Source organism: Euleptes europaea, chromosome 3 (assembly GCF_029931775.1).
Source record: "Euleptes europaea isolate rEulEur1 chromosome 3, rEulEur1.hap1, whole genome shotgun sequence".
NCBI classification, from domain to species: domain Eukaryota; kingdom Metazoa; phylum Chordata; class Lepidosauria; order Squamata; family Sphaerodactylidae; genus Euleptes; species Euleptes europaea.
The window spans coordinates 108,098,352-108,218,821 of record NC_079314.1 but is presented as its reverse complement, the minus strand read 5'-3'; the positions used below and the strand labels follow the sequence as shown (position 1 = coordinate 108,218,821).

General features: G+C 46.9%; 1 protein-coding gene across 6 annotated transcripts; it reads right to left on the bottom strand.

Moving 5' to 3' along the window:
• Nucleotides 1–5,269: 5,269 nt before the first annotated feature.
• Nucleotides 5,270–112,601, bottom strand: CALD1 (caldesmon 1). 6 transcript variants are annotated; one of them, XM_056847398.1, is made up of 15 exons: nt 112,272–112,599; nt 111,348–111,461; nt 39,363–39,503; nt 36,089–37,340; nt 35,362–35,433; nt 24,300–24,457; nt 23,028–23,289; nt 20,954–21,094; nt 15,038–15,081; nt 14,863–14,941; nt 13,722–13,859; nt 12,107–12,202; nt 10,478–10,558; nt 9,096–9,129; nt 5,270–5,597 (listed from the first exon to the last, which is right to left on the bottom strand). In XM_056847398.1, the coding sequence occupies exons 2-15, from the start codon at nt 111,416–111,418 to the stop codon at nt 5,566–5,568; spliced, it is 2,601 nt and encodes an 866-aa protein (XP_056703376.1). In that variant the 5' UTR covers nt 111,419–111,461; nt 112,272–112,599; the 3' UTR covers nt 5,270–5,565. The 6 variants fall into 6 exon arrangements, with proteins under 6 accessions (XP_056703376.1, XP_056703377.1, XP_056703379.1 ...); XM_056847399.1 differs by having other exon boundaries at nt 5,270–5,594; XM_056847401.1 differs by lacking the exon at nt 35,362–35,433.
• Nucleotides 112,602–120,470: the final 7,869 nt, after the last annotated feature.

The window sequence follows — 120,470 nt, the reverse complement described above, 5'->3', positions numbered from 1 at the left end:
AAGAAAAGTTGGTTTTTATATGCCGACTTTCTCTGCCACTTAAGGCAGAATCAAACCAGCTTACAATCACCATCCCTTCCCCTCCCCACAACAGACACCCTGTGAGGTAGGTGAGGCTGAGAGAGCGTGACTGGCCCAAGGTCACCCAGCTGGCTTCATGGGTAGGAGTGGAAAACCAATCCAGTTCACCAGATTAGCCTCCGCCACTCATGTGGAGTGGGGAATCCAACCCGGTTCTCCAGATCAGAGTCCACCGCTCCAAACCACTGCTCTTTACCCCCAGCAAGCCAGCGTGGTGTAGTGGTTAAGTGTAGACAACTAGGGAAGGCAAAGGCAACCCAACCTGTAAACGTACTCTGCCTAGTAAGGGTCAGGATGTGACATCACCCCATGGGTCAGTAATGACCCAGTGCTTGCACAGGGGACTACCTTTACCTGTGTTGGTCCCAGGGAGGGAAGGCAGCATGGTAGAGCCCAGTCTTGTCAGGTCTCAGAAGCTCAGCAGGGTTGGTACTTGGAAGGGCAACCACCAAGGACGACTGCAGAGGCAGGCGGTGGCAAACCCCCTTTGCTTTTCTCTGGCCTGGAAAGCCCCTTGCTGGGGTCACCGTACATTGAATGTGTCTTGAGGGCACTTTATACACACACATGCTGGTCCCAGGCCATACGTGGCTTGAAAGAGCCAGCGTGGTATGGTTAAGAGCGGTGGGCTCTAACCAGGAGAACTGGGTTTGAGTCCCCGCTCCTCCACATGAGCGGCGGACTGTAATCTGGTGAACCGGGTTGGTTCCCTCACTCCTACACATGAAGCCTGCTGGGTGACCGTGGGCTAGTCACAGTTCTCTCTGAACTCTCTCTGCCCCATGTATCTCACAAGATGTCTGTTGTGGGGAGGGGAAGGGAAGGAGACTAAGCCGGTTTGAGACTCCTTAAAAGGTTGAGAAAATGCACAGGGCGGGGGGGGCTTATTGTTGGGTTTAGAGGATTTGGATGGGGAAAATGTGCATCTATTGAGCTGCAAATCCCAGGCAAAACCTCCCGTTTTTGTGCCGCCTGCATCACAAAGACCCCTGCTTCTGCCCTGGCCAGCCACCCTGTTTGGAAACAGGCCTGGCAGGGAGATGGGGCCCCTGCTGCCACCCTGTTGGCCTGGCAGCCAAAAAGGGCCGGGGGGGCTGGCTGGTTGAGCCCACGGTTGCCAGGCAGGGCAGGGCACCCCTCTGCTGCTGGGGGAGGCCTTCCCCGCCGGTGTTCCTGGGGGACCAGGCACTCTTCTTGATAAACATAAAACCGTTAGGAAAACTTGAGCAAGTGAGCAGAATAGTGCGAGTCATTGGGGGCCGTGGCTCAGTGGTAGAGCATCTGCTTGGCCTGCAGAAGGCCCCAGGTTCAATCCCTGGCATTTCCAGTTAAAGGGACTAGGCAAGTAGGTGATGGGAAAGACCCCTGCCTGAGACCCTGGAGAGCCGCTGCCAGTCTGAGTGGACAATACTGACTTTGATGGACCCATGGTCTGATTCAGTAGAAGGCAGCTTCGTGTGTTCATGTGTGTATATAAGAGGGCGATTTGGGAGGAGCATCTCAAAAACTGCCATACCCCCCAAGCTGCTGTCTGGCTATTGCCGCGTGTGCTCATGTGCAATCGCCGTTTTGCCCCCAAATGTAGTAGTAACGGTATTGCTGCAGTGAGGGGGAAACAGTTTGTAGGGTCATAAGAAGAAGAAGAGTTGGTTTGTATATGCCAACTTTCTCTACCTTTTAAGGAGAATCAATCCAGCTTACAGTCTCCTTCCCTTCCTCTCCCCACAACAGACACCTTGTGAGGTAGGTGGGGCTGAGAGTTCAGAGAGAACTGTGACTAACCCAAGGTCCCCCAGCTGGCTTCATGTGTAGGAGTGGGGAAACCAACCCGGTTCACCAGATAAGCGTCCGCCACTCATGTGGAGAACCAAACCTGGTTCTCCAGATTAGAGTCCACCACTCTTAACAGCTACACCACGCTGGCTTTCCCCAAGCCTATTGCATTTCTCCACCTCTCCAGCAAAGAGAGGCTGTGATTTTAAGAGGGGAGGGAGGGGGATCCAGGTGAGCCTGTATCTCTGCAGACTTCAGGCGAAGAACACAGACATTTGACTACTGCCCTGTATCAAAAATTCCCTCACTTGCTAGTTTTTAAGCGGCAAGGGCATTTTGAACCAGGGGCTACGTTCAACCACGGAATCCCCCACCTGCTTTCTAAAAGCATGTATTTTTAAAAATGTGGGAGGGTTCACACAGAGGGCTGAAGGATATCTTTGCTGTCCTTAAGGGGCATGGAATAGCAGAGAGCATCCAGACGCCACCAGTAGCTGAGCCTTATGATGGCCTTTTAGGAACGGCTGTTTCCCTCGCCATCACCCCTCCGACAGCTTCAGGTCTTTGTTTGGATTATGCATGCGGTTTCCGACCGTCAGAGGCCGCCTCGCTCTCCCCCTAGGTTTTGAGGGACCTGTTTTATCTCGAAACGACTGGGGAAAGCAAAGGCAACCCACCCCGTAAACGTAGTCTGCCAGGTAAGCGTCAGGATGTGACTTGAGGGCACTTTATAGACACACGTTGATTCCAAGCCATACATAGCTTTAAAGAGCCAGCGTGGCGAGGTGGTTAAGGGCGGTGGACTCTAATCTGGAGAACCGGGTTTGATTCCCCAGTCCTCCACATGAGCGGCGGACTCTAATCCGCATTTCCCCGCCTTTTGCCTAGATAAAACAGGTCTCTCAAAACGGGGTCAAACGTAGGGGGGGGGAGCGAGGCGGCCTCTGACGGTCGGAAATGGCATGCACAATCGAAACAAAGAACCAAAATTGTTGGGAGGGGTGAGCATGAGGGAAACAGCCATGCGCAAGAGGCCAATAAAACCACATTCTTCCGGTTCCACTCTTACCAGGACCCGATCCGGTCACACAGGGCTTTGCACCCTATCTGTTAACCTCATGTGTTCTTTGCTCCAAGCACAGGATTTAGCTGATGGCGGAGCGGCATTTCCAATGTGTGGGCAGACAGCTGCACACACACGGCCCAACTGGATCGGCCAGTTATTCTTTAAAAAACAGACACCAACTCAGGAATCAGATAGACATACTCCATTTATTGTGAATTGCAGATTCAGCATATTGGTTTATTGCAGCTACTTTGATGTAAACAGTCCAAAAGTGTATTTAAAAAAAAAACAAAAAAACCAACCAAGCAGGAAAAAAAAGACATCTCCACAGTTATTTTTTTTTGCATGACTTCGCGCCGTTGTGAAAGCGGGCGTGAAATTTCGCGGCGTCGGCAGGAGGGTTTAGGGAAACTGTCCTTTGGATCGAGTTTCATCGTCGTCCCTTAAACAAAAACGGGGCGAGGCAGAGAAATGCGCCAGAAATGTCGAAAGCGTTAACAGTCCTCAAGCTGTAACGACATTTGAGGGTGGGCTATAAAATCAAAACAAAGCGGTTGCTCATTTGACCCTACCCATCTCCTTTATGAAGTCCATGCTGAACATTGTGACATGTGACTCGAAACCAACCTAACCATTCTTTAAAAAGCATTGTGGATACTATATACAAATCAAATGCTATGGCTGTAAATAAAGTGGGGTAGGGTGGGGAGCATACCCCTTCCCTCCTGCACATGGGTGCGGCTGGCTACATGGGAGCGCATAAGGTTCGGGAGTGTCCTGGTTTTCTCTCTGCCCTCATCACAGCTGGCCCTCAAACCCGTGTGCCTTCTTGGAGCATAAACTACTTATGCGCGGAGACCTCGGGGCGGAGAGGGGTGGTCAGCCATATACACGAGGGACATTAGGGGCTTCCCCTTTAAAATGCTGGACTGGTTCACTACAGCATTTGTGTGACCGAGGGGCAGAGGAGGAGGAAGGGCAGTCCTGCAATGATCCCTTCCTGCAAGGGTGGGGGAATGGACAATTGTGCCCATTTTGTAGATTTTTTAAAAAATGAAACAGATACAGATAGCCTTGCTAAAGGGAAAAGCAAGTGTGCAGTGAGGAAAATGTGTCACCAACATAATGTGCGCATATGTGTCTTGTGTGTGTGTTAATCATGGAAAGTTTTATATAAATTAACTACACTGTTTTATACAAGTGACCTATGCTTGAACGCTTAATATCCTTTTCTCCCTCTTTTAAAACTATAAATTTAATTAACCACCAACAGGCATCTGATATTTTTTTAATTAAAAAAAATCTAAGTACTTTTCTTGCCACAAGCCTAATGGCCATTATGAAATCTTAATATAAAAAGTGTGTATTTCTTTTTTTTTTAAAAAAAGGTTGTGATATTGGCTAGTCATGTTAAGTTTAATAGCTAAATATAGTACTCTAGCAAGTATTAAAAGCCTTCTACAGTTAGTAGTGCCTTACAGCTAAATCATGTAAAGCTATATTGTATATACTCTAAAATTCCAACTAACCAGAAGAAGGGGGAAAAAGTTTCAGTACCGCTGTCAACCGCAGTCATCCAAATTTAGGATATTAACTTAAAACTAAATAGGAAAACAAAAAAATATAAAGTACAAAACATGTTCCCAGCTTGTTACTGATGAAAATTTGGAGTGGGCAAATTAGAGAAAATAATATATTGTTAACTAAAAGTAGTTTCTTCCCTGCTTCAATTTAAAGTGCAGAAAGAATGGGTCCTTGGGCCGGTTTTACTGGAGGGTCCTTCACACCGGTCTCGCTGAAACAAACGGCATTGGGGGCAGAATCCACAACGCCACATGTCCTTTGTGATCTATCGGCCCCCTCGCCTCCACCGTGGGCTTGACTCTGCGTATGAAGTTGGCGCTGATCACACAGGCACCCAATCTGCACAAACTCTTTCCTCCTTTGCCGGACCAGAGAAACACACGGACCGGGCGCCTCTGCGACTGAGCATCATTATGGGATGCCCCCTTGGTTCACAAAGTCATCCGTTTGGACGGAAGAGGGATGCCCGGATTGTCCTTCGGAGAACCAGGGATCCGGTGTGAAGTGGGCACGTGTTCCTGCACATTACAATATGACTTGCACAAGAGAATCCCCATGGGGGGGATTGTGCCAAACAGTTCTCTGTTCAGTAAACAGGCGTCCTTAAACACCATTTATCGGCTTCTTTTCAAAAAATTATTATTGTTATTTGAAATGAGCCCAGATCATTTCCTCCCTTTTCATTTGCAGTGGTATATGCATGGATGGAAGCTCTGTGTGGGTTGTGGATGGTGATCCTTTTCAGCGGGTTGAACGTGGCTTGTTCAGACACACAGTTTCGTTGAGAGTGAAACAGTAGAAGGGTCTATTTCACAGCATGGGTTTCTTTTAGAAATAAGGCTCTTATGCAAAGGCACTACTATTAGGATGGATGTTTAAGGCGGATTATTAAATACAGTGCTAATATACATGGTTTTTTAACTGGATTAATGCAAAAAAACAAAAACCAACAAAAAGGCCTTTTTGGTAAACAACCATAAATATATATAAAAAAAAAGAAAGACAAATTTAGCACTTCCGTTTTTAAAACTGAGTTGGTCCAGCATCGTTTGTGGGCTTCCTTAGGGTTCCTTTTCGAATCGTCTCAAACCTGCTGAGAGAAAGAGAAGGTAAGAGGTTGCTTGGGATTGAGCTAAATGCCATCTTTCTGGCTTGCATGCATAGTTCGTCTGGATTTATGGAAGCAGCGTTTTGTGTGGATTTCTGGGCCCGATGTCCCAGAGTTCGCTGGCACAAGGCCTCTTTGGTAGCTGTCTCGGATAATAAAGGGTTTTCCACAGAGTTCTGAACTCTGCCCATATGTATCCCAAATAAAATACCTCATATAATTATTTACCTGCTCAGGAATTTGGAAGGAAGCTAAACTTTCCCTTCCCTTAGCAGACTCCCCTCGGGAGATAACCACTCAAGTAACCAAATTTTGCCTCCGGTCTAGTGGGATTCATAAACGGCTGATTGAAAACTTTTCCCCATAGAAGATCTTTCTCCTTCAAATCATCCCTCATGGAACCATCAACTTTTAGTATTTTAACCTAACTTTGATTTTTATTCTGAGCTGATACTGTATCGAAATAAAATTTGATTTGATATTTACCTGCTCTTTTATTATCAAAAAGTGATGAATATGTGTACCTAGTAAAGCAGGGGCTTTTTTATTTTATTTTTTGCTAATCTGTGGACTAAAAGATTTCTCTGTACAGCTAGCCTGTGGAACACACTGCTACTGGATGTGCTGATGGACAAAATTAGGAATAAGTCTGAGGAAGAAGGAATGTGAGCAATAAGACTATGAATATACTTTCCATACGACAGGTGGGGTTATGAGATGCTTAGTATCTTTTTTAAAAAGCAAAATGATGTAGAACAGCCCCCTTTGGTTCCACAAACTCAACCCCAGCGCCCCCTACCCTATCCTATAAAAAGCATTATTCAAAATAGGAGTTTGCATGATGCACTAAAGAAGATAATGACAACAAAATTTCAAAACAGTAACAATTAATTGCACATCTATTCAAAACCAAATTAAAACATTTTAGTTGAAATTTATTCAACAAAACGATTGAATTTGATCCAGCGGTACCAGCTCTTCAAAGCCTGGAAGAAAATTTTGATAGTTTCCACCAAATTTGCCAGCATGGTGCTATTGTAAATTAGTGAACAACACAGTTGAAGGGGCCCACCTCTAGCGCCCCCCCTGCTGCCCTCTTGCCTCTTAGTGCCCCCCTAGGTAATCCCACTGCCCCCCAGGGGGTGGTACTGCCCACTTTGGGAACCACTGATGTAGAATAACACAATCACAACACTGTTCCTGGTAGGATGCAGATGGGGAGGGGGGGCAAGATTTCATAAGCAAATGTATCGGGGTGCTATTTTGTTTCTACAGCTCTACAGCCAGAAATGGAAAACCTTGAGTGTCACTGGGGTGGTGGTGGTGCTTCCACCATAAGTTTTTTTAAAAATGTGAAGATTTTTAAAGAGCCCTTGCCTGACCAAACTATAGTAGAAGAAGAAGAGTTGGTTTTTATATGCCAACTTTCTCTACCACTTAAGGAAGAATCAAGCCAGCTTCTCACCCCCTCCCCACAACAGACGTCTTGTGAGGTAGGCAGGGCTGAGAGAGCTCTAAGAGAGCTGTGACCAGCCAAAGGTCACCTAGCCGGCTTCATGTGGCGGAGTTGGGAAACGAAACCAGTTGACTAGATTAGAGTCCACCGCTCACGTGGAGGAGTGGGGAATCAACCCCGGTTCTCCAGATCATAGTCCACCACTCTTAACCATTACACCACGCAGGCCAGAAAGAAGAATAGGAATCACAGCCAGAGGAGAAAGAGGCAGTAGGGTCTATAGGATTGGCAGGACACTACAAAAACGATCAGGGTCAGGAAAGTGAGTACTGTGGGACGGGAGTGGACAGCAAGGGGGATCTCTGGATAGGGGGTAGAGTTGGGGATAGAGCTAGCATGGTGTAGTGGTTAAGAGCTGTGGTTTGGAATGGTGGACTCTGATCTGGAGAACCGGGTTCAATTCTCCACTTTTCCACATGAGCAATGGACGCTAATCTGGTGAGCTGGGTTGGTTTCCCCACTCCTATACACGAAGCCAGCTAGGTGACCTTCAGTTAGTCACAGCTCTCTTAGAGCTCTCTCAGCCCCACCTGCCTCACAGGGTGTCTGTTGTGGGGAGGGGAAGGGAAGGTGACTAAACTGGCGTAATTCTTTCTTAAGTGGTAGAGAAAGTCGGCATATAAAAACCAACTCTTCTTCTTGGTGCAGATGAAACAGGGAACACCAGCAATAAGAGAAGCAACTTGGTGGCACTTTGAACTGCAAGGATTTCATTCTGAGCTATTGGCATTATAGCCTTAAGCCTTTGTGCAAAACGTTTTAAGAGATGTCAATGAATCTCCACGCTCATGAAGTACTTTTATGTTTCCATCTGTTTTACAGTCTGCTTTTGGTCTGAAGATGGTTTTACAGACAGTTTTGTGCTGTATTTTTAATCTATCCCTGGGCTTGTTTTAATGGATCTCTCCGATTGATTTTTTTTAAAAAAAACTGTAAGGTCACCTCAAGCAGGACTCTGGAGAGGTGGCATAACAATCCCCAAAATAAAATAAATCACTGTTTCTCTAAAGTGCTAGAAAACAGACAGGTAACAGAAAGCTGTGCTTTTGAAAACTTGCAGCCATGTGGTCTTTTCCAAGAGGGACTCCTGGTCTAACACAAAAAACCGCTATCATTCTGATGCTTTAAACCAAGGGTGTCGAACTCAGTTATTACAAGGGCCGGATATGACATAAATGTCACTTGGTCGGGCCGGGCCATGCCTCGCCAGCCCAGATCGAGATGGGGGGGTGGCTGCCTTGGCTGGCTCACAGGCTGTATAAGAGCTATCAAGGGGCCAAATCCGGCCCACGGGCCTTATTGAATCGTAGAATCATAGAGTTTGAAGAGACCACCAGGGTCATCTAGTCCAGCCCCCTGCACAATGCAGGAAATTCACACCTATCTCTCCCCCCCCCACGCCCCCAGTGACCTAGGGTTGCCAGGTCCTACCTCTCCTCCGGTGGGAGACTTTTAAGGCACATCTCGGGATTGTGCGGCCTTGCACGAGGCCTTATGCCACTCAAACTCTTAGTTTGACCTGCAGCGGCGTGTACGCGCGTGCACGTTTGCCTGCCGACCGTCAGCTGGTCGGCGGGCAAAGGGGCAAATTGCCAGGGGTTTGCCCGCCACCACCGGGCACCTGGCAACCCTACCAGTGACCCCTACTCCATGCCCAGAAGATGGCCAAGATGCCCTCCCTCTCATGATCTGCTTAAGGTCATAGAATCAGCATTGCTGACAGATGGCCATCTAGCCTCTTCTTAAAAACCTCCAGGGAAGGACAGCTTACCAACTCCCAAGGAAGCCTGTTCCACCGAGGAACTGCTCTAACTGTTAGAAAATTCTTCTTGGGGACACCAGCAATAAGAGACACCCCTACTTTAAACTATGTCCTGCCCAAAGCACTCCATACCCCCATCAGCCGCTGAAATCAGGAGGACACAGACTATCTGATCATGAAGACCAAAACACCCCCTTTCACGTACCATTGGTCTCTGACTTCTTCCCTGCTGCTGTTACCTGTATATTAAGAAAGTTGTACAAGTTGAAAGATCAGATATTGACGTCTACAACACTATTTAACCCCCAAGAGAGTGGCACAGCTGTATTAGACTGCCCTCGTGGCAGCCACTTCCTAGGGGGTCTGAGACCAGGGGTCTCCGCCAGAGAGTCCCTTAGGCGTAGATGCCAGGGACTGACAAAGGCACGTGTACTCTTTGAAAGCGCCACCACTAACACCCTTAGCAAATCAAAAAACACCTCTATACTAAGTGTATGAACAATGAAAGTCAGTATAGGATGCCAAACGTAGATAACATCTTATTCAAACAAAGTAAACTTTCACAATTGTAAACACTTTCACAATTGTAGCCATAAAGTCCTCCATACACAACTTCCAACAATCACAATCCAAATTGTGCAATTAACAACAGTAATACCAACAATTGATTGTTTGCAAGCAGTTTGTGAGTTAAATACGCTGTAGAACAAAATAGTGAACGACAAAGGAGCCAGCGTGGCGTAGTGGTTAAGAGCGGTGGTTTGAAGTGGTAGACTCTGTTCTGGAGAAACCGGGTTTGATTCGCCACTCCTCCGCGTGAGCGGCGGAAGCTAATCTGGTGAACTGAATTTGTTTCCCCACGCCTACACATGAAGCCAGCTGGGTGACCTTGGGCTAGTCACAGCTCTTTCAGCCCCACCTACCTCACAGGGTTCTGTTGTGGGAGGGGAAGGGAAGGTGATTGTATGCTGGTTTGATTCTGCCTTAAGTGGTAGAGAAAGTCGGCATATAAAAACCAACTCTTCTTCTTTACTGTTGAGAACTGTCTGGAAGCTGATCACTAGTTTGTTCTACAGTGTGTTTAACTCATGAACTGCTTGCAAACAATCAATTGTTGGTATTGCTGTTGTTAATTGCACATTTTGGACTGTGATTGTTGGAAATTATGTATGGAGGACTTTATGGCTATAATTGTGAAAGCGTTTACTTTGTGAAAGTTTGTGTGTGTGTAAAGTGCCTTCAAGTCGCAGCCGACTTATGGCGACCCCTTTTGGGGTTTTCATGGCAAGAGACTAACAGAGGTGGTTTGCCAGTGCCTTCCTCTGCACAGCAACCCTGGACTTCCTTGGTGGTCTCCCATCCAAATACTAACCAGGGCTGACCCTGCTTGGCTTCTGAGATCTGACGAGATCAGGCTAGCCTGGGCCATCCAGGTCAGGGCAAAGTTTACTTTGTTTGAATAAGATGTTTTGTTTTGTGAAAGTTTACTTTGTTTGAATAAGATGTCATGTATGTTTGGCATCCTATACCACTAACACCCCGCCACTGAGCTGCTCTTTCCTGCCAATGGTAAATGCGGAAAGGTACCTTTGTGGGAGACGGGGCCTTGTCCACCGACTGCTTCTCCCAGAGGTTGCGTTTGCCAGATACATCTCCAGGTCTTAAGTCCTATTTCAAGTTAAAAAAAAAAAACCCAAGGCGTTTGAGAAAAGAAAAGCAACGAAAAGCCAACCGAGAAAAAAATTGAGATAAGCCGATCGATGCGCACCAAGGTGACCCTTACTTAGAAGGAGTCCCCTTTTAGCCAAATGGACTTTAAACATGCATGGAACGACAGTTCAGATGGGGAGTGCGGGATCAAGGTTTCCGTAGCTCAGCAAGGTAGCTTGTAAAGAGATTTACCTGACTAGCTTAACAGAAAACAGCCAATCCAAGAGAAGAAGAGAACAGCGGATATCTTTTACAGGAAATCCATTCACAGAGATCACGGTGGAAGAGAGAAGAGGGACAGAAAGCGGTTGACTGAGAAAGAAAGAAGGAATTCAGGGAAAGGACAGGTTAGACTTGAGGGACTAATCTGAACTGCTCCACAGGCCGGTTACTCCCAATGGCCAACCAGAGGACATCAAAATACTCTTTTCAGGAGACCTCTTGAACACACCCAGACAATACTTTTGAATGCGCATGGCTACAAGCCTGTGAATTGCTTTGCTCAATGTGACCCAAGGTCTGTCTAGCTACTCCCTCTCCAACAGTGGCTAGCCAGGTATTGCCGCAATTGACTATTTCTTTGCTTTTCGTTTTGCATTTTATATATGAGCTTGCATTAGGTATACATATAGAATGGTTTTTAATAAGCAAGTTACATGTATATAAGCGCCGTCAAGTCGCAAACAACTGATGGCAACCCCAGCAAAAGGCTTTCAAGGCAAGTGAGAAGCAGAGGTGGTTTTGCCATTGCGTTCCTCTGCAGGGTCTTCCTTGGCAGTCTCTCATAAGAACATTAGAAAGGCCATGCTGGATCAGACCAAGGCCCATCAAGTCCAGCAGTCTGTTCACACAGTGGCCAACCAGGTGCCTCCAGGAAGCCCACAAACAAGACGACTGCAGCAGCACCATCCTGCCTGTGTTCCAAAGCACCTAATATAATAAGCATGCTCCTCTGATCCTGGAGAGAATAGGTATGCATTGTTACTAATATCCATTTTGACTAGTAGCCATGAATACCCCTCTCCTCCATGAACATGTCCACTCCCCTCTTAAAGCCTTCCAAGTTAGCAGCCATCGCCACATCCTGGGGCAGGGAGTTCCACAATTTAACTTATGCGCTGTGTGAAGAGGTTTGTAATTCAAGAGGTTTTAAAGAGGTTTTTTAAGCAGCGGCTAGATAGTCATCTATCAGCCTAGTCCCCATGGTCACCCAGAGGGAGGGAGCCACAGTGCCAATAGAGATGGCAGAGGCGAGGAGGAGCAGTTGGTCCCAATGCAGGAAGCCTCAGGAATGGGTGTGTGTGTGCCAGAGCTGGGCTCACTGAGGGCATCTTTCCTGAGCTACCCAAAACCTGGAGCGGGCATTACCCTTTGGAATGGTATCAGCACTCTCCTTGTCCCCGTATGCACAGTTCTATTTGTATACCAATTTAACCTTCCCGTCCCACAAAGGGCCATGTGATGCCCAAAAGATAATTCTATTGAACACTAAAAATAAACACTTACTGAAGGTTTTGGAGCAGGTGATTTGTTGTTTTCTGGGGTCTTAGTTAACCATTCGTTGATACGACTGGAGACTCCGACCTTTAGCCCAGCAGTTTCCTGCGGGATAGTTAAGAGGCATCTTAGGAACACGAATATTAAAATTATTGTTAATGGATTACAACAGGGGTCCCCAACCTTTCTGAGCATGCAGGCACATTTGGAATTCTGGCATGGCAGGTGGGTGCAGAAAAAAAAATGTCTGCCAAAAATGTCTGCCACAGGAGGCGGAGCCAGCTGCAAAACGATTGCCACAGCTTAACTATAGTAACTCAGTGTAGATCCTTGTGCTGTGGTGGCAGCTGCTACCAAAGCAATATTTTTAAAAAATCTGCACAGCCAATCAAATCTCATTCAGAAGCTTTACTGGGCAAAAAAGAGAAAACATCAATACAAGAAAATGCAGTTACATCCGTTCCTTTAAAAAAATTATAAACCGCTTTTCCATACAATCACACAAAGTACCATATGCTAAAAAAGGGAAAAAAAACTCCTTATAATAATAGAAAACGAACAGCGAGATATTTAAAAACCAAATCAGAAAGAGACCAAGCCCTGCCCAGAGAGGAGGAGAAGCAGGAAGCTAACAATGGCCACGAGAGGCAGAGATCACAAGCATGGGATGGAAGCAAGCCAATGCGGCCGAGGGTATATAGTCGCCGTTTCACTCAGGATAAAGACTAAGGGGTTACTACGACAGGTCCTCCAAAGTGGCCGTTTTTTTGTTTTTGTTTTAATTATTTTATTTTTCTTATAAGGATACAGAAGGAAAATAAGGGGAATAGAGGGGAAAATAATGATCATATTTGATATCTGTGTCCTAGTGGTTTAGAACATTACGTACAGGCATCCTACATCTGCCCCAAAGAGACATTACTTTATCATTTTTAAGTTCTCTATCACATCGTCTATTAGTCGTTATGCAATTGTACTTTGCATACTCTGAACATTTCTTCTGTCTATATTCAATTCTAAACATTATGCTTCTTGATTTGTCAACTTAAGTCTCTTTCCTCTAGGAGACCAAATAATTAAGATCTAATGAATATCTTTCATATAAGGGCTGCCACCTTGACTTGTATTCATCGATTGAGTTCCTTTCCTTAAAACATGTCAATTTTTACATCAAAGCAAAGCTGGTTTTGAGCTCCGTCCCCTCAAACAAGCAGATCCAGAGCGCTAGTCTAAAAGGCTGAACAGGGGTTTTCTCACTTCCCTCAGCATACAGCACTGGAGACTTTCGGATGCATTTCAATTCGTCCCCCCTCCAAAGCGCCGCTTATTATCCTGGCGGCATTTCCACCAACTGCTGCAGGGGCGTCGAACTCCATTGTCACGAGGGCTGGATATGACATAAATGTCACTTGGTCATGCCTCGCCATGCCTCACCAGCCCAGATTGAGACTGCCGGGGGGTGGCAGCTGCCTCGGCTGGCTCGCGGGCAGGATAAGAGCTCTCAAGGGGCCGGATCCAGCCCGCAGGCCATATGTTTGACACCCCTAAGCTACTGTTTGGAATAAGGCTCAGATGGAGTAACAGGCAATACCTCGCGTAACACATCAGAAGGGAGGACACATACCTTATTGGGCGCCCCTGTGCCGGAAGGCGAGGCGAACACATTGCCTTTCTCCCACATGCTCTTAATGTTACGCACGCCCTCGGCGGGAACCAGGAGGTCAGAGGGGGCTGCCTTGGCAGGCCTGGAAGCCTTTGTGCCCTGCAAGAGACGGCTGGTCAGTCACACTGCAGGTGCGTGGAGATCACTGTTACAGCCTGAGGAATGTCAGGGGAGGGGAGGAACAGGGCCATTTCACCCTTACATCCTTGTTGCTCTGGCCTTCCCTCTCCCTTCACCCTTTCCCCTCCTCACATTTTCCGTCCCCGAGAATTAGCTTCAGGAAAGAAGGGCAGGGAAGGAGATAACACATTGCTAAATCCAAGCCATAACAACCTCCCCCACCCCCAGCTTTACCAGACATGAGATAGGCGTGTATCCTATCATTGTGTGCATTTGTTCTATTAAACTGTGCTGGTAAAAATATTCTCTCTCTCTCTCTCTCTTTTTGCCATCAAGTCATAGCTGACTTATGGTGACCCCGTAGAGTTCTCAAAGAAAGAGACATTCAGAGGTGGTTTGCCATTGCCTGCCTCCACATCGCACCTTTGGTCTTCCTTGGAGGCCTCCCATCCAAATACTTGCCAGGGTCAAGGCTGAGAATGGGTGACTGGCCCAAAGTCACCCAGCAAGCTTCCATGGCACGAGTGGGGATTCGAACCTGGGTTTCCCAAATCCTAGTCTGACACCTTAACCACTACACCACTGTGGTTCTCAAAAATATTCATATATACTCTTCATACAACTGTTATTGAGATGCAGACACATTCTATTTGCAAAAGTATGCACGTGTGTTGCTCAAGACCAGGACTCCACTGGGAATGGATCACCGGTCACATGAACACATGAAGCTGCCCTCTACTGAATCAGACTGTCAAAGTCAGTATTGTCTACTCGGACTGGCAGCGGCTCTCCAGGGTCTCAGGTAGAGGTGTTTCGCATCACCTACTTGCCTAGTCCCTTTAACTGGAGATGCCGGGGATTGAACCTGGGACCTTCTGCATGCCAAGCAGATGCTCTATAAACTGATCCACGGCCCCTCTCCAACACAGGTCCTTGCCTGGAACAGCGGATCTGCGAAGTTCTGAAGCGGCGGTGAACTCACCTCAATTGCGCTTGTGTATTGCTCGAGCCTGCTGTCAATCTTAGAGACAACGGCGGCCGCTGGAGCAGTTTTCATCCCGCTGGGAAGAAACAGAGACAGGAGATGGGTTAGAGCCTGACCCACCCAACCCAGGATTCTTTGCAATGCCATCTTTGGGAGGGCAACGCCTCTTTACCTCTTTTGGGCAGATTTGTTCAAGAATTCCGCACGTTCTTCTATCTAGGAAAATAAGAGAGAGGGAAGTAAGGAAAAAAACATGTCGCGGTTGCCAAGGCAAGAAAGCCTATAAGCAAGAGAAGAAAGTCAGGTGGCTTACAGAGACGCAAGAAGGAGAAATGGAACACAACCACACAACACAAAAATTCCAACACAAAGAGAGAGACGGTCATATTCTCTTCACTGCAAGCAAGTCGCTTACATTGCTCCACATGAAGCCAGCTGGGTGACCTTGGGATGATGCAGTTCTGTGATTGTGGAGTTTTTAAGCAAAAGTAGCCATACGCTATGCAGGTTAATTCAGAAATGAGCCCAGCTGCATTCAATGGGACTTAACTCACGAGTGTTGGACCACAGCCTTTATCTCGGGGGCTCCCAAGACATGATGAAACTGCTTTTCACTGGCCACCCCACCCTGTTTTCCTCCATGCATGGTCCCTCTTCCAAGAGCTTCCAAGCCCAAAATTCAAATGCCTTGCCCCTGTACCACTATAAAAAAATCTAGTCCCTCCCCAAATGTCATGTGTGTGTGTGTGTGTGTGTTAAGTGCTGCCAAGTTGCTTCCGACTCATGACGACCCTATGAATCAATGCCCTCCAAAATGTCCTATCTTTGACCGCCTTGCTCAGGTCTTGCAAACAGAGGGCTGTGGCTTCCTTTATAGAGTCAATCCATCTCTTGTTGGGTCTTCCTCTTTTCTTGCTGCCCTCAACTTTTCCTAGCATGACTGTCTTTTCTAGTGACTCTTGTCTTCTCATAATGTGACCAAAATACGGTAGCCTCAGTTAAGTCATTTTTGCTTCTAGGGTCAGTTCAGGCTTGATTTGATCCATAACCCACTGATTTGTTGTTTTTGGCAGTCCACGGTATCCGTAACACTCTCCTCCAAACCACATTTCAAAGGAATCTACTTTCTTCCTATCAGCTTTCTTTATTGTCCAGCTTTCACACCCAAACATAGTAATATGGAATACGATGGCATGAATTAACTTAATCTTGGTGGCCAGTGGCACATCCTAACATGGCAAGGGGTAAATCAAACATCTACCTAATTTTATTCACTCGCCTTCTGAATAGTGGCATGCAAATTGTTGCATCATTCAAAATACTGGGATTGCAGAATCCCTACGGCTTTTATTTGTTTGCCTTCTGGACAGTGACTGCAATGCATTGCTTTCCATTGCCACAAGATGGCAGCATGACACAAATGGAAGGTGCAGAAAGGAAGTCTTAAAATATGCCCTAGAAATCACTTCTTCCCTTCTCTTGGGGCGCTTTACACAAAGGCGATTACACATTCTTACAGATCGCAATTTCATTTGACCAAAAGCACGCAGGCTGCATGTTGATTGTCACGTGCGACAATCACATCAGAGCCTCATTGTGCTATGATGCATGCATTACAAAGCAAAAGCGCTTTGCTAAGAAATAAATGCAGAGGGATGTGGTTGTTACACAAGATAATCTATGCAACTTCCATGCTTTCCCCCCATATACACAATTTATCACGGGAGAAAATTCATCACAACTGAAAAGGCACCAAGACGCGGCAGGCCTTTTGCCCTTCTCTTGTCACCTGTATTTCTCCCTCTCTGCAGATCTGTTCCCGTGTTTTTTCCCCTCATTCTCAGCATTGGATTCACTGAGCATCTTTTATATTAGCTCTTGGCCTCCGTTTCCCATTTGTAAAATGGGGAAACTGTTTCCCAGAACATGATCTAAATACTTCATGCCTTAAGAATATGCCACGTGTTTTGTCTGTTATGTATGTGATTAAGCAGTGGGGGTGTGCAAAATAAAATTCAGTAAAATTCGGGTTCGGGTTTATTGGGCCCGATTGTTTTCGGGAAACACACAATAAGCCGAATTCCCATACCGGTAAATATGGGAATTCGGTTTATTTTCGGGTTTCCTGAAAAAAATTTGACCCTGGGGGTGCATTTTTTGAGGCAGAGTCCCCAAAACTGCAGGGTTGCATGCAGGTACTCTCCTTGCAAGAACTCCCAAGTTTGGTGAAAATTGGGTCAGGGGGTCCGAAGTTATGGGATCTGGAAGAGGTCGCCCCCTCCTGCCTCCTTCCTGCATTGGAAGGTAAGGGATTCTTTGTTCGCTAATCAGCTAATACTTCTCTATGGAGGAGGGAGGGGCAACCTCTCCAGAGCCCATAACCCCTGATCCAATCTTCACCAAACTTTGGGGTTCATGCAAGAAGAGTCCCTGAAAGCTACCCTGAACATTTGGGACCTCTACCCCCAAAAATGCCCCCAAAAAAGCTTCGCAAAAAATCCCCTTTATTTTCTATTATGGGAATTTTCTATTAGCCGACTTTCGCTACATAGACACAATCCTGCGGAAGGCCAGCTGGATGACCTTGGGCTAGTCACACTCTCTCAACCCCACCTACCTCACAGGGTGTCTGTTGTGGAGAGGGGAAGGGTAGGTGATTGTAAGCCGGCTTGATTCTTTCTTAAGTGGTAGAGAAAGTCGGCATATAAAAACCAACTCTTTATTCTTCTATAAATGCATAGAATAGTTGGGCTTCTTAAATTAATACAGCATCTCCCGTTGGCTCTGTCCCTTAATCCGTCTGAGGTTGGCCTCTGGGTGGGCAGGCCCTGGGCAGCTCATGCCAATCCAACTTCCCTCTTTCCTCCTACAGGCCTCTTTAAAAACAGCACAACCACGTGCACGTTCCCGACAGGGCTTTCCAGATTCTCCTGAGAGGTGGCCACACTCTCGTGAGAGGAACGAATTTCACAGGAGTCAAGGAAGCCTTATTGGGTATGTGTCTCTGGCAGCGCTGTTGATCTAAACAGGCCTGGAGGAGCGGGGCGATGAGGACTGGCAGCAACGAAGGGGGAGAGGCTAAGAGGAAACGTGGGCTGACAGCATGGAGGAAGAGGAAGGAGAAGATGGTGGCACAAAACGTTCAAGGAAAGGCCACATTGAAGAAGAAGAATTGGTTTTTATACCCTGCTTTTCTCTACCTTTAAGGAGTTTCAAAGCGGCTTACTAATGCCTTCCCTTCCCCACAACAGGCACTTTGTGAGGTGGATGGGGCTGAGAGTGTTCTGAGAGAACTGTGACTGGCTCAAGGTCCTCCAGAAGGTTTCATGTGGAGAAGTGGGGAATCGAAACCAGCTCTCCAGATTAGAGTCTATTGCTCTTAACCACTACGCCATGCTGGCTTGAATTGCCAAGTGTCTGCTGGCCACAGGCCATGGATGTCAACCCACCCACCCACCCCCCAAAAAAGGTCCAGCCATAGAAGGCAACCTTGTCAGCATCTCAACCTACCTCACAAATTTGCTACAGGGATAAAATGGGGGTTGGGGGGGAGAGACCATGTTGCACTATCCTAACTTCCTGCAGGAAGTGCAGAATAAAAATTGGAGAGGGGTGATGGACCGCCACAGGTTGTGAACAGAAGTAGCGGCCATGAACAAGAAGGTCATATGATTCGGCTAGGTAGCCGTGTTAGTCTGCCTGTAGCAGTGGAAAAGAGCAAGAGTCCAGTAACACCTTTAAAAAGGTAAAGGTAGTCCCCTGTGCAGGCACCGAGTCATTCCTGACCCATGGGGTGACGTCACATCCCAATGTTTACTAGGCAGACTGTGTTTACAGGGTGGTTTGCTGTTGGCTTCCCCAGTCATCTACACTTTGCCCCAAACAAGATGGGTTCTCACTTTACCGACCTTGGAAGGATGGAAGGCTGAGTCAACCTTGAGCCGGCTACCTGAAAGGGACTTCCGTTGGGATTGAACTCAGGTCATGAGCAGAGCTTGGACTGCAGTGCTGCAGGTTACCACTCTGCGCCACGGGGCTCGTAACACCTTAAAGACTAACAAAGTTTCTGTCGGGATGAGCTTTCTTGAGTCACAGCTCACTTCTTCAGATACCATATGTGATATGTGATTCCCCTATGAGAGACAAGGCAAGAAAGGGAGGGCTGGGAGTGTGGGGTCGAAGAAGGGGCAGCTTGAGGTTAAAAAGCCACCAGGCCTGGTAGAAGTTAAGGAATCACTGAATGGGGAGGTTTAATACTGATCCTTTTTATGATTACCACATGTCTGATCTTTTTCTTTTTTTTCCGTCGCGTGTTTATTAACCTCAGGCACAGATACCTGTTATTGGTGCCCAATCTTCCGCCATCAGATTTGTCTGTGTAAAACCCCTCTGGATTTATTATCAATTAACATTAGAAAGGCTCTCTGGCGGATACTTCCCACCCGCACGCTGCTGCCCGCACCAATCACTAGACAACCAAGTTCTAAAACACAAGTCAAACGGAGCACAGCTCTATCTAAGCACAGGACTTGGAAAGATTTCACGGCACACACCAAAACAACGCCATGCTCACTCCCAGAAAGACAGAGGGACATACGGTAAAGAGAATGACAAAATAGATCTGCAAAACAAGACGAAAAGCGAGGTGGTTACGACCTGTAGGAGAAGGTCTTACGCACATCCCTAAAATGTGTGCACATCCAAACAAAAGCCACGGTGAGTCCTTTTTCTTTGTAGGATGCACAGCCCATTAAAATCAATGTCAAAATCCCCACTGATGTTAACGGTTCTGGACAGCACCACTGAGAGACTGACTTACTTTGTTGATAGATGAGGCACAGCCCGTACCTGGCCAAGCATTGAACCACATATATATATATATATATATATATATATATATATATATATATATATATATAACCAAACAAACAGCACTTATGACCAAATTATTCCATTATCAAAAATCAAAACAAATTGTATCTACTACTATTGCTAAGGTTCCAACACAATATTACTAAGGTTCTAACAACACCACACTCTGAAAGAGGAAATACCAGATTCCTTTCTCATGGAGGACTGGATTACATCTATTGGACTCTAGTGTGCTATAAGAGTGGGACTGCTTTGACCACTGGGCGTTTTGGGGTTACATTCACAGTTTGCTTTTGCCAGACCCTTAGTAATATTGTAACCTTAGCAATAGTAGTAGATATAATTTGTTTTGATATAATATATTTTTGATAATGGAATAATTTGGTCATAAGTGTTGTTTGTTTGGTGGCACCATCTCACGGCAACAACACTTGAAGAGCAAGCAGCCAAATACTCAAAATGGAACATGTGGTTTTAGTGGCTGCTCTTCCCTATGCAATGCCTGGGGGGGGAGGCACAAACATGATTCACCCCACAACCCAACAGCTTCTTGGATAACACACATGAACACATGAAGCTGCCTTATACTGAATCAGACCCTCAGTCCATCAAAGTCAGTATTGTCTACTCAGACCGGCAGCGGCTCTCCAGGGTCACAGGTGGAGGTCTTCCTCAATACCTACTTGCCTAGTCCCTTTAACTGGAGACGCCGGAGATTGAACCTGGGACCTTCTGCATGCCAAGCAGATGCTCTACCACTGAGCCACAGCCCCACCCCAATGTTTACACATGAAGCTGCCTTATCTGAATCAGACCATCTGTCCATCAGGTTCAGTATTGTCTGATCAAACCGGCAGCAGCTCTCCAGGGTCTCAGACAGAGATAAGGCTGCCAACTTTTTTTCTAGCGGGGCTCTTGTGTCTTTAAGAACTGAATGGTAAGTTCTATTCTTTTTGGGGGTCATGCAGCTATTAAAAGTTCTGAGCGTACAAGAGGGTGGGAATCCTATTCGCGGGTGGGGAGACTCGAGTCTGGGGCCACCTAGGGAAGAAGACTTTCCGGGTACAGGGCGGATGCTCTCAGGCCTGGCCAGGGCTTTACATACCAAATCCAAACACAGAGGGCTAAATGGGGGAATCTCTCCCAAGCAAGGGAAATTGCTTTCGTGACCCAGACACAGCCCACATGCTACCAGCTGGCTATCGCAAAGGATTACCTTGAGAGAAGAGCCCTTGGGGGTGAAGCATTTAAAAGGCTTCTTATCCTCAGGCAATCCTTCATCTGGCATCTTCTGCCGTTTCTCCGCAGCTTCTGCCCTTCTCCTTTCAATTTCTTCCTTCAGCCGCCTCTTCTCTTCCTACCAAAAGTAATAACACGAAGCAAGCCGCTTGAGACTTCAGATTCATAATCCTGCCCGAGCCTTAAGAAGGGAAAGAAGTAGGGCAAATTCCTGCAAATCTGTTCCACTTCAGGCCCGATACCCTCTCCGCCCCTGGAGATTCAATTCAAAGATCCGTCAAAGTCAACAAACTTCGTAAGGATGATAGATCACGATGGGTAGCTGTGTTGGTCCGTCACTAGCAGTACAAAAGAGCAAGAGTCCAGTAGCACCTTAAAGACTAACACGATTTCTGGCAGGGTATGAGCTTTCGTGAGCCACAGCTGCCTCTAGGAAGCCCACAGCTCACAAAAGCTCATACCCTGCCAGAAATCATGCTAGTCTTTAAGGTGCTACTGGACTCTTGCTCTTTTCTACTGCTAGTGACAGACCGAAGGGAGCTGTGGCTCACGAAAGCTCATACCCTGCCAGAATTTTTCTTAGACTTTTAGGTGCTACTGGACTCAAGGTTAGGAAAGGGAATGAGTGGCCCATGCCTTCTCTCAACCCCACTTTTTACCCATCCACCACCCCCCTCCACACTGTCAGGTCTACAATCCAATCTTGCCATTTCAGAGAACATAAGAAAGGCCCTGCTGGATCAGACCAAAGGCCGATCTAGTCTAGCATTCTGTTCACACAATGGCCAACCAGTCGCCTCTAGGAAGCCCACAAACAGGATTACTGCAACAGCATCCTCTTACCCGTTCTCCCAGCAACTGATATTAAAGAGGCATCCTGGTCTGAAAGTGCCAAGATTGCTTTTTGCACCCTGTTGGGCTCTGAGAAGCAACTACGTTTCTCGCTACCCTTTCCCTAAGTGACACATCGAGCTGCTGAAGCTGGAGGGTGAGAGATTCAAAACTGATAAAAAGAAGTATTTCTTCATACATCGGCATAGTTAAATTGTGGAACTCCCTGCCCCAGGATGTGGTGATGACTGCCACCTTAGAAGGCTTGAAGATAGGAGTGGACAGGTTCATGGAGGAGAGGGCTATTCATGGCTACTAGTTAAAATGGATACTGGTCATAATGCATACCTATTCTCTCAGATGAGCATGCCTATTTTATTAGGTGCTTTGGATCAGAAAAGCATGCCTATTACACCAGGTGCTGTGGAACACAGGCAGGATAACACTGCTGCAGTCGTCTTGTTTGTGGGCTTCCTAGAGGCACCTGGTTGGCCACTGTGTGAACAGACTTGGACTTGATGGGCCTTGGTCTGATCCAGCATGGCTTTTCTTATGTTCTTATGATCCTCCAATTCAAAACAGGTTGGACTGCTCAACAGAGTGGGATTTGATCGGACAACGGAGCAGGGACAGTGATTCAATCGTGAAATCTGATACCAGTTAAATGCCAGGTAAAGCAACATCCGCTATACAGATGTTTCAGGGCCAAACCAGTGATAACTGGGGGAGGGGGGTTGGCTACCCATTAATATTTATCCATATGTTCTTCTTTTTCAAGGGCAAAGCAGGTAAACAGGAAGCAGCTGGATAGAGAGAGATGAGGCAGGGGTGCTCCTCATCTAAGCGCCCTGGGAGGGTTTTTGTTGTTGTTAAAAAACAGACCCCAACACCCTGTCCCTGACTTATTTGAATGCAAGCACGTGGATTCCTGCTGCACATCTCGTTTAGTGCCAAGCTAGCTGCTGAAGGATTCATCCAGATGTACATAATATGGGAGAAAGAAAGTGGCGGAGAAGGTATTTGGGTTCAGCGTACAGAATTCCACGGGCAAAGCCAATTCGAACCAAATTCAACCTGTGAAAAATGGTCGCTTGAAAGCCACCCCCATGAAAGTCACCTTAACAGCTGGAGAAATCAGGAAGCGAGGGTATGCTACCTCACACAAAACGGTCGCCTATAAATGAATTAAAAAGAAGAAAGAAATTCTGGCAGGCCGTTACCTCCTCCCGAGCTTTCCTGTCCGCCTCGTCTTTCTTCCTCCTCTGCTCTTCTTCTTCCAGGATCTTCCGACGCTCCTCACGCTTCTTCTTCAGCTCCTCCAGTTCCACAGTGGCCTCCTGCTGTTTCTGCTTCATCTTTTCAAACTCTTCGTTCTCGTTCTCGCCGCGGCGACGGCGAAGTTCCTCTACCCGCTTGCCGGCCTCCACATTGGTTGCTGGCTTGGCTTCCTCGGCATTCGAGGTGGTTTTGAGGCCAGGGCGGCTGGGTAAGGAAGACAGTAGTGCAGAGTGAGAAGGGTTTTTCCCTTTGCTAGTTCAAGCCAGCACCATGAGATACGAACTGTATCCATGATGCCCAAGAGACTGTCCATGGGTGATATGGCACCCATGGACAGGTTTCTCGATGCCCCTTTTGCTTCTTCAAAAAAACATCTCTTTCCCAAACCAAATAACCAGTTTAGGTTTTTTCTCCACTTCACTGGAACAGGAGGTATTTCGGAAGAGCCCAGGAGCCAACATCTCTGTGTCAAATCTGCAAAAGCCCATAATGGTACCTCTTATCAAAAATTACAATGAATCCAATTGTAAATTTATATCTTTTAAATTAAGCATACAACATACAGGTTGTCAATTCACCAGGTAAAGTACACAATGCACATATGCTTAATGAAACTACAACCTGATTGTATTTAGAAATATTTTTACTTTCATTTGTTTGATTTACCTACAATTTGAATTTGTTTAATTTTCATTAGGCATGTGTGCATTATGTACTTTACCTGGTGAATTGACAACCTGTATGTTGTATGCTTAATTTAAAAGATACAAACTTACAACTGGATTCATTGCAATTTTTGATAAGAGGTACTGATGTGGGCTTTTGCAGATTTGATTATTTTTAGTACCTTTATCCCCCTCCTGTAGTCATTGTTTGTAACATCTTTGTGTCTGCAGGGAGCACCCATTTGGAAACAGTAGCCTCCGTCACAGCAGAATGCTTGGCTTACAATCTCCCAAGAACCCCACCTGGCCCTGCCCACTTTCTACAAGGACTTGGTGGGCACCAGGAAAAGTATCAGCGGTTACCACAGTGCCCACAGGCACCACGTTAGGGACCCCTGCTCTACATTCACACTGCAGACTGAATGCCTCCGTTGCTTCAAACCTCATAAGGAACACCAGCCTGACGCAGTCCGTCGTACTGCAAAAGGGAACTGTAAGACGCAACGTTAGGCCCAGGCATAAACCCCGCAGCAGGAGTCTGCAACTTACCTAAAAGCATTTTCCGTATGCTTCAGTTTGTGAGCGGGGACTTCTGGGAAACGCTCCCCGTTTTGCGGTTTCGACTCGGGGATTCCCTTCTTGCGATCCCAGCTGGGCTTGGCCTCGTCTTTTGGCCCCTTGTCTTTGTTCACTTTGCCGTCTTTTATCTGCCAGGGCAACAGCAAAAGGATCAAGTTATGGCCAGGACTCTACAGGAGCAACGATAGGTCCCCATCTTTTGCTGTCGGCAGGCAGGTCATGAGCGATTCATCTTCCAAATAGCTTACAGGATACAGAAGTCGCAGAAGCCCTCTATGCTCCCACGTATCTTTCATGCACTGAGATTTGCAAATGCATTGAGATTTGCAGGGTCTTACATACGCTCAGCAGGGGGTGCTTCCCCAATTTCTTCTCATCCAAATCTCACCCAGGATTCTTTTTCAGTTCTGAGCAACCTAATCTTGTTCTGATGTGGATCCAATGAATTAAGAAGAAGAAGAATAACTGGTTTTTATATGCCGACTTTCTCCACCATTTAAGGAAGACTCAAACCGGCTTACAATCACCTTCCCTTCCCCTCCCCATAACAGACATCCTACGAGGTAGGTGGGGCTGAGAGAGCTCTAAGAGAACTGTGACTAGCCCAAGGTCACCCAGCTGGCTTTGTGTGAAGGAGTTGGGGATCAAACCCGTTTCTCCAGATCAGAGTCCACTACTCCCAACCACCACTCTTAATCACTACACCACACTGGAATGCTCCGTTACCCCAGTTTTAATAACAACTTTTGTGTAAAATGCGCTGCATATGCCATTTGCCACAGATTTCTTCCCCTTCAGTGGGTAAGCAGGAACAAGTTATGCCCCAGATATGACAGCAGCCCCACAAAGGTGACTGGGCTTGGCCTTGGCCTTTGTGGATGTCTGCAACGATTAAACACTGCCAAAAAAAACCCCTTGCTGTGGTTATACATACACTCACATCAAGATTCTTTTTGTGTAGTGTTTTACCAATGCACAGGAAGGCATGTGTAGGTCAGTAAAACACTTCACAAAAAGAATCTCGATGCACTCATATGTACTGGGAACACGGAGGATATCAGTCAGCAGGGCTGGAAAAGACCTTAGATGGCCGCCACCAGTCAGGGAAGACAATGCCGAGCTACAAAAGCCCGCACACATTGCTAACAGGGAGGAGGGAAAAGGTATGAATGAACTGGAAGAATTAAAAGCTCCATGCAACAGTTACAAATTTTTCCTACCTAAGCCCAAATTAAGGAGCGCAACACAGCGCACAACAAAACTCTGGGACAATGAGGCACAAAAGAGCCAGTGTGATGTATTGGTTAACATGAGCGGCAGAATCTAATCTGGTGAACCGGGTTGGTTTCCCCACTCCTCCACATGAAGCCTGCTGGGTGACCTTGGGCTAGTCACAGCGCTCTTAGAGCTCTCTCAGCCTCACCTAGCTCACAAGGTGTCTGTTGTGTCTGTTGTGGGGAGAGAAAGAAAAAGGAAATTGTAAACCATAAGAACATAAGAAAAGCCATGCTGGATCAGACCAAGGCCCATCAAGTCCAGCAGTCTGTTCACACAGTGGCCAACCAGGTGCCTCTGGGAAGCCCACAAACAAGACGACTGCAGCAACATTGTCCTGCCTGTTCCAAAGCACCTAATATAATAGGCATGCTCATCTGATCCTGGAAAAATAGCTATGCATCATGACTAGTACCCATTTTAACTACTAGCCATGAATACTCCTCTTCTCCATGAACGTGTCCATTGCAGTTTGATTATCCTTAAAAAGGTAGGAAAGAACCAGCATATAAAAACCAACTCTTCTTCTTCTAAAAAATGGGACAAATCTCCAAATTCACTAGATCAGCGATCAATCCACATTGGGAACCTCAGATAAATCATGGCACTCCACCTGCTCAGTAGAGACCCCTACCGGGGCCCCAATGTTTTGCTGCCTTTTGGAAGCGCCTGTGGCATGTGTACAGAACAAAGACACCACACCACCTGTCTCTTTTTCTACTCACATGGCAACAGGCAACAAGACAGTGAAGCACAGTCACTTGGTAGTAGAGAAGATTCCTCCATAGCTCTGACCCTTGGTTCTTTCTCACTACAGCACACCTCCTCATGCTCAGCTTGGGTTCCCAGTCCCTGGTTCTCTTAAGGGTGCTGTCCATGGTCCTAGCCTTGAAACTGGTAAACTCATAACTCTGGCTTCCCTGAGGGTATGTGTTGCTGGCTTAAAGGGTCCAGGGGTCTGAAAAGGCTGGAGACCACTGGGCTACGTTAAAACAATAAGACTTGTCCTCTTATTGCAGTGATGGGCTCTCCTCTTGGGCAAGAGTGCCAAGTCGAGTCAATGAGCTTACATGAGCCACAGCTCACTTAGAATCATAGTCTGAAGGGGCCATAAAGGTCATCTAGTCCAACCCCCTGCAAAATGCAAGATCAGCCTAGACAAGTGCTTGTCCAGCCTCTGCTTAAAGACTGCCAGTGAAGGGGAGCTCCCCACCTCCCTAGGTAGCTGATTCCACTGTTGAGCAACTCTTATTGTAAAAAAAAAAAAAAATCCTAATATCCAGTCGGTACCTTTCCCCCTGCAATTTAAACCCATTATTGCAAGTCCTATCCTCTGCTGCCAACAGGAACAGCTCCCTGCCCTCCTCTAAGTGACAGCCCTTCAAAGACTTAAAGAGAGCGATCATGTCCCCCCTCAACCTCCTTTTCTCCAGACTGAAAATTCCCAACTCCCTCAGCCTTTCCTCGTAGGGCTTGGTCTCCAGGCCCCTGATCATCCTCGCTGCTCTCCTCTGCACTAGAATGATTCTATGAAGTGAGCTGTGACTCACAAAACACATACCCTGCCAGAAATTGTGTTAGTCTTTAAGGTGCTACTGGACTCTTGGTCTTTTCTACAGCTATTGACAGACTAACATGGCCACCCATTGTGATCGAAGTCAAGGCAAGTATGGAGTATGGCACAAGCAGCGGCTGGACAAACACTTGTCAGGGATTCTTTAGGCTGATCCTCCATTGAACAGGGGGTTGGACTAGATGGCCTGTATGGCTTCTTCCAACTCTATGATTCTAAATGCAGATACCCCACTGTTCGAGCCTGGTGAGTGTGTAGGGTGGGGTTGTCACTAGTCAACTGAACTGGAGAAGCAGGCAAGAATGTAATCCTGACTCTATTCCCTAACCTGGTTCAGGGGCCTTCCATCTCCTGTCAAGGGGTCCCACCTGTGCTAAAGATTGGTTGGTGGTGGAGAGTGCCGTCAAGTCACAGCTGACTTATGGCGACCCAGTAGGGTTTTCAAGCCAAGAGATGTTCAGAGGTGGTTTGCCATGGCCTGCCTCCACATGGGCTGAGAGAGTTCGGAGAGACCTGTGACTGGCCCAAGGTCACCCAGCAGGCTTCATGTGGAGGAGCGGGGAATCAACTCTGGTTCTCCAGAGTCCGCCGCTCTTAACCAATACACCATGCTGGCTGTCATGCAGATTGGTTACCTGCATTATAAGAAATTATCCTCCAAGGACATATTGCTGGCAGTAATCTTCCTCCCCCCAATGCTAGCTGCACATGTTTTCTGCAGCCCTGTTACTGGAATTATTGCTCAAACTGGGCTCCACTCTCAAAGCAAAATATGCAGAGAATTTATCTCTTTCTCTGTAAAGTCTGACCTTCTGATATTTTGACTCAGATGCAGCCTCTTGGTGCATCTGTTTTGCTTTCCAATCCACCCACGGGGCGGGGGACCAGTAGGATAAGCATGATCTACAGCAGCAATTTGCAGCCTAAAACCAAGTGGTGGCATCACTCCCAGATGCCAAATGGAACTGTGCAGAGATGGGGGGGGGGGGAGAGAGAGAGAGAAGCTAAGGCAGAAAAGTTCTGGTGTGCATTCTGTCATGACTTTCAAGCATAAACTCTCTGTGTAAGGAAAGAAAGGGGGGCTCAAACAGTTCCGTAAAACAATGAAGAAGGATAAATAGGGTAAATAACAACTACTCAAGAAGTTGTCTAAGGTTCAAGGTTGATGTGTTGTGCTGAGATTCCCTGACCTAATAGCCTAAAGTAGTCCGATAAAACATGTTAAGAACAGCCAATTAAAATGTCTAAAAAGTGGGGGCCCTGTACAGCTATTACAGATTGTAGAGAGTAAGAAAATCCAAGTCTTTATTTAAACCAGGATGACACGCCGTATTTATTTTTCAGGTTAGTTCTTTCACATTTCATATTCCCACAGAAGCTTTTTGTTTGTTTTGATTTTGGAGAACAGTGCTTGCAGGACTGTAATAATATATCCAGAGACATTAAAATGTTCCCCAACTGATTTCTGGTTGTTCTGATTTCTTATGTCTGATTTGTGTCCATTGAGTCTTTTTTGCTGTCCACTGTAGATAGTAGAAGGGTATTGTCAGCACATGATGGCATACATTAAATCTGATGACGTCCAAGTAGATGTTGAACACATGAAGCTGCCTTATACTGAATCAGACCCCTGGTCCATCAAAGTCAGTATTGTCTACTTTGACCGGCAGCGGCTCTCCAGGGTCTCAGGCGGAGGTCTTTCACATCACCTACTTGCCTAGTTCCTTTAACTTGAGATGCCGGGGATTGAACCTAGGACCTTCTGCATGCCAAGCAGCTGCTCTACCACTGAGTGTATATGGAGCCATGTTGATTTCTGCCAGGATTCACACCTAACCTTTCTATCTCAACTCCTCCCCTTTTTTAAAAAAATGAATTCCCGCTATGATCTCCCCACCGCACATCTGAAGTTATGACTCACAAAAGCTCATACTGAAATACATGCTGTTAGTTTTTAAGATGCCACTGGACTTTTATTTCCCATCCTATGTGCACTTCCTAGGAACTTCCCATCATACTGTGCACTTTCCACCCTCTGAGCATTCCACTAAAGTCATTGGGGCAAATATGAATCAGAGCCAGCTGCAGATCTTAACCCTTCCCTTGACATTAAATCAAAAGAGTTTCTGTCTAGACATTAGGAAGAATTTTCTAACAGTTAGAGCGGTTCCTCAGGGGAACAGACTTCTTTGGAAGGTGGTGAGCTCTCCTTCCCTGGAGGTTTTTAAGAAGAGATTAGATGGCCATCTGTCAGCAATGCTGATTCTATGACTTTAGGCAGATCATGAGAGGGAGGGCATCTTGGCCATCTTCTGGGCATGGAGTAGGGGTCACTGGGGGTGTGGGGTGGGGGAGGTAGTTGTGAATTTCCTGCATTGTGCAGGGGGTTGGACTAGCTGACCCTGGTGGTCCCTTCCAACTCTATGATTCTATGATTCTAAGGATGCCCCGCAGCCACAAGTTAGAAATGAGACATCTGCTTCACTTTTAAGGAATTCAAAATCGTCATCAGCATGAATGTGTGTTATTATTTTCACACCTCTTTGCATCTTCAGTCTTCATGCTGGTTCCCCCACCCCCATTCTCATTCATTGGCAATTTCAAAAGGGAAAAAGAAGCCCCCCCTCTGAATTTCAAAGCTTGAACTGTCTCCCCCCCCACTCCACCCTTTGAAGGCAAAGTCCTGGGTGTGACTAATGCTCATTCCCAGATCGCCTGCTGATTAGTACAAGGATAGAAATAGCCACTTTCCTACCAGATGGCCGTAAGAGAAGATCAGAAACAAAAAACAACCCCCACAAAAGAGCAAACCCCCAGCAGCAGATCCTCTGGAATCCCAGTTTTCAAAGTGTCACAACTGAAATCCTAAATCCTATGCTTGCTTGTCAGGGAATAAATGCCACTGAACTCAGGAGGACTTACTTCTGAGTAAGCATGTGTGCACAGACTTAGGCCTCTTGCAGTGCAATCCAAAGCAGAGCGACTCCAATCCAAACCCATTTGTTTCCATGGCCTTAGGCTAGAGTAACTCTGCACTGAGGATTCCTCTGCTAAACGACTCTCACTATAATTTTTTTTATTATTATTATTTTTACCAGCTGGACTTTAGGAAAAAGTTTTTTAACAATGAGAAGTTCAGCAGTGGAATTAGATGCCCAGGGAGGTGGTGAGCTCCCCTTCTTTGGCAGTCTTCGAGCAACAGCTGGATGAACACGTGTCAGGGCTGCTTTAGGCTGATTCTGCATTGAGCAGGGGGTTGGACTGGATGGCCTGGATGGCCCCTTCCAACTCTATGATTCTATGATTGCACCGCTAGGTATTACCCAAAGATCCATGATTAGGCTTCCTAAAAGGTTTGACACTGTGGCTCAGTGGTAGAGCATCTGCTTGGCATGCATAAGGTCCCAGGTTCAATCCCCGGCATCTCCAGTTAAAGGAACTAGGCAAGTAGGTGATGTGAAAGACCTCCGCCTGAGACCCTGGAGAGCCGCTGCCGGTCAGAGTAGACAATACTGACTTTGATGGACCAAGGGTCTGATTCAGTATAAGGCAGCTTCATGTGTTCAACATCTACTTGGACGTCATCAGATTTAATGTATGCCATCATGTGCTGACAATACCCTTCTACTATCTACAGTGGACAGCAAAAAAGACTCAATGGACACAAATCAGACATAAGAAATCAGAACAACCAGAAATCAGTTGGGGAACATTTTAATGCCTCTGGATATATTATTACAGTCCTGCAAGCACTGTTCTCCAAAAACAAAACAAACAAAAAGCTTCTGTGGGAATATGAAATGTGAAAGAACTAACCTGAAAAATAAATACGACGTGTCATCCTGGTTTAAATAAAGACTTGGATTTTCTTACTCACTACAATCTGTAATAGCTGTACAGGGCCCCCACAAGGGGGGGGGAGGGTTAGCCTATTTTCCTGAGCCCTTTTCTTGACTGATCACCCCCGCATTGCAGAATGAGGTACTGAGAGATGATTTGCATTGGGAAAACAATGGGGTTAACTCTCATCTCCTAAGCACCGTGGCCCCTATGTGAATGGGGTCCTCTACAACTAGTGTTATCCTTGTAAGAAAATGTGGGAGATCCTAATCATGGACCTCCCAAGTAGTGTTTAGTCTGGTCTTTAGGCCTCTACTGTGCCCTACGGAATTCTGCAATTCGTCTTCCTAACGCTGAGTCTAAAGGGTGCTTTCAAATATGCCAAATAATGCACTTTCAATCCACTTTCAATGCACTTTGCAGCTGGAGTTTACTGTGTGAAATGGCATCATCCACTTGCAAAAGATCGTTAAAGTGCATTGAAAGTGGATTGAAACGTGCATTATTCAGCATGTGTGAAAGCACAGTAAGGGAGACCAGGGCACATCCTGTGGAGAAATGCAGCTATTTCCTTCCCCATACTCTTTTCTCACAATTACCTTCCCGGTGTCCCTATTGCCATTTGTGGCAGAAAGCCACAGAGGGCAAAAACGCATGGTCGCTTTAGCCTCTTTTATTCCCTGTTTCAGCCAGGATTCAACCAGGATCGAACGCACGTTGGCGAAAACGCATGCGTTCGATCCTGGCTGAATCCTGGCTGAAACAGGGAATAAAGGAGGCTAATAAAGGAGGCTAAAGCGACCGTGCGTTTTCGCCCAGAGTCTCTGCTGCTTTCCTGGTCCAGGTGAAAAAGCTGTCTGGGGAGGGGAACTTTAAGTGAAAAATGACCAGACTGAAATGACCATACTAAAATTTATGTCGTATCTGGCCCTCGTAACAAATGAGTTCGACATCCCTGGTCCAGAGTGCCCATATGACAGCCCTGTGAGGTATGTGGGCCGAGAGAGAATGAACATGCCTGAGGCCACTTACTGAGCTTCATGGCTCAGCAGGGATTTTTAACCTGGGCCTCCTACATGCTAACCAAAATCCATAACTCAGCTGCTCCATCCACCCACCCACCCAGGAGTCAATTCTGGGGAAGCCGTATCTCAGGCCTTTCCAAGATGCAGAGGGCCCCGTAAGCTGGGGGACCTGTCAAAGGTACATTTATGAGCATGTAAGGGAAGTAATTTAGGACCAGGCTGTATTCTTTTCCATTAAAAAAACAGAAGAAACGCAGCCCCCAAGGGTGGCAGCCGAAGGATGACCTCGGAGTGTTCCCATGACTTCAGATCGGTTTCAGGAAGGTGCAGAACCCTGAACCCTGATGAGACGTCAGCTAATGTGAATCTGGCTCTCCCCGTTCTGTTTTTGGTTTAGTTTATATCCTCGAAATCTGTTTGGTTCTCTGGACTACCTTAAGATTCTGGGTGTGCAGAACTGGCCTGCAAAGAGCAGGCTTTCTCATGACATGATATTTGTGGTATTTCCTGCTTCCACTTTGGCTAGACATACTGCGTGAGCAGCTTTTTTTTCTTTTCTTTCTCTCTCTTTTTTTGCAGAGAGGTTTTTTTTTCCCCTCCCTTCCTTTTAAAATGGAGTTTATGTTTACAAGATAAGCTCTCCGTCTAAACTCGGCTCTTAAGAATGTCCCAATCTTTAGAACATTTTAAAATTTAAATATACAGTCAGGAGTTCGATTGCCCAAAGGAAGTGCTGGAAGATCTGAATTAAAATCTCATATGTTAAATATACTTTGTGAGTCGGGCTGCCAACTTTTTAAAAAAGGAGTTGATCCATCCCCATTTCAGCCCATAACCAATTCATTACAACCTAAATGAGTTTGCAGATTTTTAGAACTTCAAGATGTCCCCCCATGACATATTGAAGGATATGTGAGGTAAATTATGATTTCATAGACAAAAGCTCTGACTTGGATGGGCCAGGCTAGCCCCATCTCCTCAGATCTAGGAAGCTAAGCAGGGTTGGCCCTGGTCAGTAGTTGGATGGGAGACCCCCAAGGAAGTCTGGGGTCAATAAGCAGAGGCAGGCTATGGCAAACCACCTCTTAACACCTCTTGCCTGGAAAACCCTAAGGCAGGGAAGAAGAAGAAGAGTTGGCTTTTATATGCCAACTTTCTCTACCACTTATGGGAGAATCAAACCAGCTTGCAATCACCTTCCCTTCCCCTCCCCACAACAGACACCCTGTGAGGTAGGTGGGGCTGAGAGAGCTCGAAGAGAACTGTGAATAGCCCAAGATCACCCAGCTGGCTTCATGTGGAGGAGTGGGGAAACCAGCCCGGTTCACCTTAACAGCCTCCGCTGCTCATGTGGAGGAGCAGGGAATGAAACCCGGTTCTCCAGATCAGAGTCCACTGCTCCAAACCACTGCTCTTAACTACTACACCATGCTGGGTGTCAAACTCAATTGTTACAAGGGCCGGATATGACGTAAATGTCACTTGGTTGGGCCAGGACCATTCCTCGCCAGCCCAGATCAAGAGTGGGGAGGGTTGGCCGCCTCAGTTGGCTCTCTCTCTTGGCTGGATAAGAGCTCTCGAAGAGCTGGATCTGGCCTGTGAGCCTTACGTTTGACACCCCTGTCCTAAACAGTAAAATAACCCCCCAGATTTCCCCTTGGCATGGTATTCATGAACACATGAAGCTGCCTTATACTGAATCAGACCCTTGGTCCATCAAAGTCAGTATTGTCTGCTCAGACTGGCAGCGGCTCTCCAGGGTCTCAGGTAGAGGTCTTTCACATCACCTACTTGCCCAGTCCCTTTAACTGGAGATGCCGGGGATTGAACCTGTACATGTAGCTAGAGAACAGGTTGTAATTTCTTAATTAGATTTATATTCGATACAAACAAAAATAGAAGTATCTTTTTGTCTCTATGTTTGTTTTCATTTTCCCTTTTTTATTTTGTTTATTGTAATTTTGTTAATAATAATTTTTAAAAAATGGGGAAAAAAGAACCTGGGACCTTCTGCATACCAAGCAGATGCTCTACCATTGAGCCACGGTCCCTCCCCAAACTAAGTAGTAATACTAATTCTACTATTTCAAAGGCCTCTGTGGTTCGAGACCAACATATCTGAAGGACTACCAGTTCCCTTATGAACCCACCCAACCACTATGGTAATCTTTGGCCTGGCTCGGGTGCCCCACCTTCTGAGCTTAGGTGGGCAGCAACCCTGGAGAGGACCTTCTTGTTCATGCTTAGTTTCCAAGATTTGACGAGATTGGGCTAGCCTGGGCCATCCAAGTCAGGGCATGCTCCTTACTTAGGTAAAGGTAGTCCCCTGTGCAAGCACCGGGTCATTCCTGACCCATGGGGTGATGTCACATTTTGACGTTTACTAGGCAGACTATCTTTCCAGGGATTGTTTGCCAGTGCCTTCCCCAGTCATCTTCCCTTTACCCCCAGCAAGCTGGGTACTCATTTCACCTGACCTCGGAAGGATGGAAGGCTGAGTCAACCTTGAGCCGGCTACCTGAAACCGACTTCCGTTGGGATCAAACTCAGGTCGGGAGCAGAGCTTCTGGCTGCAGTACTGCAGCTTACAACTCTGCGCCACGGGGCTCTTCATGCTCCTTACTTACCATACAGTGAAACACCATGGCACCAGTTCCTGTGTTTACAGTAGAAATGCAATGCATTGTGTTTTGAACAAAATAAAAAAATCTTGCTCAAATGAGAAAGAAGAATATGAACTCTGCTCACTTTGTATTATTGAAATGGAAAATCGGTAGTTAGGTTCAGATTAAGGGGCTAAAGATGTCACGAAGGTCCATAATCAGAAGAAATCATCAGTCTCTGGAAGAAAGGGCATGGAGAAGTGGAGGAAGAAATTAAGGAAAGAAAGACCACTTGGCACTGGTATAGAAATCCAATACCAAATGCTTGCTTGATCTATTATGAAGTCAATTTGTGGCCAATTCTCACAATCTGTGCTATGTACTGAGCTGAGATTTATTGCAGCTGGCTACATGGTGAAATGGTATCTGATGGTTTCATCACACACTTAAGAGATCAGAGTTCAGGAAGTAATTCACTCATAACACGATATAAAACCACCTCACACATGAAGCCAGTTCCACGAAGGTTCAGCTCAGCTCATGTCTTGAGATGATGCTCAGATCCTGTCAAATCGCAAGTAGTATTTCCAAACCAGGTGTCTTCTATCCTTCTGCTGAGCGATTTCTCAGAGGAGGTTTGGAAAAAATGCTCGAAAAATGGTAAGCAGTTTCTTTCTGTCCTCTACACACCCGCCTTTCCCTGAAGTAACAGTTACCTCCTCTTTTTTGAAGGCCGGCCGGAGTTTCTCGTCTTGTAGCTTTTCCTTTTTTGCCTCTTTCTCTTCCCCCTTTTTACAATATTTTCGTAAGACGAAATCATCAGTCCCCGGACAAACCCCCTCTCGCGTCTCCAGTGCCTCAGCAAAGCTGTGCTCAACATACCCGCTTGGTCCGGTGCTGCTTGCCGTGCCCACAACTCCCTCCAGGTAGCACAGAGCTTTCCACATCCCTCCTGCACATTTGCACTTTTTTCTTCCACCATGGCGTGCCCGTGTTCTCGCGCATCCTAGCAGAGCTCTGGCTGTGCTCGAGTCTAACCATCACGGACGCCTGCTCGGCGGTTCCCAAGACAAACGTTTTGCCGAGCGCTCGGCCGAGGGCCATGCGGTGCCTCCATACCTTGCATACGCGCTTGAATAATGTCCCCGGCCACTTTCGCAGCCGCAGAAAGAGACAGCAAGGAAGCTGTGAAGGTTTCAAAGCATGCGCTAAGTTCTGCCTGAGATTGCCAAGAATGGAGCAGCTGAGCGATGCACCATGCACTGACCACGTGACAGAAAGGTCGAAGCAAGAAGTCCGAAAGGAATAAAAATTTGGCAAGAATTAGCAGTCAAAAAGTGCAGAGACAACACCGTGAGTGAATTCCAAACCATTTTTTTAAAATGCATTACATTTCGTACAAAACACAGGCAAAATAAGCTGGGTGCAAAATGTTTACTGTACCTGTTTTCTTAGGAAAGCCAGTGGGGTTTTTTCCTCTTGCACTTTCTTCTCTTTTACCTGCTTGTCTTCTATTTTCTTCTCTTCTCCCTTCTTCCCTTTCCCCTGCTTATCTTCCACCCTTTTTTCCTCTGCCTTCTGTTTTGCCTTTAGCTTCTCCTCTTCTAGCTTGGCCTTTTCCTCAGCTGCCCTCTTAGCTTCCGCTGCCCTCTTTTCCTTCTCCTTGGCCCTCTCTTTCTCTTCGGCTGCTTTTTTCTCCTCCGCCTTGATCCTTTCCCTCTCCTCAGCTTCCCGCTTCTTTTTCTCCTCAGCTGCCTTTTTCTCCTCCGCTTCAACCCTTTTTCTCTCCTCCTCAGCTTTCCTTAGTTCCTCCGCTTTGAGCCTCTCCCTTTCTTCCGCTTCTAGCCTCTCTTTCTCCTCAGCTGCCCTTTTCTCCTCCTCTTCAAGCCTCTTTCTCTCCTCCTCAGCTTTCCTTTCTTCCTCCGCTTTGAGCCTCTCCCTTTCCTCTTGTTCTAGCCTCTCTTTCTCCTCAGCAGCTCTTTTTTCTCTCTCTTCCTCTGCCCTCCTTTCCTCCTCTGCTTTAGCTCTCTCTGTTTCCTCCCTCTCCAGCCTCGCCTTCTCTTGTAGCCTTTTCTTTTCATCCTCATCCTCTTCATCCTTCTTTTCATCTAGTGCTACTGTTATGCTTATGGCCGCCTCACTCTCAATTTGTTGTTCTATGTTATTAGCTACTTTTTGCTCATCTGCGTTTACCTCAGGGAGTTTTATGTCTAACACCACAACTTCCTCTTCTTTGTCTAGTGATTTCTTTTCTATCGTTACTTCTACCTGATTCTCCTCTACGGTTCTTTGCTTTGGCTTTTCCTCTTGTGCCTCCCCTTTATCTGCCTCTTCTTTCTTCTCGTCTTCTTCGTCTTGTCTCAGATTATTTCTCTGGTATGATCTGGTGATGGGTTCGGTTTCCTCAATCTTGTAGCGTCCTCTGTGGGTGTCGGCTTCATCCTCTTTCCCGGGGGCTTCGTTTTCTTCCACATTGTTCACTTCTCTCCCGCTCGTGAACGACAGGCTCTCATCAGTGATTGTCGGATCAAATTCCTTCTGGCGTTCCAAGGCCTCTTGGAGACGTTTCTGGCGCCGTTCTTCTCTCCTTGCCATCCTCTCCAAGAGCATGGAGTCATCACCTTCACCATCCCCTTGAGTATCCGTAACGGTGGTAACAGTTGTGGTGGAACTTTTGCTCTCTTCGTCTGCGATGCTGTAAAAGAGATGAAGATTGCAGTACGCCATTCGTTTCAACAATGAACAACAGAAGTTTAGTGAAAAATATCAGATGCCTCCTGAACCAAGATGCCACCTGGGGAAGCCCTATAAGCATGTAGGTGACCTGCAAAAGGGCTGCCTCTGCTCTTTCTATCTCTCCCTTTCAAAACACTACGCTTCAGAACAGCACTGGAAGCAAATTAATATCCCTGGAAGGAAAAGGTTGCTATTCCTATCCCAGCGGCCCCATCCCCAGCTCTGTGGAACAATCTGCCCCCAGATTGTCAGAGAGCCCAGATGCTTAAGGACTCCCCAAATAACAGGGCCCTCTCACACATTAAAGATGGACAGATTTCAGCATTGTTTATGTGGCATCAGCCCACTGTAGAACTATGGAATTCCTCTATGGAATGAAGCCCCTCCATATCAAAAGGAACAGCCTGGTCTATGTACACTCTGCACTAAAGTTAACCCATGGTTCTTTCTTCTACTTTTCTATTTATTTTATTTTACTGCATTAAAAAATGCATATGCTGCCTATCGAAAGAATTTTACTCAAGGCAACTCACAACAAAACAAGGGGGGAAATCGTGAAAATAATTAACCGTTAAAAACCCAGCCCTAGCATAAAACAAACACTTATAACCTTTTTTTTTTTTTAACAATTCAAATTCTGTGCGTGGTATAAATCACACCAATTAATGACAATGAAATCCATCCAAATATTTTTGCATAATTAATTCCACAAGTAAGATGTGAGGGAGAAGAAGCGACAACACAGAAACACCACTACTTTATGCTTCTCGTCACTTAGTATTTCAGCAATCATAGAATCACAGAGTTGGAAGGGATCACCAGGGTCTAGGGCTGTCGATTCGGTTTGTCCGAACTGAAAAAACAGCTGAATTTTCCGCAATTCGGCTATTTCAGTTCGGATGGAACCGAACTGAAAAAACAACGCCCTGAATTTGCTGAATTTGGGGCGATCGCCGAATAAATTCGGCAGGTTCTGCGTTCCCGCCTTTTTTCAGTTCCCCCCCCCCCCGTGCGCCTTCACGGGGCTTCCCTGAAGGCGCGCGGGGGGCGCTTTAAACAGATCTGCGCCTCCCAGCTGGGAGGCGCAGATCTGTTCCCCCCCCGGGTGCCTTCAGGGAAGCCCTGTGAAGGCCCGCAGGGGGGCTCTTTAAAGACTCCCGCCCCCTTCCCGACTCTCAGCCGAATTTTCCCCTGAACTCCGGATCTCGCGCCGAATTTTGCGGATCCGAAGCGGGGGATGCGGACTTCAGCACGTCCCGAATTTAAAAGGGCCGAATTTTGCCGAAGCCGAACTGTACCGAATTTTTTTCAACAGCCCTACCAGGGTCATCTAGTCCAACCCCCTGCACAATGCAGGAAATTCACAACTACTTCCCACCCCACACACCCAGTGACCCCTACTCCATGCCCAGAAGATGGCCAAGGTGCCCTCCCTCTCATGATCTGACTAAGGTCACAGGATCAGCATTGCTGCAGATGGCCATCTAGCCTCTGCTTAAAAACCTCCAGGGAAGGAGAGCTTACCACCTCCCGAGGAAGCCTGTTCCACTGAGGAACCGCTCTAACTGTCAGAAAGTTGTTCCTAATGTCTAGATGGAAACTCTTTTGATTTAATTTCAACCCGTTGGTTCTGGTCTGACCTTCTGAGGAAGAATTTTCTAACAGTTCCTCAGTGGAACAGGCTTCCTCAAGAGGTGGTAAGCTCTCCTTCCCTGGAGGTTTCTAAGAAGAGGCTAGATGACCATCTGTCAGCAAAGCTGATTCTATGACCTTAGGCAGATTATGAGAGGGAGGGCGTCTTGGCCACCTTCTGAGCCTGGAGTAGGGGTAACTGGTGGTATGGAGGGGGGGAGGTAGTTGTGAATTTCCTGCATTGTGCAGGGGGTTGAGCTAGATGACCCTGGTGGTCCCTTCCAATTCTATGATTCTATGATAAATAATACTAGCAGATAATATTGATATCCCTGCGTCAGGACCTTACTTGTTTTGAGCGTTGACTTCAGGCTTCTCTGTCCCTGATACGTCATCATCTTCCCTTTGTCGCAGCCTTTCCTGCCTGGCCCGCCGGCGCCGTTCTCGGGCCGCTTCTTCGTCATCATCGTCATTTCTGTGATAGGCTAATCTGCAAAACACCATTTTAGAGAGGTTGAAAGCCAAACCCTTTATTCAAGGTATTGCCATAGAGACATCTTTGCCGTCATCCACACAGCACGCATTCGTGTTCCAAAGTTACAAAAAGAGGCTTATTCATCTTGTACTGTCAAACACCACATTTTTCTACAATGAAGCAAAAATGACAGGTCCCCGCACCTAAGGAGCATACAGTTTAGATTTTGACAACAAAGGGAAATGACACCAGAGATTGCCTCGCCACGGTTATCCATAACCTGGTAAAATGCAGAATAGATTACAAACCACCGCTCTTAACCACTACACCATGCTTAGAGGCAGAAAATTATCATCGGCAAGTAGCTCCAGGAGGGAAGGCGGCATGGTATAGCCCAATCTCGTCAGATTTCAGAAGCTAAGCAGGGTCAGTACTTGGAAGGGAGACCACCAAAGAAAGCTCTGCATAGGAGGGCAATGGCAAAATTAGGAAGAATTTTCTAACAGTTAGATGAGGCTAGATGGCCATCTGTCAGCAATGCTGATTCTATGACCTTAGGTAGATCATGAGAGGAAGGGCACCTTGGCCATCTTCTGGGCATGGAGTATGAGTCACTGGGGGTGTGGGGGAGAGGTAGTTTGGAATTTCCTGCATTGTGCAAGGGGTTGGACAAGATGACCCTGGTGGTCCCTTCCAACTCTATGATTTTATTGTATGTTTCAAACCACCTCTGTTGATCTCCTGCCTTGAAAGCCCCTTGCTGGGGTTGCCATAAGGCAGCCACGACTTGATGGCACTTTACATGGACACACTATTAGCTCCAAAATATCACCTTAAGCCCAACATTAAAGGTCTTTCTCTCCTTTTAAAGGGCCTGTCCTCTGAGCGATTTGGCTACTGCAGGGAGGAGGGGGAACTCCATCACCACAGGCTGCTGTGTCATCCGGTACCTGATATCTCCTATTAAATATTCAACTGAAAGGAAGATGGTCTGGGTTGGAGCAGCCGTCTCTCTTTCTCTCAGCCTGCTCCAAGAGACTTTAAAGGCCTCCAAACCTTGCAAAGAAATCCGTTGAAGTTATTTGTGCATATGAAATGTTACCAGCTTGTATACTTTTCCCCTTGTACCTAAGTTAATGCTCTGACCTGGATAGCCTACCTTAGCCACAGCTAGGTTCTGTGCAATAGCTTTTAACGTTCGCCTTTCAAAGGTTTCCTCAAGGATGGGTCTAATTTTAAATTAGGGGGATAAGTAAAATCTAACTTGATGGATTTGTATTTTTGTATTTTAAATAAATGCACAATTGTGAACGGTGGACAATTTTATCAAGTATTCTTAGAATGGCAATGCCGTGATAAAAATCTGTTCTGTTCTGACCTGGATAGCCCAGAGTAGCCCAAACCTGTCAGATCTCGGAAGCTAAAAGAAGAAGAGTAGGTTTTTATACCCCGTTTTTCTCTACCTGAAGGGGTCTCAAAGCGGCTTACAATCAACATTCCCTTCCTCTCCCCACAAAAGACACCTTGTGAGGTAGGTGGGGCTGAGAGAGTTCTGACAGAACTGTGACTGGCCCAAGGTCACCCAGCAGGCTTCATTTGGAGGAGTGGGGAATCATACCCGGTTCTCCAGATTGGAGTCCGCCGATCTTAACCACTACACCATGCTAGGCAGGGTTGGCCCTGATCAGTTCTTGGATGGGAGACCACCAAGGAAGTCCAGGGCTGTTATGCAGAGGCAGGCAATGGCAAACCACCTCTGAACGTCTCTAAACTTGTAAACCCCACAGGGTCGCCATAAGTAGGCTGTGACTGGGCAGCATCCCCCCCCCTCTGATACTAGTCATGATGCACACCTATTCTCTCCAGGATCAGAGGAGGATGCCTATTATCTTAGGTTCTTTAGAACACAGGCAGGACAATGCTGCTCCAGTCATCTTGTTTGGGGGCTTCCTAGAGGCACCTGGTTGGCCACTGTGTGAACAGACTGCTGGACTTGATGGGCCTTGGTCTGATACAGCAGGGCTTTTCTTATGTTCTTATGTTCTTAAGGCCCTCCATGATGCAAAGATAATTTGAATGTGATGTGAATCATTTGCCACTATTCCCACAAATGTGTCAAAGCATTTAAAAGGCACATAAAATGTATTGAGTTTCCCCCTTTCCCCCGCCCCCCATACTATTTGTCAATCATTTTTATCCCACCGTTCCTCCCAGGAGCTCAGGACACATATACGGTTTCTCCCCCCACCCCTCCACTTCAGTTTCCACAAGAACACTCTAAATTAAGTTAGGCCAAGAGATCCCGGGTTACCACCTTCATAAAAAACTCTGCAATCTTAAATTGCACTGAAAAAGATTGACTGGCCCAAGGTCACAGGACTCGGCCTTCTGCTGAGTCTGGCCATTAGCGTACCAAGGTCAATGTACTCTGACAGAAAGAGCCTCTCCAGAGTCTCAGGCTGAGGTCTTTCACATCACCTACCGCCTGACGCTTTTAACTGGAGGTAGTTGGGCTTGAACTTGGGACCTTCTGCATGCAAAGCAGATGCTCTAGCACTGGGCCAGGGCTCCACTTTGGCATATAAGGTTACTCAGTGAGCTTCATAGCAAAAGGGGGAGATTGAGTCCAGGTTTCTCCAGTCTTAGTCCAACAGTTTTTCCTAAACACTACAGCATCTCGGCTGTCTAATACAAGACCTTGAGGTCACTCAATGACAATATTGTCAGGACCAGTGAAAGGCAGCATTTATTTACATAATGCACAATAAATGTATGAGACATTGCCACAAGATGAGTCAATGGCTGGTAGTTTAGGAACAAATGTTTTAAAAAATGTTTAGACAACAGCTACTGTATTTACTCAAATGCAAGAATAAGGTTTTTCCAGATATGCTATCAAAAAAAAAAGTATGTTGTCTTAAATGTGCATACAAGTTATGGATATGTCCAGTAATTTTTTTTAAAAAAACTTTTGTATATAACATTGGGGGGGGTTGTCTTATAGTCAGGGTTGTCTTCCTTTCAAATGAATACGGTATTCAATTATGCTCAACAGAACCTCCAGATATCAAGCAAGTGTACCTCTGCAACCAGACAATGAGGTCGATCAATATGGGATGGCTTTGTTGTCTCTGTGCCCTTCTAGTCATGGTTAGAAACAGAATGCTGGATTAGATGGACCCCAGATCTGAAGCCATAAAACAGTTCTTAATGCTTTACTTGTAAAGACCAAGCAAGTCATCCTAAAAGGCACCCCTACGAGAGGTTGCATCTGCTGTGGCTACAGCAAAAGAGCTAGGCTTACCGAATGATGAGGCTATTCCTGGCCAAGGAAGTGGTTTGAGCCTCTTAGCCACACTTAATATCTGCATTTACACACAGCTAAAAATAAAAATAAAATAGGGGTGGAAACACTGCCAGCAGTTGGCCACCTCCCTTAAAAATGATTATGGTCTTTGGCCACTTGATACCAATTTTCTCCACATTTCAACTATTTCCACTTAGTCCCTAAGTCATGGCTCCAAGCTCCCATCAAAGGCATGCCAATTGTGACTGTTTCTTCTCTCACATTTTAAACATCTAATCTTATGGGTTATATTACACTTACTAGGATTTATTTGTACTACAAAAGCTCTGAAACGTCTTCATCCAGGCCGCTGCGGTAGGCATTGCATGGAGAAAGATGTGGGCTCGATTCCAATGGTTTTTTTTTACATGTAAACATTATGCGGATCATAAAACCCTTTTTTAAAAGGAAAAAATATGTAATTTAGTGGATTAATTGGATGCAAAGCGGGTCATTTACAAATCTGGAGGAGGAGGAGGAGAGCTGGTTTCTATATGCTGACTTTCTCTACCACTTAAGGAAGAATCAAACCGGATTGGTTTACAATCGCCTTCCCCTCCCCACAACTGACACCCTGTGAGGTAGTTGGGGCTGAGAGAGCTGTAGTAGAGCTGTGACTAGCCCAAGGTCACCCAGCTGGCTTCATGTGGAGGAGTGGGGAAACCAACCCAGTTCACCAGATTAGCCTCTGCCGCTCAGGTGGAGGAGTGCGGAATCGAACCCTGTTCTCCAGATCAGAGTCCACCGCTCTTAACCACTTCTCATATTACTTCTTGCCATATGTGTTGGCAATGCAGTGGGTCCCCATGCTGCTGTCCAGGGGTTAAAGGAGGACCCTGGGTCTGGAAAAGCCCCACACCGCCACGCACAAGGTGGGTGTCAGTCTACTGTGGGATACCACACTTAGGCATTCATTACCCGTCTGTTAGAGTTACCGACCTCCAGGTGGTGGCTGGAGATCTCCCGCTATTACAACTGCTCTCCAGGTGATGGAGATCAGTTCCCCAGGGGAAAATGGCCGCTTTGGAAGGTGGACTCTATGGCATTATACCCCACTGAAGTCCCTCTCCTCCCCAAAGCCTTGCCCTCCTCAGGCTACACCCCCAAAATCTCCAGGTACTTCCCAACCAGGAGATGGCAGCCCTACCTTCTGTATACCACCACCAGCAAAGCATACTCACGTTGTCATACTGAGGGGAACCGTAGCAGCCACATCCAGAAAAAACATCTATAAACCAACTACAGCTATTATCTCAGTATGCCATTTTCCAGCAAGCAGCTTCACCAATATAACTGATGAAACTTCCCCCATCTCTGCATGTCCAAGAAAGGCTGCATCTGTCGAAGTGACGTCTGTCACACAGCCAATTAAGACACATAAGACCTGCCAAAGAGGTAGCCAGCTTACAACCAAGAGGAGAATATACTCTAAACAAATCCATTTTAAGCTGTGTGCAGAAAGCATAACAGGACAGAGACCGCTTCATGCTGCTTCTGACTTCACAGGAGCCAGAAGGCCATTGATAAAGGGTCTCCCTCCGCCCTTTCCATGGGTCCATTTCGACAAAGCGAAAACTCAACTGTGGCTCCTCACCCTAATTCTTGCCATAGACAACAAGGGGGGAGAAGAGGAGGAGGAAGCAAGCCGAGATGACCGTCTTTCGAACTGGGCTTTCAGAGTTCTGCAAGGCGCCCACATTCTGGAGGTCCATCATCTCCTTTACTGCATCATTAGGGTTGCCAGGTTCCCTCTTCGCCACCGGCAGGAGGTTTTTTGGGCGAAGCCTAAGGAGGGGAGGGACTTCAATGCCATAGAGTCCAATTGCCAAAGTGGCCATTTTCTCCAGGGGAACTGGTCTCTATCGGCTGGAGTTCAGTTGTAATAGCAGGAGATCTCCAGCTAGTACCTGGAGGTTAGCAATCCTATGCATCATTATGATGGGAAAGGGCTGTACCAATGGGACTTGAGAGCTGATTCGCAGAAACACATGTTATCAAGAAAATTTGCTGCAGCCTGATTTGGGGGTAAAGAGCTGGGCCTTTCCCAGCCTCCCCCTCCCCAAAGTGGCCCTCTGTTAGGCCTAGTTGCTATATCTGCACAAGAACGAATGTTTCACGCCATTAACTATTTAAGTACCAAAATATAGTCTTCAATGCAGCCATCCGTGCCATTCCATGTGGACTAGCAACAGCCACAAAATCCTGTTGCCCCAAGGTAGCCTGATCTCGTCAGATCTCAGAAGCTAAGCAGGGTCGGTTCTGGCTAGTATTTGGATGGGAGCCCTCCAATGAACACCAGGGTTGTGATGGGGAGGCAACCAATGGCAAATCATCTCTGAACATGAAACCTCTATGGGGTTGCCATAAATCAGCTGTGACTTAACATTAAAAAAATGGAGGGGGAGCCATATTTGACATTCTAAGATCTGAAAGTTCAAGATTTGATATTTGAGTATTGATAACGAAATATTTTGTAGAAGATAGTAAATTCCTGCAAAGATGTGGTGCTCCCCCAGGGTTGCCAAGCTCCAGATGGGGCCTGGAGATCGGCCAGGATGACAACTGATCTCCAGACAGCAGAGATCAGGTCCCCTGGAGGAAATGGATGCTTTGCAGGGTGGACTCTATGACATGATATCCTGATAGGGTCCATTCCTTCCCCAAACCTCTCCCTTCCCCATTTCTACCCACAAATCCCAGGGAATTTCCCATCTTGGAAGAAGAAGAAGAGTTGGTTTTTATATGCCAACTTTCTCCACCACTTAAGGAAGAATCAAGCGGCTTACAAATGCCTTCCCTTCCCCACAACAGACACCCTGTGAGGTAGGTGGGGCTGAGAGAGCTCGAAGACAGCTGTGACTGGCCCAAGGTCACCCAGCCGGCTTCATGTGTAGGAGTGGGGAAACAAATCCAGTTCACCAGATTAGCCTCCGCCACTCATGTGGAGGAGCGGGGAATCAAACCCGGTTCTCCAGATCAGAGTCCACTGCTCCAAACCATCGCTCTTAACCACTACACCATGCTGGCTAGAGCTCGAAACCCTACACTCTACCCCCCACCCCCCCAGATAAATCTGCCGTGAAGGCCGGAAGAGCGAAGAGGCAGCCTAGGAATGTAATAAATAAAGCCACATTTATTTGAGGGCAGTTTAAACAGCCTGATCCAATCGCTGGAATCTTAGCAGTGCCGGGGTCATCCCGGCAAAGGGGCAAACAAGCCTCCCTGAATGCTTGGGGGCAGAAGTCAAAAGCCTGGAATCGCCACAGCTCCCCTGCGCATATTTAAAGGCGTACGACTGCCACTTGCTCTCTATGCGTCTATTGTCAGTCAGTCATGTGTTTATTGTGCATGGCCATGAGGCCTTTGCAATCTAGACAATATTACAAAAACTTAAAATATAAATCTCTTAAAAGTCATAAGATTAAAATACACCCATTCGGTTCCTTCCCTCATTTAGTGGCTTTCTTTGCCCTAATTCTTCTGGCTGCTAGGTAACAAAGTGCCATTGTTTGGGAAACAACAGGTTCAATGTCAAAAAGCAAGAGAATTAGTTTATTGGCATTAGATAATGGGGGGAAGAAGAAGGAGGAGGAGGAGGAGGAGGAGGAGGTTTTTATATGCTGACTTTGTCTACCACTTTAGGGAGACTCAAACCGGCTTACAATCACCTTCCCTCCCCACAACAGACACCCTGCGAGGTAGGTGGGTCTGAGAGAATGTGACTTGCCCAAGGTCACCCATCTGGCTTCCTGTGTAGGAGTGGGGGAAACAAATCCAGTCTACCATATTAGCCTCGCCGCTCATGTGGAAGAGTGGAGAATCAAACCCGGCGCCACCAGGAACTTATTCCGAGGTTCGACATAAAGAGGGCAGGCCAGGATATAATAGGGTAGATCTTCCACTGAGCTACCGCAGATACAGATACGTTGAGCCCGGGGTTTTTCCCCCCGAAAAACGACCAGCAAGAAGCTTCGTGGGCATAGTTTGAAATCGCAGTGATGTGAGAGCAACTTTAAAACTATAAGCTGTTATATCTACCAGATAAGAAGCTCTAAATGCTTCAATTGTTGGAAATGCGGCACAGTGACCTCTGGATAGCTGCTGCAGACGCCATTGACACTTCAAGGGTTAGGCAGTTCTGCCTTGGGGGAGTCTTGTTTTAAGGTCATTCCCCCCTCCCTCCCTCCAGCACTGCAAAATTCGAGCAGCCCACCAAATATTTCAAGCCTATCGCCTTGATCCTTCTCTTTGTCTTCGGCTGCCCTTTGATTACCCAACGGCAACTATGAGGCTTTTTATCCCTATCGGAAGAGATAAGAAGAAGAAGCCCCGCCAAAGAATTTGTGGGTTTCCTTTTCTTTTTTAATTGATAAATTCCAGCGTGGTCATCCAACAGGAAAGATGTTACATGCCGGAAATGCAACAGGCTGATAAAAAGGCAAATGAAACCGGTGACTTTCCAAGTACGAAACCCGACCCTGACCCTTTCAACTTCGCTTCCACCACTTCCGACTTTGAAGTTATTTCTATGCACAATGTAATCAAAGAAATGGACACATTGCAGGGTGGGGGGGGGAGGTTTGCTGCCCTTTTTAATGGGTATAAAACTGAAAGAGACTTCCAGCGCAATCCTAAGGGGGGGAGTAGTTAAGAAGCATCTGGGGACAGTACAGCAGCACCGCCTCCTGAGCAGTTTGAAGCAGCACAGTAGAAATAATAAAATAAATCTCTCTCCCCTACCCGAAGCCCAGTGAAACTGCTCCATAGACTTTCATGGGTCTACGCCGTGCAAACTGCAGATGCAAAGTCGCGCCTGCAAAAGGGGGCATTCCCGGGGCAAAAGGGCTTACGGAGATGACTAAAGTCAGCCCCGTCCCTGGGAACACTCCCTTTGGTCCCGGCAGAGATACGCTGCTGCCATGGCTGCTCCAGCGCCCGAGCATGGCGCTACTGTGCTACTCCCCATCAGCAGTATAAGTGGCCCTGCGCCAGCGTTAGTACCAGTTTAGCCAGCGCAAGTGGCACTAACGCTGGCGCAGGGGTCACGCCGGCTCCTAAGGGCAGAATTATACCTTAAGTCCATTGAAGTCAATGGGCTTAGAAGGTTGCAACTCAGCTTAGGTTTGCACCATTAATATAAAACTGATTTTACCTTTGGTAACTGATACTAGAAAAACCAAGATCTACAATATGCACAGGTTTAAGAGCTGGAAATGAATGTACTCATTTTTATAACTGAGTGTGTGTGAGTGTGAGAGTGAGAGAAAGAGAGGGAATGAATTAAAAATTACCAGAACAAAGGGCTAAGAGTTAGGTTTAAAATGACAGGTCCAAATTTTCATCAATCTATCATATCACTGAATGGCTGTGAAGGACAATGAGGAAAGGCTAAAGGACTTGGGAATGTTTAGTCTGGAGAAGAAGAGGTTGAGGGGGGACATGATTGCTCTCTTTAAGTATTTGAAGGGCTGTCACTTAGAGGAAGGCAGGGAGCTGTTCCTGTTGGCAACAGAGGATAGGACCTGCAATAATGGATTTAAATTATGAAGAGAAAGGATATTAGGAATTTTTTTTTTTTTACAGTAAGAGTAGTTCAGCAGTGAAATTGGCTGCCTAGGGAGATGGTGAGCTCCCCCTCTCTGGCAGTCTTTGAGCAGCAGCTTGACGAACACTTGTCAGGGATGCTCTAGGCTGATCCTACATTGAGCAGGGGGTTGGACTAGATGCCCCCTTCCAACTCTATGATTCTATGATGCTATGGCTACAACAGGCTCTGGTTAAATTACTCGTATATAAATGTATTAGCAGCAGCAAAAATGACCTTAGCCAGGAGTTGGGATTCTGCCAACATCCCATCAATCCCAGAGCAGTTGAATCAAGTGCTGGAAACTGCAAACATCGACAAACGGAGGGATAAACATGGGCAACATGGACTGTCTTATATGGACTGGCAGAAAATTGCTCTTGGCTCCTACTCAGACTGGGAAGACAGATCCATATTACAACAGGAGAGATGTATTCCCTGGGAGGTTGCTTAGCAGGGAAACGCTTCCTGACCGTTTCCAGGCCAACCGGGAGATGCTTTGCCAGCATCTGTTGATTGATCAAAGCACCTGCAAAATGTTTCCCTTCCCCGCCCCTCTTCAGACCAGCAGGTAAATTGCTGTAGCAACAAGAAGCGGATGGAAGCAGGAAGAGGAGGGAATCTGAGGTATTAAAAGGAATCCCTGATACACAACAAGGAGGGGCTGTGGCTCAGTGGTAGAGCATCTGCTCTGCATGCAGAAGATCCCAGGGTCAATCCCCGGCATCTCCAGTTAAAGAAACCAGGCAAGTAAGTGATGTGAAAGACCTCTGCCTGAGACCATGGGGAGCCGCTGCCGGTCTGAGTAGACAACACTGACTTTGATGGGCCAAGGGTCTGATTCAGTATAAGGCAGCTTCATGTGTTCATGAAAGATAGGAAGTCTGCTGCATGGTGATCTTGCTTTGATACAGGATCTGGAAAAACAAACATTTGTCGAACTGTCAGCACAACCTTTCCTTTCCTTTCCTTTTATCCCTTAGAAGCTCCTTGATCAATTGATCTTGAGCAGCATATATCTAGTGTTGGAGGGATATAAGGACTGAAACAAATCTTGCCACTGACAATGTAGCCTTGGGGTCCCTATCACTTAGTAAAAATGGCATTATGTCAGTCACAGAGGCATTGGATTTGTATATTAAAAGGGGGGAAATATAGTGCAATCGAAGTTCCTCGTAAAAGCGGCATTCCAAAAGGGCATGGGCTAATGAGTCAATAGAGCCAGAAGAGCAAGGACAGATCCTGTCAGCACAACCCAGGCTCACTCATGAAAGTATTCCGGGGTTTTTTTAAGGCACATAACTGGTAACTTCTTATCATATTGCAGCAGACTAAACATTACAAACAACCAGAAAAGCAACTGATGCATAAGGAAGAGACACAGAAGGACCTTGATCCAACTGCGACATTTCACATTAATCTATGTTCACCATGTTGAATACGGTGTCACAAGTATGTTCAGTGCTACAACACGTGGCATATGTGGAACACAGTTAACAAGAATCTGATCTCCCACATTCTTCATTCGCCAGCGGACATGCAAAGATCATGTCAGACTCAGTTTCCTCAGCTGCAAAAGCAAAAAGAATCCTGACCAACCTCACAATACTGTTGTGAGACTGAGGAACCAAAATAAATGTTTTGCATCGAGGGGCTGTGGCATGCAGAAGGTCCCAGGTTCAATCCCCGGCATCTCCAGTTAAAGGGACCAGGCAAGTAGGTGATGTGAAAGACCCCTGCCTGAGACCCTGGAGAGCCACTGCCAGTCTGAGAAGGTAATACTGACTTTGATGGGCCAAGGGTCTGATTCAGTATAAGGCAGCTTCGTGTGTGTTCATGTATGTGAGGGAGGGGGGAAATTCTATAACCCAGCTGTCCAGGTTGCCTACCAATTTCACACGGACACAATACCTGCCAAACAATTTGAGTCCAGCCGCACCTTAAAGACCAACAAAATATTCTAGGGTATAAGCTTTCATGAGTCAACGCTCATTTCATCAGATACAGTATCTTTACTGAACTCTTATGACCATCTTTCACCCACACAGATGCCCCAGAAAGCCCCAGGGCAGAGCCTGTCTCAGCACAGACCAAACACCTTCTCTCAACACAAGCACCGATCAGTGGCCTTCAGACTTTCTGTCTTGAAGAACCCCTTTCCATGTGGACTCGTCTGCAAGAAAAACCCTGACATGTCTGCCACAGAACACCTGTGTGTTTCAAAAGGTGCTGTCTTAGACTCTTGGAGGCACACTGAGTTCACCTGTGCCACTGGCCAGACCACTTGGTCCTCACGTCACCCTCTATGAATTGAAAACATACCATATAATAAACCAAAAACCCTGCCTATTTCAATGAATGTTGTGGGGGAAGACTGATCACAGAGGGTAGTCTTGGCTACTAGTCAAAATGAATACTAGTCATGCTGCATACCTATTCTCTCTATTATCAGAGGAGCATGCCTATTATTTTGGGTGCGGTGGAACACAGGCAGGATGGTGCTTCTGCAGTCGTCTTGTTAGTGGCTTCCTAGAGGCACCTGGTTGGCCACTGTGTGAACCGACTGCTGGACTTGATGGGCCTCGGTCTGATCCAGCAGGGTCTTTCTTAAGTTCTTATGCCTATTATATTAGTTGCCTTGGAACACAGGCAGGATAATGTTGCTGCAGTTGTCTTGTTTGTGGCTTCCTAGAGGCACCTGGTTGGCCACTGTGTGAAACGACTGCTGGACTTGATGGGTCTTGGTCTCATATATGCCTAGTATATTAGGAGCGCTCCTCTGATACTAGAAAGAATAGGTATGCATCATGACTAGTATTCATTTTGACTAGTGGCCATGGATAGCCCTATCCTTCATGAACATGTCCACTCCCCTCTTCAAGCCTTCCAAGATGGCAGCCTTCACCACATCCTGGGGCAGGGAGATCCACAATTTAGCTATGCGTTGTGTGAAGAAATATTTCCTTTTATCTGTGTTGAATCTCTCATCCTCCAGCTTCAGCAGATGACCCCACGTTGTGGTATTGTGATAGAGGGTTCTCACATGCAGCTCAAACAATATGCTAGGGGAAAGGGGGCTTATGCAATGATCATAGCCATAGTTCCAGGATGACTTACTCATCTGCAAAACCAGCTCTGTCTAGACCGAGTCCAGCTTCGGTATTTCCTCTGCAGAGAAAACTAGGTAAACCGTTGCCTTCCCTGCGGTTTGGCGGGGAAAACCCCCCTCTAAACTCAGCCCCACATCTCATCCTATTTTGGCAAGAAAAAAGGAAGAGTAAAGGGGATATAACTTCTCCACTAACCTTCTTCCTGCTAGAGGAAGCACTGTGGCTTGGAAGAGGTGAGAGGGAGTCTACAAGGCCATGAAAGATGCCTCCTGCCCAGTACTTAACTGGAATGCAACAACATATGTCTCCCTGGAGAGATATAGGCCATCATTCCTATCCTTAATTAAAGGCTGCCCCTTGCCTGACTAGCAAAGCATAATGAGAGACCTGGGTTCAAATCCCCATACTTCCTTGAAGCTCACTGTCTGACTTTGGATTGCGTGCTCTTTCTCTTTCTCAGCCTGACATTCCTGAACAGAGTCGTTGTGAGATTAAACCAAGAAAGAAGAGTCAGGTATGTTGTTAAAGTTGACCACTGACACCACTTTAGAGAACGGAGCCATTTAAAAATTGCCGCAAGGGCCTGATCCTGATCAGGGCTGCAGTGTAGCACCCTCGTTTTAAAGATAACAGCATGTTACATGAATACTATAAATAATTTATTCCCTGCTATGATCCAAGAATGACCACACAGAGACGAGTGGTGTAGTCGTAACCAGATTTACACCCCTCTAAGCCCACTGACTTAGATGGGTTTAACTCTACTTAGGATTGCACTGTGAATCTACCAAGGATGGTAAAAGATACAGAGAAGGGAAAAGGCAAAATAGAAGGGTAACGGTCCAGGTTGGTGAGAGGAGAGGAAAGGTCTTAAGGGAGGGTAGAGAATCACGAACAAATCCCGGTTCAAGAACATGTTTTATTTCTCAATTTGCCCTTGGGCAAACCTCTTACAAAAAGAGAAGTTCCTTGCCAAAATATTTAACCTTTCTCGTGATGCAAGGCTCTGTTGTAATTACACAGAAGAGGCTTCACACCTGAACATACAGCACAAGTAATATATTTTTTAGGTTTAAGAAACCTAAAGGCAGTTTGGCTACAGAGAGCCAGACAAAAGCCAAAGTCCCGTATGCTGTGTTTACAAGCACAATGGTTTCAGCAGCCCCACCTTAAATATATTATCTCTTACATTTAGATTTCTTTTCCACATAGTGAAGGAATTAGGCGCAGGGGAAAAAGTGCACAGTTCAGAGCCTGCCGTCAGCTCGAAATTTAATCTGCAGCCCCATCAAATTCGACTGGGAATTACACCGTAGCCCTCTTGAGCAAATTTCTTTGACTCATCCCTGCCTCAAGCTAATTTAAAAAAAAAAAAAAACCACTGCAGCGATGCCAAACAACTATGCCAAAGATAACAAGCAGAAGAATATTTACCTTATGCTGGTGCTAAACTTAACATGAGTTGGTGTCATTCAAACAGCTTTCCATTTCAACAATTACTAAACATCCTGTAGAAGCTGACGGCGCTCTTTACCAAAATTCGGTTGCAGTGTGCTAGCGGGAAACGGTTCGGTTATAACGCCCGTCTCTGCGTGCGCGCAGTTATTTCTGTCACGCTCACTCATCCCAGCTACAGATCATGTATAGTTTTCATCTCTGAAGGGATTCCTGTTTTGCCTACCTTGATATCATCTAACGTAATGTTTTGCATCCTAAACTGTTGAGGGTAGAAGAAGAAGAAGAGTTGATTTTTATATGCCGACTTTCTCTACCACTTAAGGGAGACTCAAACCGGCTTACAATCACCTTCCCTTCCCCTCCCCACAACAGGCACCCTGTGAGGTAGGTGGGGCTGAGAGAGCTCTAACAGAGCTGTAACTTGCCCAAGGTCACCAGCTGGCTTCGTGTGTAGGAGTGGGGAAACAAATCCAGTTCACCCATTAGCCCCCGCCGTTCATGTGGAGGAGTGGGGAATCAAACCTGGCTCTCCAGATCAGAGTCCACTGCTCCAAACCACAGCTCTTAATCACCACACCACACTGGGTAGCTTGTTTCCAATAAGATAGATCACGATGGGTGGCCGTGTTAGTCTGTCTGTAGCAGTAGAAAAGAGCAAGAGTCCAGTAGCACCTTAAAGACTAACACAATTTCTGGCAAGATATGAGCTTTCATGAGCCACAGCTCACATTTGGCAGGCGCCAGGAAAGGTGGTGGGCATCATGGCGCCAACAGAAAACATGTCGGGGACCCTTGGATCAGACCAACTCAAAAACAGATGCGGAAGATTCAGTCCCTAAACAGGGTTGCTAGCCCTGTACCAGCAACCCGGGGAGCTTTAGAGGTACAGATCATGAGTAGAAGCGCTACTAACATGGCGAGGTCACTTCCTGGTAAAAACCACAGAGTCAGAGGAATTCCTAGAGTTCTGCAGCCATCAGTGACATCACAACGTCTGCGATGTCATCCCCTTCCCTGTTAGTTCCTGCTGCTCAACTGCCTGAGAGTGGGAGGGGGCAGAAGGTTGCAGCCCTGTTTCTGAATAGAGAGTCCTACTGCTTCCTCATGGAAGCCCATGCTCTGTCCTTTTTAGCTAGTCCTATGAATACCCCCTCAATATCACAGGCATTACACGTTTAAAAAATTTGTGCTCAGTTTGTAGCTCTGGTGGTTCTAGAGAAAAAACTAAAAATACTATGACAACAAGCTGGAAACCAAGAAAAAGAACCCTGTTTGTGGTGTAGTGGTTAAGAGTGGAGGACTCTAATCTGGTGAACTGGCTTTGATTTCCCACTCCTCCCCATGAGCGGCAGACTCTAATCTGGTGAACCGGGTTGGTTTCCCCACTCCTCCAAGTGCAGCCTGCTGGGTGACCTTGGGCTAGTCACAGTACTCTCAGAACTCTCTCAGCCCCACCTACCTCACAAGGCGTCGGTTGTGGAGAGAAGAAGGGAAGGAGATTGTAAACCGGTTTGATTCCGGTTTGAGCCTGGCTTTTGGCTGGGAAGGGCAGGGTAGAAGCTAAATAAAATAAATAAACAATTTCCCTTTAAAAAGGTAGAGAAAATCAACATATAAAAACCAACTCTTCTTCTTTGGCTTTCCATCCAAGTGGCAAAAAGGGCTCCGCCTGGCTAGTGCTTAAACCATATAGCAACAGTATTAGCTGCTAGCAGTGGGAATAAGAATGAGAAATCTCTTTAGCACTAAGCACTTCTACGAAAAGATGTTTAGTTCTGCTTGGCGGTAAGAGCCCTCGACATTCTGCAAACCATTTAGTGATTAAACACCCTCCTCCTCCTTCCTGTGCTACCGAAGATACTTTCAGAACACCAAGAATGAGCAGAATCTCCCCCTGTGGGTTTTCTCCCCATCCCTTTTTAATGTTTTCCCATTTTGTTCCCTTTCCGCTGTGACATCCATCTGGAAACCTTCCCCTTGCATTCCAGCTTGCTTCAGTAGGAAGCACCAAGGGAAAGGGCAGGGGGGCGTTGCTCAGAGGAAAGCCGGCTGACGGAGATCAGAACCGCATCGCGGAAGAGCCCTGGACCGATTTTGAACAGCCCTTTCCAAACAGGATAGATGGTCGACAGGAAAGCCAAGGCAGAGGGGGCCCAGATCTACTGCCTAGAGCAGGGATCCCCAACCTTCGTGAGCCTGTGAGCACATCTGGAATTCAAACACAAGGTAGTGGATGCCCCACAACATGGTCGTCATGGGAGGTGGCGCCAAGCCCAAAATGGCTGCGAGGAGAGGTAGAGCTATACACAAAGGAAGTCTGAGTGCAGGGTGCAAGAGGAGTGATTTTTTTAAAATACACAGGGAAAGAACAGTGCAAACACTAATATAACCAACACTGCAGTTTCTTCAGGGGATCAAACCTTGCTTTCAAGAACAGCTCAAAAAGTTTCTCAAACAGCAAAACTTCCTGAGCTGTTGTTGAAAGCAACGTTTGATCCCCGTCGGGATTATCGAATAAATATTGTTCCCGTATTTGAAGATTCTACGTACACCTTTTATTTTGCCTTGTTTACACCTTTGCTGGTGCGGCCCATCTGTGCAGTTCTTCAATATTTTAAGAAACATCACAGAAACTAATTTTAAGAAACACACACACACGCTTCAAAAAGCCAGAACAGGCAGGCCTGATTCAAATCCAGTTGGTACTGCTATGAACAACGGCCCAATTAGGCAAGAAGCAGATAAAATGGGATGCAAGGAAACTTAACTCTCCCCTTTCCCCCAAACTGCAGTCCAAGTCTGAATGAAACCCCACGTTTGAGCCAGTCATTAAAGGGGTCAGGAATGCCGGAATCTCCATTCTCAGAATGCCTAGCTTAACATCTGGCTTGGCTCTAACGCAGGCTTCCCTGACATGATCCATAAAAGGCCCAGCTGTTGCCCATGCTCATCTCCTCAAGAGAGAGGACTCCACACTCCCAATCTTAACAGATTGAAGGATCGAGGGTTGCCAACAGGCCTGGAGAAAATTGTCCTGTCCCCCTTTTTTTGCCATCAAGTCACAGCTGACTTACGGCGACCCCGTAGAGTTTTCAAGGCAAGAGGCAGTTTGCCATTGCCTGCCTCTGCATCACAACCCTGGTATTCCTTGGCGGTCTCCCATCCAAATACTCACCAGGGTCAGGGCTGAGAGTGTGTGACTGGCCCAAGGTCACCCAGCAAGCTTCCATGGCGTGAGTGGGGATTCAAACCTGGGTCCAACACTTTAACCGCTACACCACGCTGGCTCTCACGCTGTTCCTTTAACAGAGGCTTAATGTGTGGGAATAGATACTTGACACTTTTCATGGCATCCTATGAAGCCTCTATTAAAGAGACGTTTTTCTCCAGGCGTGTTGGCAACCCCAACAGGATTATTGGGCGAGAGAGCAGTGCTTTAGAGATTGCTATTGATAGAGTTCCAATCAAAAGCCCATCCATGCCCCTTGACAGAGCAAGGAAGCAAAACAGTCAAGGCCCTTGAAAAAGTAAAACCAAAAGGTAAAGCTAGGATACCAGCAGGCATATTCATTCATTCATTCATTCATTCATTCATTCCATTCATGTTTACTCTGAACATCAGGAAAAGGGGCAGATTGGTTTTCATGATGGAGGAGTCAGCCCATTCATAAATATGATATTGCATTGTTTGCATTGCTAAATACAACAAACACTATTCTTTATTACAGTACATCTTTCATTGTGAACTACATTATAGTGTAACCAGCCTTGTTCTATCCTTCAAGCAGCATTTATTTACCTAATTAAGCTGTTCCTAAAGACGTCTATAAAAATGAGTAGTGGTTCAAATAGCATTTTATTTGTGTGAGCGACAGTGACCATCCTGGCCTCCCTCCCCCAAACGTGGTCTTGTTTGACTTGAGTGTTCGTAGTAGCCCTAAACCCGGATGAAATATGGGGCTGAAAAGCATACCTTAATTTTTCTTCCAAAGCAACTACTGACACAAGCCTTCTTCAGCTTTCTTTGCCACATCCAGTGTGTGATTTGAGAGAGAGAGAGAGAGAGAGAGAGAGAGAGAGAGAGAGAGAGAGAGAGAGAGAGAGAGAGAGAGAAAGAGAGAGAGAAAGAGAGAGAGAAAGAGAGAGAGAAAGAGAGAGAGAAAGAAAGAGAGAAAGAAAGAAAGAAAGAAAGAAAGAAAGAAAGAAAGAAAGAAAGAAAGAAAGAAAGAAAGAAAGAAAGAAAGAAAGAAAGAAAGAAAGAAAGAAAGGGAGGGGGAGGAAGAAAGTAAAGTAAAGTACAGTAAAGAAAAGAAAAGAAAAGAAAAGAAAAGAAAAGAAAAGAAAAGAAAAGAAAAGAAAAGAAGGCAGGCTATGTTACCCTGATAATCCACTCTGCAAGGGATTTCAATAGCAGAACAAACTGTCCCATCATCAGCTGGCCAAGCCTACCCGATACATGCCAAACCGTACCATATCCTTCTCAATCAGAGAGGAGGGGGGAAATTATCCACTGTCTCATTTCCTTGACCTCACCAATAAAAGCTGGCCATTTTTTATATGGCCTAATAAGGACAATCTCAGTATCAGCCTCTGGCTCTAAAATGTGCTTTGCTAACATATACTCTGCATCAGCAAAAAAAAAAAAAAAACAATATAAAGCAACTACTGAAAATAGAAAGGAGTGGGATAGTAAAAGCCTAAGGGAAGAGACATAATTTTAGCCTGGATTTCCAACAGGCCAGTAAATTGGTGTCTGGTTAAAAAGGGACAGAGAGGAGGCAGAGTTTATGTGCAGCGGGAGCAATCCTAAGCAGGACTGCTTGAAAGTAAGTCCCATGTTATTCAACGAGGCTTACTCTCAGGAAAACGTTCTCAGGATTACAGCCATTTTCTTGACAGTCAGAACTGGAGCTCCGTGCAGATCCTGTTTGCAGTGTCAGAGAGAACAACCAAACTAAGCACTGGTTGTTCCTGCAAACATCTTTCCCACCTGTGACGCGTGAGAAAACAACATAGTGCCGCTGAGCATACACAGAGTTCATTTCCCCCTTAACTACTGAGCAGCCACTGTGATAGGCAGACTTTCAGCAGCACTTCCTTTCCATATCAAGCAGTGGTTGCTTCCGCAAATATTTACACCAGCAGATGAGTAGTTGTCCAAACATCAAGTTTTCTTGTGTGAACAAGAAGGACCACCCTCGCCTGCAGTGAATTCTAAACTGATGCGATCAGTATGGTATTTCGTCCAAGGCCTCTAGAGACTCTACGGCTCCACTGGGATTTGAAACCGAAACCCTGAGGTCTGAGTCGAGTTCTATGACTTAGATCCCCATGACTGTAACATTCATATTTTGTGTTCTCATGATAACCTCAGACACAGATTACTCTCTAAGTCTCCTTTACCGCATGTCCACTACACAACGCTAGGCCCTCCCTTTCCACCTCAGCCCTCCTCCCCATTGAAAATGATAAACCTTTGGTTGGAAGGACCGCTATCACATTATGGTACCAACAGTACCGGGTACACTGTTGGTAATGCTAAATGTCAAAGCACAGTATATTCAGAGCAATGGCGAGGTCCAGGTTTGCCAATATGCTTTTTGAAAAGCAAGCTTTTAGGTACCACAATACTCCTTTTCAGACTTTACATCCACACATACAAAGAGCCCACCAACTGGGCACAACCTTACCCAATATTTGATTGTCCTGTTGTGTGAACAGGGGAAGCCTGTGCATTTTGTATATGCATACGTATCTAGTTCAAATCAAGCCTAAACTCTCCCTAGAAGCTAAAATGACTAAACTGAGGCTACTGTACTTTGGCCACGTTATGAGAAGCCAAGAGTCCCTGGAAAAGACAATAATGCTAGGAAAAGTTGAAGGTGGCAGGAAAAGAGGAAGACCCAACATGAGATGGACTGACTCTATAAAGGAAGCCACAGCCCTCAATTTGCAAGACCTAAGCAAGACTGTTAACAATAGGACATTTTGGAAGACATTAATTCATAGGGTCGCCATAAGTCAGAGGTGACTTGATGGTACAGCATACACACATGAGCCCCGTGGTGCAGAGTGGTAAGCAGCAGAACTGCAGTCAAATGCTCTGCTCATGACCTGAGTTTGATCCTGACGGAAGTCAGTTTCAGGTAGCCGGCTCAAGGTTGACTCAGCCTTCCATCCTTCCAAGAACATTAAAATGAGTACCCAGCTTACTGGGGGTAAAGTGTAGACGACTGGGAAGGGCAATGGCAAACCACCCCATAACCACAGTCTGCCTAGTAAACGTTAGGATGGGGGGCATCACCCCATGGGTCAGTAATGACCTGATTCTTGCACAGGGGACTACCTTTACCTTTTTACCTAACATACACACATATGTATGTATGAATTGACCACTGGATTGTCCATGGTTCTCATTCACACATACTCAGGCTGTGCATGCATGCACAATACTCATTTTGCCCCTGTTCTTACAACATGCATGTGACCATGCATATCAGGAGCATCATGGGTCATGAACATACCCAATACGCATTGTTGCTTGGCTTCCACTATGGATGGATGTATTGTCTGTAAAGGACTAGTATAGTCAAAGGCAAATGAGATGGCAACCTCGCGGAAGCTAAATGGATTCTGGTCTGGCAGAGCTTGAAAGAGAGACGGGGTGGTACATAAATATAGTGAACAAAATTTCTAGCCCTTACAATTACATTGTTATCCCACCTTTCCTCCAAGTTGCTCAGGGTGGTACATAAATATAGTGAACAAAATTTCTAGCCCTTACAATTACATTGTTATCCCACCACTGCACCCACCAACACCTTTTCTGGCACCCGCCGAATGTTTTTAGGAAGTAGGTGGGGCCAGAACATAAGAAAAGCCATGCTGGATCAGACCAAGGCCCATCAAGTCCAGCAGTCTGTTCACACAGTGGCCAACCAGGTGCCTCTAGGAAGCCCACAAACAGGATTACAGCAGCAGCACCATCCTGCCTGTGTTCCACAGCACCCAAGATAATAGGCATCCTCCTCTGATCCTAGAGAGAATAGGTATGCATCATGATCCTATCCTACATGAACATGTCCACTCCCCTCTCCAAGCCTTCCAAGTTGGCAGCCATCACCACATCCTGGGGCAGGGAGTTCCACAATTTAACTATGCGTTGTGGGAAGAAATACTTCCTTTTATCAGTTTTGAATCTCTCACCCTCCAGCTTCAGCAGATGACCCAGCGTTCTAGTATTATGGGAGAGGGAGAAAAACTTCTCCCTGTCCACTCTCTCCAAACCATGCATAATTTTATAGCCCTCTATCATGTCTCCCCTCAGCCGCCTTCTTTCCAAGCTAAACAGCCCTAAGCGTTTTAACCGCTCCTCATAGGGCAGTTGCTAGGGTTGCTTTGGCCACAGCTACCACCACAGCACAAGGAGCTAAACTGTATACCTGAAGTTAAGCTGGGGCGATCATTTTACAGCTGGGTCCGCCTCCTGCGGCAGCCATTGTCGTGCTCACCAGGCCGCGCCAAAATTCCAAATATGCCCGTAGCCTCAGAAAGGTTCAGCACCCCTACCCTAGGAGATCAGTTTGGCAGAGAGTTAACCAAGAGAATTTAACGGCTATATGGGCATTTGAACCCAGGTCTCCCTGGTCCCCAGTCCAACACTCTAACCCAGGGGTGTTGAACTCAATTGTTACGAGGGCCGGATATGACACTTGGTTGGGCGGGGCCATGCCTCACCAGCCCAGATCGAGAGGGGGGGGCTGCCTTGGCTGGCTCGCGGGCCGGATGAGATCTCTACAGGGGCCGAATCCGGCCCGCGGGCCTTATGTTTGACACCCCTGCTCTAACCACGATGCCACACTGGATCACTGACACAAAGCCAGCCTCAGACCTGCATGGCAATGCCCAGTGAAATCTCAGCAGCGAGAAAGAGAGGCCAAACCAGGATTTCTAGAGTCAGGGAAGAAGCTTCAGCACACTACAGAGCTTATTGCTCCCGCCTCCCCCTCCCCCAGGACTAACAAAAGCAGGATAAATCATGCAAAAAAAATTAAACAAGTATGCTTGATTTGCACAATCTGTGGAAGGTTCAGGACGTTTGGTGAAGAACTTTGGGGTTGCTTTAAAAAAAATACAGGGCAGAGTTTACATTCCATGAACATTGCAAAAAAGATAAAGCATACGCACCTCTTGCACAACCTTACATTAGGCAGACACCTCGCCAGTATATTCCTCCCCATAAAAGGATGTATTTTTGCAGATCCCTGGGCCCACACCCATCCAGGGCAGAGTGCACGGTCTCTGATTCCTCCCTGTGCGCATAGCCAATTTCTGTACAACTAATTGCTTCTCTGGTTTGTGCTTCCCCCCGGCCCCGAATCAAGGTTTTTGCAAGCTGGAGAATGGTATTAATACTAACTGATTATCAAAGGACTATCTAACTTCCCTGGGAGGAAAGGCAGCTTGGTTTACCCAGCTCCTTCAACCTTTCCTCATAGGACGGGGTGTGGAGACCAAGTCCTATGAGGAAAGATTGAGGGAGTTGGGTATGTTTAGCCTGCAGAGGAGAAGATTGAGGGGGATATGATAACAATCTTCAAGTACTTGAAGGGCTGTCACGTAGAGGAGGGTGCCAAGTTGTCTTCTGTTGCTCAAGAAGGTCGGACCAGAAATTAAATCAAAAGAGTTGCCGTCTAGACGTTAGGAAGAATTTTCTAACAGTTAGAGCGGTTCCTCAGTGGAACAGGCTTCCTCGAGAGGTGATAAACTCTCCTTCCCTGGAGGTTTTTATGCAGAGGCTAGATGGCCATCTGTCAGCAATGCAGATTCTGTGACCTTGGGCAGATCATGAGAGGGAGGGCATCTTGGCCATCTTCTGGACATGGAGTAGGGGTCACTGGGGGTGTGTGAGGGGGGAGGTAGTTGTGAATTTCCTGCATTGTGCAGGGGGTTGGACTAGATGACCCTGGTGGTCCCTACCAACTCTATGATTCTATAGCCTGATCTGCTCAGGTCTTGGAAGCTAAGCAGGTTCGGTACTTGGAAGGGAGACCACCAAGGAAGACTCTGCAGAGGAAGGCACTGGCAAGCCCCCTCTGCTTCTCATTTGCCTTGAAAGCCCCTTGCTGGCATCGCCATAAGTCTCTTGCAGCTTGGCCTTGATGGTCTTTTACTCACATACATCTAACTTCCCCATCTCTTTTGCCTTTAAACTATCCTCTGCGCTTGCAATTTCAAAATGGAATACAAAAAGCCGAGTGACGAGGAACCTTTCCGAGATGAGCAGCATGGCCAAGAGGAAATGAAATGAAAAAATATGTTTTAAACTGATGGTGGGGAGGGAAATAACACAAATAGCTTTTTATCTGAAGAAACTGGCCGATTCAGTAATCAGCATGCACTGTGCAATTACCAATAAATAAAGCAAAATGGGAAGCAGCATTACAGAATTCTCACTGTGTGGCAGCAACACACTGTACACATATCCCATGATAGCCTGCCACGAAAAAAATTTCTGCATCTATTATTAGCTTCCAGTTGTGGTGCACCACCATGGGAAAAAACTGTAAATATATCCCATGCTAGCGAGCTTGCTCAAACTTTTTCCCCATATCAAATTATAAGGTTCATCTGACTCTTTGACTGTCCTCACAGAGGGAGGCAGAACGTATTCTCATGGGTGGCAACACACTGTACACATATCCCATGATAGCCTGCCACAAAAAAAAATTCTGCATCCATTATTAGCTTCTAGATGTGGTATACCACCCTGGCAAAAAAAATAATAATGTAAATATATCCCATGGTAGCAGGCTTGCTCACCCTTTTTCCCCATATCAAATTATTAGGTTCACAGAGGGAGGCAGAACGTTTTCCCACGGGACACTCCCCAGCCCTGTTTAGACAAAGCACAGGAAGCTGTGCATGCACCCATGAACTTTAATTCAAACTGGAGCTCTCGTGAGAATCCGGGATCCAAGAATTTGCTTTTGCAATCCTCTCGGGGTGCCAGTAACCCTGGCAGCTTCCCTAAAAGCTGCTGCACACCTCTTGGGGTGCTGCTTTGTCAGCATCCCGAGCAGTCTGCAGCTGGGGTTTGTAGCCCATCAGGGGCGTGGCGTCCAGTAGCATCTGCTGAGCTGCCAACCCAGCAGCGGGAACAATGAGCCGGACCACACGTGCTGGCAGGCCGCCTGCTGCCCCTGGGACCATATGGTGAGCGCTCCTAGTCGAGAGGCAAATCTCTGCCAAAAATTCAACTACAACGGCCTAGAGGCGAGCCACAACCACTCCCCCCCCGCAGCACCCTCCCCTCAATCTGTGATATGGGGACAATGGCATTTGCAGGGCTGCTATTACTTATATGAGTAGCATGTGAACTCAGCAAACGCTGGTAGTGTGATAAGAATCCAGAATCCGGTGGAATCCCTGTCTCCTTTAGGAACCTGGAGTCACTGTGTCTGCTAGTTGCAAGGACGTGTTATCTATGAATCAAAAGGTTGTGTTATTGGGAAGTGGGTCTGTGTGGTTTTGTGATATCGTGGAACATGTAAGTCTGGAAGAGATAGCCAATATTTACTCCTGAGGAATGAATGATGAGTCTTCTGAATAAGATAACCAAGTTTCTGTACCATTTGAACTCATTGTGTGAATGTGACCTTTCCTCAGAGATCAATCCTGAGGGATTATGACCTTTCCTCAGAGATCAATCCTGAGGGATTACGTATCAGGCGGGCGAAGAGCCCTAGACTGTGAGAACATGCCAGTTTCTGAGAAACTGAACAGTCTTAGAACCCTAGAGCGTGTGAACGTGCTACTTCCCAACCAACTCAAGTTGAACAGTCTAAGCAGCCTAGACTGTGAGGACATGTTACTTTCCAATAAACTAGAGTTGAATAGTCCAAGAACCCTAGCCCGTGAGTAAAAAGGTAAAGGTAGTCCCCTGCCCAGGCTAGCCTGATTCGTCAGATCTCAGAAGCTAAGCAGGGTCAGCCCTGGTTAGTATTTGGATGGGAGACCATCAAGGAATACCAGGGTTGCTGTGCAGAGGAAGGCACTGGCAAACCACCTCTGTTAGTCTCTTGCCATGAAAACCCCAAAAGGGGTCGCCATAAGTCGGCTGCGACTTGAAGGCACTTTACACACACAGTCCCCTGTGCAAGCACTGGGTCATTACTGCCCCTTGGGATGACGTCACAACCCGACGTTTACTAGGCAGACTATGTTTACGGGGTGGTTTGCCACTGTCTTCCCCAATTATCTACACTTTACCCCCAGCAAGCTGGGTACTCATTGTACCAACCTCGGAAGGATGGTGTGAGAGATCCCCCTCTCTGAGTTTGCTTCTCCAAATCAGTTGCTCAGACGTTGATACAGAAACAATAGATTTATTGAAGCCTTCAGGAGATGAGACAGGCACAGGTAGAAAGTTGCAAGTGAGGGGCTATACGGGTTTACAGAATATATTGACTCCAGGGCACTGGGGCACTGGGGTTCACACTTATTGTTATGGGAAGTTACAAGCTTGGCATAATACAAAACATCAGACGGATCCCAGGAAGTCTGGTGCGGCTATCACACTTCCAAGGCCGCACCGGCCTGAGGGAGTACTGGCAGGAAGAACAGCGGGGGGGAAGATACATGGGCCATCAGGCCTGGCGCCTGAGACCAGAAGGTGTGAACTGCTTTTACGAGTTCACTGATAACACCGCAGGTGATGGAAAGCAGAGACACAAAGACAGAGACCCTCACATTCTGCCCCCCTTAAGGCCCCCCTCCGAGAGGACGAGGCTTATCGGGATAAGCGAGGTGGAATTCTCGGACCAAGCGAGGAGCTGCCATGTGGGGTGCGGCCACCCATTCGTCATGAGCGGAGCCAAGGTTTTTCCAGCGAACAAAGTAAAACAGTTTCCCTTTCTTCCATTTGGAATCTAAAACCTTGGATATTTCCAAATGGGTATCCCCTCCTACTACGGTAGGAATCTCATGAGCGGGAGGGGGGTGGAACTGGGGAGCTGCTACATAAGGTTTGAGGAGGCTTATATGGAAGACTGGATGAACTCCCTTGAGAGTCTTAGGGAGACTCAGTTCCACGGTAACCTCGTTGATTACTCTGGTAATGGGGAAAGGTCCTACATAACGGTCGCTCAGTTTTTTGCAGGGGCGAAGAGAGCGGAGGTTTTTGGTGGACAGATAAACTTGCTCCCCCACCTTGAGTTCCCATCCTGGAGACCGGTGTTTGTCTGCTTGTTCCTTGTACTTGCTTTTTGCCCTTTCCAGATTTTTGAGCAACCATGGCCAGGTGGATTTAACCACCTGAATCCACTCCTGAAGATCAGGGGTAGACTGGAGCTCTGGCGAGACGGGGGCAGAACCGAAAGGGCCAAAATCCGTCCCGTATATAACTTGGAAGGGACTAAAGCCGGTAGAGGAATGAGGCGCATTGTTGTACGCATATTCGGCAAATGGCAGCAGGTCGACCCAGTCGTCCTGGTGGAAATTTACATAGCAACGCAAATAACATTCTACTACCGCATTTACTCGTTCCGTTTGACCATCCGTTTGGGGGTGATAGGCGGAAGAAAGGCCCTGTTCCTCCACTCCCATTAACTTTAGGAAAGCCCGCCAGAATTTGGCAACAAACTGGACCCCCCGGTCGGAGAGGACCTTCCTTGGGATCGAGTGTAGCCTGAGGACGTGCGTGATGAACAGTTTAGCTAAGCCCTGGGCTGAAGGAAGACCTGCACATGGAACGAAATGAACCTGTTTGGAAAAGAGGTCTGTGATAACCCAGAGAACCGTTTTCCCCCGACTTGGAGGTAGGTCGGTGATAAAATCCATGGCGATGACTTCCCAGGGACGGGAGGGGTTCTCAAGCGGTTTGAGAAGCCCCGGGGGTTTTCCCATCCGTTTCTTGGCTGTGGCGCAGGTGGGGCAGCTGCGCACATACAACTCTACATCAGATCTCATACCGGGCCACCAGAATTGCCTTCGAACCAGGTGAAGCGTTTTTATGAAACCAAAATGACCCGCTAGCCTGGCCCCATGTACAAGTCCCAATACTTCTTTGCGAAGGGAAGATGGGACATATAGTTTCCCCCCTTGCACCCACCAAGTGTTGGTTCGTTCCAAGCCAGTGGGGAGGAGGTGGTGCTCCTCCTCCTGTAAGGAGGCGTCCCGGAGTCGCTGTTGGAATGCTTCCGGGATACCTTTGAGCGTAGGGGGGGTCTCCGGTTGGCGGGCTTGGGATCGGGTGGTGACGGCCAAGCCAGGGACTTCCCCTCGCTGTTCGGGAGTGAACAGGGAGTCGACGGGGCGATCGAAATCGTTGCGATACTGGGGAAGTCGTGACAAAGCATCAGCTAGGGCATTTTCTTTGCCAGGGACATGTTTGAGGGTGAACCGGAATTTTGCAAAAAATTGGGCCCACCGAATTTGTTTGGCATTGAGTTTTCTAGCTCCCTTGAGAGCCTCGAGATTCTTGTGATCTGTGCACACTTCGAACGGCAGCTCGGCCCCCTCTAAGAAGTGTCTCCATATGGTAAGGGCATGTTTGACCGCTGCTGCCTCCTTCTCCCAAATGGCCCAGTTGATTTCGGACTGGGAAAACTTCTTGGAGAAGTAGGCGCATGGCCTCAACCGTCCCCCCTCATCCCTCTGCAATAGGGCCCCGCCCATGGCTACATCCGAGGCATCCACCTGCACCACGAAGGGCTTGGTGCAATCCGGGTGAGCCAAAACGGGTTCGGATGAAAAAAGTAGCTTTAAACGTTCAAAAGCTTGCTGGCACTGGGGAGACCATTGCAGACGGGCTGAGGGGAGTGCGGCGCTAGCCCCCCTGTCCTTGGTACGCAACAGGGCAGTGAGGGGAAGCGCAACTTGGGCAAAGTTGGGAATGAAATTCCGGTAAAAGTTGGCAAACCCCAAAAACTGTTGAAGTTGGCGGCGGGTAGTGGGGGTTTCCCAGTCCCGCACCGCCTGGACCTTGGCGGGGTCCATTTCCAACCCTTGGTGGGAAATCACATACCCCAGAAATGTAATAGAAGGTTGGTGGAATTCACACTTGGACACCTTAGCATACAGTTTGTGCTCCCGCAGCCGCTGGAGCACTTCTCGCACTAGGCGCACATGTTCTTCCATGGTCTCAGAGTAAATAAGAATGTCATCGAGAAATACCACCACCCCCCGAAACAGTAAATCATGCAAAACTTCATTAATTAATTGCATAAAGACACTCGGAGCCCCCGAAAGTCCGAACGGCATGACCAGGTACTCAAACATCCCAAAACAACTGGAAAAGGCCGTTTTGGGTTCGTCTCCTTCTTTGATGCGAATGCGGTGGTAGGCTTCTACCAAGTCCAGTTTGGTGAAGATTCGGCCCTCCTTTAATTGTGCTAGAAGGTCAGGAATAAGAGGGAGGGGGTAAGCATTAGACTGGGTGACTGCGTTCAGTCTGCGAAAGTCAATACACAGTCTTAAATCTCCCGTCTTTTTCTTTACAAAGAAAGCTGGGGCTGAATAAGGAGCCTTGGAGGGGCGTATGAAACCCCTCGCCAGATTGACATCCAGATAGTCTCGCAATACAGTCTTTTCACTAGGGCTCATGGGGTAAACCTTTCCCTTAGACAGTTTGCCTTCCCCTACAATCTCGATGGCACAGTCCGTTTCTCTGTGGGGAGGCAGTTCGTCGCACTCTCTAACATCGAAAACATCAGTAAACTGCGAGTACTCAGAGGGTAATTGAGGAGAGACTGGGGCGGGGGACCCTACCAGTGCGGCGGCTGGAGTTCTGAGTACCCGTTCCTTGTCATGCAACCCACAGGGGTTTTCGGGGAAGGAAAGCACCCGTTTAACCCAATCAATGGAGGGATTGTGTCCCCTTAACCAGTTCATCCCTAACACCACAGGGGTTACAATAGGGGCGATGGTGAAATACAACCGTTCCCAATGTTCCCCCACGGACATAATCACGGCTGCAGTTCTGTGGGTCACAGGGCCCCGTTTAAAGTCACTCCCGTCCATTTGGGAAAAACGGAGGGGTCCCGGAAGCCGCTTGCGCCGGACACCCAACTTCTTGGCAGTTTCCTCATTTATCATGGTGCGGGCACACCCCGAGTCGACCAACGCGGGGACCTCTAACGGGGGACCCCCTTTGGGTAGGGACAGATGAACACGCACAAATACATTGTCCTCTTGGGCGCTTACCATCGGTGGAGCTCCTTGCACAACGATAGGGACGGTCTGCTGCGGAGCCCCCTCTACAGCAGACCGACGGCGTTTTTTGCCGGCTGTTCCCACTCTTCCTCCTCGCTGGAAGAGGGGGACGGGGTGGTGGCTTCCGGGGAGCCGTCCGAATCAAAGACGGTATTTGTAATCCGGGACCCCGATGGGACCGTAGAGTCGGATGCCCCATCCTGGGGGCGCGCGTGGAGAGCGGAGGGTGCGCCGGAGCGCCGGCTCAGTGGTCCACTTCTGCGGCGAGGCTGGCTGTCGGCGGCCGGTTTCGTCGGCTCGGCCTGGGTTTGGCGGGGGGGGGTCGGACGGCCTGAGCGAGAGGGGCATTGCGATGCAAAGTGACCCTTTCCCCCGCAGATCAGGCAGACGCCGGCCTCGAACCGCTTGCGGCGTTCCGCGGCCGAGAGACCCCCGCCACCCCCTTGCCGGAGTTCCCGGCCACGGTCACCTCGGGGCCTGGGGTCTCGCCCAAGCCGTTGCTTGGACAAGTTCAGGAGTTGTTTGCGATTCTCGATGTCAGCAGCATGGCGAACCCAACCTTCCACATCCGGGGGGTTCCCTTGCATGAAGGCCCAATGTTGGAGGTCTGGGTTGAGACCCTCCCTGAAACATTGTACCAAGGTAGCTTCACTCCAGTCCAGAATTCGGCTAGCCAGTGACTGGAACTCACTTGCATACTGCGCCACCGACTTAGTCCCTTGGCGCAGTTGCATCAGGGAGGCTTTAGCCCGCTCACCCAGAGTCGGGTCCTCAAAACGGTTTCGGAGTGCTACCATGAACTCGTCCAGGGTTCGCAGCACCGGCGAGCGGAGTTCATACTGCAACACCATCCAGGCAGCCGCCTCCCCTTGCAGTAAGGAAGCCACGTACTGCACCCGGGACTCCTCAGAAACGAAGGTTCGGCCTTGTTCCCGCATAAAAATGTCTACTTGGACCATAAAAAAGGTCAACTGGTCTCCCGACCCGTCATACGTGACTTTCAGTTCCCGACGGGCCGGGGGGGCAGGGGTTGCGGGCGGAACTACCGGCGCCCCGTCTGGGGGAGCACCGGCTGGAGGTTGCAACTTCAGCGCATCTAGGGTCGTGGCCATCTCACCCATTACGCGTTGCATGATCTCCATCTGCTCCTGCATAGCCCGGCGGTCTTCCTGCCACTGCTTTCGTTCTTCCTCCATGAGGGCCTCTTTGCGGGCCGGGTCCCCTTCGAGTCCCGTGCTGGGGAAGGCCAACCGGCGATCCTTCGCCGCAGTCCGCGAGAGCGACCAGCCCTTGGGAGAGTCCAGCCAATAAGTAAGCCCCCGGGGACGTCCGTCCCGATCTTGGTCGGGGGCGCGACCCTTCGGTTCCTTTGGCTTGGCTCCCTCCTCCTTCGGGTCCGGCTTCTCCGGCTCGTCCGGATCCTTGGGGGCATCGGGGTTAGGGGTGGTGTCCTCGTCGGCTGACATTCTGTCCAAAGCGGTACAGCTGCAGTCCGAGAGGCAAGGACTTGCAACTTAATGTGAGAGATCCCCCTCTCTGAGTTTGCTTCTCCAAATCAGTTGCTCAGACGTTGATACAGAAACAATAGATTTATTGAAGCCTTCAGGAGATGAGACAGGCACAGGTAGAAAGTTGCAAGTGAGGGGCTATACGGGTTTACAGAATATATTGACTCCAGGGCACTGGGGCACTGGGGTTCACACTTATTGTTATGGGAAGTTACAAGCTTGGCATAATACAAAACATCAGACGGATCCCAGGAAGTCTGGTGCGGCTATCACACTTCCAAGGCCGCACCGGCCTGAGGGAGTACTGGCAGGAAGAACAGCGGGGGGGAAGATACATGGGCCATCAGGCCTGGCGCCTGAGACCAGAAGGTGTGAACTGCTTTTACGAGTTCACTGATAACACCGCAGGTGATGGAAAGCAGAGACACAAAGACAGAGACCCTCACAGATGGAAGGGTGGGTCAACCCTGAGCCAGCTACCTGAAACCAACTTCCCTTGGGATCGAACTCAGGTCATGAGCAGAGCTTTTTGACTGCAATACTGCAACTTAAGGAGCCAATTTCCAACAAACACAAACCAAACAGTCTAAAACCCCTGAACCGTGTGAACATGCCACTTTCCAACAAATGCAAATTGAATAGTCTAAGAACCCTATACTATGTGACTGTGCCACTTTCCAGCAAACACAAATCAAACAGTCTAAGAACCCTAGAGCATGTGAATATGCCCTTTCCAACAAACTGAAGTTAGTCTAAGAACCCCAGACCACATGAATATACCACTTTCCAACAAACTCAAGTTGAACAGTCTGAGAACCCTAGAATGTGCGAGAATGTGATACTTTCCAAGATTCTCAAGTTGAACAGATGAGTGGTTTTTCCAAAAGCAGGATGGGCGAGGATGTAGATTGTTGCTAGTTGGAAATATGCAGGGGAAGGAAACACAGGGATCAGACTATTGTGTGGCAAGGTCAAACGGAGTTGACTACCAATATGAGCCACTAAATGAGCCCCAGTTGGCTGCATGTGGCGGCCATTTATTGAGATGAACTAATCGTTTCCGTAGTTTAGGGGAATGTCTGGCCGGCACACAATGTTACCCTCTTTGGGGATTCTCACATTATGAATCATGATGTAAAATCCAGAGTTTGACTTGTTTTAAAATTCGATTCAACATTTTAACACATTTGGGTCTTTTTTGGAGCGGGGAGCAAGTTGCGAAGGTGTAAAGCATCATCACTGTTTTGGGCTCCTCTCTGCAATCTGTCAGGTTACACATTTATTGTTATTACTGTTTTTAAACAAACACTGATTTTTTAATTCATCACCAGTGATTATATGAAGAGTTAACTCTAACATTACAGGACTTAGTTAACTCTGTTCTGCATCCTCATCTGACGCATTTCTGTAATTCCTGAAACTGTTAGACAGTTGCACCTTTTTTTTCTTGCGGAGACTCAATCACCTTCGAAGTTTTAGAAAAGAGGCAAATCGAGCGTGCACAAGCAGTTTCTCCATCAATATCATACCATCAGTTAATCCACTCCACAATCCCTGACCCTTGGTAAACCACACAGGCAGGGTTCTAGTATTTGCTCAGAGATTAAGCAACATCCAAGTTTCACTCAGAGGAAAGTGACTTCTGAAAAACGGCATCTTGCTAACAAATTGTTACCTGCCCGGCCTGGGACTGAGGGCGGGATGAAAGTCTAAATCAGCGTTTCCAAACCAGGGTTCGCCAGGGGTTCCGCGAGAAATAGTGATGAATAGGCTAACCATATGTTAATCATATGTAAATCATATGTAAATCATATGTAGGCTTCCCCCCCCCCCCGGGAGACATGAATATTATTTCAAGGGTTCCGCAAGGGCAAAAAGGTTGAGAAACACTGGTCTAAATAAATAAATAACATTATATCAAACAAGCAGCCAGTATTTTTTTTTAATTCTACCCTTTATATCAGACCACAGTATGTCTGTCTCCAAGCAAACAAATGAACACATGATGAACACATGAAGCTGCCTTATACTGAATCAGACCCTTGGTCCCTCAAAGTCAGTATTGTCTACTCTGACCGGCAGCGGCTCTCCAGGGTCTCAGGCAGAGGTGTTTCGCATCACCTACTTGCCTAGTCCCTTTAACTGGAGATGCTGGGGATTGAACCTGGGACCTTCTGCATGCCAAGCAGATGCTCTACCACTGAGACGCGGCCCCTCCCCAAAGATGTGGCCCTTTGACTAAAAAGGGGGGGAGTGGCATATGCAGTTGCAGGATTTGCTCCCAGATCCCCGCCGCGTTTGCAACTTCTGGTCCCTTGCTTCTTCCTTTCCCCTTCAGAGCCAAGGGTGTGTTGTCAGTGGTGGGCTGGGTCTAAAATATTGGTTGCCAGGAGACAAAGGGGGCCCACCCACAAGTAGAAGGCTATCATTTAATTTTCATAATAAATAAATAAAATTTTCAAAAAAAATACGTAAGTGGGAAAAAGGTACAATTAAAATTTCAGTCTCATACAATAATTGCATTAGAACTTCTATTATGTTTTCAAGCTACTAAAAGGCCATTCACATTTTTAACATATGGTCTAATGTTTCAGGGGGCCCAAGTCACCAGGGACCCACAGGGCCTACTTGCCATTGGGCAAGCTGACACTCGGGACAGTCCGCCACTTAGGGTTGCCAACCTCCAGGTACTAGCTGGAGATCTCCTGCTATTACAACTGATCTCCAGCCGATAGAGATCAGTTCCCCTGGAGAAAATGGCCACTTTGGCAATTGGACTCTATGGCATTGAAGTCCCTCCCCTCCCCAAACCCTGCCCTCCTTAGGCTCCGCCCTAAAAACCTCCTGCCGGTTGGCAAGAGGGAGCTGGCAACCCTACCGCCACTGTTCATGAGAGGTTTTGCCTTGGATTTGCCACTCTTTAGATGCACATTTTCCCCATCTAAATTCTCCAAACTCAACAATGAGCCCCCATGCAGAGTTTGAGAACTCAGATGGGGAAAATGTGCATCTAGAGAGCGGCAAATCCAAGGCAAAATCTCCCATGAATAAATGTTTCTCCCCCACATACAGTGCCGGATTTACCTATAAGCTAAACAAGCTATTGCTTAGGGCCCCACTCCCTTGGGGCCCCCCCAAAAAAATTTAAAGGAAAAAAACCTGGATGTACATTTCCAAAACATAAGATAAAAAACAAATTACTTTGATAAAATACATATTTTGTTATGTGCAAATGGCTTTAGACACCTATTAGGTCCATAAATTACCGTATAGCATATCTTCAACGCAAAAAAACAGTGACAATGTGTTGTTGACAAAGGACAGCTGGACATATGTGTGTGTGTGGGTTAAGTGCCGTCAAGTCGCTTCCGACTCATGGCGACCCTATGAATGAAAGTCCTCCCAAATGTCCTGTCTTTGACAGCCTGGCTCAGATCTTGCAAATTGAAGGCTGCGGCTTCCTTGATTGAGTCAACCCATCTCTTGTTGGGTCTTCCATGGTCTCTTGTTGGGCCCCATGACCTTAGGGCCGCATCGAACCTAAATCTGGCCCTGCCCCCCCCCAACACACACACACACACACGCTGCAAAAAGTAGCCCAGCAGACAGAGACGCGACAGGCCCCCTCCCCGCACAATCGAAGCCAACCGGGGACTCACTTGGAAAGGCCGGAGAGGCTCGGCCGGCAACACGCCCCGCTGCTCATGCCGGGGAAGGAGAGAGCGGAGGCTGGCGCTTGGCCCGGTGGACAGCCGCCTCGGAAGGAGCACCAAGGAGGAACGACCCAGGCGTGCAACGAAGTTGCAGGGTGGAAATCTATCTATCTATCTATCTATCTATCTATCTATCTATCTATCTATCTATCTATCTATCTATCTATCTATCTATCTATCTATCTATTCCCGTATGCCTCCAGAAAGCAGGGCCGGTGGAGACTCCTTCCCCTGACACCTCCCCGCTAACGATCCCGGCCGGATCCTTTGTGTTTCTGGATCCCTCTCTCTCTCGCTCCCGAATCCTCCACCCACTGAGTCCCTCTGCACTGGGATCATATGATCCGGGACCTCCCCCCCCCCTTTACAGTATTCTCTCTAATAGAGCCCCTTTGCAACGATCAGGCGCATTTTTAGGAGGGAGAGGGAGGGAGGGGAGGTGGGGCAATGCTTCTCTCTCAGCTGCTGGGTTGTGTGATGTAACAGGGAAGCCGACACCCTTGCTTGCAAAGAGAGAGAACTCACCGTGGGTAGCCGCGTTAGTCTGTCTGCGGTAGTAGAAAAGGGCAAGAGTCCAGTAGCACCTTAAAGACTAACAAGAATATTTTCTGGTAGGGGATGAGCTTTCGTGAGCCACAGCTCACTTCTTCAGATCTGAAGATTGACGAATCCAGGCAACGGAGTAGAAAAGAGCAAGAGTCCAGTAGCACCTTAAAGACTAACAAGAATATTTTCTGGCAGGGGATGAGCTTTCGTGAGCCACAGCTCACTTCTTCAGATACAGCTAGAATGTGAATCCATCTGTCTTTAATTCACAGTGGGTAGCTGTGTTAGTCTGTCTGCAGTCGTAGAAAAGGGCAAGAGTCCGGTAGCACCCTAAAGACTAACAAAAATATTTTCTGGTAGGGTATGAGCGTTCGTGAGCCACAGCTCACTTCTTCAGATACAGCTAGAATGTGAATCCATCTGTCTTTAATTCACAGTGGGTAGCTGTGTTAGTCTATCTGCAGTCGTAGAAAAGGGCAAGAGTCCAGTAGCACCTTAAAGACAAGAATATTTTCTGGTAGGGTATGAGCTTTCGTGAGCCACAGCTCACTTCTTCAGATACAGCTAGAATGTGTCTAGCTGTATCTGAAGAAGTGAGCTGTGGCTCACGAACGCTCATACCCTACCAGAAAATATTTTTGTTAGTTTTTAAGGTGCTACTGGACTCTTGCAAAAAGAGGTTTCACAAGTGACTCTCTCTCTCTCTCCCCCCTCCCCCGGCCCCCTGTCTGTCCTGAGGAGTTGGGCTGTGAAAGGCAATGCAAAGGTGTAGGTTTCCAAATCTCCAAATCTCTGTTTGCAGGTTTCCAAATCTCCAAACCTCTGTTTGCAGGTTTCCAAATCTCCAAATCTCTGTTTGCAGTAGGAGCTGGAATGTGGGAGTGGCAGCTGAGGAACCTCGTCTGAACCGACCTTTCAGGTCAGAGGGGGCTGCCTGAACCGCAGCGATCCTTGCAGTTTATACAAGCAGCGAGCAGATGGTTTGCTTCTAAAACCAGTTTTTCTCGTAACTTTTGAGACTTGGAACATACACTTGGAAACACAGGTTGCCCTTTGGCAGCGGTTATTATTTTTTTCTAGATTAAAACTGGAAGCACGTTTCACTCGCATATGTTCACAAAGATTACATGAACACATGAAGCTGCCTTCTACTGAACCGGACCCTTGGTCCATCGAAGTCAGTATTGTCTACTCAGACCGGCAGCGGCTCTCCAGGGTCTTGGGTAGAGGTCTTTCACATCACCTACTTGCCTACTCCCTTTAACTGGAGATGCCGGGGATTGAACCTGGGGCCTTCTGCAGGCCAAGCAGATGCTCTACCACTGAACCACAGCCCCTAATTCATAGATATATTCTATATAGATTCATAGATATATTTACTTCATAGGTTTACAGAAAAATGGGCAGGCATCTCCTGAAAATGGGAGAATATTAACACATAGTTATTTACCTGTGCTTGAGAACCAGTGTGGTGTAGTGGTTAGATAGATTGTGTAACTTATAGGGTTGCCAGGTCCCTCTTCACCACCGGTGGGAGGTTTTTGGGGCGGAGCCTGAGGAGGGCGGCGTTTGGGAGGGGAAGGATTTTAATGCCATAGAGTCCAATTGCCAAAGCGGCCATTTTCTCCAGGTGAACTGATCTCTGTCGGCTGGAGATCATTTGTAATAGTAGATCTCCAGCTTGTACCTGGAGGTTGGCAACCCTATGGGACTAGGATCTGGGAGATGCAGGTTCGAATCCCTGCTCTGCCATGGAAGCCTGCTGGGTCACACACACTCCGCCTCACCTATTTTACAAGGTTGTCGTGAGGAAAAAATGGAGGACAGAAGAACGATGTAAGCAGCTTTGGGTTCCCAATGGGGAGAAAGGGAAGGTATACATGAAGCAATTAATAAATAAATAAACTTCTGTACTGCCTTTCAAAAAAAAAAAAAAACCAGAAAGCGATTTACTATTCAAAGCAGCATTAATGCAATAAAATCAAAGTTTAAAATCCTATCAAACTCTAACTAGAAATATCTAAAAATAACCACAACACGCCTGAAAGCTCTAAAACATTACTGAAAGCAGCTCACGGGCAGTAGCCTAAATTCTATTATCAAAAGTAGGATTAAAAAAAATGTCTTCATTGGCTTCCAAAAGGAGCTTGTTCTATAGCAGTGGGGTCACTTCTGTGAAGGCCCTCCCCAGAAAGGTGCTGGTACTCAGTACCAGTGAGTACCATGACAGATAAAAACCCAGCAGAGCCAACATGAGATGGGTTGACTCGATAAAGGAAACCACAGCAATTTGCAAGACCTGAGCAAGGCTGTTAATTATAGGATGTGCTGGAGGTCAGGAATTCACATGGTCACCATGAGTCAGAAGCGACTTGACAGTATGCAACACACACAGTGAATTAGCCAAAGCAAATAAAAGGCATTCCTGGGCCGCCATTGTTTTCTGGGGTTCCTAGAGCAGCACTGGATCCAGAGAGCCCATCCCCCCAGGTTAAGTACAAGATCCTTCAGGAAGAATGCATTCCCATCCAGATGCCATATTTCCAACACCGACCATCATCAATACGTCTGCCTTGTTCAGAATAGCTCATTTCCTACTGCTTTCTGAAGTCCAACCACCCCCTTTGCCCAATTCATAGAATCATAGAGTGGGAAGAGGCCATACAGGCCATCTAGTCCAACCCCCTGCTCAATGCAGGATCAGCCTAGAACATCCCTGACAAGTTTGTTCAGCCTCTGCTTGAAGACCGCCAGAGAGGAGGAGTGCACCACCTCCCTAGGCAGCCGATCCCACTGCTGAACTTCTCTCACTGTAAAAACTTTTTTTCCTAATGTCTAGTCAGAACCTTTCCATTCGTAATTTAAACCCATTATTGCGAATCCTATCCTCTACTGCCAAAAGGAACAGCTTCCTGCCCTCCTCTAAATGACAGCCCTTCAAATACTTAAAGAGAGCAATCATGCCCCCCCACAACCTCCTCTTTTCCAGATGGAACATTCCCAAGTCCCTCAGCCTTTCCTTGTAGGGCTTGGTCTCCAGGCCCCGATCAGCACCTGGTCATTACTGACCCATGGGGTGAAATCACATCACAACATTTACTACATAGACTAAAGGTGGTTTGTCATTGCCTTCCTCAATCATCTACACTTTACCCCCAGCAAGCTGGGTACTCATTTTACCGACCTCGGAAGGATGGAAGGCTGAGTCAACCTTGAGACGGCTACCTGAAACCAACTTCCATCAGGATCGAACTCAGGTCGTGAGCAGAGCTTTGACTGCAGTAGTGCAGTTTACCACTCTGCGCCACGGAGCTTGATGTGAGATAGGTTAGGCTGAGAGAAAGAGAGTGTGACTGACCCAAGGCCACCCAGCAAGCATCCATGGTAGAGTGGGTATTCGAACCTGGGTCTCCTAGATCCTAAGACAATCCAACCACTATAGTAATTAAGTATATCCAGTTATTCTTCAGCATAGCAAAAATTTGGGCTGGAGAGGGCGGGGTAAAAGTGTAATGGAATGGAATGGAATGAATGAATGAATGAATGAAATAACAAGTATAGTAATCAACCTGCTAGCCACCCAGGGTAGCCCCTGGCCATGCTACTAACTTGCGCAAACAAAGAGCTCAGATGCCCACAAGGAAATAGAAAGGATAATAAAATCAGAGGATGAGGATGGTGTGTGCGTGTGCATACGTGCAAGACACTCAAGGGGAATGCTCAGCCACGTTCACAGTTCGAAGTACTGATGCACATTTAGTTAGCATAACTTACAGCATGTAGCACAAGATTTTGAGATTGAATTTTTTCTTAAAAGTAGAACTTCCTGTTGCATTCACACCGGCAACACAGCATCCACACAGGGGTTTTCTGCGCACTGTCCCTGGCGTTTTCCCTGGCAGAAGCAGCCAAAGACGTCCTACGTCTCCAGCGCCCTCTCTTCCAAAGAGAACCAGCCCAGCTACAAGCTGCCCCAGAACTTCTCACCACTCAGACAAGTGAGAAGCGCATAGTAATTTGCTTTTCACAGGCCGGCAGCCCACATTAAATGAGACCCAGCGTGGGTGCAAAGTCAGTTCCAAGAGATAATTCCTTTGCCTCACCAGCACTGTGTTTTAACTATAATTTAATTAACTAGCTCAGCATTCTGATCTCCTGCGTTCCTTATTTCCCCTCTTTGGGGAAGCAAGTACCCTCCATTCGTGTCAGTCTACGGAAGACATTGCATTGGGGGGGGATTCCACCTCAGATGCTCCACAAATGTCTGGGAACAGTATTTCTGCGACATGTTAATCGTAACAGGAAACAAGACTCGGATCACACCTCGGTCTTGCACATATATATGGAGCATGCCATCTTGCAGAGGAGACAGGAACCTCCACAGCATGTAACGGAATGATGATTTTGCGCACTGCGCCAATAACTGATTGGAACCATCACACTTGATAGCTCCTATCAGAGGGGGAGCAGAGAAGGAGGGACAAGATTTGGTCCCTGTCCTCCCTTTTCAAGAGAGAGGCACCCTCAGAGCTGGCAGTATCAACCCTCCGTTTGGCTCTGGGGTGCAATCCGCTTGGGGCGGGGCGAGCTGTGCGCACAGGACCTGCGGTTGCATCCAGGAATCCAGCAAAGGAAACATCGCAACCAATACCCATTTGTATGTGCCACTCTTTGTCCTGCACAAAAGCTATTTCTTGTTGAGCTTGTGGGCACAGTAGGGATTGTGAGAACAGGTAGCAGGTGCCACAACAAAATGCTGCCATGGGTGGGTGGGAGCTAGGGTTGCCAGGTACTCCTTCACCACCAGTGGGGGATTTTTGGGGTGGAGCCTGAGGAGGGTGGGGTTTGGGGTGGGGCTTCAATGCCATAGAGTTCAATTGCCAAAGCGGTCATTTTTCTCCAGGTGATCTGATCTCTATCGGCTGGAGATCAGTTGTATTAGCAGGAGATCTCCTGCTACTACCTGGCAGTTGGCAACCCTAGTGGGAGCAAATACAAAATGGCTACTAAAACCTGGAAATTTTCCATAAAAGGTTAGGCCAGGGGCATCAAACATAAGGCCCGCAGGCCGGATCCGGCCCCTTGAGAGCTCTTATCCGGCCCGCAAGCCAGCTGAGGAAGCCACACACACCCCACTCTCGATCTGGGCTGGCGAGGCATGGTCCGGCCCAACCAAGTGACATTTATGTTATATCCGGCCCTCATAACAATTGAGTTTGACACCCCTGGGTTAGGCGATTCCAAGCTAAGCATCCTCCTATGATGGAAGCAGCAGTTTCCAAACAGGTACTCCCTCGTGGGGGGGGGACACAGAATCATAGAGTTGGAAGGGTTCATAAAGGCCATCTAGTCCAACCCCCTGCTTAATGCAGGATCAGCCTAGAGCATCCCTGACAAGTGTTTGTCCAGCCTCTGCTTAAAGACAGCCAGTGAGGGGGAGCTCGCCACCTCCCCAGGTAGCTGATCCCACTGTCGAACAACTCTTGCTGTAATAAAATGTTTTCCTAATATCCAGCCGCTACCTTTCCGTCCGCAATTTAAACCCATTATTGCGAGTCCTATCCTCTGCTGCCAACAGGAACAGCTCCCTCCCAGCCCTTCAAAGACTTAAAGAGAGCAATCATGCATGCCCCCCCTCAACCTCCTCTTCTCCAGACAAAACATTCCCAGCTCCCTCAGCCTTTCCTCATAGGGCTCGGTCTCCAGGCCCCTGATCATCCTCGTCGCCGGGCTGAGCTCAGGGGAGAGGGAAGAGTCGTGTTAACAGAGGAATGGGAAGACACAGACGTTGCGAGGGCTGGCAGCGAGGTCATGTCTAATGGATGGAAAACCCGTGCAGAACTCCAAGGAACAACCGAGTCAGGCAAAGGGCGAACATGAATCCAAGTCCCCGTGCATAAATTACCTATATTTCTCAAGACAGACTTGGTAATTCATGAAATGACGTGAAACCCAGCCTCAAAGGAACATAATATTTTAGCATATGATAGAAAGGAAGGCCTTTTCCACTGGAGCTTTCCCCTTGATATGTTTTAGCTATTTTTAAAAAGAGGGAAATATGCACAAAACCTAGATCAATTATCTCCTTTTAACTTCTGGGCTGCCATTAGTCTTCTGGGGCTTAGAACAAGTGAAATATTATCTGTAGTGTGCTCGTACTGGAGATGAATCAAAGCAGCCCAGGCACTGGTTTTAGGACTATTAAGATGAAACCATCAGATAAAAATCATGTCACATATGCAGCTTTTACAGTTGCCTCTGGTATGAAATGTCCCTCAGCGCCACAGCTGAAGTGTACAATTTCCATGCGGGAAAACTACCCAATGTTGGAAACTTACAGATTATTCTGCTTTGTGGCGCTACTGTGGAGATACTCCTCTCAAAGAGGTGCTGTGTTGGCCCCCACACTTCAGTATGTATGTAATTCTCCCTCTTAAATCAATGGGGTGCCAAGAGCCACTGTGGTTTGAGCACCAGAGTTCAAATCCCCATCTGGCCACAAAGCTCACTTGATGACCTTGGGACAATTACTCTCGCTCCCCCCTGCAGCCTGGCCTACCTTACAGGATTGTTATGAAGATAAAAATTAGTCGATAGAGCCTTGAGTGTTGCCCTGAACTCATTGGAGGATGGACAGGAAACGAATGGAATAGATGTAATTAAACTTAGGTGGTTTCCACACAAGGAGGGGCTTGTGTGGTTTCCCCATTGCTGGTGCAGCAGCAGATTAAGCACAGCTGCAATGGAGCTTCCGCATGGCAGGTTTCCCCGCAGTTTCCCTGCCCTGCTCCCCCAAGCAGCAACCACTCTGTCCTTGCCAGGGCTTCTGCAATTTTTAATTTTTTTTAAAAAAATATATGGTTTTTTGAATATGGTTATATTGATAAACCATTGTACCAGTAGGTGTAACATGTCCTATGAATTTCATGCCGTCATTTTTTTTTAAAAGTAAGTCTCTAGCTCCCTCCATTATTAAGATAGCCCTTTCCCCTTATATCTCTGCAAGAGGGAGGGACAGAGACTTACTTTTTTGCTTAAATGAAAGTTGAGAATTTAGAGAACATTTCCTCCTCCTAACATCTAGGGATGATCCCTGTGGCGCAGAGTGGTCAGCTGCAGTACTGCAGTCAAAAGCTCTGCTCATGACCTGAATTCGATCCCGACAGAAGTCAGTTTCAGGTAGCCGGCTCAAGGTTGACTTGGCCTTCCAACCTTCCGAGGCTGGTAAAATGAGTACCCAGCTTGCCAGGAATGAGGGCGGGCTATAAATAAATAAATAGTAGATGAGTGGGGAAGGCAATGGCAAACCACCCCGTAAACAGTCTGCTTAGGAAATGTCGTGATGTGATGTCACCCATGGGTCAGTAATGACCTGGTGCTTGCACAGGACTACCTTTACCTTGTTAACATGCAGGGATTGAAAATATATCTTGTGATCCTGCGGTGCTAAAAGTTATCCTACTTCTCCATTTCACTGCAGGGATGGGAAAATTCGCCCTGCACGGATGTCGCATCCCGTGTTTTGTATCGTCCAGTGTTAATAGGAAGAGAGGGAGACACAAGGCTGCTGTTTTTGGCAGAAGTAGCGCGTCTGCCATAACATCGAGTTCCAGCCTTTGTGACCAGGTCAGGTATCCATTCTGCCAGTCTAAGAACATATGAAACGGATCTAGAAGGAGGGCTCCAGCATAAATACCACAGTCTGTTTGGGTGGATACGTTTGTCTGTTTTTCTTAAGAAGTTCCCACAAAGCAAAAATATACTCGTTTTACATAGATATCACACAGAGAAGAGGATTTCAGTGTCCAGGACTCCGCTGAGCGCGTTTTTCAAAGCCTTTTGTTTCCAACAACGTATCATTTCTATGAAGAAGTCCTGAATTTAAAACAGATAAGGACTGTACAGAAGTAAGAAAAGAACAGTCCTTTCAACCTGGCCAAACCAAAGTCAGTTCTGAATGAATGGCCAAGTAGATTTTTATACTCTTGGCAGAATTTGCCAAGGTTTGTTTATTTTGACTCTTAGGTGCCTCCTCACTTTGGCATTTAGGTTAGCCATTCATCATGCAAAATAGGTTACGCCAATCTCAAACTTTGGTTTTGTTAAAACAAAATACACAACTGGGGAACTGGGATGAGTTGGTAAATAGCAGCGCTGTATCATATAATAGTTTTCTATATCATATACTGTAGTGTTTGGGGGGAAGCTGTGTTGGTCTACAGAGGAAAGGCAAGATTTGAGTCCAGTAGCATTGTAAATACCAACAAATACCAGTAGGAATGGAGATCCCTGAGCCCTTATATCCCAGTCAGAAGGTAGAAGGGTGTTTTTTTATTATTATTTTATTAGATTTCTATCCTGACTCCAAGGGTGAGTCCAAAGTTGTAAGGGTAAGTTCTTTGTCTTGCCAGCATCACATTTAAACTAAGTCTCTGCTGTCTGCTTCAAAAAGCAGGAAAATAGAATACAGGTAAACCTCTAATGACAAATATGAAAGGACGAGCTGTTGAAGGAGGAAAGGATGATGCCCTACGCCCCCCTCCAACCATCGCTGATAGATGATGGCTCCAAATCCTGTCTTTGCCTTTGCTCTTTCATGCCTCATCTTTGGGAAATGCTTTGATTCTGAGGGGAACTCTGTATGTCTCCTTGAGTGCCTGCATCAATATCTTGCAGACTGGGGGTTGTCGAAGGATTGACTCGAGGTCTCGCACTGGGACACAGACATTTGGTTTTAACGAGTCAGCATTTCTAATTGCATGCAATGAATGAATAACAAACATGTACACTAATTCACACAGTGCACTGAATCTCTTGGCAGGGTTGCCGTAAGGATTAAAAAGGTAAAGGTCGTCCCCTGTGCAAGCACCGGGTCATTCCTGACCCATGGGGTGATGTCACATCCCGACATTTACTAGGCAGACTCTGTTTGCGGGGTGGTTTGCCAGTGCCTTCCCCAGTCGTCTTCCCTTTACCTCCAGCAAGCTGGGTCCTCATTTTACCGACCTCGGAAGGATGGAAGGCGGAGTCAACCTTGAGCCGGCTACATGAAACCGACTCCCGTCGGGATCGAACTCAGGTTGTGAGCAGAGCTTTTGACTGCAGTACTGCAGCTTACCACTCTGCGCCACGGGGCTTCCTAAGGATTACCACCACCACCCCACCGCAAAAAAAGAAATGATACGTGAAGCCTTCTGAGCGTTTTCACAGCCAATGCGCACAGGGTTCCTCAGTAGACAATTCAACATGGAAAAGGTTCCTCGAGGGAAAGATATTTGGATGTGTACTGTGCTAGGCAATCGAGTGATAGTTCCACAACATTCTGCCGTCATGGGCTGTACCAGCTGCCCCAACCTCCATTTAGTACAACGGATGGCTAGCTCACCCCGAAAAGAAAATTAGCCCCGTTCGGTCCAAACGCCATCGCCTTGGTGCTTTAGTTCTTTCAGCCTGTGAAAAGCTGCAGTCTTTGTTCAAATACGTGCCAGGTTTTAAGCCTCCAGATATGATCTTACATACCATCTTTTCCATATCTAGTTATTATCCTCGGGTTTTTTTGGAATGGCCACTATTTGACTAGCTGCACATGATTAAAATTTAACCGGATGCTCCCAGGATCCTCCATGGAACAAAACCGTATCAGTTTATTTAATAACTTTCAAAGTGAAACTAAAGTCTTGTTCAAATCATGTCTCCTCTGATTTAATTAAAGAACACCACACATACTGTAAGGCTCTGGTAATCGTTAACAGAGTTAATTGAAGACAGCAGATGATATTTTCTTTCCCTTTCCAAAGCCAATGGGCAATTTAAAAAAATTATTTCTTCTCAAAATCTTTAAAAAAAGAAGAGAGAGTACACATGCCAGCAATTCTTCAAATTGTTATATGTTTTACAACACAGTGGTTTCTGCCATAGGGTTGCTAACCTCCAGGTACTAGCTGGAGATCTCCTGCTATTACAACTGATCTCCAGCCGAAAGAGATCAGTTCACCTGAAAAAAAATGGCCACTTTGGCAATTGGACTCTGTGGCATTGAAGTCCCTCCTCTCCCCAAACTCTGCCCTCCTCAGGCTCTGCCCCAAAAACCTCCCACCGGAGGCAAAGAGGGACCTAGCAACTCTATTCTGCCACAAAACCACGTTTTAAACCCCACATAATATAAAAATTGGGTGGTTTGTTGGCTTTAGGTGTGGCGCATGAAAAAAAAAATTCATGTGCATCCAGGATGGACAACCAGCAAGTCCTTATAGGAAAAGATGCTCCTGTAAATATGTGGCGCTTCCCCACCACCAAGAACTGCCTCGTTCTTTTGCTTCTATAGATCTGCTCTAGCCTCCATCTATAGGAAACAGCAACTGGACCTCCTGGGGCTAAATCTGGCCCCTGAAAAGTAACAGCTGCCCACCAGACACCCACCACAGAAGCAAGGTAAGTTACTTGAGTGCCTTATGAGTGTGGTAAGGACCACTGTCACAGTCCACTGAGGGGAATGGTGTGGTTGACCATAATCCATCCCTTCTTCAGAGCGACCTTCCAATGAAATTAGATGCAAATGGCATCACTGTGTTCACACAATGCTCTAGGTTCCATAGAGTTTCTGGCAAATCCTAGAGTGACACAATGGTGGCACTTCCAGGTTTGCCCCACAAGTGATGTCACACCATCACTCCGACAGTGATTTCTGGAGCCTTTTTACCCCTGCCACCCTACTGAGCTAGGGTTGCCAGATACCAGGTAATGGTGGGCAACTGCCCACCAATTAAGGGGGCTGCCGCCGCCCCTCAACTGGCTGGCGGACAGAAGCAGGCCAGCTGAAGGGGGGGATTAACGTCACTTCCGGGATAAACCTGGAAGTGCTGGAAGCACTCTAGCACACCCCTCCCAATCTCTATGGTTTCCATAGAGTTTTTGGAAGAATGTGCTAGAGCTTCCCTGTCACATCCGGGTTTACACCGGCAGTGACGTTATTGCACCGGTCACCCCGCCCCCCAGCCCCACCACAACAAAGCTCCTGCCGATGGCGAGGGGGGACCTGCCAACTCTAATAGTGAGCAGTGGCAGGTTCAAGGGCTACTGCCAGTTCTCCAGTAGCCCAAGATGCAAACCACATATACAGGAGTTCTGGACTGGGGCATAGATACGCACAAGATTTCTGTCTTGGAAGAATACTCTGAAACAGCTGTCTTTGAAAAAAAGCAATAATACAAAAGAGTTTAGGATTCAGACCAAAGATTATGCAACAGTAAACTCAGCTGACAATTTTCTCCGCCATGCATGACACAGAATGAAAACGAACTCTGCAATATGTTTTCCATGACTAGAAGTATTCAGGAATACTGCTTGCTGTTGGGAGCGTGAACTGGGGCATCTGGTGCACATGTGTTGAATGGGAAAGAGACGATTATTCCATAATCTTTCTGACCATAGCCTTCAACTCTAATGATTTTGGCCTCGGTCTAAGCACAGATTCCTCTATTAAGAGTTGAAGAAAGGAAGTGAAAGCTCAGCACAGATTCTTTAAGGGCTAACAAAACAATTGAATTTTAAAAGTCCCCACTGCGCGCTCTGCAAAAACCGTACGCAAAAGAACCATTTTGCCTGACACTCTTAAAAGTTCTTGAAAAACAGGAAGAGGAAATTAATGCTTCCTTGGAAGCTAACTCCCATTGGCACAATTTTTTAGGCTGTCTTTATATACACCTCCTTGCAATTTTTGTGGTCTCCTGCCAGGAATGCTAAAGGTCACTGCAATGGTAGCTACATGTAGTGTCTGCATGAAAGGCTCTCGTGCTATTCAGCCTCCTGATATGACTAGCACTGTAGTCAACCCTTTGAAAATGTTAAAGACGCTTTGAGATGAAGACGCAACCCAATATTTGCCTAATACTGTTACAGATATGTGGAGCAGGTTTTCCTTCTCCTATCAGCAAACAAACAGTCCTCAAGTTCAGAACACTACTCAGTGGGAGAGGCTTCCTCGGGAAGTGGTAAGCTCTCCTTCCCAGGAGGTTTTTAAACTGAGGCTAGATGGCCATCTGTCAGCTATGCTGATTCTATGACCTTGGGCAGATGATGAGAGGGAGGGGATCTTGGCCATCTTCTGGGCATGGAGTAGGGGTCACTGGGGGGGAGGGGGTAGTTGTGAATTTCCTGCATTGTGCAGGGGGTTGGACTAGATGACCCTGGTGGTCTCTTCCAACTCTGATTCTATGATTCTACAATTCTATGAAAGGAGGAAATTTTAAGATTCAGTTTAAATGTGACACAGAGAGAGAGAGTTAAAACTGGCTACCCATGGAGCATTCTGCTTAGCTGGCTTCACAGCTATGAAGTTGCTATGTGTGTAGGGTTGTCAGGTCCCTCTTCGCCACCGGCGGGAGGTTTTGGGGGCGGAGCCTGAGGAGGGCAAGGTTTGGGGAGTGGAGGGACTTCAATGCCACAGAGTCCAATTGCCAAAGTGACCATTTTCTCCAGGTGAACGGATCTCTACAACCCTATGCATGTAGCATTAGCACATCAAAGATCTATGGCCTTATGACCACAAGAGGCTGTGGCTATGTGGCACAGCACCTGCTTGGCAGCCAGAAAGGTCCCAGGTTCGATCCTTGACGTTCAGAGGGGGTTTGCCATTGCCTGCCACTACGTCATGCTCTGGGTATTCCTTGGAGGTCTCCCGTCCAAATATTTGCCAGGGTCAATGCTGAGAGCGTATGACCGGCCCAAGGTCACCCAGCAAGTTTCCATGCCAGAATGGTGATTCGAAATCGGGTTTCCCAGATCCTAGTCCGACACCTTAACTACAGCACCACGATGGCTCTTAAGAACAAGTAGCACAGTGAAAAATTTACCCATTTCCCACCCTCTTTTAGCTGTAGTTTGGGACAGAAGGCTGTAGCAGTAACTTTGGAATCTTTGGGTAAGTAAGGTATGAGATCTGGTTTCAATAATTTATTTATTTTGGGCACAACGCCTTCCTAGTAAAGCGCTCCTAAGCCCCAATGATTACAGTGGGAAAGTTAACCACATGTTTAAGTTTCTCCTAATGAAATCAAATGGGAATTAAAAATGCGCACAACACTGGCCAGATTGTTCCCTTAAATAAAAATTTTGCCAGCTGCATTTCCAGAGGAAAATGTTGCCCAAAATGACAAACAGTAAAGTAATAGCAAATGCATAAAACAGCCATGAGAGACATAAATGAACAATGGTGTGTGGTTTTGTTTTGTTTCCCCACCCCCACCCCAAAAGAGTGGTTGACTATCAATGAGGACAGAATTTAGGACTAGATCCATGCCACTGGGGACATATCCACACTAAACCTATGTTGGCTTTATACCAGCTTAACACAGACCTGGATGGCCTATGCTAGCCCAATCTCATCGGATCTTGGAAGTTAAGCAGGGTAGGCCCAGATTAGTGTCTGGACGGGAGACCACCAAGGAAGTCCAGGGTTGCTACGCAGAGGCAGGCAATGGCAAACCACCTCCGTTCGTCTCTTGTTTTGAAAACCCCAGGAGGGGTCACCCTAAGTCAGCTGTAACTTGACCACGCTTTCAACCAACAAGGACACAGAGAATTATCTGACAGCGATCCCTCAAGTCTCCCTCACAGGCCTACAGTTCTCAAGATTTCCTGGCAAAGGGGACAGATGCCCTGTGTCATCAGATGTAATGATGCTGTAACTGAATCAACCCATTAATTTGTATATGACCCTGTGGAAAACAAAGGAGAGAAAGATTAATAGTTAGGAGTATTGGAAAGGAACTGAGGAGCTATATGCTGACAGCACTAGTCTTAGCATATCTGATGTTTCAGTCTCTCCTTAGAACAAAGGCTTCCCAATAGGGTTGCCAGGTCCCTCTTCACAACCAGAGGGAGGTTTTTGGGGTGGAGCCTGAAGAAGACGTAAAGCCAATCTTTACGTCTCTCAATTTCAATGGGGGAGAAAGTGTTTCAGAACAGCACTTTGTGTCTGCAGGGAGCTCCCATTTTAAAATAGCTGCCCCCATCATAGGAGGGTGATTGGCTTAAAACTTCCCTACATTTTATGACTGGCCCCAGGCCCCACAGCAGATGTTTTGTGATGGTGGCCCACTCAATGTTTTCTAAATTCCAAAAGCTCCCACATTCTCAACTAAGTTGGGGGACTTACATAAAGTTCATCTGTGGAAGGGCAAGGGTGGTGTTGTGGGCAGCTATAGCTGAAACTAGACCTGAAGGTTATAGCCCAAGGTCTCTAAGGTTAAGAACTGGGGAAGTCTAAAATAGAAAACCTTGAACCCCAAAGTCCAGCGTGTATTGTTTTGTTGACCAGACAAAAGTGGAAGACTAGGCTCCTAGAATGTATATCTTGGCTTGGCCAATCCAGAGGTTTCATAATCCCTGCCAATCGCAGGAGCTGATGTTGCACGGTCACCTGATTTGAGTCATTCCAATTACAAGGGAAATGAGCAAGGAGTATAATGGGTAGGGTTGCCAACCTCCAGGTAGTAGCTGGAGATCTCCTGATAGTACAACTGATCTCCAACCAATAGAGATCAGTTCACCTGGAGAAAATGGCCACTTTGGCAATTGGACTCTATGGCATTGAAGTCCCTCCCCTCCCCAAACCCCACCCTCCTCAGGCTCCTCAGTCTTTGCCGGTGGCAAAGAGGGACCTGGCAACTCTAATAATGGGGCAGAATTTTAAAATCCTTTGCCCATGTTCCGTCTATCCCTTCCCCTCCCTCCAGTGAGCCAGTGTGGTGTAGTGGTTAAGAATGGTGAACTCTAATCTGGAGAACCAGATTCGATTCCCCACTCCTCCACATGAGCAATGGACTCTAATCTGGAGAACTGGGTTGGTTTCCCCACTCCTCCACAGGAAGCATGCTGGGCAACCTTGGCTAGTCACAGTTCTCTCTGAACTCTCTCAGCCCCACCTACCTCATAAGGTGTCTGTTGTGGGGAGAGGAAGGGAAGGAGATTGTAAGCCGGTTTTATTTTCCTTAAAAGGTAGAGAAAATCAGCATATAAAAACCAACTCTTTTTCTTCATTCTCATACATGGTAGGTGGGTCCCACTAATGGGACCCTTGCCCCTTGGCAGACTTATACCTTCCAAGAAATGGCAACCCTACACACAATCCTACTCCCTTCACCGAGTCCTGAGCACATATCACTAATAGGCTTGCTGATGATAGCGTCTACCCCCGCCACTGAAATCCCTAGTTGAAAAAATCCCTTGAAGGCTATGGAATCAGGGCTCTAGCCAACTTTCCCCTTTAAGTGGGACTGCCACGTTTCCAGATGAGCCAAACCAGTCCTTCCCTTATAACCAACAGGAATTTTTATAACACTCCCAACCAAGCACAAATGTCATTGTGTTTTGATTCAGTGTCTATGAAATGTCAGTATTTAAATAAGAACAATACCAGAGAACAGCCAGGAATATTTATTTATAAGCTTTTAAATAACAGTTACCTTTTTAAAGTTCAGTGGCTATAACAAAGGAACACTTTCCTTAAATAAATAACTTCTATCTTGCCCCTTTTAGGCATCTGGAGCCAAGATCACATTTGTGGTAGCTAAAGGAGGATTATTTTCAGGATAATTTAAGCATTATACGGAGGACTGTAAAAATCCAGGGGAAATTTTGGATGGGCAGACCTGGGCAGATGAGAGAAGCACTTCTGTAGCCCTATTGATTGGTGGGGGGGGGGCATGTGACCACCTGTCACTGAAACATTTTTCAAGTCTGAATTGATTGTATTCTAAAAACATTAGTAAAATGGCAGCCTTTAAAAAATAATAACAATATTTTTGGGGGCAAGTCAGTACTCCAAATGGATCAATATATTACAGCCTAGTGCAGAACTTCCCAGCCCCCACCCCAGATTCTTGCCGCCCCACCGTAAGTATGAATCTATACCACGGTCTTTAAAGAAATAGGTGGAACACCAGCTTGATAAATACTTGTGAAGCTATTTGCTTTAAAGTGCAATCACATTCCAATAGGATGGTGGTGGTGCAAAACATTTAGAACTAAGCAGCAGTTTGCACCGAGTTGCCAAAAGGGGGGAAATTGCAGAAGGCTTTATGTGGGAGTATAAAATAGGTCGGCCACTGTTCTTCCAAGCGGCCCTGTGGAACTCAGGAATTCATTCATTGTCCAACTCACGCTGACAGCCTTTGCCAGGCTATCTTGCTGACGTTCTGATAGCCCCCCTTAAATGCGCAGAATTCCCACAGGGTTGCCAAAGGCCAAAATTAGCAAGTTAGAAATAATTATGGATATAAATTTGAGACGGCCTCTGGAGCAGATCAGCCATTATCTCAAATCTTACAGGAGAATGTGAAAGAGAATTGGGGAGGGGGGAGTTAGCAGTGCTGCCTGAAGATGGAGAGCAGGGGACTGGAAGAATTTCCTATTCTAAACAACACGTCTAGTTAAAAATACTTGAAATTTACTCTGGGCCTAAATGTGTACTATTTATAGCTGCTGGGTTGCCTGGGTCAAGGATTTCACTGCAACAGGATGGGTATGTAACTGCAACATGTTTCAATCTGTCCATTGGTCCAATCCATGTAGCGATCCGTTCACCTGGAGAAAATGGCCGCTTTGGCATTTGGACTCTATGGCATTGAAGTCCCTCCTCTCCCCAAACCCCACCCTCACATGAACACATGAAGCTGCCTTATACTGAATCAGACCCTTGATCCATCAAAGCCAGTATTGTCCACTCTAGGGTTGCCTGGTCCCTCTTCGCCACTTGTGGGAGTTTTTTGGGTGGAGCCTGAGGAGGGCAGGGTTTGGGGAGGGGAGGGGCTTTATTTCCATAGAGTCCGATTGCCAAAGCGGCCATTTTCTGCAGGTGAACTGATCTCTGTTGGCTGGAGATCAGTTGTAATAGCAGGAGATCTCCAGCTAGTACCTGGAGATTGGCAACCCTAGTCTACTCAGACCGGCAGTGCCTCTCCAGGGTCTCAGGCTGAGGTCTTCCGCATCACCTACTTGCCTAGTCCCTTTAACTGGCAATGCCGGGGATTGTACCTGGGACCTTCTGCATGCCTAGCAGATGCTCTACCACTGAGCCACAGCCCCTACTCAGGCTCCACCCCAAAAACCTCCGGCCGGTGGCAAAGAGGGACCTGGCAACCCTACTCCAGGCCCCAAAGGGGGGGGATTGATAACCCTACCCCAAGGCTTTGCATCATATATTTCCAGGACTCAGTGGGGTGATGAATGGTGATAACTGGGCCACAATACTCCTTCTTCACCCGTTATTTCTAGAACAGGTTTAGAAGCTGCTGGAATGTAGCAGATCCTAGGTCAGCTTCAGACATGGTTCAGAAAGCTGAGTTCTAGAATCATAGAGTTGGAAGGAACCACCAGGATCATCTAGTCCAGCCCCCTGCACTATGCAGGAATTTAACAACTACCTCCCCCCCCCACACCCTAGTGACCCCTACTCCATGCCCAAAAGATGGCCAAGATGCCCTCCTTCTGGACCAGGTTGCACTTGAGAAGGAGCTCTGCCCCATCCTTAAGCGCAAGTTTTCCTTCATGGAGATAAAACAATGAGAACATTTCACCTGTTTAATTTTTGCATGCTGAATTGCTGTAAAATACATCGGTGCGAGGCCTAACCGGGGGAGAGGGAGATTAAAAAAAACCTATTCCAAAATTATGACCACACAATAGCCGATTATATACGCTTTTAATCAATGCATTTACTCAACAGCCCCATTTACGCAACTGAGTATTATTCAGCAACATTCCTTGACATTCCCACCAAAATGGGAGTTTTCACTGAGAAGGATAAATAAATACATATTTGCAATAGGAGATGTTAAATCTTCCTAATATTTCTCTGGGGGAGAAGAGAGTTCAGGCAGCTGATTTAAGACACAAACTCTAACTAGTAGTTTAATATATTCCACATGACAGCGCAGAACTGAAGCTTCTAGAGACCACACCAGTAGAGTAACACATGGACCCCCATAGTTCAGTCACAATATTTGGCTTTAGGTGACGGGGGGTGCAGGGCAGGCTGGAGTCGGATCATACTACACATGTTGCCAACCTCCAGGTAGGGCCTTGAGATTTCCCAGAATTACCATTCATCTCCAGCCTACAGAGATCAGTTCCCCTGGAGAAAACAGCAGCTTTGGAGGATGTAAGTATATCCCACTGAGGTCTGTCCCCAAATCTCCAACTGGGGTCTTCTGAGAGAATAATAACTCTTTTTTGCTAAGCCACCATCAAGACATCTCCTCCATTGTACACAGCCACCAATTGCTATCCTTTCACATAATTGGTCATTTGCCAAGGCAAAGGAGAAAAGGCTAGTCAATTACAGGCCTACACAACTTGACCCACCAAGCTGAAGGCAGCCCACCAGCCAAATACATACAACTAAAACTGCCAGCCCGCAGGTCGGCCCTGGAGTTCTGCTGCAATTACAACTAGGGTTGCCCGCTCCGGGTCAGGAATTACCTGGAGATTTTGGGGGTGGAGCCTGAGGAGGGCGGGGTTTGGAGAGGGGTGGGACTTCAGTGCCATAGATTCCAACTGCCAAGGTGGCCATTTGCTCCAGAAGAACTGATCTCTGTCACCTGGAGATGTTATAATAGCGGGAGATTTCCAGCCACCACCTGGAGGTTGGCAACCCTAATTACAACAGTTCTCCAGACTACAGAGATCAGTCCCCCTGGAGAAAATGACAGCTTCAGAGAGCAGACTCTGTGGTATACCACAGTTTCTATGTGAAATCCCTCCCCAGGGGTCACTGGGAGTGTGTGGGGGGGGGGAGGTAGTTGTGAATTTCCTGCATTATGCAGGGGGTTGGACTCGATTACCCTGGTGGTCCCTACCAACTCTATGATTCTATGATTCTGTGGTTCCCCTCCAGAGGCACCATCCCCAAATCTCCAGGAATTTATCAGGTTGGAGTTGGCAACTTTATTAAGGGCTCAACTAACCTTCCTGGTTTTACTTCCCACAACAACAGGAGAGATCATCTCAGTCATCTGGCAGTTCACATTATGCGGCTGGAACAGGGCTGCCAGGTCCCTCTTTGCCACTGGAGGGAGGTTTCTGGGGTTGAGCCTGAGGAGGGCGGGGTTTGGGAGGGGAGGGACTTCAATGCCATCGAGTCCAATTGCCAAAGCAGCCATTTCCTCCAGGTGAACAGATCTCTATCCGCTGGAGATCACTTGTAATAGCAGGAGATCTCCAGCTAGTACCTGGAGGTTGGCAACCCTAGGCTGGAAGGCTGCATTCAGCTTGGCAGGTCACATGTTAAACAGGAGCATTCATTCTTTTGGAAATGGAAAAGTTAACATTTTTTGTGTTTGCAAAGCTAAAACGTTGGCTTAGATCCTAAATGGTGCGAGTGGAGATGTGCTAAAGCTGGGGTCCCCCACCTTTTCATGCTTGTGGGCGCCTTCAGAATTCTGCCTCAACGGGGTGGGCACAGCCACACAATGGCTGCCATAGAATAGCTGCTGCAGAAAGCAGAGCCAGCCACAAAACAGCTACTGCAGCCACTTACTTCAGTCACACAGTGGAGATTCGTGCAGCGGCGGCAGCGGCTGAAGAAATGTTTTCAAAATCTGCTCAGCCGCTCAAAAGGTCTTGTTGGGCAAAAGTTCCACCTGGCCTTGCCCCCTTTATAAAAACACTTGGTGGGCACCAAAAAAGGTGTCAGTGGGCGCCGTGGCACCCAAAGGCACCAGAGGACCCCCTGTGCTAGATTAAGGCAACTTCCATACTTCCTCCTTCTGCTGCACCTGTATCCCCCCCCCAGGGCAGTGGGGAGAACCCTCCTAATTGGTCAAGATGACAGGCATTGGTCATCTATCTATCAATCAGTCATCAATAGGGTTGCCAGGTCCTTCTTTGCCACCGGTGGGGGTTTTGGGGGGCGGAGCCTGAAGAGGGCCGGGTTTGGGGAGGGGAGGGACTTCAATGCCATAGGGTCCAATGGCCAAAGCAGCCATTTTCTCCAGGTGAACGGATCTCTATCGGCTGGAGATAAGTTGTAATAGCAGGAGATCTCCAGCTAGTACCTGGAGGTTGGCAACCCTAGTCATCAAGCTATTTGCTGCTTTGTTGCTTGGTCACACTGAGCTTTCCTCTCGAATACGTCTGAGAGCATCGGACTCCCTTTTGTCCATCCTTTATGTGTGCTCTGCTCATTTTTTCACTCCCCCCCCCCACTTCAGCTTCACAACTGGGCTCAGAAACTGGGAAGAGGATGTAAAACATTCTCGCAAGTTGAACAAGGAGCAAGAGAAAGAATATCTCTTCCAGAAGCAGGAAATCCAGGACTCGAGCAGAAGGATGACCATGACATGCTCCAGAAATCTAAATAAATGAAGGCTAGTTTGGGGAGGGTTTTAAGTCATCCAATTGGCAGGACTGCTTTATCCTCCTCTTAAACTACTGTAAGCCAGTATCTGAAATGTTTCTCAATAGGGTTATACTTGCCAGACTTCAGTTCATTCTTGTAGCTTTTTGTCTGCCTATTTCTAGGGTACAAAGAGATCGCAGAAACAAGGTGGCAGCTTATCGTATTTAATTTTGCTATCATATCTGATACTACGCTGGCATTCTGATGCAAGAGTAATCAGGGCCTATGGCACACCTAAACGGCAGTGGTATCGCTAAATCTATGTGCTGCTTACTACCTCCTTTCAGGAGATACTTTTCTACTTCACTTCCAGTATGGCAATCCTATTGTGACTGGGAGTGACACCTGGAAGCGCCCCAGCATGCTGGAGCACCAAGAACACACATAAAGCTGCCTTATACTGAATCAGTAGGGTTGCCAGCTCCAGGTTGGGAAATACCTGGAGATTTTGGGGGTGGAGCCTGAGGAAGGTGGGGTTTGGAGAGGGGAAGGACTTCAATGCCATAGAGTCCAACTGCCAAAGCTGCCATTTTCTTCAGGGGAACTGATCTCTGTCGCCTGGAAATCAGTTGTAACAACAGGAGATCTCCAGCTACCAACTAGAGTGACCTTTACACAGACAAGAATCAACTTCTAGACTACTATGTAGCATTAAGCAAATAACAAGGCTGAAGAAGCCATGTTTGGTGAAAGTGTCTATTACTTGGAAGACGTTTCCCTTTGATATTAAGTGTCAGCTTGGTCCTCGTTTGAATTACCCGCAGCACATGGCCAGCGGATTTTAGAGTCTGATTCCATATACGGACTTCATCAAAAAATCTACAGGAATCCTCTTCATCACTCGGACCAGCTCTTACAAAGACTGATATTATAACTGGAAAGTCTTTAGACTCAGAGAGAAACATTAGACAAAGATTTTTTTGTATATATGTTCCTTGACCTTGTTCATTGATATTTGTTGTACTATGTTCTCTTGTTTGACTATCGCTCACTTGTAGATATTGCTTGCACTACTTTTTGTATTGACTTCTCACTTGGAATGTATGGTAGAATTGAGCCTAGTGTTGATTATTTTTGCTTAACCACCTAGAGGTTGGCAACCCTAGGAATCAGACCATTGGTCCATCATGGTCAGTGCTGTCTACTTAGACTGACAGGATGTCTCCAGGGTCTCAGGCAGAGGTCTTTCACATCACCTACTGCCTGGTCCTTTTTCATGGGAGATGCCAGGGGATTGAACCTAGGACCTTCCACCAGCAAAGCAGAGGCTCCTGAGCCACAGCTCCTTCCAAAGAAAATGCCAATAACAGGCTTGAGGTCTTCTCTTCCTACTAAAACTGGTACTATAAAATGGACACTTGATTTGGCTTGAGAAGTGAATGGAAGCCAGGCAGAGAGCTGATTTGACTCTTGCTTGCCACTGGCCATGGAAACCTGCAGACCATCCTATGCACATACGTTGAGAAGGCTCACTAAGTTCCATAGGACTTAAGGTAAAGTAAAGGTCCCCTGTGCAAGCTCCGGGTCATTCCTGACTCATGGGGTGACATCACATCCCGACGTTTCCAAGGCAGACTTTGTTTACGAGGTGGTTTGCCAGTGCCTTCCCCAGTCATCTTCCCTTTACCTCCAATAAGCTGGGTACTCATTTTACCAATCTTGGAAGGATGGAAGGCTGAGTAACCTTGAGCCGGCTACCTGAAACCGACTTCCGTCGGGATCAAACTCAGGTCGTGAGCAGAGTTTTTGACTGCAGTACTGCAGCTTACCACTCTGTGCCACGGGGTTCTCCATGGGACTTACTCACGAGTAAATGCACTTAATCACAACTTCCCAATGGCATTGGCCCAATGATGCTGCAAGTTGAGGATAGACATTGACAGAATTTGTATATGCCTTGAAAATGTGAAAATAGTTATGGCATTGTGGTGCTTTTTTCTTTTTCTTGGGATTAGGGGAGGGAGTTTTTCCCACTATCCATACACCCTCCACCTGATCAAAGCAAGAAGAAATGCAAGCATATTCAATTGACTTTATTCTTCTACCCAAAGTTCCCTCTAGCTACAGGCTTCCTAGGTGGTTTCCTGCAACTCTCTACCTCTGGATCTCAATTCCCCATTACAAAGAGAGAGAGAGAAGCATAGTGACCTAGTTCACAGGGCTGAGGATGAATGAGGTAAGGAAATGGGCTAGCTGTAAATCTTACATAAATAAATTGAACTAATTCATCTCAGAGGAAATATGGCCTCTTCGGTACCTCCAGTGGTTAGATTTGCTCTTAGTGCTGATTAACTTGATTTGGGAAACACTAACCCACAACATCTGGGAGCATCCCCAAGAAGTAGAAGAAGAAGAGTTGGTTTTTATATGCCGACTTTCTCTACCCTTTAAGGGAGACTCAAACCGGCTTACAATTCCCTTCCCCTCCCCACAACAGACACCCTGTGAGGTGGGTGGGGCTGAGAGAATGTGACTTGCCCAAGGTCACCCAGCTGGCTTCGTGTGTAGGAGCGGGAAAACAAATTCAGTTCACCAGATTAGCCTCCGGCGCTCATGTGGAGGAGTTGGGAATCAAACCAGGTTCTCCAGATCAGACTCCACCGTTCCAAACCTCCGCTCTTAACCAATACACCACGCTGGCACTATACCACTAGCTTGCCTAAAAGGTAAAGGTCCCCTGTGCAAGCACCGGGTCATTCCTGACCCATGGGGTGATGTCACATCCTGAAGTTTACTAGGCAGACATTTTGTTTACGGGGTGGTTTGCCAATGCCTTCCCCAGTTGTCTTCCCTTTACCCCCAGCAAGATGGGTACTCATTTTACCGACCTCGGAAGGATGGAAGGCTGAGTCGACCTTGAGCCGGCTACCTGAAACCGATTTCCGTTGGGATCGAACGCAGGTCGTGAGCAGAGCTTGGACTGCAGTACTGCAGCTTACCACTCTGCGCCATAGGGCTCATACCCATAAACCTTGGGCTATCCCTGGATGGGTAACCATATAAATAAATTTGGACTTGTGGATGACCATACAGAAAAGGTTGGAGACCACTGTACTAGAGGAGCCAAACAGCACCAGCCTACTACTAAAAAGATCCAGGGTCGCAGTTTGCAATGTCCAGTCCGACAGCCTGAAGTAGTGGCCTCACAATTTGCACTGTGTCTCGTTTATATCTTTCTCCCTCCCCCTATCCCTCTACCCAAAGGCAAATCAAAGCAGCCTCTCTCTGCTGCATCGGCAAACAGAAGGAACTGCGAGAGTGGCTCCAGCGAGAGGTACTCCATTACCGGCACTGCTGACCTTCAATGGAATACCGAGTTAGCACAGCCACGCCATAAATGGAATCCATGCACATGCAGTGTTTGGAAAAGGCAACACTTGGTGCATTTTATGGCTAAACGCCGTTGCCTTATTAAGACATTGAAGTAGCAGTCCAGCAGGAGAATCCTTGGAATGTTCTCACTAACAGAGACCAGAAGAAGCTGTCATATCACGATCGGGCTACAAATGAACTTTCCAGAGACGAAGGCAAGCCTCCTGCCCATTAACTTGCTAGCGACGATTAGTTGGGTTACAAGTACTTGAAGGGCTGTCACATGGAGGAGGGTGCCGAGTTGTTTTCTGTTGCCCCAGAAGGTCGGACCAGAACCAACGGCTTGAAATTAAATCAAAAGGGTTTCCATCTAGACGTTAGGAAGAATTTTCTAACAGTTAGAGCGGTTCCTCGGTGGAACAGGCTTCCTCGGGAGGTGATGAGCTCTCCTTCCCAGGAGGTTTTTAAGAAGAGGTTAGATGGCCATCTGTCAGCAATGCTGATTCTATGACCTTAAGCAGATGATGAGAGGGAACGCATCTTGGCCATCTTCTGGGCATGTAGTGGGGGTCACTGGGGGTGTGTGGGGGGAGGTAGTTGTGAATTTCCTGCATTGTGCAGGGGGTTGGACTAGATGACCCTGGTGGTCCCTTCCAACTCTATGATTCTATGACCTCGCGCCCAGCCCGTGCAATGTCCGAGTCTTCCCGATCCTGTTGTAATGTGATTCTTCGATTTCCTCTGAGTTCAGCTCAGGTCAAATCATCCCCATTTCCATGCATAAGCCAAAGTGCGGGAGAGGGGGGTTGGGGTGGTGGTGGTTGTGACATTTTTCTCACAGTAAGCACTACAGCCAATTACAAAGCAGCGTTTTCAAGGGGTGGGGACTCAGACACTTCCAGATTTTTGCTGATGATTCTACAGTACTCTGGAAACCCCAGGCCTTTCTCCAGAGCAAACAACAACATGCATAGCATTTTTAGGATTCGTAACAGAAAAGTGTGGATCAAGAGAGCCTCGAACCCCAGGTAAAACTCCCATGCATAAAATACCTCTGTCACATTTCTTTAAGCATTAGTGGTGCTGGTAGGATGACAAAGGAGCCAGGTGCGCGGGTGGTGGTGGTGGTTTGCAGGAACACGAGTGATATTCAACTCCTTTCTCCAGACTCTACTCCATCCAACAAATGGGAGATCACCCTAGGGCCCTCTGTGACATTGCAGCAGCCTCCTGAGCCATCTCCCATTCATTGTTCATTATTCATTTTCATTTAATATATCCCATGTTTAACCTGCCTATGTAAGTTGAAATCTTATCCACTATGATGCCACTCAAGTTATAGGGTTGGACTGCTTTTTGTTTGCAGAGATTTACAGCCCATTCCTGAAAAATGGTCCCAAAGCCCTTAGAAGGCCGACTACGGCCTCCGCTGGCACAGGCGCTCACACCACCGGCGCCCGGAAGGTGCACGCCGGCGTGAGTGACCCCAGCATCAGCGTGCAGGGCTGGGCGCCGCTCACCGACCGCCGCTTCCTCCCGCCAGCCTCCGGCCGCCGGCACAGGCTGCGATAGCGAGCCAGGACGTGTTCCAGCACCCCGGGAGGCGTTCCCGGGGTGTGACGGCGCCGGCCACTGGATGGGTCCGACGTTAGTCGGCCTCCCGAGCACTTTCAGCTCGGGAACGCCCCTTTTTATTTTTGTAAAGATACACCAGCTTTTACCCTATGAGGGTTGCACGGGTTTTTGGCGCCGGGCTGAGGTTTCGGCACTGCCACTAATTTGCCTCCTAAGCCCCGGCGCAGGCATCCCTTTTAGGAATGCACTGCTAGGCTCCTAAATCCTGAGTGCCTCTGAACATGCACAGAGTTTCTTGCCTGTTTTGAAGCTAACCAGGTGTGGATTCTGGTGTCCTTCATTTCCCCTTCAGGTGGCAGCGGATCTACAGGTGGTGCCTGAGGGATGACTCAATTTGAGTTTGAAAATTCCAGCAGATCCATGCTTGTCATTGGTGAATTTGCAGTCATAGCTCAGTCTATGCAGCAAGACATCAGAGGGAGGAGGGAAGATTTCTTTAATCTCAGAATTGAAAGGGACTCCCAGGGTCATCTAGTCCAACCCCATGTCAACACTAGAACTACGACTATAATATCCCTGACAAGTAGGTATCCAATCCATACAGGCTGAGTATCCCTTATCTGGACAGTGATATCCAGACTGACCAGAAAACCAGACTTTTTGAGCCGGCATGCAGATGTTACTCACAGGCCCGCAGCAGCACACCAGCTTACTTTCTGATCATTCAATTTACACAAAATTATTAAAAATATTGTTTAAAATTACATTCAGGCTATGTGTATAAAGTATATATAAAACATATATAAAGCATAAATGAATTTCATGTTTAGACTTGGGTCCCATCCCCAAGATAACTCATCATGTATATACAAAATCCACTTGCAAACAATTGTTAAGGTGCAGTGAAAGTGGATTGAAAGTGCATTATTTGGGCTGTGTGAAAGTGCCCATCGCCTCCTTTGCTATAGTTTATTAATTTATATCCTCACATGTATATTCCATCCTCATTCCCAGCAAGTTTATGACCATTAGTCTGAGTCCTGCCATCCAGCACGACTGAAACAATATCTGCCTCATCCTTCACATGGCATCCCTGTAGGTCAATCAATCTTTATTTTACGGTCATTTGACCAAAAATAGAACACATCTATTAAATTTGTAATAAAACAATATCAGTCAATCGAAAAGTCCACAAAATAAAATATATCAATAAAATCCCATATCTAAAAAGGTAAGCAAGCTAGCTTCTAAAACGTTTATCTATCAAATTGTACCTATTTGTACATTACATCCTTTCGGGCCTTATATATAGCAGCACAAAATTTGGCCACACATCTCAAAGTTTGTGTGTTACTATCTTCCAGTAGTCGTTGGAAACAGATTTTATCAGGTAGCCCTGTATTATTTCTTAGAGTTTCTTGAATAGTCTTAGATCTTAACTCATGATGGAGAAGGCAGTATAAAAAAAACGTGTTCACGGGTCTCGAAACCCTTTAGGTATTGGAAGGTGGCAATTCTATCACCTTCCAAGTATCTCCTCTCCAACAGAGATTCCCAGCTACTTTAGCCTCTCCTCAAAGGACACGGTCTCCAATCCCATCACCAGCTTTATTGCCCTACCCTGGACTTCTTCCAGTCTATTGGCATCCTTCCTAAACTGAACACAATATAAAGTGTATATAAAACATATATAGTAGGGATGTATGAATTGTGTGTGTGTAAAGTGCCTTCAAGTCGCAGCCGACTTATGGCAACCCCTTTTGGGGTTTTCATGGCAAGAGACTAACAGAGGTGGTTTGCCAGTGCCTTCCTCTGCACAGAAACCCTGGTATTCGTTGGTGGTCTCCCACCCAAATACTAACCAGGGCTGACCCCGCTTAGCTTCTGAAATCTGACAAGATCAGGCTAGCCTGGGCCATCCAGGTCAAGGCGTATGAATTGCACAGTCAAGAACTGACTGCACAGTCATCCCTCCTATTTTCTGTGACAAATTTCTCATTTCCGTTTGTTTCTTTTAAGGACATTTTTACTGCCATTTTTACAGTACACACCATTTATATTCAGCCAACCCAAGAACAGGCATCAATTTTAACACCGTTGTTTCTGTTGAATTTCGCTGATATGGTTGGGAAGAAGGAAGGCGGCTGTTTTGTTTGAGAGTGTGGAGGAACCACAAAAAGAAACCTGACCATCTGAATCAAACCAGAGTTGTCACAAAATTTGGTAACACCCCCGCATGCATTTGTAGTGTAATCGCCTCCACGTGTCGTCTTAGAGCTAAGGCTGAGCTATGACAACAGATTCATGCATGCCAGCTGGAAGAATGGATCAACTGGGATTTTGTTCCTTTCTGGTTTTGTATTGTTTAATTTTGGCCACTCTCCAAGAGGATGAAACTTGGCTGGACCCATAACATTCTGTCTGTGTGGCAGTCTTACTGTGGTCCGTATTTGTGGAATGCTGCTAAAATGTCGGTTTCAAGATGTTGGTTTTTCATAGAATCATAGAGTTGGAAGGGACCACCAGGGTCATCCAGTCCAACCCCCTGCACAATGCAGGAAATTCACAACTACCTCCCCCACACACTCCCAGTGACCCCCACTACATGCCCCCACACACACCCAGTGACCCCTACTCCATGCCCAGAAGATGGCCAAGATGCCCTCCCTCTCAGGATCTGCCTAAGGTCATAGAATCAGCATTGCTGACAGATGGCCATCTAGCCATCTCTAAGGGGCGGAAAACTAGGTCATCTCTAAGGGGCAGAAAACTCATGCATAACCCCAATGAAAAACCAAGTCAGACTGGCAGAGAAAGTAAGTGCCCATGCCTAAAAGACCAAAGTCACACTTCACTCCTCCAAGAGAAGATTGTAAGCATGCATGCACAAGGAGACTGTACCCTTTGTGGGTCCCCACTGGAGGACATCCCATGGCCCCAGTAGAGGATATCAGCATCCAAACAATCAGAATTGCCCCAAATCCCTCTAGTTACTAGTCACTAAGGTTTTAAGAAGCAGCTGAGACAACAAAGCCAGCTCTGTTTATAGAAGTGCCTCTTTGCTTACAGAAATGGAGATTCCTTGAGGAACATTTTGATTTGGCACGTCATTGCATCCTCGGCCGTTCACACCTATGTTTGCAAACAGAACCATCTGCAGGAGGATTCAGGACACCACAACATTTACACCACGCTTCACCTTAAAAGCCCACATGCCAAACCCAGCCCCCGGCTGCGTGCACGAAACCTGTGCTGCTTTCTCCGAGGTTTCCAAGATAAAACCGAGAGCAGCGGCTCAGCCAGAGTGTTTACGCTTACAGCTTGACGGAACAGAAAACAGGATCTATCGTGAAAACAGATGTCAGACAAGATCAGCCAAGCCCAATGAGCATTTACCTAGGACGGGGCTGGCCCTAATACCCCAAGTGGCAGACGAAGGCAGCTCTTTTCCATATTTTCATGGATTTAAATTTTCCTGTTGAAATCTCCACATTTCTCCACATTTGACCTGAATTTTTCCCCTACTGGAAAGGCATGCAAGTTATGCATCAATCAACATTCTCCACAGTTTGCCCATTTCCTGGACATAAAGCAGGGCTCACATGGAGTATGTGCAGAAAACTCCCACCCCCCAGTCCAAGTACTGTTTTTTAAGGCACTAGGGATCTTGCGCAGACCCTGAGGCAGTCTACAAGGGCCAAGCTTAGGGAAACTCCCCAACCCCCGACTGAACATAAGAACATAAGAAGAGCCACAATGGATCAGACCACAGGCCCATCTAGTCCAGCAATGTGTTCACAGGGAGCCAGCGTGGTGCAGTGGTTTAAGAGCGGTGGTTTGGAGCAGTGGACTCTGATCTGGAGAACTGGGTTTGATTCCCAACTCCTCCACATGAGTAGTAGCTAATCTACTACTCTCCGCTCCTACACATGAAGCCAGCTGGGTGATCTTGGGCTAGTCACAGCTCTCTCAGCCCCACCTACCTCTCAGGGTGTCTGTTGTGGGGAGGGGAAGAGAAGGTGATTGTAAGCCGGTTTGCTTCTCCCTTAAGTGGTAGAGAAAGTCAGCATATAAAAACCAACTCTTCTTCTTCCTCCTCCTCCTCCTCCTCCCTCTAGGAAGCTCATGAACAGGAAGACTGCATCAGTATAATCCTGCCTGTGATCCGCAGCAACAGGTTTAAAGAGACATACCACTTTTGGTACTGGAGGTACAACTGATTACAACTGATCTCCAGCCGATAGGGATCAGTTCGCCTGGAGAAAATGGCCACTTTGGCAATTGGACACTATGGCATTGAAGTCCCTCCCCTACCCAAACCTCACCCTCATCAGGCTCCGCCCAAAAACCTCCCACCGGTGGCGAAGAGGGACACAATATACTTATATGTGCATTTTGTGCAGGTATTGGCAACGTTTGAAGGATTTTGTACAATTTAAAAATGTCTGCAACAGTCTAAATACTGTATTTCATTTTAAAAAATCAGTTTCAAGGCATTTTATGTGCCCTGACAGTCCAAAACAAGGGAACTTAGATGAGCTTTTTATCAGAAAAAAGATACAGCACACCAAATATGCATCTCATCAACTGAATCTGAGCTATTTGAAGAATTTAAAAGGGAACATCAGAACTATGAGAAAATTCAGCATCATTGGGAAGCGCGGGGAGGCCAAATCGTCGCAAAAAGACACAAAAACACCACACATCGTCACCATCTCCCTGGTCTCTTGGAGTTTTTAGCCTAAAGGGAAACCGCTTTAATAAGTAGCTTTTAAGTGAGTGTAAATATTTTCTTAAATAGTTGTACTACTTACACTCTCTTAAGGGTCTCTTTACATCACTGTTGTAAATCAGTGGATGAGAATTAAACTCATAAACAACCAGGTCCTTTAATGAAAATGCCTTTTCGGCTATAACAGCAGCATTGGGAGTCTTCAGCTGTAGCATGGAAAATAAATCTTTTAGCTGCTCAGTTCTGTGGTTTGCGTATGCCCCGAGGGGGCTCTCGACAGACATTTCATTCCGAGCTGCTCTCTTGTTTAGATCTCCCTCCGAATTGATAAAACAGTACAGAATTAGTCTCGGGGCTTTTCACGGCTTCTTTACGGTCAATGATGTTTTTCGGTCTTTATCACTGGTCCTTATCATCTTAATAACACTGCAAGGCTCATGACCATTCTTGCTCCCATTTTATAGATGGGAGAAGCCACGGCTCGGTCATAGGACACTTGCTTTGCACTCCAAAGGTCCCAGGTTCAATCCTTGGCACCTCCAGTAAAAAGGGTCGCATTAGATGAAGCAAGAATATCTCGACTTGAAACCATGGAGAGCTGCTTCCAGTTAAAATAGACAATATAGACCTTGATTAGGGTTGCCAACTGAGGGTTGGGAAATACCTGGAGATTTTGGGGGTGGAGCCTAGGGAAGGTGGGGTTTGGGGAGCTGCAGGACCTCAGCAGGATATAATGGCATGGAATCCACCCTCCATAGCAGCCATTTTCTCCAGGGGAACTGATCTTGTTTGTCTGGAGATCAACTGGGATAGCAGGAGATCTCCAGGTGCCACCTGGAGGTTGGCAACCCTAACCTTATAGCCTGAGATGTATACTCCAAGGCTCCTTGCCGAAAATCGGAGGCAGGTATGTTAGTCTAAAAGACCAACGTGGCTGCCTACAATGCTCATTTCTATTTCTGAGGATCAGTGACAGCACAATTATCACAATTCACCCCTTCGACAAAATGGTGGCCAGAGCGACAGAATTTATAATTTTGAGACATTCCCTTATATTTAATAGGGAACCAGTAGCTTGAGAGTTTCCCTGACAAATGACTTCAGCCAGATGCTAAAACAAGGCTAACACTATGGTACAAGATGTTTTAGTTGTTCATAGAATCAAAGAGTTGGAAGGGACCACCAGGGCCATGTAATCCAACCCCCTGTACAATGCAGGAAATTCACAACTACCTCCCCCACAAACCCCCAGTGACCCCTACTCCATGCCCAGAAGATGGCCAAGATGCCCTTCCTCTCATCACCTGCTTAAGGTCATAGAATCAGCATTGCTGACAGATGGCCATCTAGCCTCTGCTTAAAACCCTCCTGGGAAGGAGCGCTTACCACCTCCCAAGGAAGCCTGTTCCACTGAGGAACCGCTCTAACTGTTAGAAAATTATTCTTAATGTCTACACGGAAACTCTTTTGATTTAATTTCAAGCCATTGGTTCTGGTCCGACATTCTGGGGCAACAGAAAACAATTCGGCACCCTCCTCTATATGACAGCCTTTCAAGTACTTGAAGATGGTTATCATATCTCCTCTCAATCTTCTCCTCTGCAGGCTAAACATACCCAGCTCCTTCAGCCTTTCCTCATAGGACTTTCTGTTGAAGTTGTTCTAAGCCATTCTTTGGCCTGGTAGTCTTATTGGTGGAAATAACCGAAATATTCCAGAGATAACTATCAAGGATGCGTTAAACTCAGCTCAGGAATGATACTGAGATTGTGAGCTGAGAAAGCCGGAGGAAAATCATGAGCCTGGAGATCAAGCTCCATTCTGACAGTTCTAAGCAACCAGTACCAAATCAAAGATGACAACGTGTATTTACAATTGCAGCCATCTTGGATATTAGTCACACACGTGCTGAAGAATTTTAAATGTCAGTAATCATGGCCCCAATTTCTGCTGCATTAACATAATCTAAGCCAGACACGAACAGTACAGAATTTCTGAAAATCCCTAGCGTGTATTAAAATGTGGAAATTCTGTGGTTTTTATACTAGTGCTTAATTAGTTGCAATACCACAACTAATCAATCTTCAATCAGCTGACGGCTAGAACATATACATTTCCCCAAATATGCTGTTTCAGGCCTAAACCTTCACGCTTGGCTTCTTCATGAATGTATTCATGGAAGGCTGAGCAAAGTCCGTCACTCTGGAGTCGAGGAAATGGTTCGCATTTCTAAGCCTCTGACCTAGAATGTTATTTAACAGATGGGAAACTGAGGCCTGAGCAGGGCTGCATTAGACCACTAGAATCATTTGGTGGTGGTAGGGGTTCTCCCTCCTCTTAACGATCCTTGATAATCCCATGCCAACCCACAGGGTAGCAGAAAGGTGCTATCCCCAGGTAAGGGAAGGGGTGTTGCATACTTGTGGGATTTGTAGGGTTGCTAGCCTCCAGGCGGTGGCTGGAGATCTCCCACTATTACAACTGGCCTCCAGGCCACTTTGGAAAGTTGACTCTATGGCATTATACCCCATTGAAGTCCCTCCCCTCCCGAAACCCTGCCCTCCTCGGGCTCTACCCCCAAAATGTCCAGGTAATTCTGAACCCAAAGCTGGCAACCCTAGGGATTTTCCAGAGTGCAGGGGGAAAATTAGCCTGAACATTTTTAAAAAGAGGAGAACCCTAAAATCCTCATCATTCTCTAGAAGCCATGGGAAATGTTGAGGACAGTTGAACATCATTTTAAAAGGAGGGATGAAAAAGATGGGTAAGGAACAAATTCTCAGATTAAACCAGTTGTGGTATGTGTGTGCGTAGGGGTGAGATTACGTTAAATTACCCTCTATCCTAATTCTTATCCCCCTTCCTAATCCAAGATATTATGTTTAGGATCTCTGCTCCCTCTGAAGCAAAAAAAAAACAAGAATTCTACTGAGGCAGCATTAAATAGGACTACAAGAAAAAACATTTCCTCTGATCCCAGTTAGGTATACCCGCTCCCCAGGACTCTGTTATGAAGGGTGGAGAGCAGGCCAGGAGGACTGCATGGCTTGATGAATACATTCTCTGGACCCAAATCTCCTACTGCTTCCAAAGTCTCCCATACAGCATTGGGAGGGAGAAACAAACATACCCCTTCTTCCCTGTAAAAAGCAAGTGGAAGGACAGGTGAATGAACAGGTTCCAGCTTGTAGTAAGAAGAAGAAGAAGAAGAAGAAGAAGAAGAAGAAGAAGAAGACAAAGAAGTAGATGAAAATGAAGAAGAGTTGGTTTTTATATGCCAATTTTCTCTACTACTTAAGGAAGAATCAAACTGGTTTACATTGTGTCTCTATGGAGGCCTAGGGCGAACTTTCCCACCGTTTAAAGCCCAGCTTCTCCATTGAGATACATTGTAAAGATCACACTAAAGATTCTGAACACAGCCACTTTGCCAATGCTTTTCAATGGAGGAGGATGGGAGTGACCACTTCCAGACCCCATAACTCCGAACCCCCTGACCCAAACCTTACCAAACATTGGGGTTCTTGCAAGGAGAGTCCCTTCTAGCTACCCTGAAAATTTGGGACCTCTACCTGCAAAAACGCCCCCCAGGAGCCGCAGAAAGCCACGGAAAGCCCCCATAGGGTTTAAATGGCCGGATTTTTCAGGAAACCTGAATTTAAAGCCGAATTCCTACCTTTACCGGTATAGGAAATTTGGCATTCGGGTTTTCCCAGGGGGGGAAATGGCCAATAAACCCAAACCCGAATTTTACCCAAAAAAAATTTCAACAGCCCTAACAGGTGCTGCTAAAGCAGTGTTTTAAAATATCTGCACAGTCATAAAACCTCCAATGGCCACCCGGACTTTGCGGACTTGGTAAACCCGAACCCCACCACCACCAAACCCAAATTTGCATTTATTCGGTATTTTTTCGGTTTGGTTTTTACCGAATCAACAGCCCTAGCACCTGTCACCACAGCACAAGGATTTTCACTGTGTGACTGAAGGTAAACCATGGCAGCCGTTTTGTGGCTGTCTCCAACTCCTGCAGCAGGCATTTTGTGGCAGCCATTTTGTGGCTGTGACCACCATGGTGTGTTAGAATTCTAAAATGCTGTGAAGATCCATCTCAGTGGTTCCCAAAGTGGGCAGTACCACCCCCTGCAGGGTGGTGGTATTACCTAGGGGGGCACTAAGAGGCAAGAGGGCAGCAGGGAGGCACTAGAGGTGGGTCCCTTCAACTGTGTTGTTCACTAATTTACAATAGGTCAAGCTATGGCACCATGCTGGCAAATTTGGTGGAAACTATCCAAAATTTTTTCCAGATGTTGAAAAGCTGTTACCACTGGATCAAGTTCATCCATTTTGTTGAATAAATTTCAACTAAAAAGTTTTAATTTGATTTTGAATAGATGTGAAATTTAATTGTTACTGTTTTGATTTTTTTTGTTATTATCCTCTTTAGTGAGTCATGCAAACCCCTATTTTGAATAATGTTTTTTATAGGATAGGGTAAGGGGCACTGGGGTTGAGTTTGTGGAACCAAGGAGGCGATGGCCCGAAACGTTTGGGAGTCACCGATCTATCTGATCATCTGCCATCCCATCTGAACCGTGACCCTGGGCAAGCCACTCCTTCTCAACCTAACCTAAGGCACAGGGTTCTGCTGGCACACTGTAGAAAATATCCCTTGAGAGACAGAGGCCGTTTATGCTTGGTAATTAGCAGCGCATTCCAGGGTGAAGTGCCCTGAATACTTTTTTGATTTCTTCATGCTGAACCGTCATTCCAGAAGTCACTGCAAAGCCGGCGCATACCTGCTTCGCATTTCTTAAGAGCCCCTTTAACATGACCTTACGTATTTGCTCCACCCCGCATCAAAGCATTCACTGAAGGAAGCATGCAGAATCCCAGCCTTGGCTTAGCTATGCAAATGACTATTGCTAATGGCTATGCAAACGAAGGAACGAAGGAGCAGGCGAGTGGAGGGTGGAATTAGTTTGATTTTCTCCTCTTGCATCGGGCTCATGAATAGTAATTTTAAAGGTTGGATTTAAAAAACCAGCATTGAGCGAGGAGCAGAATCGACCCTGCATTAATGACCAGAAGTAGTGGTTGAAATGGGGATCCTCTGGCTCATACACTCCTTCCCCCACCTCCACTCACATGCAGAAAAACCAAAAGGGGTCACTCCATCCAAGCCCCGCATCGAATGTCTAACTGGAATCGTCCTTTTGAGAGATGATATCATACCATAGTTTGTGGCTCAGCAAAGCTGGTCTTATGTACCGAGCTGCATTCAATAGCAGGAGAAGGTATGTACAAACATGACCTTATTCGTCTCTTTTGATTTTTGTTTATTGTCTTGGCAAACCTTTCTGCGTTCCAGCCTTTCCCGTTACCAGTGTTCTGGAATCATTTGCTTCTTTAATGCCAGTTTAAACGCAATTGATGCATAAATAATGCTGGAAAATCTACACACTGGAGGGAAAACCTGATACCAGGAAGCAGAATGTGTCATAAAAATAAGAACATGGGCCTGCTGTGCACGAGGAAGAAGTTAGTGCTGCAGGACTCCAAGGCCATTTGCCTTGGGAAAATATCACGGGAGGAAGGCTGAGCCGCCTCCTCCCCCATTTACAGACCCGAACTGAATCAGGCCCTGGTGAGCTTGGGAACTTCGGCTCCCCATTCCACAGACCCGAACTGAATCAGGCCCTGGTGAGCTTGGGAACTTCGGCTCCCCATTCCACAGACCCGAACTGAATCAGGCCCTGGTGAGCTTGGGAACTTCGGCTCCCCATTCCACAGACCCGAACTGAATCAGGCCCTGGTGAGCTTGGGAACTTCGGCTCCCCATTCCACAGACCTGAACTGAATCAGGCCCTGGTGAGCTTGGGAACTTCGGCTCCCCATTCCACAGACCCGAACGGAATCAGGCCCTGGTAAGCTTGGGAACTTCAGCTTCCCAACATCACATCTGGATGTGCAAAAGTCAGAGTCAAGTCAGGTGAACTCCGACCTGACTCACGCCAGACATAGCATCTAGTTTGGGCGTCAGACACTAGAGGTATAGAAATCCAGTGAAACCTTTGTTATCTGTTCACATGGGGGGGGAGAGAATTATCAAGAGCTCCTGGCCTGTATGTCAGCTCAGAGGAAAGTGACTGAGATGCATTAATAGTCCACCAGGCACCCCTGGGATTACAGACTTTGCTGGGAGCCAGATCGGGGTAGATTAGGCCCCAAGGCCTTCAACTGAATATCCCCGGTGTAAATATTATAGAGTCAGATTTTGCTTTCCTTTCCACTGATGTCATACGAAAGCAAACGAGCAGAAATTCATTCCTTTGGACTTAGCCTGAAAGGCTGTACTGAAATTAGAAATTCTATCCACTAATAATAAGTGCTGGTATTTACTGTTCCGTAATATACTGTTAGGACACATTAAAAACGTTCTCAACCAGCTTCAGCTCAAACACCCTGTAATTTCATCTTAGGCTCTCAAGCACAATTGCTCCTACATGACAGTAATTAGACATTTTAAACATGGCTATTACCAGCTTCTTTCATTCCCTTCTAATAAAGGCGTATAAACACCCCAACAGGGTTCATAACTGTCTTCTCCTTCAGTTCAGTAATTCCCTCCCCCACCTCCCCAAGACACAATGGATGGCAGAAAAGCCTAGTTGTCATGCCAGTGTTGAGTTCATTATAGGTCACGACATATACAGTGAGGGAAAAAAGTATTTGATCCCCTGCTGAATTTGCCCGTTTGCCCTCTGACAAAGAAATGACCAGTCCATAATTTTAATGGTAGGGTTATTGTAGCTATGAGAGACAGAATAACAACAGGAAAAACCCCAGAAACCCAGAAGACAAAAGTCAGAGATTGATGTGCATTATAATGAGTGAAATAAGTATTTGATTTCCTATCAACCAGCCAGATTAGGGTTAGGGTTAGGGTTAGGTTTCTGCTGTCGACAGAAGCAATCAATCCATCAGATTCCAAACTAGCCACCATGACCAAGACCAAAGAGCTGTCCAAGGATGTCAGGGACAAGATTGTAGACCTGCACAAGGCTGGACTGGGCTACAAGACTATTGCCAAGCAGCTTGGTGAGCTACAATAAACCTACCATTAAAATTATGGACTGGTCATTTCTTCATCAGAGGACAAACAGGCAAATTCAGCAGGGGATCAAATACTTTTTTTCCCTCACTGTATTGCCGATTATGGATTTTGTCAACATCTGGGCAGCAAGGTCTGTTCAACTGCAGCTCTTCTCCATATATTTAACCCAGAGGAAGTCTCAAAGACAATCCTAATTTAAAAAAACAAAATCAAACCGCAGACAGGATTTCCAAATAAAATTACTCACCTCTCTGCTTCCAGGCGCATCTCCTCTCGTTTCTGCCTCCTGAGCTCTCTGCGACGTTCAAAGTCGTCCATGGCTCGTGTTCAAGCGCTGATAAAACCTCCCAAACAGGCAGAACTTTAAACGGAGGGGGAAAAGGAAAGAAAGAAACCATTTAGAACAAAACAGGCAGGTTAAAGGATGCCTTTAATTAACTGGGCCAAAATTAACGTTTCCTTTTGACTTGGATATTCAGCTCCAGGTTCTAATCTCCTTCACATTCATTCACCCCAATCACAATATGCTTGACTCCCCAAAGTTGCTGAAATAAAGAAGTTCCATTAAATGCCTAGTGTAGTAAATACAGCCCATTTTGGAATGCAGCTCAATAGGCAAAAAATGACACATCTTATTGTACCATATGATGTTTGTTAGCCACATAGTTGAGGTTTTTGAAAAAACTATTATTGAATTTCCACTAACATTGCATTCCTATTAGCAAAACAGTGTGTGCATAGTCATTCATCACACTTTGGCTCTAAGGAATATGAACAAGACATATTTGTTAACGTTAATTTGGTTACAAGAACTGGGATACAAATTCACAGAACAGGCCTTTTTTTTGCATGCGCAGCAAAAAAAAACAATCAGCAGGATTTGCATTTTCTTGTTTTAATATAACTTTCTCCAGGCAAAATGCTTTCGGGACTGGAAAGATATTTTACCTCGCTAATAACACAGATAAAAAGAGGCATTTTGGAAAGAATAAAGGTGGAGTGGAGGTAAGAGAGAGGAAAGAAAGGGGGGGAATAACTGGGGAGTTTTAAAACATCATTGAGCAAAAGGGGATTCTGTTTTCAATCCGGTTCCACAAAGCCAAGCCAAAGGGGTATTGGGGGGGTGGGGGAGGTTGGTAGCTTCATATCCGCAATTTAATCCGTTACCTACCTTCGTCCCGATGATTCACTCCATAAAATATTTGCTCCCCTTTTTATAGTCCCTTCATATGCAAACCTCTTTCCGCCTTGGGTTTATATATCCCATCGAGACAAATATAGGAGAATGCTCCTGCAGGCCCCCAAACTAAAAAAATGACTACCAGAAAAGGGAAAGCTGTTCTCTTTTTGTCCCGGGCTTTGTTTACAGAGCTGTCAGTGGTTAGTTAAACTCTGCCTGGAATCTGGCATTTAAGGCCCACTCCAAGATTGCTTCCTGTGCAGAGCTGGAGGCCCTCAACTTCCTCTGGAATTCTAGCCTAGACGCTGCACTCAGGGTGCTTTTATTTCTCCCTCCCTCCTCCTTCAAAAATTTCCAACTCCGCAGTCCAAGTGCAGGCGTTTCGCAGCAAGGGAAAAGGCACCGTGTTCCGAACCGGCGTCTCTTTGCCCAATTTTAAAGAGACCAAAGCAAACTTGGACCCGGGACTTGGTTCGAGTTGTCCAGGTTTTTTTTTTCCCCCATAGCGATGTTTAATAGGGTTTTGCTCGCACATTTATGGCTCGGTGGGATGAAGAGGGAGGCAGAACACCTCCCTTGGTGTTCCTTAATATTTGTGCACAGCCAAGGAGCGGCTGACTCTAGAGCAGAAAAGGGAAGGGGGGGAGGAACAATTGTGTCCGATCCATCCCCCCAAGCTTTTCTTATTGCGGAGGAGTTAACAGTCCAGCAGGTAGGCTGGGAAAGACCCTCATAAGAACATAAGAAGAGCCCTGCTGGATCGGACCAGTGGTCCATCTAGTCCAGCATCTTGCCCTACAGTTGCCAACCAATTCCTCTGGAGGTCCAACAACGGGGCATAGAGGCCAAGGCCTTTCCCTGATGTTGCCTCCAAGGACTGGGATTCAGAGGTTGACTGCCTCTGAACATGGAGGTTCCCTTTAGTCACCATGGCTAGTAGCCAATGATAGACCTATCCTCCGTGAATCCTCTGCAGAGATCCTGGAGAGCTTCTGCCAGTCAGAGTAGATGACGTTGAGCTGATGACCTAGACTCAGTGCGAGGCAGCTTCGGATATATGGAAGAGCCGAGACGCCAGGAGTTCCTATGCTCCTTTCCACAGAGCACTCACACAAACAGTTATGGGTAAGCCCTGTGAAAAGCATTATCTGAACTAGCTAGGGTTGCCAGGTCCCTGCTCGGTACGAAGCTTGAGGAGGGCAGGGTTTGGGGAGGGGAAGGACTTCAATGCCATAGAGTCCAATTGCCAAAGCGGCCATTTTCTCCAGGTGAACTGAGCTATATCAGCTGGAGATCAGTTGTAACAGCAGGAGATCTCCAGGTTGGCAACCCTATCTATGGCATTGAAGTCCCTCCCCTCCGCAAACCCCACCCTCCTCAGGCTCTGCCCCAAAAACCTCCCACCAGTGGCAAAGAGGGACCTGGCAACCCTAACTGGCTCTCAGTTGCACGTTTGGGTTCCCCTTCCCAATCAGTTTCCCCCCGCTAAGCATGGCCTTCAGAAAAGCTCTTGCTCCCAGCTTGCCTCTGTCAACCTCTCTGCAATCTTTCCCATGAACTTCAACTAGGAGAAGTTTAAGGAATTGCTTTGTCACAACGGCAAAGGCCCAAGGACTGATCCTCAGAACAAGAAATTGAAAAATCATATTATCCAAAATAGGGATGCCAATCTCCAGGTGCGGCCTGAAGATTTCCGAGAAGTATAACTGACCTCCAGGGATAATATAGTTGTTATTTGATAGTTAATATAGAGCCACTATACAATGCACAAACACTGTCCATAGACTACAATCTACTAAACTCTAATAAGAACACTAATTAGCCAACATAGACAAGAACACAGTGCAAGCAAATTACAAATATACACCAAATACAAACCAGTATACTGAATATAAAACTACAATGTGTCACTACCACAGTATATAATATACAGAACTACAATGTGTCAACACCACAAAAAGAAGTCCAAACACTGCATGCGGCAAAGTAAGTAGTGTCTATACCACTTAAAGCAGGGATGGGGAACCTCAGGCCCGGGGGCCATATGCGGCCACCGAGGACATTTTTTGTGGCCCTCGGGAGCTCCGGGGTCCCACCGTGGAGGCACAGCACAGGGTGGCCCCCTGAGGGTATTCCTGGGGCCAAGGCTTGCAGGGGCTCTGTGGCACCCTTTGGACCTCCTCTCGCTGACTGACGGCTGCTGGTCGGCGAGAGGAGGGGGAGGGACGCTTCCCCCAAGGCTGCCCCCTATAGCTGCAGCATGCAGGAACACCGGGGCACGCTGTAAGCCCCTCTTGCTGCCTGTCGGCTGTTGAGCAGCGAGAGGGAGGGGGGAAAGAGGCCCGCGGCTCCTGGCGGCAGAGCATGCGCGCAGGAGCTGATCGGGCTTTGGGGGGCCTTTTGTTGACTCTGGGGGTGGGAAGGTATGGATCCTGGGGGCAGGTCGCGTGGGGCCGGGGTGTGTGTGTGTGAGGGGGGAAGGCTTTTCTCTCTCCCTCTTTGTCTGTCTCCCTCCGTCCATTTCTTTCTCCCCCTCTTTCCATTTCTTTCTCCCTCTATCCCTTTTCCTCTTTCTCTGTTTTCCTTCCTTCCTCCCTTGCTGATCGACTGCGGGCTGCGCCTCCCTGGCACCTCGTTTGCTTGGGCCCACCACTGGCTGCCCTCCCACCTGGGGGGGGAGCGGGGGCGCCCTCCAGGCCTTCCCTGCGTAGCCTCCCCTGGAGTTGCCAACCTCCAGGTGGTGGCCGGAGACCTGGCAACCCTAGCCTCTCCCCCCCACCGGGAGATCTATACCTGGTATGGCCCCCGAATGATGTTATAAATGTGCAAATGGCCCTTGGCTGGAAAAAGGTTCCCCACCCCTGACTTAAAGAGTCCAGAAGAAGAACGCAGCAAGGTAAAAGGAATCCAGCAAGCCCATCGAGGGTACGGAACCCAGCAAGAGCAAGATGCATCAAGGTAAGCAGAATCCAGCAGAACCCATCAAGGGTAGGAACCCAGCAAGAGCAAGAACATGGATTCTGGATATATCCACGTTTCGTATAGCCTTCTTTAGCTTGCAATTTGTATTGTCAGTTGTTTGCACCCAATCTTGCACGAAAACATTCAAAGCTGTAACTTCTGAAGCCAGCACGCTTCTCGAAATGACGAATAACTCATGCCTGAAATAGACCACTGCGGGTTCAAGAGACACTCAGGTGTAGTTATACCAGGCTGAAGATGCAGGAGCAGGGCCCATTCGTTAGAGTACAGTGAATAATTGTTTATTTTGTGCCAATAATGTTATTAACCTTCTTTATATAATAGTTTTGTATCCTAGACTTTTCCCCAGGAAACCATGTGGGGAACATAGCTCTCTCTCTCTGTTTTATCCTCATAACAATCCTTTGAGATCTGGTAGCCTAAGAGAGCGTGGCTGTTCCAAGGTGCCCCCCCCCCCGTGAGTTGGCAGAGTGGGGATTTTTATTAGCTTTCTTCAAATTTGAACACTGTACAGTAATGTTATTGTCCCTGATGCTGATGTAAAACTGAAAGAGGGACGATTGCCTTCAAAGCGGAAGGAAAACTCTAAACAATGCCCATCTTTTAATCAACAATTTTCCCCTTCCCATGCTATTAATATATCGCAACATTGTCATGTGGGTGGCAAGAATACACAAATGGCATATCCAGTGTTGACTGTCCAGACTCCCATCTTGATCTTCCTTGATTATACATGAAAGCACAAATTGCCATTTGGGATGGAACTTTTCAGAGCAGTTCATCCGGCTTCTGTGGCATTCATAGAACACACAACACAGTAATTAAGTATGTTGCTGGATTAAAGCTCTAACATTAGGTTTGGGGCAGCGGAGTTGGATTGATGCACATGCTAAATAATCTACAGAGCCAGGGTTCCCATTGTGGTGCCCATGGGTGCCATGTCGCCCACTGACACCTTTCCTGGCACTAGGGTTGCCAGGTACTAGCTGGAGATCTCCTGCTATTACAACTGATCTCCAGCTGATAAGAGATCAGTTCCCCTGGAGAAAATGGTCATGTTGGCAATTGGACTCTGTCACTCAAAAAAAAAACTTCCCACCAGTGGCAAAGAGGGACCTGGCAACCCTAGCCATGAAGTTCACCCTCCAAAGCAGCCATTTCCTCCAGGGGAACAGTCATTTAGAGATCAGCTGCAATTGTGGCAGATGTCCAGGATTGCAGTACAAGTTGCTGCAGATACATCCTAAGGTTGCTTAGCTACATGGTCAGGTCCAACCGTTGGAAACATGAAATTGGGGTAAGACTGATTCTTTGCTAGCCTTATACATACGCCTCTTCTAGATAGTGGAGTGGTTCGTTCCAAACACTACCCTTTGTGAATATAGAATGCTTAGCTTCAATTGCGTGTACATTATGGCATCCACTGGACCACAAGCAAGCAACCCCTGGGAAGAAAGAAGAGCTTTCCAATTTCTCTCCGTCTCTCGGCTTTTGAAAAGTGGAACAAACGAGAAGCAATCCTTACTCGAACACAAGTTGTTTAAACTGGCACCCTCCGTCTACAACTATGTCAAGCATTCTCCTGCAATATCTAGAAGAATTAGAGATTCTTAGTCGGTCATAAAGGAAAACAAATCTGTTTCATATAAAAATCTGTTCAGAAACGTTTGGGAATGAAAGAGATATTGGCTGCAGTTTTGACTTGTTTTATGCAGGCGCGAGTCTTACAAGAGCTGAGAGCTGTTGGCCTTTCTTATGTTCTTATAAGAGGTTGCCTCCAGAGAGATTCTCACCCATTGCTTCTTGGATCACATTGCTCTCTCTTAGAACATAAGAAAGGCCATGCTGGATCAGACCAAGGCCCATCAAGTCCAGCAGTCTGTTCACACAGTGGCCAACCAGGTGCCTCTAGGAAGCCACTAACAAGACGACTGCAGTAGCGTTATCCTGCCTGTGTTCCACAGCACCTAAGATAATAGGCATGCTCCTCTGATCCTGGAGAGAATAGGTATGCATCATGACTAGTATCCATTTTTACTAGTAACCATTAATAGCCCTCTCCTTCATGAACATTAGGAGCCCCGTGGCGCAGAGTGTTAAGCTGCAGTACTGCAGTCAAAAGCTCTGCTCACGACCTGAATTCAATCCCAACGGAAGTTGGTTTCAGGTAGCAGGTTCAAGGTTGACTCAGCCTTCCATCCTTCCGAGGTCGGTGAAATGAGGACCCAGCTTGCTGGGAGTAAAGGGAAGATGACTGGGGAAGGCACTGGCAAACCACCCCGCAAACAAAGTCTGCCTTGGAAACGTCGGGATGTGACGTCACCCCATGGGTCAGGAATGACCCGGTGCTTGCCCAGGGGACCTTTACCTTACCTTTTCATGAACATGCCCACTCCCCTCTTAGAGCCTTCCAAGTTGGCAGCCATCACCACATCCTGGGGCAGGGAGTTCCACAATTTAACCATGCGTTGTGTGAAGAAATGCTTCCTTTTACCTGTTTTGAATTTCTCACCCTCCAGCTTCAGCAGATGACCCCGCACTCTATTATTATGAGAGAAGGAGAAAAGCTTCTCCCTGCCCACTCTCTCCATACCAGGCATAATTTTATAGACCTCCACTGTGTCTCCCCTCAACCCCCTTCTCCCCAGTTTGCTGAAGAGTTTGATTCTGCCCCACAGAGGGAGCTGAGAAAGGATATTGGGGCTGCAGGCGTGACACTGGCAACTGCATTAGTACACGTGGTGCCTGTGGTTGCCATGCAACAGTACACGTCTACACGATAAGGTCTTTAAACTGCAACCTGCCAGCCCTGTTCTGTGTGTGTTTGTGTGTAAAGTGCCATCAAGTCACAGCTGACTTATGGCAACCCCTTTTGGGGTTTTCAAGGCAAGAGACTAACAGAGGTGGTTTGCCAATGCCTTCCTCTGCACAGCAACCCTGGTATTCCTTGGTGGTCTCCCATCCAAATACTAAGTAGGCTGAGCCTGCTTAGCTTCCAAGATCTGATGAGATTGGGCTACGTATATACCATGCTGTCTTCTCTCCCAGCCCTATTCTAGCTTGAGATTACGCTTAATAATATGCAGCAGCTGAAAAACTGGCTGTTACAGCTAACCATGAAGTGCCTGCAGGAAGAGAGTGGCTGAGGCTGCTGAAATACCCCTTTGTGAACAACTATTAAAGGTCCAAGAGTCCTGTGCTTCTTTGAATCTGGTGGTCCTAGATAAGATCTACTGTCGTTTATGCATGGGAGTATTACTTAAGGTTCGTTGCTCGCTGGACCCACACTTTCCTGTTGGGAATCTATGCCCCAGAAGTCTCCAAGCTCAAATCAAGTCCCCACCCCTTTAAATGCTGCTTTGAAATTGGCTGTGAGGGAAACCAAGCTTGTGTGTCCCGCGCTTTGCCTTATGCATGGGGATTTCACCAGGCTCAGGGAAGATGGAAGAATCGGGTTAACAGAGGAGTGAGCAGACCCGGACATTGCGAGGGCTGGGCGCGAGGTCCTCTCTAATGGACGGAAAACTCATGCGTAACTCCAAGGAACAACTGATTCAGACAGGGGAGGAACATGAGTGAAAGGACCCCATGCATAAACAACATACAATTCCCCAGCTCACAGGTAGCACTTCTCATTCAAGCAGATAATCCCTTTGTGCTGTGGTGGTTAGAGCACACTCCCTTGTGCCAGTTGGGTTCTTCAGCCTCCACCTTAAAGCACTCTCTCTTAGAACTGTCCATGCAGCCACAGCCAGATCATGTGGTGGGCCCAGTCTAAGGTTGCCAACCTCCAGGTGGTTATACAAATGAAACAGCCCTTATGGCCAAACAGCAAACCTATCAAATAGTGTTCTATTCCTACTAATATACAACTGTCACATATATGCCGCAAGTTACAAATTTCAATTTCAATACCTTTATTGGCATACCATCAAGCAGTCGATCAAATAAAACGAACCCTCTAAACATCATTTAACCTCTGCCTCTTAACAATTTCATCAAAAAATTTAGCCACAGATTCAATAGTCTCAGAATCTCAGGAGGATAACAACAATTTGATCTTACTATCATCAGCTTGATCTACATGATTTGAGAGAAAGGGATCTAAAAGGACTGCACAAATTTCACAATAAAATGGGCAATGCTGCAGGTTACAAGGTTCCACATAAACACACAAAATATGCTATCCACAATATATGTCTCTCAAAAGTCCATTCACTGATATCAAACCCAACGTGATTCACAATTGTCCAGTCCACCGCAAGAAAAGGATGCCCGCATTCCCTTTTTTCTTGAAGTCTCCCTTCATCAGTCGCAGTTGGAAGAATTGGACCCACTCTTGGAAAAGCTGGACTCGAACAAGAAGCTAATCAGTTCCTTATTCAACAAAGTGCATATTGCAATCTTTAACGTGTGATTGGAGATGCTCACTAGCTGTCTTTCCAAACTTTATACCTATAGTGTAGGCAGAGCCTTTGTGCCCTAAACACCACCAGCTATCTCATAAGCAAAGTTTTTGCACCGCTGAAGCTTCTTGAGTGTTTTTTTCCTATTAATAATGTTATTGAATGTTGAGATATACAAAATAAATATGAAAAGAAAAACTACCTGTGGGCCTGTAGGAAGAGCAAAAGCTCTTCTCCATGCGTAGTATTTGTTGGGCAAAAGAACGCCTGCTCAATGAAATCACCAGCAGAGTTACACCCTTCTAAGTCCACTGAAATCAATGGTCTTAGAAGGGTGTAACTCTGTTTAAGGCTGTACTGGTGGTTTCCTCCATGTTCCTTCCATGTAACCACATCTGCAGTCCATCCATCCTCTAATCTTGGCAATGTTTCCAGGTTCACTGCAGACACTGAACTTCTGCAGCATCTTTTCTTTTAAGGATGCGTTTCAAGCTGCTTGCTTCTTCCCAAACGGAACAGATTCCAGGCCAAACAAACACATTAGGTCATGTGAACATGCAGTTTTTGTTTTAATTCAGTCCATTCCTTTCATTCATCTGACCGTGTGCCTTGAAAGACTTTCAAGGCCGTGGTCATCACTGGGAAAACTATAAATACTTAAGACCCTTCGGTTCCAAGGAGCTCAACATGGGGCTGCCTTTGAAGGCCGTTGGGAAACTCTGGCCGGTTCAAAAACGCAGCCCCTTCGCTAGAGAGAATAAAGTGGATCACGCAAAGCCACACCTGTCTTGAAAACCCGGCA

Coding starts and splice junctions, on each gene's coding strand:
- CALD1 (XM_056847398.1), bottom strand. CDS start 111,418: ATGGACGACTTTGAACGTCGCAGAGAGCTCAGGAGGCAGAAACGAGAG. Junction 37,341..39,362: donor GAAGTCAACGCTCAAAACAA/GTAAGGTCCTGA, acceptor TCTCTTTTACAG/CATCGCAGACGAAGAGAGCA. Junction 9,130..10,477: donor AGGCCCCGTCTCCCACAAAG/GTACCTTTCCGC, acceptor CTTAATATACAG/GTAACAGCAGCAGGGAAGAA.